We start from the raw sequence: 144,179 nt of genomic DNA on the forward strand, positions 1-144,179 counted from the left end.
CTAACTGGTGGACAGTGTTTCAAACATCAGAACCTTATGTGCATATTATGTTAACTATTATTGCACATGACATTGAATGACTGGAGCTTCAGAAGGAAGCATTGGCAAATCTCCATCTCCCTGCGTTTCTTATCCTGCAATAAACCTCTGCTCACACTTTCCCAAAACAAAACCCCACACCAAAAAAACTTGTGATATATCTAATATGATACTTGTAATAATATCTATATATATAATATGTGATATAAGGTACACCCATACTGTTTAATGTAAGGCTATTAGAAGTCACCTTGGCATACTGTAACCTAAATGAAATTGTTTGGCATCCTTATGCCTTCACTTGCTCACAACCTTCTAATATTCTGTAGCAAATAGATTCCTTGTATAAAGCTCAGTAGGGTCCACGTACTATATGCAGTATATAGATGACCCATCATGTTTTATTTTTCCCCTTTACAGGAAAAAAAGTTGAGCATAATTTTACAAATTGTTTGGACCCTGTTCTAAAGCTGACATCAAATTTGTGTTTAAAAATACTTCAACTGGTAGATGAGAAAATGCATCAAAAGTATTCAGAGTGCTGAAAATGATATTGTAAAGTACAGATGTGCTATTAAAACCATGTTATTGAAGTAATTTTATTTGTTCAGTAGTAAAGCAAGCAACAGTAGCTCAACAAAACATGTCTGTTTTGCATATACAATTGCAGCACTGCATTTTATTGCAATGCAAATTGTCCAAGACTAAACATCTGCTATAGTTTCAATAATTTCTTATCCTTAATTCTGAGAGTAGATTGTCTGTCAGCTAAGGGTTATTCTTTTTTTTTTTGTAGTCCTTATATTTTTTTTAGTTATAGACACATATGCAGCATGTCTTACCATGTACACGTCCATTCAAGGTGTAGGATCTCTTTGTAATATGAACTTGCTTGAGGCAATGGACAAATTATATGTCTAAAAGCGTTAAAACTGCTTTGGAACAAATTTTGCAGCCCCTTGGGGATGTATAGCTATTTCAGTAAAACTGTTTATACCTACAATACAGGCATCGCTAAGCATAACTCCGCTCCTAGCGAGATTTTGCCTTAAGAATTTGCAGTTTTTACAATATTTTAGCAGGCAATTTATTCTACTGTAATCAAATAGCACTGCAGTAAATCACTGGCATTATCTTATTATACCCAATTTCAGAGCCAGATCAGTTGTTTCCAGATGATTATTAGATCTTTAAATGTATACTAGCATTAAAAGATATATATTTTTGTTACCAATCTAAATCCTGTACTGCAATCTGAATAGTTTTACAGAAAGTGGGTCACCGTGTACAGTTGTATTTTACTATATCCTGTTTTTTAAAAAGTATAATTTAAAAAATGGAAATTGCTGCATTTTTCTATAGCATCAATCTCCTTCCATCCAGGCCTTCATAGTTTTAAAATAATAATGGGATACAGATAATAACAAATCATCCTACATCATGTTTGAAATACAGACAGCTAGGAAAGTGATGTTATGGTGTCTCCCCCTCACAGATAAAGTTGCTAATGGATGTTAATTTGTTCATTGCTTTAGTAAGGTTTGGGCTGGGGTGTGCAGGGCCCACCGGGTTTTTTCCTGGTTCCCTCTAAAGAAACTATAAGGTTGATTCACTAAAGGTCGATAAGCGTTATCTCATATTTTTTTGCGTTAAAATTGCAAAAAAAAAAAAAGCAAAAAAATGCGCGACTCGCTAAAGTATTATCGCATGGGTTGTCGCATATTGTGTGCGTTAAATAGCGCACAACCGAATGCGTTAATTTTAATGCATTGCATTAATTAGCGCGCAAAAATAATACTAACGCATGATTCACAAACAATTAGACGCGCTAAATATCGCATTAGTCTATGCGAAAATTAACACCTTCTTGGGGCAGATGGTAATTATAGAAAAGTACAGTTCATGAGCTTTCGGCAATAAAATATACTTTGCAGTGGGATTTATTCAAGTATGTGTTGGCCCTAGAGTGATGTAGCCTCCAGTTTGCAGGGAAATGATCATTTTCAGAACAGTAGTTTTCCAAAAGTAATGGCATGTATGGCTAATATGGTGTGTGTTTTTTTGCACACGGTGACAATTTGTGAGCGCTGCGTTAATTATCGCGCGTTGCGTCAAATACTGCACGAAAATAGTCTTTGCAACTTAAATAACGCAAACAGCATCATGTCTAAATTAACACAAGTATCCTTTTAGTGAATCGTGCGTTAAGATGCGAAAAATAAGACGCAATAACATTTTTAACGCATGCTATCAATAGCGCTCGTTTTATCGCACTTTAGTGAATCAACCCTCTTGGGTCAAATTTCTAAACTATATAGTTTATAAAAACTAGTTTATCAACTAGATTTATAAACTATAGCAGGATGGTTCTTCCCAGAACAAAATACAGATGTGTAAATCTGAACCCATCATTTTTCAAATGGAAGTAGCACAGGAGAGAAGATTATGAAAGTTCAGTGTTGCCTGATGACTTTTTGATTTGTGCTTACTAGACTATAGCTTGTGACATTTAATATCACTTCTGACCCATTATAATGTCACTGTAACATTATCTTGGCCATTTACTAACATTTGTATTTTTTTTCCAGGATTTGTGGTTTTTTTTTTACTAAAGCTCAAAACCATGATAAACACAAATGCTCTTAAAACTGTCAAGGTCATGTAGATGTCAATGTAAGTTGTCCTAGGCAAGTTGTAACAATCTTTATTTAATTTGCGGTTTTAGCAGTCTTATGGGTATTTGTTTTTTGTTTTTATTCCGCATTTTAATTCGTTCATGCTTTTTCAATTTGCATTTTTTAACTAGACAAGACATTCATGGTTTTAATGGAAATATGAGTTTATTTGTTGTAAGAAAAATCTCTAAAACCATGAAAATCCAAATGTTGATAAATCTGCCTCCACGTCTGGCATACTAAGGGGCACATTTACTAATCCACGAATGTCCGAAAAGTGTCCGAATGCATTTTTTTCGTAATGATTGGTATTTTGCGATTTTTTAGTAAATTGCCGCAACTTTTTCGTAGCCGTTAGCAAATCGTAACTGCTACGAAAAAGTTGCGACAATTCGTGCAAGTTGTAATGGCTACGAAAAAGGCGCATCAATTTACGAAAAAGTCGTAGCGGCGGTGAAAAAAAATCGCAAAAAAAATAAGAAAAAGTCGCAAAATGTTCGTTTCCAATCCGAATTTTGTAAAAATTTTGATTGGAAAACAAACATTTTGCGACTTTTTCGTATTTTTTGCGACTTTTCGCGCAAGTTTTAACGCTACGAAAAAATCGCAACATTTTGTGCAACTTTCGGAATGGCTACGAAAAAGGTGCGACTTTTCGCGCAAGTTTTAACGCTACGAAAAAATCGCCAAATTTTGCGCAACATTCGTAATGGCAACGAAAAAGTCGCGATAATTTTCCGAAAAATCGCCAAATACCGATTGTTACGAAAAAAACGCAATCGGACGCATTCGGCCCGTTCGTGAGTAAGTAAATGTGCCCCTTAGTATTTAGTAAGAAAAAAATTTTTATAGCTGAGTCTGCTAAAGAACTGAAACTGGTGAAGATGTTGTTTATAGCAGCCAATCAGATGCTTTGGTTTGATTTTCTAACTGTTGAAATCTAATTGCTGGTAATGCTTCACTCCACTTTTTATACAGCATGATAAATATACCCCCTGGTGTATATTGGCCACTGCTCCTCCTGGTTGAGCCACTGTGGTTGAAGCCAGTCAAGTTTATTTGACTTATCCCCCTGTCAGTGTTCTCTGGTAACCACACGCATGCAGGCCATAGCCCAGTTAAGGGGATATTTAAGCCCATCTTCCTCATACCCTCCAGTTCCTGATCTTATTTCTTCAATCTGTGCTCACATATCCTGTAAGTCTGTTTCAACCCTTTCTTTGTTCCCCCATTATCTGAACTTCTGGTGTTAAACTTTGGCCTGATTTTTTACTCTGACCCTGATTTTTGTGTGTTTTTTGCCTGCCCTGACATTTGGGCTGTTTTAAGGACTCTGTTTGATTGCTGCCAGCCCTGACCCTGTGCCTGTAGTTTGAATTTGCTTCTGTCTGCTCCATATTCATACTTCTGAAGAGGTCTGTGTGTTTCCAGTTTTTTCTTTATTAAATCCTTGTTAAACTTGCAGTTGTGTCTAGCCTTAGTCATGTTGGCAAGTGATTACACAGCGCATCTGCTCCTCACAAACCATTTAACAAACATGTCTGAGTGCGCCCCCCCCCCATAGAGCTGCTCCAGGAAGACATGAGAAAGTAAAAAAATTAAACTTTAAGCTTCAATATTAGAAAAATAGTCAAAAATAAAAAGCAGTTGAAAACCTTTTCATTTCTAATGAATTATTAGAAAACAATGGAAATTAAAACATGTTTGAAAGGTGAACAACCTCTTTAAGGATGCCCAGGAGCCCAAAGTGAAATGGACTGCCCTTGTATGATTTTCTTAAAAAGGAAATCACTGCTGCTATAGTAACAGTGGTTGTAATATATGCAAACATGTTAAAATCTATAGTGGATGTTGAAATAGTGGCAAGGTGTTTGGGAGCTTGACTATAATATCAAAGTTGAGGAGGGAACCTGTTATTCTGCAATTATCAGACAACATCACTTATGTGCAGTCAAAATCAATTTCTGTAAAAGCCTCAGACCTGATATAAGTATATTTCTGACTCTATGTACTCTATGTTGACAAGTTCTATTTTGCTGCACCCTCACTACAGAATTCTGTGAGATAATGGTAATGTTTTTGCCTACTTATGTTAACAAACAGCAGTTTTTGAAAATAAATACAAGTATTGTTAGCAATGGTGCTCAACCTTTATAGTTCCACTTTTAATTCAGACATAATGGCGAGACAGACGTACTAAAGCTTTCTGCTACTACTGCCATACACAATTAGCAGTTTTTGTAATTAATTAGGGCAGAAAATCGCACACAAGGGCTTACACTGCGTTCTTTTTTGCTCCTCTTCAGAAATATAAATGGTCCCTGCTTTTCTTGGACAGTTTTCAAAGAATTCACAGACAATTTCAGATATCACAATTACCATTGTTATGCATTATTCCAAGAAGAAGTGTCAGTCTTCGGTACTTTAATTACTTGCCTTCAAAGACAGCAAATGCTAATGAGGGTAGGTTGTATCCTTTCCAGGCTTGCTATGTTTTCTAAGACACATTTTTTTTTTAAACAGTACTTTTCAATTACCGTATGTTCGATCTGTGCTTGGTAAGTTTATTAGCACAGAAAGGCAAACTCATAGGACATAGCTCAACACATTTCAAACTGTGTTTACCATGTACAATCTATGCTTTGATCCAAAGCTAATTTGCAATTTTAATAAATGGTATTTTTCATCATAAACAATAAATTTATGTTTATTGTTTTTTCCCCTAGTCTTTACAAGATAAAATGTAATTTATGTGGAATTCAAGATTTTTAACTCTATAGTGCCTTCACTTTCCTTGAAGTTCTTTCTATTGTCTTGAAACTGTAGAAATTTCAAAAGCTGGGAAGTTTTTTTGCAACTTTTCTTGGAGCGACTTTTCCTTGAGACTTTTTTAGTAGATATCAGACATTCGGTAAAACAAGTTGAATTTGACAATAAAAAAAAATGAGAAATTATGGAGTTTTAGTAAATCTGCCCCCATGTATGTCATTTACACTCTGGGCCTTCCATTTTATTGCGGAGAAATACAATAAAAGTTGTTAACAGAAAAATATATACAATGCATTTATAATACAATGCCGTTGTGAGAACAAATTTCCTTTGAACAAAATTCAAGAAGTAAGAAAGTTTACAACTACAGGTATGGGACCTGTTAACCAGAATTCTCGGGACCTGGGGTTTTCCGGCTAAGGGGTCTTTCCGTAATTCAGATCTCCTACCTTAAGTCTACCAAAACAATTATTTAAACAGTAATTAAACCCAATAGGGGTGTTTGGCTCCAATAAGGATTAGTTGGGATCAAGTACAAGGTACTGTTTTATTATTACAGAGAAAAAGGAAATCATTTTTAAAAATGTCAATTATTTGATTAAAATGTAGTCAATGTGAGAAGACCTTTCCATAATTTGGAACATTTTGGATAATAGGTTTCCGGATAAGGGATACGATAGCTGTATTAATTTTTGTGGGTTTAGATCCCCTTTAAGACTTCTATCTCAGTTCCATGCTAATTTCTTTCTAATGGGACAAAATAGCCTAATTAGGTGACAAAATGCGTGCTCCTAATATTGCAGTTTAAATAAATATAGAGTCATTTTGAGCCATATCACCCACTTGTAGAGCTACTGATTGTGGGGAGGTCAAATAAGGCCCAGAATTCCTAAATGCCCTTTCTATGCCCTTGAGGGAACATTAAAACAAATACCTAGTGGATACAAATGAACATAAACAAAAGTAACCTCACTTCTATTCAACTTCAGAAGAAGAAAATGTTCAGAATCAAGCAGCAATAAAGTAAAGTATATTTAAGAGTCATTTAAACATTTCTTGTAGGTGAATCTAGTTCTGGAAAAGTAGTTTATAAGTACAAAAAGAGGCTCTTATAAATGCTGGAGTAAAACATGAACTAAGCATTTATCACACAAATGTTTTTTAACTTAATAAAACTATAATTACATTAGCTCTTTAAACTACATTTCCCAGAAGGCCTTTGAGTGAAATAACATGGAGAAATGTATTAATTAATCTTCAAAGAATAGCTGAAATCTACTTATCTATTAACCTTTTCTTTAATATGTGTAAATACTGTCTTTATATGAAAATAATGGTGTTCTGTACTACCAGCTTGGTTGTCCTTTGAGCAGTAGTATAGGTGTACACATTGCTGAACTATTGAAAGCACTTCAAGAATGTACATCTATATTTCATGTATGTCAGTTGTTGAATAAGGCACAGTTGCTTAACCAAGCTTTTTCTGGCAGGTAAATAGAGATAATTATGCGTTGTCAGTTTTTAATGAATGAAACAGAGGAGTTTTCCTGGAGGGGGTGCATTGGATCATATATCAAAAAATTCAAGTGAGAAAGTCATCACATATATGTATGTATAAATATAGTGCTACTTATGTATGCAGCACTGTACAGTAGAACAAACTGGCCATCACTGAACATGAACGCCTGCGCAAGCTCCCTGTTAAGTGGTTAAGTGCCCACAGGGAGCATTTACAAAAAAAAGTTTCTCCTAAACAGAGTGCAGGCTCTATTATTTTCTATAAAAAATATACTTTATTAGTATGGTGAGCCACTGGACAATCTTAAAGAAATAAAAAATGCGATTTTAAGTACGAAAATCAGCTTCTGGTTTGTTTGTGTCCAAACACAAACCTGGGATGGCATACACTAGGTCATAGAAGCCAATGAATGGACCAAGAAACTACCACAATTCATCCTGTGCAATTAGAAGATCCTGTCAGGTGATGAGTAAAGGGACACAGAAAACATCTCAAAAAATGTGACTTGAGGTAATAGGTAATATTTAGTTATATGCATATTGGGTGTGTATGTATATTATGATCTAAATTAAAAGTTGGTTAAGTATTAGCTCTGAAGGTATACTCCAGCAAATAAGTCAAGCAAATAATCAGCTTATGTTGTATTTACATTTTACCTTGGATACCTGTTATATACATAGAGGGTTGTTAATAGAAAACTATTTGCAATTCAAAAAATGATTCCTTTGCATGAAGAATTTTTCCTTATGCTAGAATTTATTATAGCTTTTGTTAAACCAAGAAACTCTTTAGCGACCTCTTTAGCCAGCAGAAGAAATATTGCAAACTTTATATCTTGCATCTGTATCAAAATTTTTTACCAAAAGAGTTTGTTTTGCATAGAGACTACCAGCTTTAAGCACGCCTTAAAAGTACACTATTCGCAGTTAAAAGTTACAATATAATAACCGTCTAATGATGAATCTGACGTTGTAAAATGCTCATTTTTGTTATTGTGTATGCAACCTTTATTTTACATCCCCCCCATTGAGCACTAATTACATTATTAATGATACCCACTGTTTACATTAATGCAGAATTTTGAGACCTAACCAGGATTAAAGAGGAGAGTAATTTACAACTCTGAAATAATTTTAACTTTGTCTCTTTTTCTAAATATATTTTAATTATTAAAGTGATTTGCACATCATAGGATTCTATGGGCATTATGCAATAAAAGGCACTAAATTTGCAGAAAAACAGTAAACCATAACCAAGTCTATATAAACCCTGTGCTGTCTTTGTTCTGTTTTTCGCAGCGAAACTGTTTTGTAATGGAGCCGCACACACAAATATATGCAGTCGGGGAGCTTACCCCATTTATTGTGACCACCTTGATCAATGTTTCGGGGGGATACACCCTCCCTTCATCAGGTTGTGCAGCTTAAATAAGTGTGTTCTGTTTTTCTGACTATCTTTTGCTCAGAACCCACGTACGTGTCTAACAAATCTTACCTAATTACCTTAAATGACTTTTGGTATCTGAAATTTCCATAGCAGTAGCTATCTAAATATATAGATATAATTTTTATATTATATACATAAAATACATTTTGTAGATTTATTTTTTAATTACTAACAATAATAAGGCTAAAATCACATAAAACTAACTACAAAATAGTTTAAACTTATTTGAAATGATTCTGTTTTAGTTATGTGATACTATACATAAAAAAAAATGAAATGTGAATGCATTTGGCTTTCAGGGATAGAGACCATTATAGCTGCATATCTATAGCCAAAATAGCTGCTTCATATATATTTAAAGACATTTTACCCCAGCAGAAGAAGAGATGACAGAGTTATTTTGCGCAATATTGTCTCTATGTGGGGAGATTATTTTTTATTGCCTGGACATTCTGTCCTGACAATTTTTAAATTGCTTTTCCACTGAATCTCCCACTTACTTTAACAATTGCTTTGTATTAGACTAAATGATGGTGGTATTTAGAAGGGGAAATCATATTTTGTTCTCTATAACTGTGTCCTCCTCCTCCCCCAACCTAAGAGAAAAAGAGAAAATCCTGGAACAGAGATTCTCCTAGCAGGACCACAATTAGTTTTCAATCAAAATAACCATAGACGTCAGGGACAAATGTTGCTTTTATAGTCTGGAGTTGTTATATTTATTGTCTTTTTGCCAATATTAATACACATTTATTGATATTCTGTTCCATCCTTACAGGACAAGACTTAAAGTTGTATTATAAAAAGTCAATGAAACACTTCTAAAATCAGTGTCAGTTTACTAAGTGGAATGGAATACTCTAATAGGTGTACTGGGAAAATATGACTTAAGCAGAAAACCAGTAGACGGTGTAATTACAAGCTGCATATCATTACAACAGTCTGTTTTTACTACCATTGTATACATGTTTTATTCTTAAAACCCCTTTGCTACAAACCACTGAAGGATGAGTTTTGCATGGGGGAAAATACTCCTACATTTCTGAGAATGTCCTTTGATGAAGAAAGATTTTAACTGAAATCTACAATAGTAGAAATCCAAAAAATAGGAAAAAAACTTCAGCAGGTTTACTGTAAAACATTTATTGTGGGTAGTGGTAACCAAACTGAAATCCACAATATTATAACCTGAAAAAACTCAATAAAAGTCTCACCTTTATATGTAATAAAAGGCACTAAGTTTGACCATGAGCAATAACCATTAGCAACCAATAAGCTGCTTTTAAACAGGTAACCAGTAATTGCATCCTGTTGATTGGTTGCTTTGGGTTACTGCTCCTGGGCAAAGTTAGTGTAATTTACTACATAACCCCTTATATATTATACATGTGTAAATATTTCATTCACATTGGAAATGAAGACATATAAAATATGTTCTGTAGGGACCCATAGGGTTAAATGGCCCCTATGGCTTTAAATCCCTACAGGTTCAGTTCCCTTAGTTGCTGGACAGAAGGGAATGTATCTAAGTGAGTTCATTAACATATGTGTGCTATTGGTTAGAAGGTATGGTGACATCCTGCCTGACTTTGGTATAGAGCTGGGAGAGGAGTGGCACCTTCCTGTTTGCTTTCACCTGAGGAACAGGGTGGATGTGTACTGAGAGTCCAGGGCATGGGCCCAGGCCCAGTTGAAGTCGGGGAACAGGGCCCCGTGAATGAGGCATTAGATAGTGGCAGGTGTAGCTCCTTTTATAGTACACTTTATGGAAGTCAGTTAGGGTTGAGCTAGAATGAGCAGCACTGAGCTCCTGCATAGGATTTGCAGCTTTGGAGATATCTCTCCCAGGCCACATTGCCTGTAGTGTAGGGATCCAAGTGAATAGGGAATCAGGATAGAGAATTCCCTGAGGGATCCACTACAGGGTGTGTCGCAGAGGTGAAGTGAGGTTCCTGCCAAGTCTGCCCGCAGGGGAGTGTCAGTCTGTATTACACTCGGTATGTGTTGCATGTACCACTGGCCTCTGAAGCTGTATTGTGAGTAAACCCTGTGGATGTTCAATAAACACTTATTATTTTGTTATTTGCAAGAACCTCTGGCGCCCTGTTTTCATTTTTCTGCATAGCAGAAGAGAGGTGTAGTTGCAAAACACCCTCACCTTCCTCTTCCACTTAGCGAAGGGTGGAGAGAGTACAGTGTAACCCATGTTCTACTGGTACTAGTCCGGGGAAGCAGCTATTGAGCTGAAATAGAGATTACCGTTCTATTAGTCCTTAAAAAAGGTATCACTATATTATCCCACCTAATATATAGTTACTAGTATGTTTTCTGCAAAAAGGACAAAGGGAAGACAGAACAGAAAAAAATATATATACCGATGATAAAAGTAACAACTGTCATTTTATTCATCTATAAATTATGCTTACTCCTATGCTTAATTTTTGATAATTTATCTATAGAACTTTCAAGGCCTAACTGCCCTTACCGGGATTGAAGTCTGGATTAAGGAAGAAGCAGAGTTCAGACAGGCAAAATGAGTTTAAACGAGTATCTGAAGGGTTAAACAAGTCTTTTAGTTGAAATCAGGTAAAGATCAGGGCTAGCGGCAATCAGAGTAGCCAAAGTCAAGCACAAAACCGAGAAATTAAAATAGCAAATTAAGTTGCACCCAGGAACATTAAAAACAAAACCCTATATTTGGGCATTGAACATGAGTCTTCAACGTCTATTTATTTGGAATTTTCATGCCAGATGCGATAAAGTTGATACTGACATGATGTTGTGGCAATGGACACTGCCATCTTGGACCTGAAGCTGAGCACTCTTAACTTGCACTCTCCTGACAAGAATAAAATAGACTAAAAGGTTCATACATCTTGTAGATTATTTTGTATAAATGATTGCCAGCAGAAAATGGAAAAATTAACAAAACTAGTGTGATTAGTTCTTTTCACTAAGAACTTGTGTCTGGGTCCTTGCAGTGTTCTGCTCCTCATGCTTATCGATGTGATGGGCTAAGCTCCTTAGAGCGTAGTTGAGTAAACAGGCTGAGGTTAGTAACCAAACTTTAAGCACGATACAGAATCGGAATCCAGGAGCATGGTCAATAACAGGCAATGGGTCTGTATAGGCAGTGAAACAGCAATGGTCAATGGACAGGCAAGGGCCAGGGATGCAAGAACAAAGAAGAAGCACACCCAGGAACTATACAGGATAGACCATATATGATGCCATCACGGAGTGCATCAAAACCTGCGTAAAAAAAAGCACACAAGGTGTGCATGTCAAAATCTATGAGGTGAATGACAGGTGTACCCACTGGCGACCGTAACATTGGCCCATCCCTACACATAAATTTATTGCACATACACTGCCTATAAACATATTACATATAAAAATGCCATACATCTCCAGATTTGACCCATTCATGTCAGTTTCCACAGACAAATTCAAGCTGAAAAATTCACGTGGAGGGGGAATTGGCAGTTACAGACACGATCAGATTAACAAAAAAGCCTGTCCTGCAAGCTCTAGCTTTTAGGGTACTGCTACATGGGGTGTCCCAATGCTCCAAAAAGCTTATTGATGTGCCTGCACTAAGAGGCATTGCGTCAGTTTGGGTGTAAGCACATGGGGAAGATTTTGACGTGGAACTGCATACTAAAATCTGCTCTTTGCCTGCACCCAGGCTTGGAGAAGAGAGGTGGATTCTCAGGCGGCATTTATCTGCTGCCTGAGAATTCACCCATTTTGACATTAGCCTTAATCACTCCAAATCTGATAAAATGCAATAATGAAAAAGGCCTTCAAAAATTCTCTTTGGTAAGTATTAAGATGTAATGTAAAAATTATTAAAATATCTTGGCTAAATCCTATATAATTAGAACTTTAATTTGGCAAAGCTTTTTTTGGAGTTCTATGCTTTAAAACATTAACTCATTTTTTTGTCCATTTTTCAGCATGGATTTTTGCTGAGTTGGTTAACCTTACTTACAATGCATTTTTACAGAAAAACAGGGAATAAAGCAAGAATAATAAGAAGAAGAAGTCATTTAATTGGGCTGGAGAATGGGTTAAGAATTTTAGCTACCAAAACTGAATAAGTATTCATTTGAGTAATTTAAGTATAATGTGGCTAGAATAAATGCTTAGATAGAGATTCCATTTTGCATGCCCAGTTCAAACCAAGGTCTAAGAAATACATGAAATTGATTTAAATGTTCAGATAGGATGACATATTGGTAGCTGGAATAATGTGTGTCTTATGGTCAGTGCTGGCTATCTCAGGGCTCCATTTTTAGAAAATCTGAACATTTGATGAAGCCTCTAGAATCTGAAAACATATTTGGAGACTAATTACATGCTTTAACTTAAAAGATATGGTTGCTTATCCAAGAAAGGTCAGGATTCATTATTATTGTATGAATCTAGCACTTGGCATGTTGGCCCAAAATGCCCTGCCCTATTTAAAATAATAACTGAGATAATATGTGGGTTCATACACTGTGCATAGCAACTGCTAAAATTGTGTTCCAGCTGGTTAATCAGTATTTACCCAGAGACTACCGAATGGCACAGTCTGGGCCCACCAGCAGAGTCCCTAAGCATGACTGTAAGGTTTTGTGTTGACTTTGTGTTTAAAGCCTTAAAGGGTTACTTCACCTAAAAATACATTTTTAAAGAGGACCTGTCACCGTAAGAAATAATTCCAAATTATTTCTATTATTCTATAGTCAGGTAAAATAAACTTTACCAACACTATTTAAATTATATAAAACTTGTTTCCTTCAGTTTGGGAATTCACAATCACAGGAAGCAGGCAGGCACCACTTATATTAAGACAAGCTTTGTATCAACCCAAATTTCTTTATTGGCCAGAAAAGGGGGCCTAATGGCCACTCCCACGCACACGATACACACTTATAGACAGTGAGGAGGAATAGTGATGAGTGAATTTTTTCACCAGGCATGGATTTGCAGCAAATTTCCGCATTTCGCCATTGGCAAATAGTTTTGCAAAATTTCTGTGAAAATTTGCGCAGAAAAATTTGTTGCATATCAAAAAAATTCACCGTTGCATTAAAATAGGTGCAGTTGCATAAAAATGGCCATGGTTGCAGCAAAAAAGATGTGTGTGGCAAAAAAGCTGTGCGACAAAGAGTTTTCACCATTTCTTGAATTTTGCGGTGAAAAGGGACAGATCTGCTCACCACTAAGGAGGAAGAGTAAATGTGGGAAGTGCAGTGACATAAAAAATAGAAATTGAAAGCAACCGCCTTCCCCGCCTCTGTGTCTGAGGCATAGGTGGAATATGATTGACATCTGATATTTCTAAATGAGTTTATAACTGGTATGGCTGTGCTAATTTGAAAAGAAGAATTTGGTTTTCATGTTTAATTTGCAAAGCATTTTTATTACACAGCATTTTATGTTTGGGAGACATTGCTGTATGTTTTATATGAGCAGTATTGTAGGACAATTAGCAAGTAGTCTTTATATGTGTGGGTTGTAAAAATATTACATTTATTGTTCTGTAACATCCAGTCTTTTCTGTGAAGGCTTAAATACCCTAGCAACCAGATTACGAGCTTGGAATCATAATAGACGATCAGTAGGAGAGGGCCTGAAAAGCAAGATAAGCAAAATCTGAGTGCCAGACAGCATTTTCAGTTACATGACAAAAATAAGCAAAATAAGAATGCTAATAATACAAAACCATACAAAATAAATAAGAAAGACCTATCAAAAAGTTTCTTAGAACAGGTCCATCTATAACATACTTATGGGCTTACTTATCAGTTTTCGAGTTTGTGAATTCGAATAAACTTGCATATCAGATTGTCGCTTATTTATTAATAAGGAAAACTTGTCCGAATAGGAAACTTGAATATCTTGAAGTTTTCGAGTTTCTGAGCTCTAAAAACTCAAGAATTTTAAGAATATGGCTTGACTATGACTATGACAACTCTTATCGACTTCTATAGAAACTTGCAAGCTTTTAGATGGCAAATTTTTACATTCGGGTTTTGTGTACCAGACATTCAAGTTTTTGAACCATAACTCGAATTTGAGTTTTTTAAGTGCAAAAAAACTTGAATAGAGAAAAAAAATCAATCTCTACCATTGATAAATCACCCCCTAAACTTAATATAAAGATGTAACTTTTGCTACCTAAAGAGCAATGTTTTATAGCATTTTGAATAGGGATTATTCAATTTACCTGCCTTTATATATTTGATTTATGGGGATTTCTTTAAACAATAGTTTTAGAAATCAGATTTCACCATGGTGCCTGCTTTTTAGGTCTGTTTTTCTTCTTTTTGTATGAATGGTAACCCTGACAGATTATATACATTTTTCTTATATGAAAGCCATTTCATTATTGGCATCAAACATGTCTTTTTGTAGTATAGAATAGCAAGGCATTGGTTTCCCATGCAGTCTGAAATTAGAAGAGGAAGAAAGATTACTTTTTATGTAAAATAAACATTTGTCTCTAGCCGGCTTTCTTTCTCGAGTGCACTAGACAACATTTTGTTACATCTTTTGAAGTTTTGTTTACAGAAGAATTATAACTAAATCTTAGTGCTCCCTTTATACTTCCACAGTATTCATGATGAAACCTGCCCTGCTAAACGACATTATTATCAAATTTACCACTGTAGATAGAACTCCACCCTTATCATTTTCCTGTGTCTGTCTATTTTAACTTTTCAAGTTCATGCTCAAACATACAGTTCTAAAAACATTTCTAAAAACATAAATGGTAAAATAGCTGTTACAATAGTTTATGGGGGCAAAGGTATGCCCATTTTCCCTAAATCACCTATTGGCTGCTCCCTACTCAAATTAACTCTATTTACCTTTTTCTTCTCAGGTACACCTCTTCACCTTTTCCAGATGCTTATTGTAAATACCTGATCAGGTGATGAACTTAGTGCTATGATTGCTGTGGTGTAGAGTTTGTGAGGATGAAAAAATTCAGTAATGGAGAAGAGAACTAAGTTTGGATGTAAAAAAGTGCAAGAGGAAAGGATATTAACAAAGAAGTTGAGTTAGCCAGATGAGCTGGTGGGCAGCAAACCAAAGCCAGAAATGCACCTAGGGACAAAGAGTCAGTGAAGAAAAACTTATAAACATTATTTATTTTAAACACTCCATAGATAAGGAAAAGGCATCTGAAAAACACACTGTCACAGTAGAGCCTAAACTAAGCTCTCTACCTTTTGCAATTGTAAAGTTATATAAACAATCAATATTTAAACAAACCAAATTCCTTTTTCCAGCATGCACATTCATGGACTGTCTACAATTCAATTCAAACCCCGCTCTTGTATCTTATATAAAAGCCTCTATCTAACATGGCAGCTCAGCAGTTATGTTTCAAGTGACTCTCCTCTTTAATAAAGACTTGGAAACAAGCCTGGATGTTACTGGTGAATCTGGACCTCCCTCCCAACATCTACACTGTTTTTCTAATACATCACAGCACCCACTGTTGTTAACTGCAAGCTAATCATGGCATCCCAGACCTCCACTTTTACCACAGAAATTGAGAGTGTTTGTTTTAAAAAGCAAGAGGAGACTTTGCCTCTACAGAGACCTTACAATTAAACCATTTTACTTCTTCCTGTATCCAATACCTACCCACTGTTACCACCACAAGTTGGTTACTATAGATTACTTCATCTAGGCAAACATAGTACCTATTAGATATGGGGGCATCCATTTACTAAAATGAAAATGCATTTTACTAATGAAAATTTACTTCAAATTCCTGATTTTTGTACATAAAGACTAAAGATTAATGTGCACTTGTTTTATTAATATTGTGTATCTGACTAGTATCAAACATTTAGCTATATATATATATATATATAAACTTCCAAGTAAATGCCGGCACTCACGTATAGATAAGTTGCTGTTGCCTGGGTGCAAGTCCAAATAATGTTGAAGGTGCTTGAGAGAGGGTCAGCACTCACAGGACTTATGCAAACAAATTATTTTATTAAAGAGGAGACTAACATTTTGGCTAGCACTCAAGCCTTTTTCAAAGGCTTGAGTGCTAGCCGAAACGTTAGTCTCCTCTTTGTTTGTATAAGTCCTGTGAGTGCTGACCCTCTCTCAAGCACCTTATATATATATATATATATATATATATATATATATATATACAGTGGTGTGAAAAACTATTTGCCCCCTTCCTGATTTCTTATTCTTTTGCATGTTTGTCACACAAAATGTTTCTGCTCATCAAAAACCGTTAACTATTAGTCAAAGATAACATAATTGAACACAAAATGCAGTTTTTAAATGAAGGTTTACGTTATTAAGGGAGAAAAAAAACTCCAAATCTACATGGCCCTGTGTGAAAAAGTGATTGCCCCCCTTGTTAAAAAATAACTTAACTATGGTTTATCAATTTCAATTTTCAATTTCAATATCAATTTCTGTAGTCACCCCCAGGCCTGATTACTGCCACACCTGTTTCAATCAAGAAATCACTTAAATAGGAGCTACCTGACACAGAGAAGTAGACCAAAAGCACCTCAAAAGCTAGACATCATGCCAAGATCCAAAGAAATTCAGGAACAAATGAGAACAAAAGTAATTGAGATCTATCAGTCTGGTAAAGGTTATAAAGCCATTTCTAAAGCTTTGGGACTCCAGCGAACCACAGTGAGAGCCATTATCCACAAATGGCAAAAACATGGAACAGTGGGGAACCTTCCCAGGAGTGGCCGGCCGACCAAAATTACCCCAAGAGCGCAGAGACAACTCATCCGAGAGGCCACAAAAGACCCCAGGACAACATCTAAAGAACTGCAGGCCTCACTTGCCTCAATTAAGGTCAGTGTTCACGACTCCACCATAAGAAAGAGACTGGGCAAAAACGTCCTGCATGGCAGATTTCCAAGGCGCAAACCACTTTTAAGCAAAAAGAACATTATGGCTCGTCTCAATTTTGCTAAAAAAACATCTCAATGATTGCCAAGACTTTTGAGAAAATACCTTGTGGACCGACGAGACAAAAGTTGAACTTTTTGAAAGGTGCGTGTCCCGTTACATCTGGCGTAAAAGTAACACAGCATTTCAGAAAAAGAACATCATACCAACAGTAAAATATGGTGGTGGTAGTGTGATGGTCTGGGGTTGTTTTGCTGCTTCAGGACCTGGAAGGCTTGCTGTGATAGATGGAACCATGAATTCTACTGTCTACCAAAAAATCCTGAAGGAGAATGTCCGGCCATCTGTTCGTCAACTCAAGCTGAAGCGATCTTGGGTGCTGCAGCAGGACAATGACCCAAAACACACCAGCAAATCCACCTCTGAATGGCTGAAGAAAAACAAAATGAAGACTTTGGAGTGGCCTAGTCAAAGTCCTGACCTGAATCCTATTGAGATGTTGTGGCATGACCTTAAAAAGGCGGTTCATGCTAGAAAACCCTCAAATAAAGCTGAATTACAACAATTCTGCAAAGATGAGTGGGCCAAAATTCCTCCAGAGCGCTGTAAAAGACTAGTTGCAAGTTATCTCAAACGCTTGATTGCAGTTATTGCTGCTAAGGTTGGCCCAACCAGTTATTAGGTTCAGGGGGCAATTACTTTTTCACACAGGGCCATGTAGGTTTGGATTTTTTTTCTCCCTAAATAATAAAAACCCTCATTTAAAAACTGCATTTTGTGTTTACTTGTGTTATCTTTGACTAATAGTTAAATGTGTTTGATGATCAGAAACATTTTGTGTGACAAACATGCAAAAGAATAAGAAATCAGGAAGGGGGCAAATAGTTTTTCACACCACTGTATATACTGTATATGAATATATTCCTAAAGTTCCCTACACCAGCAGTGCACTCCAGGTCAGTTTAAATGCCGTAACTGTAATGTTTAAAATCGTACAATCCTTATTGACACATCTATAAGACACAGCTTAAGGTCTGAGTGTTTTGTGATTACCAAGCCTGACCTGGTACATAAGAGGTAATAGTTGTAGGCTGAAGGTGTTACTGCCTCTCTAGTATCTCCTCCAATTTTCTTGCTATGATTACTAAAAGTATTTATATGAGTTAATACTCCTGGACAGATCTTCTTCCACCTGAACCTCACTACAAGAGCTGGCCCAACAGATATGGGCGCCCAAAGGTAATTCCAACTCCGACCAGCCTGTTTGAAGCCACCCATTGCCAGAATCAATTCCCATTCCCCTGCAACCAGCCCCTAGACCCAATCCCCCTTCCCCCCACACACTGTTTGATGGAGCCGCCACTCCCGCCAGTCCCCTCATTCCAATTGTTTCATACAGAAAGGGCAAAGCCAAAGGTGTCGGAGCTTTGCTTTTTCCAAACCCTAATTGCAACCCCACCCCAAGTTGTGCCTCAGGCCACAATCAGCAAGTAAAGAGGTGAGTTATATTTTGTTCAAGCCCTTAGTAATAAGGTTGGTTGAGGAATGGGATAAAGCAACTTTTTGAAATAGGAATAAGGGGCCCCCAGGAGAGACTAGATGCAGCCAGAACACCCTGTAGTTGTTGAAAAAGTTTTGTTCACATATTGAGTCTTCCATATTTTCCACAGAAATTGCAGCAATTGGTGCTGCTCCTTGTTCTTGTGCATATTGCCACAATTCAGCCTGCTAATCTGGTCTGTTTTTGTGCAGGCACCTGTTTTTGCTGTGGAAACCTTATACAGTATATGGTGGTAGCTTGAGGTCTCCACGGTAGCCTCTGTCAACAGACCCAGCACACTTTTACCTAACGAATCACACGTATCCTGACAACAAAGTGTAATTGCATCTGATTTGCAATCAAGCACACAATGCGTTGGCCACAATTGCATTAAGAGCATTGCCATCTCATGCCTGCAATTGCAACTGGCATAAATAAGCCCTTTAAAGGGGATTTCTACCTAAAAGCTGTTTTTGCATAATGATGGAGTAATGCTAAGCTATTTTCTAATATTCATTCCAATATACATATACACATAAAAGTCATGCTCTTGGTAGTCAAAGGGTTATTTTCACTGCCAAGAACGTAACTTTTATGTGGCCACAGACAAAAGCACTGACTGCCAGGAATGTAGTAGCTACACATATACACAGTCATGCAACTTTTAGGCGACCATTTATTAACCATCAGATTTTTTTTTCCGACTCTGATTTCTAGAGCTTAAAGTTGCGGGAAACAAATTGTGACTTTTTGAGATTTACTATGCGACCAAGTGGCTAAAAATCTGAATCTGAGAATTTGCCAGCTAAAAGTTGTCAAAAAAAATTCCCTGTTAATTGAGGTTTTTTCCCAAACCTGCTTTTTTTCATAATAAAAAGTTCAGCATTTGAGAATGCCCACTTAGTGCCCATTATTTTTTCTACACATTTTTCTTTAATTTGACTTTTAGTCTTTAGTTTTGCCCCTAAAAACTTTATTTGATCAGTTATTTTATTTCATTTTACTTAATTTTTGTGATTTTATTGCATTTTTATCCCTGTATTATTATTCATTCGGTGTTTTTTATGGTATTGCAGTTTAAATTACAACACCCTGGAACTGGTACTGGTGTTCTGAATCCTGTTGCTAATCCCACCACAGATTTTAAAATCTAAATGCAGAGCTTTATCTTTGAAGAAAACACTACAGCACTTTTATTTTATTTTGATTTTTGGGACAATAAACAATATTAACAATATTGCATCAGGTTCTGTTATCTTTTTTTTCTATTGATTTGGTGATCAACTGGAAAAATTCTGAGGGTTTACTTTCCTTTTAATTTTGAAAATATTCTTTTGTTTTACAATTTTAACTTTGTTGTACATAGAGTAGAAATATGTTTTTAGCTTCATTAAAATGTGTACTTTGTCATACTGTTGTTAAGTTCTTTGATGCAAAATGCATGCAAAGGGCTTTGTTTGCAGAAACTAATTTGCCAACAGAGGCAATACATATGCCTACTTCTATTTTAGTGTCCCTTTAGGCCACAGACTTTTGTAAATCTATGAATATTGGGCATCAAACTATTCAGTAGACCATATTTATGGTGTTTAATCTTTACATGTAAGAAATGTTTTAAAAAAAAATGTCAAAGAGAACGCTAAACTTTGGATTTGAAACATGATGTTTTTACCCATTTTGTATTTAAAAAAAAAAAAGTTTTTCTGGGGTCTTTGTGCTATTAGGGGGTCCTAAGACTGATAAAAAACATAAAGGGTGCTTATTATGCACCAGCCCGGGCGTCAGCTATGAAAATTCACTAATGCACTATGTAGCAATTTCAGGTAGTTGGACATTGGTCTCACTGGGGGATATACCTTTGTACGCAGCAATGCTGGAAACTTTGGATTAAATGATCCTACCACCTGCCTCCAATCTTCCAGATACTGAGCAAACCAGTCACTCACTGGCGCCATTTTGTCATAGTCTCTTAAAGATAAGGTTTACACTACGTGCCAAAAGTTTTTCTGCTCTCAGATTTTCATCCTCCACTATTTTCAGTGATTTCAGGTAACTGAAAACATCACCCTAAGCCTTCTCATCTCTACCAAATACGTGGGTGGCTTCCTTGTATATCATATGCCCAAGCCCTTACAATAACCCACAAGGCTTTTTCTCTTACAAGGCTATATAATGCACAGTCACTATGGTTTTGCGGTTCTTGCTTTTCCCCAGGTTCTCACTCTCACAGACCCCTATCAGGCTACTTGGCTTTTTCTCATGTTCCTTGGCTTTCTTTTCACCCACACCCAGTAAAACCTGTGGCCATTCTTACATGGCAAATTGCAATATTTTAAGCAGTTTTCAGAAATTTTATAAAAGCCACTAAATTTTGCAATGCTTTGCAGTTTGGTGTAAAAAATGTCTTTACCCATTTTGGATTTGTTAGCATTTGTACTTTTCAAAAATGTATCATTTTCTGAGGTCTTTGTACTGTTAGGGGTCTTACAACACATAATATGCACATCAGGTGCTTATTTTGCAGCAGCCAAAGGTCAGTCATAAAATTCATATGCACTATTTTCATTTGAGGACCCCTAAATGCCACATACTTTGGTAAACCTATACATAATGGGCATCACACTGTTCAGTACACAACTGACATTGATATTTAGGATGTTTAATTTTTGTACAGGTATGGGATCTGTTATCCAGATACCCATTATCCAGAAAGTTTTTGTATACTAACATCATTGCTGGGAAAAACTTTATTATGGTGTTAGTTAATTGTGCTGCTGTATCAATTTCAACTAAAAGGAAATTAAGGTAAGTAAAATTTCAAGAACGGCTTTTCCCAAAGGCTACCTCATGTGAAGCCTGGATGTCCAGAGTATAGTGTTTGGTGAAGATCTGCAAAGTCAACCATGCTGCAGCCTGCAGATGTTTGATCCTCCTGGACTTTCCTGATTACTATGGTAATAACCAAAATATCTCCAAAATGAGAGCAAGGCTGGCACTAAAAGAAACTGGACCAAAAAAATAGTGGTGTAGTTAAAATATATTTGTTTTATTATGGAAAAAACAGTATGAAACCCACTTATTGTACAGCGCTGCGGAATATGTTGGTGCTATAAATAAATGTTAATAATAATAATCTCAAACATAGACAGCATAGCCAGGAATATATTGACCAGACTAATACCTTAACCAAACTGTGATCAAAAGAACCAGAAATAGGGAGAGCAGATGGCAATGTTTTTCTCTGTTATCTGTCACTTCTGGGCAGAAATGCACTCCAGATCTTACCCTTCCTGGACCTCCCCTGCACCCATGCACAACTTCTGGCCAATTTCTCTGCACCCTTATGTCACCCACAAATTTTTTCACCTGCCATTTCTCTCAGTCTGCCTAACCTACTATTGCCTGTCCCTTCTTTACCCATTCAAGGCTCTTTCCCCTACGTTTTACTATTGGTCAGAGCCCCATTATCAGAACTAAATAAAGGAGCAAATGCTTACATGACTGTAAATGTTTTTTCACTTTTAAGTCACAGTACTTTGTGCTTTACAGTATATCCTTACAACATTAGGGAAAGTAGGAAAAAATGATGAAGGAACATAAGTGTCTTGGTAGAAAAGAAATATAACTTTAAAGTAATACATCAGTGATTTATAGTGTATTGGATTATTATAATTCTTGTATTTGTTAGAAATGAATTTTCTGGTCTCGTAGCAAACTTTTGGTTCCAAAAATCTTAATTTAATGTTCAGCTTTGTGTTTGCATCTACATAGATTTTTTCTTCTTTATAAATCTATGCATTATATAACTTACAGACTTGGCTTTTGGTCTGTACATGTGTTTTTGCAATGAAGGTGCATGTTAAAGAATTATTAAATGCTATAAATATTCCTTTTTTTTAAACTTTGTTAAGCCAGAAACTTAACAAACACTGGGCATAAACTGCCAACAGACACAAGAGTTTCTATGTGAGTTCCATGTGAGAACTGAAGTATTTTGACACAGCGTAGATTAAGTGCAGTTTATCAAATCAATTTGTTGGGGGATCAAAATTTTTTCCTCTCAAATACAGATCATTTTATTGCTTTTTCCCAAAGTAGCGTTGATCAAAATTTTTCAAATTTTTGCCACAAAAAATTTCACCACTAAAAAAGTCCATATACTCCATTGTATTGTGCAGTTAAAAAGTCAGCACAAAAAAGTTACAACGGATTGTAAAATATTGAGAGTAAAACGTGATTTGGTCATTACTTCCAAAACTATAGGGGTCTTTCATAGTTGTTCTTGACACCACTGAGTCTGTCATACCTGCTGTTCCAAATTGAGCACAGTGCATGTATTGTGTGCTGGAGCTGCTATCTCTAAAAGTAGAAGGAAAGTTAAAAATCACTGGGGGGTGTCAAATGTTAGGCACCCCCCAGTGATTGTAATTGTTACCTTTTACCCCTGTGAGCCAACTATCCTTTTCCTTCTAGCTTTTTCACTCTACTGTGCATGCACAGTTCCCAGGATCCCAAAGATAGAAGAGAAAAGGAAGAGGATCGCTGGCTTGCAGTTTTCTCCTAACAGGAGCACCAGCCCGGGGTAAAAGGTAAGAGAATACAATTACAGTGATTTTTACTTTTTTTTTCTCCTTTAAGGTAGCTCCAGGGATTGCACAGTGGTCCCTGCTAATATATATAGCATATTTGCTCCCAAGGAATTGGGCACAGGTATCATTTTAATGACGAGCACTGTAATTAACAGCAACAAGACAATTTTTGAGCACAAATGATATCTGACAAAGGAAGGCTTGTCCAACAGAAACTTTCGTTATCTTGCATACTCTTTGGCCTACTTAATCTAGGCAGATTTAGAAATCTTACATTGTCCTGACAAAAATACAACCAAAAATTAAATGATATATAGTTTTTCTAGGTATACTAAAAAGAACTGTGAAATTCTGCTGATGGGTTCAATAAGTAAAACTTGTGCTGAGCATACTTTTTGACTGTTACACTGATTTTGACTTATTCCACTTCCATAGTGGTGATATATAAATATTCTCACTTCAAAGGCACAAATCATACAAAAACTGCATCCCCCACCAGGGGTGCAGGCTAATATAGCATGAGCTCCAATGGTATCAAATCACATTTTGATACTAGCAAGAATGAATAAAAAATTACAAAGGCAGGTGCTTTTAATTACTAACTGCCAATGAAAACTAACTGCAGATTGCTTTTTATAGACAACTGTGCTACACACAGGTTAGTAAATAAACTCATATATATAATAGTCAACATTTTGGTACTGTTTGGTACCATTACTGTACAGTTTCAGAATTAAGAGATCTTGAGGGATGTTTCTAGTCTCTAGTCTACATAAAATTAATGGTTAAACTAAATGTTACAAATATTTTACTTCTTGGACTTACTGCAAAATATTTCCCATGCTTGACCAGGTGTTGCCTTTGAATTTTTTTTTTAAAGATAAATTTTGTTTTATTGCCGAATAATTGTGTGGCACTTGAATAAGAGATGATTATAATATCTATATGTGACCTGAGCCTAAATCATACCATGCTGAAGGTAAAGCTTAAATAGAATAAAGCATAACACATTTCATCACCCTACAAGCTTTCTGCTGATTAACTAAGGGCAGACTGGAAGCGCTGAAAGCACATTTACTTTTACTAAAATAAAAATGTTGGACACTAAGCACTTGTTGAGGACACTTTAAAGCGTTCATAGGCAAAAGCTAAATCAGTTGGGCGCAGTAAGTCACAGAATAATAACATGATCAGAATGCCTGAAACTTTATTCAGCAATGTTTAACAAGGAAGGAGAGCATATTTAATTTTGTCTTAACATAAAACTATTTAAAAGCAATTTCAAATACCTAATATTAACATATCAAATGACAGGCCACTGCCTGAGGCAGTTTAACAATTGTGCTGTATTTTTGCCTCACAATTCATTAATCCCATGTGAAGGGGGTTTAACATATTCACATAAAAACATAAAGCTTTACAATTGTATCAAAGGTTCTTTTTAGTAAATGGTTTCTGTCTGTGAAGATGCACCATGCACTGGCTTACACGGTCTACTAGCAAATGAAATTTGCAAATCTGTCTGAGTGATAAACTTCTCACCAACCAGGGGCCCAAACATACTGTCAGATCTTACCTTCAGGAGCCCCTGATTCTTAAAGTGTTTAATGAGGATCAAGGCGGAATCTTAACTGGGACACAGGCAGACTAGTACTTGAAGTGTGAAATACACTTTACTGAGGCATAAGCAGACAAGGCTATTCAAAAGTATAGGTCCTATACATGTAAGGCAAGCAAGGCACACAGCTAGGCAAGATAGACTTGCAAAAGTCCAAGGCAAGAAACAGAAAAGGGGTATGTAGTCTCCGAGTCTAGGTTCAAGCAATGGGTCAGGTCTTAACAGAGATAAGATTAGAGTACTCACCACAGGAGGAGGGCTACCATGGACATACCACAAGCATAACCCATAAGAACATTTGCATCAGTGGGGCTTTCAAGTTATGAACTTCACAGCACTTAGTGAAACATGCTGCCTAAAGACATAATCTCTGGTGACTTGTGTGCGCCTGAGCTACTCCTCAGCTTTCTAGATCAAATACAAATTATACATTACTAGCCTGTGCTGGGACAATGCTGACCAACCCATTCATAAAGATCATACAACATTTTGTACAATTTCATCAGTATGTGTATGGCCAGAAAATGTGCCTGGATGGCTGACCTTGTATTTGGTTGTTTGGATGCCAGCCATGGTTGTATTAATTACAGCACCAGTGTAGAGCTAATGTTGAGTTATCATCACACCTGTGTCACAGAGAAAAATTCAGATTGCATGACCTATTACATTAGTTGCAGGCATCTTGATTGTACAGGATGCTGCATTCCAAATGTGGTTATTATAACCTGTTGCCAGTGATACTCTGAGCAGCGAAACAAAATGAGAAACTGCTTGGACACTATAAAGCTAATAGCACATGGGGTGTTCCTCTACTAGTATATTTCAGCTGGAAGAGGAGCACCCAAAAACTATGCCTACTCCCAAATGGTAAATGTAATGGAAATCGCCTATGTAAAGGTTTAGTTATTGACACATTCTAATGTGCTTTTGCAAGCTGAGAACTGCCAACACAACTTATTTCTCTTTCTCATAGTAACATAGTAAGTTAGGTTAAAAAAGACACACGTCCATCAAGTTCAAGCTTAATGCCTATATATAACCTGCCTAACTGCTATTTCATCTAGAGGAAGGCAAAAAAACCCTGAAGCCTCTCTAATTTGTGACAGAGGGCAAAAAAATTTGTTTCTGACTCCAAGATTAGTTATGAGCGAATCTGTCCCATTTCGCTCCACCGAAAGATTTGCTAAACTATGGAAAAAGTCACTTATTTGACATGACCACACCTTTTTTTGGCATACCCGCAAATTTTTGTGAAGCAATTTGGCAATGGCGAAATGCGGAAAATTCGCTCATCACTATCCAATATGGCAATCGGACCAGTCCCTGGATCAAATTGTACTAAGAGGGTTTTACAAATGAGCCTGTTTATGCAATATATTAATAACACCCTCCTCCCTTTTAATACAGCTCAAAACCTTGTTTGCCCTTGCAGCTGCTGCCTGGCATTGCTTGCTACAGCCAAGTTTATTATCTACAAGGACTCCAAGGTCCTTCTCCATTATGGATTTGCCTAGTGCAGTCCCATTAAGGGTATATGGGGCTTGCATATTTTTACATCCAAGGTGCATGACCTTACATTTATCCACATTAAATCTCATCTGCCACTTAGCCGCCCAGGTTGCCAGGTAGTCAAGATCCTACTGCAAGGATGCCACATCCTGGATAGAATTTATTGGCCCACAGAGTTTTGTGTCATCTGCAAACATTACTTATAATACCCTCCCCTAAGTCATTTATGAACAATTTAAACAAAATTGGACCCAGTTCTGAACCCTGACGGACCCCACTGAGAATCTTACTCCAAGTAGAGAATGCACCATTAACAACCACCCTCTGTACCCGATCCTGTAGCCATTTTTATATCCATGTGCAAACAGACTAAGACCAACAGACCTTAGTTTAGAAAGGTAATTCTAAATTCTAGGGAGGTTAGTGGTTTATTATCATTTTTGACCCTACATTTTATTTTTAACCCTTATATATACTACTACCAATTAACAGTTAAAACCACAGTGTATAAGGAAATTCTAGATTTTAAAATCAATGAATGCTAAGGGGTGAAATGGTTGACATGGGTGACTATACAGTAGCAAACTTTGCATCTTTTTTGTATCATGATGATGCTTTTAAATATTGTTTTTCAGTTTTGTTTCACATATATTTTCCTTATCATGCATAGTGAAAAACAATGACAACAATGAGCTTCTTCTAAAGAAGAATTTCTTATAGAAGGGAATGATTGTATCAAACATGCCTGTGTGATGGGTGGAAGAACACAGCAGATACAACCATCTATCTCTCTCTCTCTCTCTCTCTCTCTCTCTCTCTCACTCTCTCTCATACAGTACATACACACACCGATTTGTGTGCATATTTAATCACAGGTATATATTTCCCCTTTGATATGCATTTCTTGTATTTACTTTAAATAATTTGCACTCTTGTATCATTGCTCCTATTAGGTAGAATAACACAATAAATGTTTTGGGAACTTTCCGTGTCTGGGTAAACTACTTTAGGGAATAAGCCTCTTCAATAAACTTGTTTTGACCATTTTTATTACATTTAACTTAACGGAAGAAGAACATATTACAGGGATTTATGTGAATAAATCTGACCCTTTATCAGGAGTAACAATTATAAATTAAGCCCTGCTCTGTAACAAATACCAGCAAATTAGAATTAAAAAGATTAACTGGCTCCATAGCCTTTAACATTCTCACATAAATAGCATATTAAAAAATCCATATATACTGTGATAATAAGTGGTATTTTAGCTAGCTTCCTGTTTTTTCATGTTATGTTACAAAGTGCAAACATTTTTCTTGCAGGAACATGGCAAACCATTTTTTAAAAGAAACAACAAAAAAAGAAAAAAGAACTTCTGCTTTTTAAAACCTCTCCTGACATACCTAGCTAATAAAAGCACCACACAGTTTTGTGTGTGAATATTGCAATGGCAGGTTTGGCAGGTCTCCAGGAGAACCAGGTGCCTCTCTTGGATTATGTTCCAGTAGCCTTAGGCCACCTACATAGTCTTCAGGTAGACTCTGTAAGCATTTGCCTTGATATGTTGCACTGAACTTCCATTTCAGGTACTTATGAAGGATTTCCAGATGGCTGGAATAAATCCAGATATTCCTTTGTAACGCATCATCTTGCTGCAATTTTAACAGTGAAGAATTAATATTGTCATTATTACCATTATAAAAAGGAGAAAAAGCAGTGGCTTTCTCTCATGGTGGCATTTCTTGTAACCAATATGCACTGGGTGATCTTCCAGTAATTCCTCTTTGTACTTGTGACTGATTTTTATAGAATTAAAACTTTATTAAAAGTTTAATTTGTTAGCATTTTTTTCAGTTGTAATAATAATTGCTTTTCAGTTATAATTAAGAAGTGAATGTTTTGCGAAGTGCAAAATTTCATTTCTGGTAAAATTCTAAACATTGATTACATTTGGGTTTGATAAAAATGTGGGTGTTTTAGAACTTATTAAGTGGTGTTGGGTTACAATTACAGCCTGTCAGATTATGGTTATGTAGAAATAGTAAGGGTCATTTACAACTGCAAGTGCAGTTGTGTTTGTGCAAACTCAACCACAGGCAATTACATGTAAAACCCCATATATTAAAGGGTCTTGCATCAAAATGCACTCCTTGTACTTCAGTATAGTTGCATTCACAGCTGCTGTTCTTAACAGAGCTCTGTGTCAATAAACTTTTGCATATGAAGAATCATGTGCACACATCAATCTCCCCCAGATCATTGAAAATGACCAGACTTTTAGTGCAATTGGATCTAATTTGTGTGTCTGAAGTGCAAATGCAGCTGCATCAATTCTGATACCACTGTGACTGACACAACTCTCCTGGCAAGCACAATGACACATTTTTTCTCAATATTGTACTTTGATTGTTGCCCCTTAGTATTTCCCCCCAGATATCACATGGGCTGGGTGTTAATTTAATCCAATGTGCACCTGGAATATTGCAGATACTGGGGTAAAACAAAAAATAGCAAACACAAGAAACACAATCTGGTGCAGAATGGAATAAACTAGTAATGTTTCAGATTTTCCTAGCGCTAAGCTACATTCATTAAATTGAAAGGGAAAGTAGCAACCCCAAAATAAATGTGTGTTTGTACATCCTATTAAATCTTACTTAACATGACATCGTATCAGCTTAACAAGACAGGCATAGCAATACCCTATGTCAGGGCTGTCCAACTGGAGGCCCGCAGGCCAGATGTAGCCCTCCAAATAATTTTTATGGTCCCCAGTCTACATAAAGGCTCCATAAACTTTATTGTATGACATCATAATTTTAATCTAATCAGGCCCTCCTGAAGGCTGTAGGCCGACTACATATAAGTTGGACAGCACTGGTGATACTCAGAGTCATGCAGCTATGGAAAGGAGGTGGAACTAGCAACTAGAACAGGGGTGTCGAACTCAATCAGAGAAGGGGCCAAAATCTAAAATCCAGCCTAAATCGCGGGCCGAATGGTTTACTGAACAGTCATAAACTGACAATGTTAACCAGAAATGTGAATTTAATAGCAGATTCTGTTGCGATTTTTATGCCTGCACTTTATGCCAGGAACTGGCAGCTTCTGCTGTGTATTTTTTATGCCCGCACACCAGGGCCGCTGCTGGCCAAATGGGTGCCCTAAGCAGAAATTCACTTTGGTGCCCCCTCCCCCAAATATTACGGACGTAAAAATAAAATAATAAAAAAAAAAACACCTACTATAGGGGCCAAAATAGAACCAATTGCCCCCATAAACTGTACCCCCCATAAACAGTAGTCCCCACACAAAGTGCCCCCAATTGCGTCATACACAGTACCCCCCATAAACAGTAGTCCCCACACAAAGTGCCCCCAATTGCCTCATACACAGTACCCCCCATAAACAGTAGACCCCACACACAGTGCCCCCATAGAAAGTACCCCCAATTGCCCCCATAAACAGTGCCCCCAATTGCCCCCATAAACAGTACCCCCCATAGACAGTAGCCCCCACACACAGTGCCCCCAATTGCCTCATACACAGTACCCCCCATAGACAGTAGCCCCCACACACAGTGCCCCCAATTGCCTCATACACAGTACCCCCCATAGACAGTAGCCCCCACACAAAGTGCCCCCAATTGCCTCACACAGTACCCCCCATAGACAGTAGCCCCCACACAAAGTGCCCCCAATTGCCTCATATACAGTACCCCCCATAGACAGTAGCCCCCACACACAGTGCCCCCATACGAAGTACCCCCAATTGCCCCCATAAACAGTACCCCCAATTGCCTCATACACAGTACCCCCCATAGACAGTAGCCCCCATAAACAGTACCCCCAATTGCCTCATACACAGTACCCCCCATAGACAGTAGCCCCCACACACAATGCCCCCATACGAAGTACCCCCAATTGCCCCCATAAACAGTACCCCCAATTTCCTCATACACAGTACCCCCCATAGACAGTAGCCAGCTCGCACAGTGCCCCCAATTGCCCCCACAGAAAGTACCCCCAACAGACCAGTGATGTCAGCGCCTCCTTCTCTCTTATGCCGCGGCAAAAGGCACTACTATAAAGGTGGCCATACACGAGCAGATCCGCTCGCTTGGCGATGTCGCCAAGCGAGCGGATCTTCCCCCGATATCCCCACCTACGGGTGGGCGATATCGGGGACCATTTAGGTAAAAAAAATAATAATCCGATCGTTTGGCCCTGGGGCCAGACGATCGGATTATGTGGGCGGCAATGGGGCAGTCGGATCGGGGACCGCATCAACGAGCCGATGCGGTCCCCGATCCGACCAGATTTTCTAACCTGGCCGATCGAGATCTGGCCAATTTCAGGCCAGATATCGGTCGGCCAGGCCGATCTGCTCTCCCCATACACAGGCCGATTAGCTGCCGAATCGGTCCAAGGGACCGATATCGGCAGCTATAGTCGGCCCGTGTATGGCCACCTTTAGGCAGCGCCTCGTCGCTGACGTGTGACGTCATACGCACGGGCGCAACCTTATAAAAAGGCCTGTTGCCGCCGGCATAAGAGAGAAGGAGCCGATGGCGAAGAATTGGTATGTTTTTGCGCGGAGTGCGCACTCTGCGTAGGGAGCGGCGGTACTGTTTGGGGGCCCCCCTGGGAGTTGGTGCCCTACGCAGAGTGCGTACTCTGCGTATAGGAAGCGGCGGTACTGCCGCACACTCACTCTCTCCTCTGCTCTGCCACCCGCACAACCACATCGGATGCCGGACTATAGGTCACGCCTCCTGAATCTCGCGTGACTTGTTATCTATGGCATAGCCGGACGTACTTGCTATCTATTACGCATGCGCATAGATTCTATGCGCATGCGTAATAGATAGCAAGTACGGCCGGCGAGATCACAAGCCTCCTATGTCACCGCGCGTCATTGTGATGGAACGCAGTGGCGTGCAGTGATGACAGCGCGGTGCGGGCCACATTGCAAGGCCTGGCGGGCCGGATTTGGCCCGCGGGCCTTGTGTTTGACATGTGTGAACTAGAAAGTGATGAACAATTGCACTAAAGTGAGTAGGGGAAGGAAAGGTGGGGAATAAGCAAATAAGGAGCTAATTATGGAGGAAGGAGTGGAGATGGATAAGTGGCTATAATCTATTTCCTAAATCTTTTAAAGCTTTTTTTCTGCTTGCTGGGAGGTGCATACTGCCTGATATAAACATGATGTGCTGCCATCTTTAAATAATTTTTTTTATCATAAGTAACCTTTAAATGCACTTAATGTAGCCTTAAACTTTCTTATTGACAACCTTATATGTTTATACATGTGTTTTATGTAAATATATTATGAGCATGAGCATGAAAGACCAATGCATTGATCAGAAGACACATTAGCAACCAAAAATGTTGGTGCCAGCCTATAAAATATATGGCCTAAGTTAAATAGAATGACCACTATGGCAGGGCATGGTGTCTTAGTAACATTGTTATGATAAACTTGTAACTTAAAACCCTTTTGTTTTGTAGTTGGAGAGAATGAAGTAATTCCCCTTGTATTTTTGTTATTCTTTGGTAAGGTAGACCAAACTTCCATATGGTTTGTACCAATCCCAAACTTACTGATGGGTTCGACACTGTATGTATGGACAATTGCTGTACAATCTTACAGTATAGAAAAGTATGCACAAAGGACTAACATTGTAATAAAAAAGCATAAATATACAGAAATCAGGTGCCATGTGTTAAGAGACACATAAGGAAAGAGGTCCCTGTACTGAAAAACTTACAATCTAAGGGGCTGATTTACTAACCCACGAATCCGACCCGAATTGGAAAAGTTCCGACTTGAAAACGAACATTTTGCGACTTTTTTGTATGTTTTGCGATTTTTTCGGATTCTTTACGAATTTTTCGTTACCAATACGATTTTTGCGTAAAAATGCGAGTTTTTCGTAGCCATTACGAAAGTTGCGTAAAATCGTAGCGTTAAAACTTGCGCAAAAAGTTGCGCTTTTTTCGTAGCGTTAAAACTTACGCGAAACTTTGCACCTTTTAAGTTTTAACGCTACGAAAAATGCGCAACTTTTCGCGTAAGTTTTAACGCTACGATTTTACGCAACTTTCGTAATGGCTACGAAAAACTCGCGTTTTTACGCAAAAATCGTATTGGTAACGAAAAATTCGTAAAGAATCCGAAAAAATCGCAAAATCATTACGAAAAAAACGCAATCGGACTCATTTCGACCCGTTCGTGGGTAAGTAAATCAGCCCCTAAGAGTGTGTACTATCTTATACATTACATTTACAGAATATAACTTTTTCTCATAAAATGTAGTTAAAGTACAGAGTGATATTTTTTTATTACTACTCTTTTATAGTAATAGATGGTAATTCTCAAACTAGTCATCATATATTTTATTTTGTGGATACCCACACATGTTTATGAGGCAGCAGAAAACTTTTTTTTAAACTTTGTCAATATAGCTTTGTTTTAACATTTAATATTGGCTAACGTCCCATGGAGCAAGTTAGTTGCCTGCAGTAGCTAACTCGCTCTGTGGGACATTAGCCTAAAATGTCAAAGGGCAGTTTAACGTATATTTCTGGATATCCAGAAAACAAGCACTGTTGGAGGGTAAGTGGTTTTGGGAAGCACTGCTCCAAGGACTTCCTGGAACCAGATGCAGATGTTATTCCAACTAATTGCTAATAGAGATAAGGTTATCAGTATCTACAGAGCTATGTACAAATTAAAAGACCTATTACAATAGTGCGAAGGAGAACATATGCAGAAAAAATGGGTAAAATCTGCTTTTGAAAAGAATTTTTTTTTAAATTTAATTTTTTATTTAGAAAATACCCAAAGGTACTAGGGCTCATGTATGGCAACCTGCTTTTTCCCCAGCAGTCATTTGCATGGAAAACCACATTTATTAAATGTACTTGCATCAAAATGCACCCCTTGCTCCTTCCAGTAGTTAGTCCTTCCTGCCTTATGTTCTGAATTGGGTGCTGCTATAGGGGAACCCTGGACATACCACCTCTGGACCACACAATAGTGCCAGGGCTCCCACAGTGCCAGACACTGTTTAATTGTGCAGAAAGAATAGGGCACACGTCACTTGCAGATTTGCATAGAAGCAAACACAGTTGCATCCATTGTGGTGAATCGACTGACATAATTGAGCCCTACACTGTTTTGACTTCGTTTAAGTGCCATGGCATATTTTATACATAAAATGTAACAGATTGCACACAAATCCAGCAAATGTGCTACTGAATCTTTCATTTTATTGAGATCTCCACACACAATGTTTCGGGGCAATAACATGTAAGATTCACTAGCACATTTGCTGGATTTGTGTGCCATCTGTTACACTTTATGTACATGACTTGGAACTCCTGAGTATACAGAATTGAGCACCAATGAGAATTTCATTAGTAAATTAAAGCACAAGATTTGGAATTATATTGAGAGCCATGGCATAACTTATCCAGGGGCTGATTTCTTCATTTTATAATATGATCTTTATAACAATCACAAGGCACCAACTTTGGTTGCCTTTATAGCAAAAGGCACAGATGATTTGCTCACATTCATGCTGAGAGATTCCACATTCTTCCCACTACTTTGTCCCATACTTTGTATGTTATATAAATGTTAAGGGCAAAGACATACAGAGCTACTTAGTAACAACTACTTGTCATGGGTACTAAACACCAGAAAATACCCTGCCATAGACATTACTGAGAATTGCCTCTGCTAAAACACATGTAGAGACAGTAGTGATAAAATAATTTGTCAGGCATGGATTCACAGCGAATTTTCGTGCTTCACTGCTGGTGGATTACTTTGTGAAACAGACGACGGGCAGAGCCAGGTTGCAGGCAGGGAGGGCAAAAGGGAGGACTCAGCCTGAACCTGCCCATGATCTGCAAGAACTGTGTGAAGGTAAGTAATAGCAACGTGCTGGCCAGTTTTAAACTCACAGAACCTGCGGGTTTACATGTGGTAGGACAGTTCCAGGCTGCCCCGCATATCACTACTGTCCGTGTTTCCCCACCTTTAAGCTTATAAATAGTCAATCATTTTTTCTGGCAACCCCTACAGCTTGTGTGGCTCCCTAACAGTTTTTACATTTGTTTAGGCTCACAGCTGAAAGATTGGGGACCCCAGCCTTAAGACTACTAAAAATAAAACAGAATTGTGTAGCCATGGGCATGGAATAATTCTAGTTTAGTGTATATCAAGTATAAAAACAGTCTTATTTTTATAGAGAAAAAGCATTCAGTTAAAATATAGACTTATTCATTAAAATATGTCTTTCTTTGAAATTGCTTGGCTGTATTTTGGAGCTTTCTGGAAAATAGATTTCTAGATAATAGATCCCATACCTGTATTTTAAATGTGGGATTATACTTGAAATTGCTGTAATTATGTTCTGTACCACAAGCTATACCCAAAAGATAAAAGAGCAGCCTACACAGCAACTTTTTCATATACACAAAATTCTATTGTGGCAAGTCTTTTGTTTGTGCCAAATCATTTTTACCACTTAGACTAAACTGTAAAGCATTTAGATCCTGGGAAAGTTCTGTTTACAGATGGTGCACATTTAACAATGTACTTGCAAACTGTGTGAAGCGAATTGTTTCATAATTTGTTTTCCAAATAATGGAAAAGGTGGCATTCATTTTTCATGGTGTTAAATCTATCCAGAAGCAAAGACAGTTTTTTTTTTTCTTAAAGAAATGCAGCAGAGAGAATGTTTAGTTCTAAGAGTTCTTACACATGGGTGTTTTCAGGTGTGCTCCCATGCAGGGGCTTTTTTGAATGTTGCCTCCATTCTTCTATGGGACTGCACCCACAGGAGTGCACTGAAATCAGGAAAACAAATAAAACATATCACTCATTTTATGTTTGTTCTGCATATCTGTGAGAGTGCAATACACAAAAACATCACTGCATGGGAATGCATGTAATACTACAATACTAGTGTTTGCTCAGCTAAAGTGGCTCTTGATTGCAAGGATTAACACTCAGATGACTTGTTTGTGAAGTTTAGCTGTTATTGTCCATTTCGAAATTGACCCTCGGTATGTATTGGTATGTGAAAGTAATTTGGATTAAACCTCTAAGCAAAATATCCAAGGCTTCAAATAGCAGCCCCACTGAGATATTTAAAACAAGCACAAAGGAAAGTTATAGGATAGGAAAGTCAATTTTATTGGACTACACCTGCCATGTACACACTTTTCCAGGTGACTGCCCAGATGTGCACTCCGATACACATGACTGCCTTTGTGTTGTTTGCAAGTAGTTTACAAATCTATCAACATTTTAAATGCCACCCACTGCTAAATTGACAGGTGGGCATACATTGTTACATTTTAGCTTCTCTGTGCTGCTCTGTGTGTGTGCTGGCCACAAGTAGTATGGATACATCACTGTACTTGAGCAGTATAGGCTCGAAACATAAATAAACACGTTTTGAGCAGTTAACCCTGCTTCATGGCCCTATTCTTGTAATACTCTACAGGTATAGGACCTGTTAATCCAGAATTTGCAAGGCTTGGGTTTTCTAGATAAAGGGTTTTTCTTGGCCTAGAGCGCCCGGTTGGATTGGCCTACCCCTGCTCCAAATTATGGGAAGGCCATCTCCATTGTAATCAAATAATTACATTTTTTAAAACATATTCCCTTTTTCTCTGTAATATTAAGGGTGAAGACACACTGAACTATTAGCAGCAACTACTTTTCACAGCAACAAAAATAGCCAGTGGTGATAATTTACTGATAATTGTCTATATGTGTCTTTTAGCAGAGACAATTTTCAGTCTATGGCAAGGTATAATCTGGTGTTTAGTAGCAATGACAAGTAGTTACTACTAAGTACTACTTCCCTTAGGGAAAGAAAAAAATATATGTAGGGGGAGCACGAGACAAAGTGCAAAATTGCTGCAAAAAAGTGCTTTTATTGTTATGCCATACACAACATGTTTCGGGCCCCTAAGATATTAATTATATCTTAGTTCTGATCAAGTAAAAGGTACTGTTTAAGGGCTCTGGCACACGGGGAGATTAGTTGCCCGCGACAAATCTCCCTGTTCGCGGGCGACTAATCTCCCCGAGTTGCCATCAGTTGCCATCCTACCGGCGACAATGTAAGTCGCCGGTGGGATGGCACACGCGGTGGTGGGATTTCGGCAAATCGCCGAAAATGCCTCGCGAGGCAACTTCGGTGATTTGCCGAAATCGCCTGCACAGCGTGTGCCATCCCACTGGCGACTTACATTGTCACCGGTGGGATGGCAATCCGGGGAGATTAGTCGCCCGCGAACAGGGAGATTTGTCGCGGCCGACTAATCTCCCCGTGTGCCAGAGCCCTAAGGGTAAAGACACACAGAGCTACTAGTAGCAGCTACTTTTCATGGCTACTAATGTAGACAATCCTGATCACTTACTGATAATTGTCTCTATGTGTGTTTTAGCAGAGGCAGTGATCAGTATCAGTCTATGGCAGGGTATTTTCTGGTGTTTTTGTAGCCATGAAAATGTAGCTGCTACTAGTAACTCTGTGTGTCTTCACCCTTAAACAGTACCTTTTACTTGATCCGAACTAAGATATAATTAATCCTTTTGGAAGCAAAACAATCTTATTGAGTTTAATTAATGTTTAAATAATTTTCAGTAGAGTATGATGATCCAAATTACAGAATGACCCCTTATCCAGAAAAGTCCCAAGCATACTAAATAACAGGTCCCATACCTATACTAATAACCTTAAGGTGTGGGATACAAAAATATTTTCTCATTTTGCATTTACAAAGCAACTAATTTTGAGTTTTCACTGGGAAAAAAACAGGTACATAAAAGCCATAATTTTGAAACAAAGCTATAACACAACATTTTAAAAACCATGCCTGGAAGTGTGGACAAAATTTGACTTTCTTTCTAATGCCATGCTTAATGTTTATTGAAAGTAAATTCTGAGAAGTTCACTCAGTTCTGCACCATAGCCCTTGTCTAATTCATTACATTATGTATAAATGAATATATGCAGATCTCATTTCCCTGTTGTTTCTTTGTGTTTTTCATCTATAAATGTAAAGGTGGGGGATGAGAAAGGAAGTATATGTGTGGGAGGGGGGTGCTATTACCTTGCCTGGAGTCCTTTACAGTCTTTTCTTGAGTGACAGTTGACATCACTGGAGGCGTGACAAGGTGAGGCGGAGAGAGGAGTAGAAATTCTATGCGGAGCTTGAATGGGATTGTATTCTTTAGGAATGCTGCTTTGTGGAGCTGAAATTGGAATGAGCATAAAATGATCAGTGCTGCAAGACACTCTCTCCCTGCAGTGGGTCATTCAGTCTCCCTCTGCTATCTAAGAATGTCACTGATTACAGGCAACTTTCTTGCACTGAATTCAAGAATGCCATCTGTTTCAGCATGCTGAAATTATGCTCTTTCTCTCTCTCTGGGCTTGTTGGAGTGGATATAAGATTGCAGGTTCTACAGAAGATGGAATATTTAGCTCTGTTCCTATGGACTTTACCTGTCACTATACTGAAATGCACATCCATGCAACTTTTGACAATCCTATGGATTGGAAGTTTAGACAAGGCAGGTTCCATCTGATGCTGTACCTAAGAATTCTCTTGTCTTACCTTTTCTCACTCTACCCTTACTTCTTTTTTGTGTTTTGCAGACATTTCAGCTGTACTGCCTGTGTTGTGTATCATTTGCAGCATCTTTAAACAGTGACAGCGGGGTTGGTGGATTAAACCATGGTTTGTAAAACTGTTACCTTTACACTGCTATAAAGTTTCCTTGTATCACATAGAAACATAATGCTATTTAAATTGCAGGATTTTTGTTCCAGCTTTTGCAAATGATCAGTTATAAGTTTCATTACTGTAGTGCTAAAGTTTCAGTTGCAAACACAGGATATTGGCTATTTGTGCAGCAATAAATGTACAATAATTGTCTTTCACTTGTAAAGTGCAAACAGGTACAATTTCCTATCCTGCTTTCACTGTGTAACTGTGTATTTTATTTTTCCTGTACTGTTATGAAAACAAATTAATTGTTAATGCTTAGTGTATTGTATCCATAATGTAACAGCTTGCCTTAAATACTTCTTCACTGTTATAAAATTCAGAGTAGTGTTTAGCAAGTTTATTTCAGGCAGTAAAGGCAGCATGAATACCCATGTGTAACCCTTTCAAGTCTTTGGAGTGCATGACTGCTCTGCACTGACAGGATTAATTTACTGTCAGGTTTAATGACTAGGCCTCGCAGTGGGGCTGTAAAACCAAGTGCTCTCTGTGATATAATGAATTAATGACAGGTCTAGCGCATGCTATGTGCATAGCCTTTCAGTGTTGCTAAGGAATTGCCTGCTCCTGCAGATGTTCTTTCCTGCAGCCCTAGGCTCATGGCTCTGGGAACCTCTGCTATTCATTTATTTCAGCATTTGCAAAAAAGCCCTTGATGTATTGTGTACTTCTCGCATTTACACGTATGCATATCTAAAGCGGCTGGGCTCTTGTAACCCTTTCCATGGTCAGATGGGTCTGCTGTAACAAACAGGGCAGGGAAGTACTGGACCACCAGCAACTTGTGGGTTAATGGTTACGGAAAAAATGTCTTCTGTCAAAATTAACTTTTTTCCCGGCACATAATTTGGCTACTGGAAGTAATTGAATAAGAGATGAAGAATAACTTTTTTGATGTGCCAAATAGATAATATAGATTAGCATACTGGAATGCATGTGAAATCTTTCCAAAGCGGAACAGCTTTTTACTGTAGTTGCTATGTTAGTGTATGGGTTGCTAAGTTAGTGCATAGAGCTTGATTTTTAAATGATATTAAAAGAAAAGAGCATGATTTATTTCTTACAGCATCACCTAATACCTTAGGTTATCTACCTGCAAACTTCCAAAGTCATGTTCCAGGTGTGGTACATTCCTGCAATGGCAGCTGCACCTTGAATGTAGCAGGACCAGTGTACCTATATATATAGACGGGGGTGTGGGGGGTTGATGTTGGCCAAATTATTGCTACAACCTTCATACTGCAGTTTACCTAGACAATACAAGTCATGACTGAGTATGCCAGGCATAGATAGTGTTAGAATAATGTCACTACATGATAAATAATGTTGCTCAAGTCACATTATATGTTCACGTTTATGCATAGGATTTCTTTTACTCTGAATCTGGGTATAACTGTGCAGGAATGCATCCCACCTTAAATAGGGCTACTAATTCTGTGGATATGACTCCACCTAGATCACGTTTTTGGGGAAAAAAGATGTGCGCAGCTAGAGCTACCTTGCAACCAAAGTGGCCGAACACGTGGTAGTTTCATGAAGCATCTGTATGTAACAAGTTAAAATACATGAACAGATTAGTCTCAAGACTCAAACACATAATTAGGATTCTGCATGCTGGATATGTAGAACATCTAGGCATCCCAACTACACTGCACAAGTCTTTCATTCTCAGCTTTAACTGTTTAAAGGGCACAGACAATTAGGTTTCAAAATTGTTAGCACTAACTGAGAAATGAGTGACAACAAAAGAAAAACAGTCACACATTAAGTGCTTATCTTAAAAATCACTCAAAGCCATTTGAGAGTGCTAATTAGGGAGGGATTAATTACCCAACCTCCTGGTGCTGACAAATGGCTTGACAAAAGTAATTACTGGCATCCTCATCCCTTATTTTGGCCATTTTCTTTGTAGTCATTAGACAACAGAAAACCATTACTGACATCTCTTTACTATTACAACTTGTCATGATAAAAGTGTCACATTGAAAAGCTCACGCCTAATCCGTTTGAGGTGAAGGGATCCAACGTTTAGATAATAAATTTTCCATTCCATGCTAGAATTCCATTTGTGTTTCCTGGGCTCTCTGAGTTGTTTTTACTTTGGTACCTCTAGAAGATCACTTAATAGGTGGGATCATTCTGTAATGGTCCCAATAGTTTACAGTGAAAATGACAGTGTCATTTATTGTATGCTTTCAGATTATTTCTTTGTAACACCCATTGAAGTGGACATTAGTGGCGCTTATGTTTCCCATGATATTTTGCACATCAGTAGAAAAAGGAGATCAGCGCGAAGTTCAAAGTCTTCCCTGCACTACAGATTTTCAGCATTTGGACAGGAACTGCACTTAGAGCTCCAGCAGTCTTCTGTGCTATCAGATGAATTTTATGTACAAGTGCTTGGTAAAAATGGATCCATTACAGATGTGGAACAAGAAGCTGCATCGTGCTTCTATCAAGGCTTTATTAGAGACTATGAAAACTCTACCGTTGCTGTATCTACATGTGATGGCATGGTAAGTTGTTGAAAAAATGAGCATTAACAATTCAAAACATTGTTTATAGATATGGACTATATTGTGTTATACTTTCACATTTTATGATGTGGGGCCTGGATTATCTGGCAATACGGATAAGTGGGATGGGCCAAAGTGTTATGTTTGTATATGTAATTTGCATTCTGGCAAGAGTAACTTCCCAGATCAAAGTGTGGTGACTCAGCAGTTAGTATTGCTACCTTGCAGTTTGTGTTTTCCTATGTGTGTTTGTTTTTTTCTTTCTTCCATACTCTGGTTTCTTCTCATGATCCAGAAAATGTAGTGTGTGTTGTGTGACAGAGAGAGCAACCTTAGAATGTAATCTCTGCTGAGAAGGGACTGATCTGAATGATGAACAATCTTTGTAAAGTGCTGTGTAAATGTGCAGCGCTATAAAAATAAACAATAAAATTAACATTCCATCAGATCCAATTATATAGTTTGAAAAGAATACACATTATAATAGATAGAATAGACCTGTTCAAGGAAGGTACTTTGTTCTAGTTATTTCTAGTTAAAAAATACCAAGCATATAATGACAAGCATGATCATTTAGCCTCTATAGGCACCATTTTAGTCTTGAGTGTTCAAGACATATTTACCAAAAAGATAAAAGACCAATTGCCAGTGGAGAACTCTAAGAATCTCTCACAAATGCACAGAGAACTGTGGAGTTCCTCTAACGAATCAATACATTTGATAAATGTACTACTTTGAGTGATATTCCATTTTGCCTTGGCAAAGGAAGTATTAGATGCTGCAAATCCTGCAGGAAAAATGTTTTTCTAATCATTGATATGAAACAGTGTGGCAATTAGCTTTCCCTGCAAATGGGGAATATTTTCTCTTTATATGATAACAAGCCTAGGTTATTTGATGAGTATAAAGGATTATTTTCATAGTGGCAAATCATTTAGTTTATGCAACCTTGGTAAGCATTTCTTCAAACTGACATAGATTTATAAATGACTTAATGATATATTACCACTAATAATTTCAAATGCCACACTTTAAAAGGTGTTATGTTTATTTTTTAGGTGGTCTAATGCCATCAATACTAATGCCATAACCCTGTGATAACATTTCTTGTATCCTGAAAGGCACAGGACAAGGACACCCAGAGTACAGATAATAGTATTCAGTTACAGGTGATTAACAGAGAACAATGGGTTCCATCTGTTGAGATTGTTTTAGTCTTCTGCCCGCCTACTTCCTTTAAAGTTTTTGACAAAGGTTGATTGGGCCTTTTGTGTTACCAAATCCAGATTATCTTTTCCGCATTGGTTGCTTCTTTGCTAGATGTCACATCATGTGGCAACACAATTTGTCTGTAAGCAAAACAATCACTTGATCATGTTACCTTTCAACACATGCAGCTTTTCTTTGTTTTGTTCTGTCGGGTTTAGCTTTCATTTTGGCCCATGACACACGAGGAGTTTAGTTGCCCTGCGATTAATCACCTCTAGCAGTGGCGACTAATCTCCTCGAATGCTTTCCTTCTGGTGAAAATGTAGATCACTGGTGGGAAACATAAGTGTCGCTTTGGAAGTTGCCTCACAAGGAAACTTTGGCCAACTTTGAAAAGCCAAATCGATATATATATATGTTTTCCTACCAATGATTTACATCTCATGGGTAGGAAAGCATTTGAGGAGTTCACCAGTCGACAAATACACTTCTTACAATCCAATAGGAATTAATAGAACGTGGGTGAGCTTTATGTATTAAACTCTAAACTCACATTTTAATAAATCTACCTGCAAGTCAGGCAAAATTAAAGTAAATTAAAAATATATTTTCAGAGGAATTATTACTATTATCCTTTAGTTAGATAGAGCCAACATATTCTAAAACAATTTATTGCTGAGTTATCTTGAAAGGGTCATAATTTATTGCAGGGCTAGAATAGAAGACATCTCAAGTACAATATTTGAATATTTCCTAGAGGAAGAGGTTGCCAGTTTCCATGGTAGTCTAGGGCTGCACAAACTGTAATCACATCCCTGCTCAGATCGTCAGGGTGTTAGATCAGTGTCCCAACACTGCATATGTCAGACATTGCATCTAGGCCCCATCTAGAATATGTCACTAGTACTCAAACAGGATTTTATTCAGTTAGAGAAGGTACAGAGCAGGGCAACTAAACCTGTATGAGGTATGGAAAGTCTCAGTTATGGGGAAAGGCTCGCCAAGTTGGGTTTGTTTACACTGGAGAAGAGGCACTTAAGGAGTGATATGATAACTATGTATAACTATATAATAATCTCTCTAATGCCTTATTTACCAGTAGGTCCTTCTAGCACATACAAGGGCACCCATTCCAATTAGAAGAAAGGAGATTCCATCTAAATATGCAGAAAGGATTTTTTACAGTGAGAGCTGTGAAGTTGTGAAATTCTCTCTCTGAATCAGTTGTGCTGGCTGATACATTATATAGCTTCAAGAAGGGGCTGGATGGCCTTTTAGCAAGTGAGGGAATACAGGGGTATGGGAGACAGCTCTTAGTACAAGTTGATCCAGGATCTGGTCCAATTGCCATCTTGGAGTCAGGAAGAATTCCCCCCCCCTTGCCAAATTAGAGAGGCTTCCAAAGGTTTGCCTTCCTCTGGATCCACTAGCAGTTAGGCAGGTTATAAAGGCATAAAAAGTTAAACTTGATGGACGTGTGTCTTTTTTTAACCTAACTAACCTAACTAACTATATTACTGTTTGTAACCACAACTTGCTATGGGTCCATTTTCCGGTGGGATGGCATATGTGGCGCATCGATCTGCCGAAATCGTTGAAGTTGCCTCGAGAGGCAACTTCGGCAATCGCGGCACCGCATATGCCATCCCACCGGCGATTTTGGGAAGATTTGTCGCCCATGACAAGGGAGATTTGTCACTCAGCGACTAATCTCCCCCTGTGCCACAGCCCTAATGCCTGCACTGTCCTTATAGTGTACGCATTGCTTATCAAGCTTTCCAGTTCAACCCTCACTTGAAGGCCCAAATTTTGGTCAGAGCCCATTTGAAATCCAATATTAGATTAATATCCCCGTTAGCTCATGAAGGGTGTACACGTAGGAAAATAAGGCATTCAGTCATAGTTTCAAGTATATCTAGGGCAGAAAATATATATTTACCCTAAATTCCATTCTAACTGACCTTTAAACTGGCATTTCAGATGTATCTATCTAGGAGAGCAAATGGCCATTCTCCCCAGTTATCACTCTAACTGACCTTCAGACTATGCCCTCATGTCACTGCACCAAACCCTTTCAGATGTCCCAGCCACACAATTTGGGAACCAATGGTGAATGAAGTAATGTGCTGTGTATTGATGACAGTATGTGCAATTTACTAACACGGGGGCTAAATTGTACCAGTGCACTCCAATAGCAGTTGTTGCATACCTACTTCTAGCTAATAAATAAACGCAAAATCAGTTGCTATTGTCAGCTGCACTGGTACAGAACTCTTTTCTCTAAAATGTTCTCATTATTTTACATTATGATTTATCTGATCTCTCATACCAAACCCAGTGCCATTTCTAGAGTTTTTATTTTTCTGACTGGTAGCAAAACAAGTTTATGTCAGTTGCCTGTGCTTTTCTTTTATCTCTCTGAACTAAATATCCATCATAATAAATACTGTCAAATAAGAAGATATCTAAATCTAATGAAAGAGTATGATAATATGTCAATCTTTTTAATCATGTTATCCCCTAATTACCCTTCCTGGGTGCAACAGTGCAGATCTTTTAATTACCTGATAATCGGCTACATTTGAGCATTCCTGGCAACCTGGCATCCTATGTGCTTACCTTATGGCATGTCATTTTTTTTCTTATAACCTAACAGTTGATAGTTGCCTAAGGATACATGCCAAAGTTAGACTGTGAATCAGTATATAAAAAGGTCTGTTTTTGATTTTTTCACAACAGATTGTTCATACATCAGTCTTTACAGGCTGAGTCCAAGTTTAGCCATCACACTGCCAGTCTGAACAATATTATCAAGACTGAATAGCCGCAATATCCTCTTTACACCAATTACTTTCGTCACTTGGATGCCCTTCTTTCCCATTCCTTTTGTTCAGTGCAATTAAACCGAAAGTGGTGTTTCTTCTGTATGGCTGGCAGCCCTTATCTTTTCATTGTCCCTTTCATTAGCAGTAGCTTCTTAACAATAAAACCGCAGTGACCCATTCTTTCAAGCCCCCAGCTCCACACTGTCATTTGGAAGCAATTGCATTTCAATAGACTGGAGGGTCTCTTTGATCTAATATTTGGATGACCGAAAGGATTCAGTAATTCAGAGCTTTCTTGTCTACTGATGCTTGTATAGAAGAATTCAGAATGAAAAGAGTCATTTAGAAAGGGTTGCTAGGTTGAGTGATCTTAGACTGACAGAAACACACACATACACAGTGATGTTTTGCTTTGTTAAAGATCTGTGGCAAGAGGCTTATTTCACTCTGAACCCTGTCACAGTGATGAACAAGTAACACAAACTTGTAAATTAGAATCATGTAGGAACAGGAAGTAGTTCATGTTATTATGTTTCGATTCATCGAACAGGAAAAGCTCTAGGCGAATATTCTGTTAGCGCTTCTGTTTTATGGTATCACTTTTGAGAGTTCATCAAAACATTTACAGTTTTTCCTATAATTTAAGACTTAGAACTGTGCAGAAACTCATCACCTGTAGGTGGCACACCTTGGATACAATTATTGAAGATGATCTCAGCTTTCCAAAACAATAAGTTTAATGACATCATTGGAAAAAGTTGTTACATGCTACAATTAACATGCTAGTTTCCTAGTCTATGAAGGGGTAATAATGGCTGAAATAATGGTTTTAAAACTACATCCAGGTTGGTCCATGCTGTACTGTCTTGCTGGTTCCTTTCCTCTGCTGTGCCAGAGTTAGATATAAACTAGCCTTGGTAAATACCTCAATACAATGTCCATAAATTCTGTGTGTGGTAGGGGGCCATATTACCATTTTTCAGATGTCAGCTAAGCAAGTCTTTTTATTGGTGGACACATTAAAAAGAGTTAATCAAATGTAAGAATAAAATTTTTTTTTTATTGTTTAGCTTAGGCCCAATTTATTATTTAATCTTACTATGTATCCAAGCTGTTGATGCATACTACTTGCATAACACATAATACGTTTCAGGTTAATCAATATATTATTTATGCTGGAACAAATTGTTCCAACATGGAAAATAATTGCCCAAGCAGTTAATCCCTAATGAACAATTTGCTTTGTATTTTGCGCTCAGAGGTGTTCTGAGCATTAATACCCCACAAGATACAAATAGGAGTCATTACAACCTATGAGGTAGTGTGCAAAGTGCAAAAAAACGGTTACCCCCTGCCATCCCTTTTGCATCATTTAGGTGTGCAGTTTAAGGACAGGATGCAACAAGACCCTTGTCTTGCCACCTGCCCTATAGTGTATCTTCAGTTTATCAGGTATACACATTAAGTCTTATTTATCTAATGTGTTTTAGGGCTCTGGCACACGGATAGATTAGTTGCCCGCGACAAATCTCCCTTGTCATGGGTGACTAATTTCCCCGAACTACTATCCCACCGGCGAAAATATAAGTCGCCAGTGGGATGGCACACGCTGCACAGTCGATTTTGGCAAATCACTGAAGTTGCCTCGCAAGGCATTTTCGGCGATTTGCCGAAATTGTCTGCGCAGCGTGTGCCATCCCACCAGTGACTTACATTTTCGCCGGTGGGATGGCAATTCAGGGAGATTAGTCGCCCGCGAACAGGGATATTTGTCGCGGGCGACTAATCTACCCGTGAGCCAGAGCCCTTACCCTCATTTACCCCAGAGCACAACTACTTATTAGATGAGCACTAAGGAATGTGCTCTTGCACCCTACACTTCCAGGGCAAAGTAAATGATCCCTAATGTGTTTACAGGTATCTGCTTAAACTGAAGATATGCCTCCTTTCTTAACCTGAATAAATGTGTCAATATGTTAAAAACTTGCATGCAGTGCCTTCAGGACCTAATACTGTATATCAGATTGTTTGTCAAATATTATGTACCCTTATGTACAGTACTGCAAAATATATTGTTGATTTATAAATAAATGTAATAATAATACATTTCCCAACTGTCAGGAAAGTTTTGCCAAATCCGAGAAAAATACTGCTGGGAATCCTTCTGCCTTTATTCTTACATCTGCAGAGGAAGTCCCTAGGACATATCTTTAATGATTGAGTTTTAAAGAAGAGTGACATAAAGGTGTTACTAATCTTGTGAATAGAGGGTATTGTTTAAGGAGTGTTTACTGATCTTTTTTACTATCACAATCAAATAGAAGAGCATGGGAACATTTATTGCACATGGCATCAAGGAAGTCCATTGTTCATGTAATTCCTATGCTCCCATGCTCACTTTCCTAGTTCACAACTGTGTGAAATAATCAAGTCACTAAAGATTTACACATTTCTAATCTCCTCCTCACTTCTAGACTTCTCATTCACACCTGGGATACTCTCATCAGTTAACCTTGGCTTGGGGCACAATGCATTTATGATTCTGTGCATTTTTAAAGCTATAAATATTTGAATATGTTTTAAAAATAATTAGTAATTTCTGAAAGGGAAATAAATAAATAAAATGGTTATTAACCATTGCATTCTTCTTAGTGCTGATGGGATTATTTGTATATTATTTTGTATATATGTTATACAAATGACAAGGTAGTCCTGAAGATCTAGAGCACAACTTGCACATATAAATGTGTCCCCACCTGAGAGGCAAAGAGAGAAGTAGGAGGGTGGGTGGAGCGGGGGCTTGCACTGGGTGCATATAACCAGGTATTTTCCTGCAGCGGGTGGACTGCTTTGGACATTCTTTTTTTTTAGACTTGTAGTTTGATTTAGGACTGATCAGTACAGTAAAGGTGGCCATACACTATAAGATCTGCTTGTTTGGCAAGGTCAGCAAGTGAGTGGATCTTCTCCTGATATGGGCCAAATGATCGAATTAAAATGGCCGGCATAGGTGCCGTCGGTTTAGGGACTGCATCAACAAACTCGGCCCGTGTATAGTCACCATTAGGTGGGCACTTGTCTACAAAATCTTCTGTATGGGAGACAGGGCTTTATGTTTAAAACAATATCCATGCTGCTGAGGGGGCAGTGAGAGCTAATTCTAATAATCAACATAAGGACAATTTATTTTCAGGATAATTGATTTTTGGAGTTTGTTTGTCTGACCTTTGCTGGGTTTATACCTATACCTTAATCTACTTCTTCTAACTCATGTGACAAAAGAGAGAAAAAGCAGATCAGTTCCACTCATTGTCTCATTGATATTTACAATACTTCTACTCAAAGATGTCTGTGGCTGATTAAAGTTAGTAAAAGAGAGGATAAAGGTGGCCATACACGCACCGATATTATCGTACGAAACCTCGTTTCGTACGATAATCGGTGCGTGTATGGCATGTCGGCGAGTCGACCGATATCGCAGGAAGCTGCCGATATCGGACGACTCGCCGATCGGACAAGTTTGAAAATTTTGATCGGGCGCCATAGAAGGCGCCTGACCAAAATTCTCCCTTCAGAGCTGAATCGGCAGAAGGAGGTAGAAATCCTATTGTTTCTACCTCCTTACCTGCCGATTCAGCCCTGAATGGTGTGTGGCGGATCTTACGATGTTTCGTGCGACCGATGGTCGTACGAAACATCGTCGGATCGCCACGTGTATGGCCACCTTAACAACATGGAGAATTTCTTATTTGCTGAAGGTGTTTGTATTTGGGTGCCAGAAGTGCAGTGTGCCTATTTGTATGTCCATTTTTGCTTGATACAGATAACTATTAGCAAAGGACTTGTTTATGAGGAAAAATGCAGTTGCAGTTACAAGAATGTAACCATTTGTTATACTCCTTGCAATGCTGAATAGTTTCAGTTTGCATTGCTAAGCAGCCTCCACCCCCTCTTAGGAATCATGTGTAGGGAATCTATCGCCATCTTTGGAGGTCCCTAAGTGGCCTACATCAATAAATACAGCACACTTGCATCTGAAAAATTAGGCAAGTGTTTCCAAATATATTTTATGTTAAAAGTTTTTACCAGTCAGATACCATGTATATTTTCTAAGGGTGGCCATATACGGGCCGATTGTAGCTGCTGATATGCGACTTCGCCAAGCGAGAGGAACTTAACATGTATGGGCACCTTTACTGTGTTATATGTTCTTGTCTTGGAAAGATGTGTGAGGCCATTCTGTTGTTAAACGAATACTGTCCTCTTCACTCTTTATTATACTGTTTATTGTTATTATTAACATGTATTTAGAAAGTGCCAACATATACAGCACACTACAATAAATGGATGTATGCATTAAACAGAGATTCACATACAAAACCACCAAAAACTGATACAAGAAGTAAAGAGGGCCCTGCTCAAATGATCTTACAATCTAAAAGGAGATACATGCTTACATAATCTTAAATATCGGAGTAAAGGTATCTATAGGCTTATTAACAAAGATTAATGCTGAACTACACCCCAAGCAACCAAAAGACTTTTTCCAGTTTATTGCAAGTTAGAAAATTAGCATGATGGCCTGGTTTATTGCACCTATGTTAGTAATGCGCCATTAATATTCAGTCATTTAAGCTTGGGCACCAGGCTTAACTTTGTTAGGATTGGAATAGTGATCTATCCAAAGGATGATGTTGGTTTTCATTGTTTACATTAACACCTTGGCCTCCTGCAGAGAGCTTAGTAGAAGAGTTAAGGTCCCCATACACTATAAGATCCGCTCGCTTGGTGATGTCGCCAAGCGAGCGGATCTTTACCCGATATCCCCACCTACGGGTGGGCGATATCGGGTAGCAAGTTGCTTTAAAAAAAAATAATCCGATCGTTTGGCCCTGGGGCCAAACGATCGGATTACAGTTGCGGCCATGGGGCAGTCGGTTCGGGGACCGCATCAATGAGCCGATGCGGCCCCCGATCCGACTGGATTTTCTAACCTGCCCGATCGATATCTGGGCAATTTCAGGCCAGATATCGGTCGGCCAGGCTGCTCGTTTCTGCCCATACACGGGCCGATTAGCTGTCGAATCGGTCCAAGGGACCGATATTAGCAGCTTCTATCGGCCCGTGTATGGGGGCCTTTAGAGAGCTCAATCAAAAGACTGAAAACTACTTAACTTAATGTATTAAATGACAGAATAAAACACAGCACAATTCAATCATGTCTGTTACAATAAGGAACTGTACAATTATGCAGTTACTTATCTTTTTATGTAAACTGTGTGGCAGACTTTCTATAATGGGAAATGTATTTCATTGATTTGAATTAGTGGTTTTAAATCCATGAATTACACATTTTGATCACAATTCTATTTAGGGCAGGTCACCCTGATTGCTCTTAATTCAGTAAGATTTTTATTTTAATAGCAATAATTCATAAATATATCATACGAAATATATTATACAGTATATTCTAAACAAAGTCTTGGGTTGCAAATGTCTTAGCCAGAGTAGTATAAGAAGAAGGTTAAAGCTTTTGGCATGTGTGGTTTTGTCCATTGTGGTTCTTTCAAGGAGAATTGCAGTGGTTAAAATCTTTAAACTGTTATTATGTCAGTGATATACACATGAATAGGAATTCGTTGTAGGCAATCACAGGGAATTTAACTCACTTAACAGGACTGCAGAAGCAACTGTTCAATCTGTGCAATCTTAATTGTCATACATTATTATTTCCTAGTAATTATTGGACCAGCATCACCAGGAAATGAAAGCACCTTAGTCTACACATTTGAAAATGAGCCCCATTTCTTAGCCATGTTTTATACCCACGATGCAGAATTTTCCTCTGACTTCCTAGTATGTTACCCACTTCTGAGCACAAAAGATATGTTTTTCATAAACCTCCAGACTCATTTAATTGCCTTTTATGAGGAGGTGAGCAGGAACCTCATCTGGGATGGCAATGATGAATGTCATCTACTTGGAGTTGGATAAAGCATTTGATACAGTATCACACAAAAAATTAATGATAAAATTAAGGAATATTGGCCTGAAGCAGCGTATGTGTTTTTTACAGTGAGGGCAGTGAGGCTGTGGAATGCCCTTCCGGTGATGTTGTGATGGCAGGTTCTGTCAATGCCTTTGAGAATGCCTTGAATGAGTCTATTGTGATACTAAAATCTACATTTATTATTTATGTTGGTATATACAGGTATGGTTTATGTATGTGAGTGTATTGATAGGTGGGTATAAGTTTATTTCCCATATTTAATAAAAGGCAATAAGTTTGCCCAGTAGCAGTAAACCATAGCAACTAATACAATCTTTGCTTTTAAACATGTGACCTTAAATTCTTCCTGCTGATTGGTTGTTATGGGTTACTGCTCCTGGGCAAACTTGGTGCCTTTTATTAAGTGTGAGGTTTTCTTGGAAGGAATAAACTTGATGGACTTTGGTCTTTTTTCAACCCAACTTAATTAAATGTAACCCTCAATGAGCAGAACAATTAGCAGGAGCTCAATAAGTAGGGAAAGGGTACAGAAACCAAAGGCAGCCTTGAAATTAATGCCTGATTGTGTCTTGTTCCTCAAGCTAAGCAACACTGTGGTAGTACATAAGTAATTTCAGTAGTACTTATATCAACACATAATTATGATAATTTTTTTATTAGCATTGTGCCTGTAGAGGCTAACTATAGTAGTTTGATTCCAGTAGTACAGACACTCAATAATGTTAATCAACTAAAATACTATAAAAATTGAATTTCCTTATGTAGAACTTTTCTTTACTTGGGAATAAGTGTATAGTATGAATGATCAAGCCCATGAAAAACTTCCTTGAGTACTATTAGAGTTAAGAGGCGCTCACGTGAAATGGCCCATTTAACACCAATGTACAGAGTGGTGTACAAAGGCAACAGTGTTTTTGTTTGCCTCTTCAGTGGGATGAAATGACACCTAAAGATGTATTTTTAGTTCTAATGGATTTTTTTTACCTGTTCTAAGCATTTTTACATACACTGTAGGCTCTGGGGTGACATTCAGCGTAGGAACAACATACCAGTGCCATCTGTGCTCAATGCATCTTCCTGTCTCTGCTCTAAGTTGTGACAGTATAAAACTACTGACACACAAAAACCAAAAGGAGCAAACAAATTATGTTTATTTCATTAGGCAAAGGAGCTGAAATAGCAATTGTAGCAAGATATTAGAGGTTTTACAAAAGCCTTCTATTTATCACATCTGAGCTTATCTGAAACCTCAGTCAATGTGAAAACAGGTTTCAGACCAGGTTGTGGATATACAATGATGGTGCCAGTTTCCTTAGCTTTAGGTCCCACCACAAAGAAAATTCCAGTAAATAAATGTGAAGAAACAGACACTTAAGGTCCCCATACACGTGAAGATCGCCAAGCGAGCGGATCTTCACCCGATATCCCCACCTACGGGGTGGGCGATATCAGGGAACGTGTAGGCTAATTCGATCGTTTGGCCCTGGGTCCAAATGATCAAATTATATTGGGGCAATGGGTCGGTCGGTTCGGGGACTGATTTCAGGCCAGATATCGGTCGGGCAGTTCCGTCAGTAATGCCCATACACCAGACGATAAGCTGCCGAATCGGCCTAAGGGACCGATATCGGCAGCTAGAATTGGCCCATGTATGGGGACCTTTATGCAGAAACTTTATTTAACTCATGTTAAATAAAGAAAGCAACACAGTTTCTGCATAAGTGTCCGTTTCTTCACATTTATTTACTTATCTGAAACCTTACAGTATGCTATGGGATGTGGCACACGCTGAGATCTCCCTTGTCGCGGGCGACTCATCTCCCCGATATGACATCGATATGACCTCGAAAGGCAACTGTGTATGCCATCCCACCGGAGATTTACACTCTTGCCGGTGGAATGTCATAATGGGGGGATTAGTCACCCGCGACAAGGGAGATTTGTCGCGGGCGACTAATCTTAGCGTGTACCACAGCCCTTAAAGAACAGATTGAGTTGCTTTCTCTTAATGGAGACATTATTGCAATGTAATGGAGGGAGCTGAAAATATCTATCAGGCAAAACATATCACTAGGTAACAAAGTTCTTGACAAAAATGGAACATTTTAACAATAAATGTTTTATTGGTGGCACACAGCTCCTTCTGATATCAGAAACTTCCATGGCAAGTGTAGGTATAAAAAGTACTGTTTCTGACTGCATAGCTGATTAACTGTAGAGGCACTTGGACCAATGATATTTGTACAAAATTAGTTAGATAAAATAGTTTCATCATGGGAATGGCATATGCCTGTTTGTGTTGCACAGCATATTTAAGAATGGTGTGCCTTCCTTGAGATGTTATTTTATGTATATTCTGTGGCTGAACCCCATTCGTGACTTGACTGGCTTCTCCATCTACTATACTTTGTTTCATGATTAGTGATGAGCAAATTTGTCCCGTTTAGCTTCTCCATAAAATTTGTGAAACACCAAGAAAATTTACAAACAGCGAAAAATTCTCTAAACGCATTTGTTGTGCGATTTTTTTTGTCACCTGTGCCCAATTTGACATGGGACAAAATGTTTTTATGCATGGCAAATTTTTCCGCAGTAAAAATTTTGTGTAGTCAGGTGTCTATGAGATGCCACACACCACATAACATAGCTGGAAAGAGAGTGTTAAAACACATCATTGCTACTACCATTGCTCCTAAACCCTCTTGGGAAGTAAGGTGAAAGGAGACCATTAGTGAATAGTGTAGCAAAAATACAAGTACCAGTCTATTTTCAAAAGTTCCCTTAATAATTAATTGTAGGATGGGGATTTAAGTTTATCTATCATGCCCCTTATTAACTTCAACCCATTCCTACTGCAGCTAGCTTGCTAGTGGCATGAGTATTTGGAGGTTTTTACTCATAGGGGTTTGATCTGTTATTTTTGTATTTTAATAAACACTTATGAGTATTGTATGATATATGGTGATTCCTGGTTTAGGGAATCATACATGGCATCAGAATGTAAAAACACTTAGAATGAGGCTGATGTCTTATGGACAGTGACGGACTGGCCCACCAGGATACCAGGAAAACTCCCGGTGGGCCCAGGTGTCAGTGGGCCCTCCTGCTCCTAACCATTTGGCCTACTTCATGGTCATTTGCTATTTCTGAATGGGAACAAAGAAGAAAAATAGATGGAAGGATAGATGCTAACATGTAATAAAAATAATAGGAGAATAAAGAATGCTGAGTAAGGAAAGGAGGAAAAATATTTTGGAGAGTGGGCACATGGTCTAAGGTTTTCTGGTGGGCCCCTGGGGTTCCAGTTTGACACTGCTCATGGAGGGATGTAGTCTCCGGCAATAGAGCTCTGCTACCGTGGGCAACTAATCTCCAGCAGCAACAAGATAATTTAGCAGTGGAAAGGTCTACACATCACTTTGTTCTTCCAAAGTCGCACAAAGTTTTCTCCTGCAAGCAACTTCTCATGACTTCAGAAAGCCGAAGCGATGCATAGGCTTTTCCACCGCCAATTCATATTGTTGCCAGTGGAAAGGCATTTTGGAGAGATTAATCACCCGCGGTAGCAGAGATCTGTCACGGGCGACTAAATGTTTCCATGGGACATCAGCATTATTGTAAAAAAGATATAAACAAATGTTATACATTTATAAACTTAGGATCATTTAGCTGATTGTATAAAGCAGAGGAGTGTGCCTAAGTTAGATAGGCACTCTGCAAAAATACTTATTAGCAATGAGTTATGATGGAAAAAAAATAAATCTTCCTGAACTGCTGTCAGTGGAATAGTAAATGCACAGATCCATTTAAAGCAGATATTTCAGTTGTATGTTGGAGCTAAGGTTAGGGATAAGGATGACCTTAGATGTAAAAACACCTTCACATTTACAGCACTGGCACATGAAGCTGTTTGATCATTATAATTTTTCTCATCTAACATGGCTGCAGTTAACTGCAGGTAATTACTACTAACACCTTTAACACCACTGGAATCACAAGGCTTAATAGAGATTATCGCCTTAAAAAAGAGTTGTCTGCATTTTTGGGTAGTAGTCACTCACGTGCCTTAGGTCTAACAGTTCCCATGGTGTATAATGGCAAGCAATTAGCGACAATTACTTGTAGACGATTGCCCTGATTTTACCTAAGACAAAATTTCAACCCTATATTCTATTGCCCCTTATGGAAGATGTAAAAACATTTTCTAATATTTCATTAACAAATGGGAATAACACTGAAAGACAGAGAGAGAGGCTGATAGTGAGTTAACATTGGGCAAGGCTGAAGAATTAGTTTAATTTGTTTAAATTAAAGTTTTAAAGTAATACTGTCATGAGAAAACATGCTTTTTTTCTAAATGCATCAGTTAATAAAACTTCTCCAGCAGAATCCTGCACTGATATCCATTTTTCAAAAACACAAACAGATTTTTTAATATTTAATTTTGAAATTTCACATGGGGCTAGACATATTCTTCATTTCCCAGGGTGCCACAGCCATGTGACCTGTGCTCTGATAAACTTCAATCACACTTTACTGCTGAGCTGCAAGTTGGAGTGATATAAGCAATAGGTTACCTGAAAGCAGTTCTAATGTGTAGGGCTGGCTCATTCTGAAAGCTCAGATGCAGGCACAATGCACTGAGATGGCTGCCTACACACCAATATTAAAACTAAGCAAATACATTTGTTGGTTAAAGAATAACATTTTAAATGGTAGAGTGAGTTATTTGCTATGTAAACAGTGTAATTTAGAAACAAAAAGTATACAATGAAAATCATGACGGAATCCCCCACTTTAGGGATATCACCCTCCATTCATATGTGAAAGAATGATTTTATGTTATATTAAGAAATACCCTTAAATCCATGCCTCCTCCTCCCCTGTGGATAGCACAGCAACCCCAAGCATTCTGTATAATTACACACCCTAGGGACGATATAATGACTATTTCCAAACAAACAGGCACACACAGACAGGGTAGGGCAGGCAAAGTATGGCAGACACAGGCAGCATAGGGCTGGCAGAGTATGGTGCACAGGCAGCATAGGACAGGCAGAGTATGGCACACAGGCAGCATAGGGCTGGCAGAGTATGGCACACACAGGCAGGGTAGGGCAGGCAGAGTATGGCGCACACACACAGGCAGCATAGAGAAACTGAGAAATATTAATTTTATGGTAGAGTGTGTTCAGGAGACACTGATGATAAACCTTGTCAGAAAGGCCTTTCTTCAGTGATTATTTGCTAGTGGCCCATGCTTCTAATGTGTGTCTTTAGTCTGAATTTATGGTAAAGAGCTGATGGATGATAAGCTCGGATACACATTCTTACCTGAGGAAGATGGCAGTAGTTTACAGTAGTAAGAAAAATCAATTTGATTATGTGAAGCGCAGACCCTAGAGTTATGTGACTGTACAGAACAGACAACAACAGATGTGTGTTTAAGTTAAGGCTGCATAAAACCTGAAGTACTGCTGTTGTTGATTTGTACAAAATACATATCTCAACTGTTGATATACATGGAATGGTTTTGAAAGAACAAATGTTGATGGTCTTCGATAGCTTTCAAGCCCTTTCAAAGGCTTCATGAACATCACACAGGCATTGAAAAGGCAGAAACAATACACCAGAGATCTCTTGTTTGGGTCAAGTATTAAATTAGTATTTATTCAGTTCATGGTTATTTTCATCACTGTGGTTTGGTGGTGAGATTGGTAAGTGATAAGCCTTAATGTGATTTCAAAATAAACACTATTATGGCAAGACATGTCATTCCTATGTCCATTATAAATAATTATGAGCCTCATTATCTTCATTATCTGTCATTCTAAAAATAAAAATTTCAAAGCAAGTTGTCAACACTGAAAAACTTATCTGACAGTTCTAAAAACAACAATGAGAATTCACTACAGTTTTTTTTTGCAAATTAGAATGAACTCGCTAAAAATTGAAAAACCAGTAGCTGAACTACTGTTGGGCTGAAAAGTCATTGCAGTAGTTTTAGGGCCCTTAAATATCCATTCATTTAAAGTCAAATTATGATGAAAATAAAAATCTACTATTAAAAAGAATGAATGTGAGGAGGCCCATTTATCAACATTTGGATTTTTGTGGTCTTCGAATTAGTGATGAGCAAAAAAATTGCTGTATATGCTGTGCTTCAAAAAAACTTTTTTGACACGCAGCATTTTTTTTATGCACGCAACACTTTTTTTTTGAAGTGGCTGACATTTTGTCGACAAGGGTGTCAATCTATGCCTGCCAAATTATTTTGCCCATCACTACTTATAATTGTTTGAAACCATGACTAAAGTCATTTCCATGAAAACCATGAAGGTCTAGTAATTGGTAGGACTCAGGAAGGAATTTTTCCCCCTTCGGCGGCAAATTAGAAAGTCTTCAGGGATTTTTGCCTTCCTCTGGATAAACTAGCAGTTAGGTTATATATAGGCATTAAGGTTGAACATGGATATCTTTTTTAATCGAACTTACTATGTTACTATGTTAAAAGATCCAAACTGAGAAAGCACGAACAAGCATCAAAAAAACCATAAAAACTTCTAAAACCATGAAGCCAAGAAAGATCTTCCAGTTGTAAAAGCGTAACCAGCCATTGACTTCTAGATGATTTCGGCAGCTTTCAGATGGCGTGTATTTTTCCACAACAAAGTGGTATTTTGGCATAAAAAATACAAATCGTAAATGTAACATTAATAAATGCCCCCCCCCAATTGTTTCTACTAGTATACCTTATTAAACAGTATATCTTTTACTATAATGTTTACTATAGTCCTTTACTACAGCCTCTCAGTTGTGTTTCTGCTTTAATAATCTGCAGCATTGCTAGTTGGGGATAGATTTTGAATGACAGCCCAAACTCTTACTTTATTGGTTACTAGCTCAGCAATTTCTTGCCCTTCCTCCAAAACGAAAATTCACAGTATATTTTTCATTTTTTCAAGTTCTCGAGGACAGCTACTGCTACATTGTAGACGACAGGTGCTGCTTTCAGTAGTGAATATATTTACCTGATATTTGAAATTAATTTACGAATAATAATAATAATAATAATAATAAATACATAATTATGTATATTTGGTTTATAATCACTTTTATTTAGAAGCCCTCTAAAATCACATAAAAAATACCAGTCTTAAATGGCCTCTGCTTTTTAAAAAGGTGACTTTTTCCTTCTTCTACTACAACCACAATTTGGAAACTAACTGAATGCAGTTCTATTCTGAATCTCTTAAATCTGCAGTGAAACATAAATAAAAATGTTCTGTGTTCATAATAAGTCACTCTTGTACATTTAGTGTAGCAGACTACTTGTAAAGATGCTTTATATTTCCATTGAAAGAGAGATATTTTCCAGTAAAATGTATTTTTAATTCCTGTATTAAAGGGCTTTTGAAGATGATGGATCTTTACTATTTGACAGAAATGTTCGACTTTTTCTTACAGTTTCATGAGTTCATAGATTGACCTTTTACCAGCAGTGTTTTATATTTCATTACACCCTTAAGAAAAACATGGCTATACAATTTCCATAGCATGAAGTGATATACCCATGGTTGTTGCAACTGTATAAAAGATGTTTGCAGGACTTTCAGTAGAACACAGAGAAAAAGGAAATATGTTGTTTCTTGTCCAAAGCATTTTTTTCTGATAATACATGAAGCGTGATTTTTTTTTAAAAGGGTTGCTTTTTCTTTATTTATACCAATCAAGTATGCTCTCATGTGGTATTTATGCACCAGCAGCAATTCAGTGCTTTGTATACTGCCATCTATGTATGTCTCTCCAATCCAGAAGATAGCTGCATAGTCAAAAGGGGTTCTATTTCTTTAGGGATGCCCATTGTATTTTGACATGAAAATAATATTGAAATATTCTTTTATTAATGCAATAAATCTGAATATAAATTGTATAAAGCATTTTAACTCTCAATTCATAAATAGATAAATAACAGGATCAGTGAAGAAAACACATAAGTGAATATCAAACACCTCAATTTATAAACATCTCAGTCTATACATTTTTATAGAAGAGATACATTGTAAATATAGTGGTAAATAAAGTTATAAAGGACATCTTTTACTGACAAAGAATTAGGCTGGCAATTATGTAGATAGCCCCCATGAAAGCCATCTATTGGTAGCCTCCCAAAACATATATTCCACTTAATTTTTGTCTGATACTTGCTTCTTATGTAACAATGAAGCCATGGCTTATAAATGACGCCATGATTACTTGGTGTTAACTAGGCATAAAACTGTATTAAAGTGGATTTCCACCCAAAACTTTTTTTTAAAGAAATTCTTTTATTCTAAGCATCTTTCCAATGCTTTGCCTTTTTTAAATACCATACCTGAGAAAAAGTATAACAAAAGTATGCAATGCGTTATGGCAACTGCAGTCTTGGCTTGAGAAATGTAGATTTCTGATACATTGTTTCCATAGTCTGGCAAATTGAGAATGGAATAGCAAAGGACAATCATTAAATTAAAAGAAAATGTTTACAAAAAGGCTTTGAGATCCACAGTATCAAGTGTGCAAGCCCAGGGTAGATTTTATAATGTAGTGAATCTGACTATAGATGCTCAAACCCTTTAAATAGGATTTAAAATGTACAGTACCCACAGTGGAAGTCAGCAGGTAGATTTTATAAATAAGTTAATCTGACTACAGAGCCTGAAATACATGAATCTACTGTACACACACCTGAAAGGCCTTGGGTATAGTGCCGCAATTTATTTCATTACGAAAATAACGGAAGATTCACATTCTAAGATGCCAAGCACGTAGCTCATTTACATCTTTTAAAGGGGTTGTTCACCTTTACATTCAGTTTTAGTATGACATATACATTGATATTCTGAGACAATTTGCAGTTGGTTTAGATTTTTTACTTTTTATGGTTTTTCAGATTGGAATTTCACCAGCTATCTGGTTGCTATGGTCTTGTTTACATTTGCAATCTGGCAGCGGTTTAAATGAGATACTGGAATATGAAAAGGACAGGACTTAATAGAAATATAAGGAATAAAAAGTAACAATAATAATACAATTGTAAGCTCACAGAGTAAAGTTTTCTTGCCTGCCGGGGTCAGTGACTCCCATCTGAAAGCTGGAAAAGTTTAGAAGAGGAAGGGAAATAACACGACAATTATACAAAATAAATAATAAAGACCAAATGCAAAGTTAATGTAAATATGAACCAACCCATTAAGGCAACACTATTTTAAAATGATCATTTCTCTTTAAAACACAATTCAAAACCCTTTAATAATTTACACTGGTTGGAACTGGATAATTTATTTAATAACTTATGCATGAACCTTTTTAAATACCAGCAAATTCCCAACGCAGTTCAAGCATAAACAAATGACACTTTCATGGTATTCTGTATTTCTGACCTGAATCTCTATATTTGCTGTGCAATTAACACCCAAGTCTGTCTTTATAAATCCAATCATGGTATTTTGAAAATCAAAAATAGATGGTGGAGATAACTGCAGAGGTTTATTATGCATTATGGCCACTTAGACAATGGATGGATTCATCAAGGACTGCTTTTAGTCTTTGGCTCAGTGCATTTGATTTGTAGTGCTGTACCTGTTACTTCTCCCTGTCTCTGGTACATGCCTGCTCACGTCTTTATGTTTGAACAACTTGAAGCTGGTTTGAAGTTTTGAGCTCTCAACAAGCTGGAATGATGTCAGTTTATATCATTGTGTTGAGTATGCATTTATTGTTCACGGTAATTTAAAGATTTCCTTTACCGATAAGAATCTGTGGTTTTGTGATATTAATCATATGTAATTATAAAAATATAAACATCTTGTGGGTTTTATTTTACCAAGGATTAAAAAATGAATAGACTATTGATGTGGATTCCCATGTTTTTGTAAGTATTTGTAAGTTAAATGATGTGGAACGTTCAGTAGAGTTAAAATCTACCTTTTAATCTAAAGTCAAACTATCATTGAAATAAAAAAATTGAAAAAAGTTTCTTTGTGCCTGAAACCAGTGTATGCTGGTAAATTAATCACTGTATAGTAGTGTTGAAAAATGGATTTCATTTGATTTAAAAAAAAGTTAGAGCAACTCTTCTGTTTGCATGGAGAAGGGTTTTTCCAGTTAATGTTGATAATGCAAGGTTATGCACTTGGACAAAAGTAATATAATTGAAGGTTGTTGGTGGCTTCCTTAAGAAAAGGATTTGACAATTTTTAGTATAACAAACTGTAGGTAGCATCAGTCAGTGGCTACTAAAGCAAATAAAGTGTCTATCTTGCATAAAAAAGGGCATAGGCTCAAGGGATGAAAACATACTTTTGCCTCTTTATAGATTCCTTGTAAGGGCTCACCTTCAGTATGCAGTGCAGTTTTGGGCCCCAGGTTTTATGAAGGGTATTAATGAGCTAGAAAGGGTTTAATGAAACTGGTAAAGGGAATTCTATGAGGAAAGACTTTGTACTTGGTTTAAATTATTGTTTGTAATTATTAGGTAGCTGCTTAGTAATAGATCATGACTAATGTTTGAGACATAGTGGCAGATCCTTCAAGATTCCCAGCCAGGGGTGGGCCAAGCTGACCGGGCACCCTAGGCAACTCGGACGGCCACCTCGCCCCCACCCGAGCGTCTGCTTTGGTGTGCAGGCACAGTCACGCGGGGGGGGGGGTCATTTCGTGATGGATCATTGCCTGGCACCCCCCAATCGTTGTGCCCTAGGCAGCTGCCTCTTCTGGCTACCCATAGTTCCAGCCCTGTTCCGAGCAGTTCATTATTTTCACCCCAGAATCCCCCCCAAGCACTAGGCCACCTGCACCAAGAGGGAACTCCTGGTGCAGGCAGCCATGTTGTGTCCCACATCACTTGCTTATTATATAGATGGTTGCCACTAAAACATGGCTGCCCGCACTGGGAGCTTGCTCCTGGTGGGGGTGGTGTAACACTTGTGGGGGCATTTGTTTTGGGGGGAGGGGGAACTATTGATTCCCCCAACTTAAGTACAGACTGTATTAGCCACAGTTTTTGGGTGATAATTTAACTACTCTTCTATATCTTTAGTCCTCAAAGGTGCAAAAAAACCCACTACTTAAGACTGCTTTAAACTGTATCTTTAAACTGTTGAGGAAGTAAAATACTCCTAATTAATACAAGATCTTTAAAAGATGAATGAGACTAAAGAAGTATGCAAACAATATCCTGTGTATTATACCACATGTGCATTCACTGGAACAATTATCAACAATGCATTACTATTGCTTTTTCTGGCAAAGCACAGAATAAAAAGAGATGTAGTTTGCCATTAAAATAATAGCTGCCCTTTTGTTAGCATAAAGAAGATTATTATTCTCCCAAATGACAGTCTTGTTGTAGCTTTGCTCTGCCAATTCCATTTAAAATATGTACCCTGAAGCCAAGCGGAAATAGATATGTGTACATTTATCAAAGGGATTATAATTCTTGTATTGGCTTTTGTACCTGAGAACACAAGTCACAGAGGATTATGTACTGAAAAGTTTTAAATACACTATGCATCCTTAAACAAGCATAATAATGCAGAAAATGATTTAATAAAGCAGGCTGTTGTTTTCACACTTATTACATTAAGGCAAAATATTTGAATAACCAGTGGTCTGGGATCTACCAATAACCAGGAGACCCTTTTACCTATAGTTTGCGATAGTACGGATGATAATTTGCCAGTTCAATGAAAATGTTTATATAGCTTGTATGTTTCTATTAAATCAGTGTTTGATAATTGCCAGCAAATGTAATGAACAATATATTATAACAGTGTTACAGCTATTTAGTGTAATGTTAAAAGTGTTAGGGCTCCTACTGATGAGCGTTTGATTCTGTGCTTTCCTGAAATATGTTCCTCTGCGTTCTGCCACTTCCAACCTGCATTACATGCATTACAGGTGCCTGTGTGAGTACAGGTGCATTAGGAACAATAGACTGATAATTATGACCATATTTTTCTTATATTAAAGAAGGCAATGAAAAAAAGGAGCCCAACCTTACTCCAGGAAATATCAAAATCTCTGCATAACATCGTCTCTCAATAAAATATTTGGATAATTTCATACACATCCATATGATAGACTTCATGCATTAGGTGCAAATTTAAAATATCTGTATTAAAAAAATAAACCTACCAGCAGTACCACATATTTTATGACATTTGTAGTTAACTACATATTCTAAAAATGTTTTCTTTTTAGTCAGGTTTCCTAAGGACGCACACCAGTGAATTCTTTATATCACCATTACCTCAGCACCTAGCAGAAAAGCACAACTATACATCACCTGATGGACACCATCCACATGTACTTTATAAGCGGTCAGCAGAGGTCAAAGTGGCCCCCAACAAAGCATATTCCAACCCTGCCAATGAAAAGCATCCGGCACGTTCCGAACAAACATTGAGTGGTTCTCAAACTTTGCAGAAACATTTTTGTGGAAGGCGAAACAAACGTGAGTGGAAAATATTTAATGTTTAAGTAGCTTGTATTTATTTATTCTAAATACTCAATTTTAGAAATTACAAATATTTGGGTTACTCCCCAACAGCTACTGGGCCCTGCACTTCACTGCTTACCCTCTTTCTACTGCACTGATCATTTAGGCTGTTGCCAGGACAGGCAAAAACCCTTCTGCATTTGAAATCTTTCTTGCTTTTCACTTGTAGCTTGCACACTTTTGCCCATCTCAGCTGGCCATACATACCCAGATTTGGTTTGGCCTCTTTAGACATATATGCCCACATGGTGGGTTTTATGGTCAAGTCAGATGTTAGGTTTTAACATACCTTCCTGCAAACTGGAAGGTGGCCAAGCTTGTGTATGTTCCTGTCCATTCTGTCGATGTTATACCATGAGGTATCAGACAGTGTATTGCCTCCTTTAGTTAAACCTATATTGCTAAAGGTTGTCTGAATTTCTAAGCTTCTATTATATGGAAGCAGCTGTGATTGTACTGGTATAGTCAGATAAATGTTTCTTGGTGATATACTGTTTTGTGGTGATATTATTATCTACTGCTAAATATGTCTACATTTTTAAATATGTTATTTTTCCTCATAGATTCACAGAAGTTACTGACAAAAAATGCTTATGTGAGAGCAGATGAATATGAAAATCTATCAAGGGCAAAGCGATCTGCTACTAAATCCCAACATTCGGGGGGCTTGGTTGTTGAAACTCTAGTTGTTGCAGATAAGAAAATGGTTGACAAACATGGCAAAGACAGCGTGACCACTTACATACTGACAGTTATGAATATGGTAAGGTCTTGAGGTTTGACATGAACCCAAAAACATGTACTATACAGATGAATTGTTTATAAAAGAAAAACATTATATAGATTGTAACCTTGTAAGGGATTAATGAGATAAAATAAATTCAAGATATAAAATAAAAGCAAGTTTGTTACTGGTCTAGTAACTTACTGTAGATCAACCAGTCAGCAGGTAGCATTAACTGGCAGCCTGTTTAAACCATACATCTGATTGGTTTCTATGGGTTATTACAAGCACCAAATACATGTTTGCCTTTATTATTCTTTACACATAAGACCATACAAGCTAGCTTTTGATTTATTAATATGTAGGCAAGGTGGGGTCTATATTATTATGGAATTATTGCAGAATTTATATGAATGCCACTGTTAAAGACTATCTTCCTCAAATCCTCAAAAAAAAGTGTTGATAATGCTATGCTTTGAAAACCAAAACTGTAGCTAATTTTGAATTTTAAATGTTTACCTTTTTACTGCAGTATATGTACCAGCATATTATTAAAGTATATTATGTGTTGCATTATTATAGGAAACACTATTAGAACTTATTGGCCCCTGTATGAGGCCAAATCATCAGCCTTCTCAATTTATATCTAATTGGGTTTTGGTCAGATATCTGTTAGGAAGATAAAGAATATCCTGTCAGGTGAGGATCACGTGACGCAATAAATGTGGTCTTCTCCCTAATGATCTGCATAAATCCCTATGTAATCTGATTGTTGGCCCATAGTTCAAATCATTGGGTCAGCCTAATTTGTCCCACCACCCAGACGGCCAGTTTATTCAGATCTGTTCATTTGAACACTTCATAGTAGGAGTGAAGCATATATGGTTACTTTAAGGGCATATTTATTACAGTTTGTCCATAACAACCAATAAGCAATTAGATTTTAGTCTTAGATGCAAATAATGGTTGCTGCTAATTGCAATGGCTAGAAATATGTTTAATTGTTTTTCAACTTGGTAAGAAGGCTATTATGTCTCCATAGGAAGCAATTGAACCTATTTCAGGTTACATTTAACTGCCTTAATAGTAACTACTACATTTACAGTGTTACACACCCTAGGGATCAGTATTAACTTTCAATATGGTGTCAACAGTGGAATTCTAAAATATTCTGAGAAAATGTGCCTATATTCTTTTTATTTTTAATTAAAACATTTTTTATTGTGCAGGTATAATCTTGGAATTTTAACTGCAGGTATGGGAACCATTATGCCGAAACCCATTAGATTCCATTTTAATCAAATAATTAAAATTTTTTTAAATGATTTCACTTTTCTTTGAAATAATAAAACTGTACCTTGTACTTGATCCCAACTAAGATATAATTAATTCTTATTGGAGGCAAAACAATCTCATTAGGTTTATTTAATGTTTAAATGATTTTCTAGTAGAAAACATCCAAATTACAGATCCAAATTACAGAAAGACCCCTTATCTGGATAACCCCAGTTCCCGAGCATTCTGGATAACAAATCCCATGCCTGTACTACCTGGTTGCTAGGGCTTAATTGAAAGCAGAAATCATTTAGGAAACCAGAACTTAAAACAAATAGTGGAGGGTTTGAAGTAAAAAAAACAAGGATAATAATAAAACTGAGCAAAGTCGGTTGGAGCCAGACAGTTTCTATATGACAAAGAAATGCATTCATGCCCTTCCAATTTCTTTTTAGGTTTCAAGTCTTTTTAAGGATGGGACAATAGGAACAGATATCAGCATAGTGGTTGTTAGCCTTTTGCTACTGGAAGATGAACAGGTACATTGTTTAACTATATTTCAAAATATTTGATGATGTCAGATTGCTAGTAAATGCTTTATACTAATCTGTGTTTGCCCTTTTAAGGGACTAGCAACGCATGCACATACTAATGTTAATTGGAATAATTGTATCAATTGTTTTTGCTCAATAAACGGAGAGATACTTTTCAATGACAATGCAGCCAGTAAGCCTAGGTCACATTTTTTTTAACCTTTTTCTTAGGGAGAGTCACCTTTGTGGCTTTCCTAATACTGGTTTCGAATGAGAACCTTATTTGAGTGCGCCTTATTTGCCTATTGTAGCAGGACATTTCACTTTAGTAAAGAGGTTCATGGAGACCCACCCTAAACAGCATGGGGACCCAATTGTGGTTAAGAATCACTGAACAAGGAGTGCTGTGAGCTGTGCAATGGGAAGGATTTGTAAGGTTGTCAGGAAACACCAATACCTCCCAGAGTATTGTATGTAACTACACTGGGTAGACTCTGTGCTGAGTCTCCTTATTAAAAAATGGATAAAGACATTCCTTTCTGAGAAGAACAGGAAAACCACTAAGAATATTTTGTTTTGTGGGGGGAGTGGGCCACATAGTTTTTTTAAGCCTGTGAAGAAGAGGTCTCTTTCTCAGCTGTTGAATGACAAGGAATGACAATAATTAAAACAGGTGTGCCAAGATATCAGTAAGAATAAAAAATAAAACCATATTGATTGTATTGTCAGGATGCTATAAAAGTTCCATGGATAACTTTATTACATTAAGCTATGAGAAAGCTTGTGTTGTTATATTAAAATAATCAACTGTCATTCAACTAAAATGATCATTTACTGAATAAAGTTTATGGAGCTGCAGCCTGTTGTACGACTTCCACCATCTGTTGGAAGGCTCTGGGAACTGTAGTCCAGCAGCAGTCATATAGAGACTAAATCCCTAGGCTCTGACATATGCCTGCCATTTATCTGCTGCTTTCCAAAAGTAAACAAATAAATAAAGTCCTTTTTGTCACCTTGTCACAGCCACATTGTTTCACTGATCCCACCTCCCAAAGGTACATCAGTTATATCTGTTGCCAACCTGTATAAAGTATGTGACAATGCTGTTTGTTTGACACCTTCAGCTAAAGCCTGTGAATAATTTGTTTTCCTTTTCTGTTTTTTTCTCCCCCGCAGGCAGGATTTACAATCAATCATCACGCTGATCAATCATTAAACAACTTTTGTCAGTGGCAGTCAGCTCTCACGGGAAAGCATGGGAAAAGGCATGACCATGCCATACTGTTAACGGGATTAGATATCTGTTCATGGAAAAATGAGCCTTGCGATACTTTAGGTAAATAGAATAAAGCTACCAAGCTTTCAATCCTCACAGTACATTACAGTAGAACTAAGGGGCTTCTATTACCATTAATTTGCAAATTCAACCTTTTTTTATGTTAGTAAAACAGAAAACATTGTTGACCCATACATTGAATGTAGAAGTTAAAGCGTGCATGCACATAAGCATACAGATGTGTATATAGGTATTTATATATGGGTAAACTAATTTCACTTCCAAGGTTAATTTGTGCCTTTCTACAACTTTCCTATATTTCAGTACAAAGCTGGTCTGAGCTATCAAAGAGACTCATACCAAATATCTGGTTCTATAGAAAGCTCATTATAAATTAAAACAGTAGTACATTCTAATGAATGGTTCACGCTTAACAGTTTGCAGTTTTCCTCTTCACTCTCTTACCCACAAAATATGGATGACATTCATTTTGTATATATGTTATTTCCAACTCAGGTTTTGCACCTATCAATGGCATGTGTAGCAAATACCGCAGTTGTACAATAAATGAAGACACTGGTTTAGGATTGGCTTTTACTATTGCTCACGAGTCTGGTCACAAGTAAGTACTTTTTTCACTTTGTTTATCTTGAGGCTTATATCCAAATGCAAAGTCCTAGCCTATATGCATGTGGTGTGTGTTTCTATAGAAGTTAAAGTCTTTGTGAAAACATTACAATTTTCCTCTAAACAAATGATCCAGTGGCAAGTAGAACTGCATTTTTATAATGCATACAGTAGTTCAAGGCCACACAGCAGAGTATGGTGCTATGCTACTTACCTATACACACACCCCTTATCATTAACTGGCCATCTGTTGCACAAAGGACTATTTAGAGAACAGCTTTTTGATGGAGAGCTACCATATTAACCTGTTGAGAGAAATCTCATTAAAACTGATTAACTTTCTGACTCTCACATTTTCTGTTTTGTCCTGTTCACAGTTTTGGAATGATCCATGATGGAGAAGGGAACCCATGTGGGAAGGCGGAGGGCAACATCATGTCTCCCACGTTAACAGGAAACAATGGACTCTTTTCCTGGTCTGCATGCAGCAGGCAATATCTTAAGAAATTCCTCAGGTGAGAGCCAACTGCCATCTGTTACACTGCAATGGGAAAAAAACTGTCATCTTTCTGCAGATGTGAATTTTCGTAATTTAATTAACTTATTAAATTGTTTCAGTTGAATGGGGGTAATGCTGCCAAGAATCCTAGCAGGACTGACCACAACAGCTTTATGAGTTGCTATTCCTATCACTTCTGTCAGTACGTCAGCATAGCTCCCAAGCCAACATATTCTTACCTTGTGAGGAGGAGCAGACCAGATGTTCCTCTTGTTTTTGAAGCTTTAACATCTCAGAAATTGACTTTTTATTTTGCTTGCCAGGTGTTGCTGTTAACATTCACCTTTCATTCTACTACTGTTTCCTTCTGGAGAATGTGTGAATATTTTGTTCATGTTGAGACACTGTGTACAACTGCATTCTGAGCATCCAGAGCTATTGTCAGAGGGTATTAACTCTTTTCAGAATGGATTTCACATAGTTCTTAACGTCTGTAAACACTTCTAATTCAGATGTTTAGTTTTTAAAGAGGCAGAATAGATACCTTTTCAACAAGAGCTTAATGCATAAGGCTTAGAGGGAACATACTTTTTGCCTAATGTTATAATTAAGAAACATATTTATTTTTTTGTTCTTTCTTGCACTAAACAAGAAAATGTAACCACTTTAACTTTAAAACCTCATGGTACATTGCCGAAAAGAAGCTAGTAAAACAAATTATTAGTCCACAGACAAACCCTCTTTATAACAACCTGCTCCTTATTTAAAAGATTAACAAAGACTACAGTTTAGTGTTTGGATCTACTGTATATATTGTGCTCATTTTCAGCAAAGGTGTATATAGCTGTTTACTGCCCCCTTTAGGGCAATGGCACATGGGACGGCTTGTTGCCTGGGATAAATCTGTGCTACAGTGGACGACAAAATATCCCTAGTTTCCTTCCCACAACCAATAATATAAATCACTGGTGGGGAAACATATGAGTCACTTCCACTTTCCTAAGTGGCCCGAAGTTACCTCATGAGTGACATGAATATTTTCCCACATTATATTAATAGGGGAATTACGACTGCAAGTGCAGTTGCATTCATGCTAGGTTAGCTTGTATGTAACAAAACCCATTTAGGTACTTATATTAAAAGCTGCTCCTTTCACTTCTGTATAGGTGCAATTGGAGCCCCTCAGTCCTTCCCACTACCTTTTCTGATTCAAGCAGAAATGACCTCATTTTGGTGCAAAATTTAAATATTTAAAGCTCTCACCAACCTGCACTCATTGCCCAACGTAGTTTAATTCTAGATTGTTCCAGGGTACGTTCCTGTTCTTGTGTTTTGACTCCTGCCTGTTCCTGACCATTGCTTTATTGCTGCCTGAACCGACAATTGCTTGTTTTTGACTATTCTTTGCCTTACGCTCTGTACTGCGCTGTCTGTGCATTGCTGACCTGGCCTGTCCTTTGACCACGATAACCTGTTCCCCATTCCTCCTGTCACATGATTGGGTTCCCTTGCCTGCTCAAAACTCTCGCCTTGGGTCTTTCACTCTAAGTCCTGGCGGAATCTGAGTAGCAAAGGGCTCCTCCCAACATGAAAGGCGGCAATTATAGGCAGAAGCGTGAGCCGTGACTGGATCCTTGGCGTCTGTTTTGAGTTTGGGATACCAATCGTGACACATTATTTTTGTGTTCTTGCTTTTGTAAATAAGCCCTCTTAAATAATCTGTGTTTAAACTAAATGTCTTTGCAATTGTTTGCAGCACAGCTCAGTCGGCATGTCTTATTGATGAGCCAAAGCAGTCAGGACATTTCAAATATCCTGATAAACTGCCTGGGCAGATATATGATGCAGATACCCAGTGCAAATGGCAGTTTGGGCCCAGGGCCAAGCAATGCAGCTTGAGTTTTGTAAAGGTATGATTTGTGTTTTTTATGTATTACACTTTGTACAAGAAGATAAATTAGCTACAGCCCTGAACACTGCATGTCTCTTTATACATCTGCTGGGTCCACATATTCTTTGTCATTTCATCATGTGTGAAAACATCTTTAATAAAAATAAGAGTATTGACCATAATGAAGGTATTTGCTATGACTTTTCTTATCCTTTTTAATATTAAAATGCCATCTTCTGCAGGACATATGCAAGTCACTTTGGTGTCACAAAGCTGGTCATAGGTGTGAGACAAAGTTCATGCCAGCAGCAGAAGGCACTGTTTGTGGTCTAAATATGGTAAGATAAAATTATCTACTATTGGCGATTTATTTTGAAAGCTTTAATGTATATGTTCCCACTAGTGCTAACAAAAGTGATGAAATCCTGTGTTTACAGTGGTGTCGAAGAGGACAGTGTGTAAGATTTGGGGATCATGGCCCAAAGCCAGTTAATGGTGCATGGTCAGATTGGTCTGATTGGTCTGAATGTTCTAGAAAATGTGGCGGTGGTGTGATGTATCAGGAGAGGCATTGCAACAAACCAAAGTAAGGCTGAGAGATTCTATATTTCAACTCTTCATTATCCATTTATTTTACCTAGTTCTGGAAATATATAGTACAGGTATGGAATCCATTTTAAGTATCTAATTCTAATTTTAAATTAGAATTTTAAATAATTTTCTTTTCTATCTAATTATGAAACAAAATCTTGTGCAAAACAATCCCATTGAGTTTATTTTATGATTACCAGATTTTTAGTAGACTTAAGGAATGTTGATACAAATTGCAGAGATATTCCTTATCCAGAAAACCTTAGATCTACTGTAAAGCATTCCGGATAATAGATCCTATACCTGTACATTCATCTACAGTTATCCATTTATCCCAGGGGTCCTCAAACTAAACAGGGGGCCAGTTCATGGTCCCTCAAACTGTTGGGGGGGCCGGACTATAGTCCTCAAACGACACCTCCTCCCTGCTCCCCGCTGCACCCTCAAACTATGGCCCATTCCAGCTCCCTGCTCACCCCTCTCTGCTGCGTTCCCAAACTATGTCCTGCTCCTGATGCCTGCTCCCCGCTCCCTGCTGTGTCCTCAAGTTACGGCCCAAACCCCGATGTGTTCTCCTGCTCCCCCACTGCGTCCTCGTATCATGTCACCGCAATGAGGCAAGTAGTAGCCAGGTGTGGGGATGCAGCAGAGGCTGGTTAAATTGCCTTGGGGGGCCAGCCCGCGGGCTGTAGTTTGAGGATCCCTGATTTATCCCATATAAAAGCAACGTATTTAATAATAATGGAAAACAGTATTCTGATGTGATTTACATTCCATTTATGTTACAGACCACAGTATGGAGGAAAATTTTGTCAGGGTTCCAGTCGTATTTATCAGCTTTGCAACATTCAGTCATGTCCACCCAATACAGTTGATTTCCGTGCACAGCAATGTGCAGAGTACAATAGCAAGCCTTTCAGAGGGTGGTATTACAAATGGAAACCTTATACTCGAGTAGAAGGTAAGTTTGCAGAGTTTTTGAATCTGTCTTACCCAGAATAAAATTATGTTTATACAATGTAACTTTTTAGCCATGCTCCCCTAAATAACAGAAATATCCTTTAACTGCAGAACTACAGGTTACAAGTATTTCTCACAATATATCCCATAGCTGTAGCTGTAATGTGTCTTTAGTTTATGTACCTTCTACTTTGGTATCTATAATTGCAATTTCAGTCTGCCATTGAACCAAAAAACAATAGAATAATACATATAAAATAACTCATATGCTAACCATGAATTATATGCTAACTTTAGGTTTCCATTGAAGTACAGTAAGGTGTAAAGGATCCTTATTTTTGCCATTCTATCCCTTTTCAAAAATATTTCCATCATTTACTGGTTAACAAAAAGGATTTTGGCTTTACATATTATTTTTTAATTACCTTTCCTATTCCGCATAAAGCTTTTTCAGAATGCAGTTCAACATTAATTAATAGTGATTTACTTTTTGTTGCAGAGGAAAATATCTGTAAACTTTATTGTACGGCTGAAGATTTTGACTTTTTCTTTGCAATGTCCAACAAAGTGAAAGATGGAACTCCATGCTCCACAACTGGTTATGATGTTTGCATTGATGGCAGCTGTGAGGTATGGCCTGTATTGCCTATGCTTCTTTCTATTTGCATAGCACTTTCATACAGTATATAGTATAACATTTTTATTGCTATCAATATTTCATAACAATCATACAGCAGCACTCAGAAAAGTGTTTATTTTTGGAAAAATTAGGCAACAATATGGAGTTACCATCAGACAAATATCATTCATCGAGCATACCACCCAGCTCTACAAAAAGTAGTTTTGGTGTAGTGCAGCATCTATTCCTTTGGCTAAATTAGCTTTATAAAGCAATTATAAACCATAGGAGGAAATGTCTAACATATGCTATAGTTCCAGCCTCTACTGATGGCTGGGAAAAGGACATTTTTATTTCAGTGTCTGTAGGGGTTCAGACTAGGGATACACTGAATTCAGGATTCGGTTTGGGATTTGGTAAAGATTTGGCTTTTTTCAGCAGGATTTGCATTTGGCCGAATCCATGGTCCTGGCCGAACTGAATCCGAATCCTTAAAATCATGTGACTTTTCGCCACACAAATATGGAAGTTAAAACTTTTTTCCACACGCTGCATGCGCAGTTCTTTTTGATCCTTCGGTAGCCTGATTTCCATATGCAAATTATGATTCAGTTCGGTATTCGGCCAAATCTTTCACTAAGGATTCAGGGTTTGGGCGAATCTCAAAATTAATTTGTAAGTTTGTTAAATGGCATTTTAAATGTTCAGATAATGCTTAGGGTATGTTTTGTTAAGCCACCTTATTCACTCATCTAATTAGTTGTCCATATGTTTCCAGTAAGCAAACGCTACCTTTCTGCATGGTAATTAGGAAATGTGCTGTTCCCAGAGACACCCTATAGTGTGTAAGTGGAATGGTTAAAGAAAATGCTGTGATTCATATGCATTTATGTATGCAAACTATTTCAGAATATCATAGAATGAAAAATTTTTTTTTTTTTACTATTTATTGTGGCTGGGGAATCTCTTTATTATTTATTCTTGACTACAGTATACTCTATACCAGAGTTCCCAAACCTTTATTACTGGTGAGCCACATTCAAATATAAAATGAGTTTGGGAGCAATACAAGCATGAAAAAAGTTCCTGGAGTGCCAAAAAGGGCTGTAATTGGCTATTTGGTAGGCCCTTGTAGACTGGCAGCCTGCAGGAGGTTCTGTTTAGCAGTATTGCTTATTTTATGCAAGTCAGACATTAAAAAAATAAGCACCTGGGAGCAACATCCAAAGAAACCCTGCAAAAACTTATGGGGTTGCGCAAATGTTGGGTGTTGGATTTTTACATTAAGGGGCACATTTACTAACCCACGAACGGGTCGAAATGAGTCCGATTGCGTTTTTTTCGTAATGATCGGTATTTTGCGATTTTTTCGTATTTTTTGCGATTTTTTCGGCTTCTTTACGAATTTTTCGTTACCAATACGATTTTTGCGTAAAAACGCGAGTTTTTCGTAGCCATTACGAAAGTTGCGTAAAATCTGGCGATTTTTCGTAGCGTTAAAACTTGCGCAAAAAGTTGCGCTTTTTTCGTAGCGTTAAAACTTACGCGAAACTTTGCACCTTTTAAGTTTTAACGCTACGAAAAAGGCGCAACTTTTCGCGTAAGTTTTAACGCTACGTAAAAAGCGCAACTTTTTACGCAACTTTCGTAATGGCTACGAAAAACTAGCGTTTTTACGCAAAAATCGTATTGGTAACGAAAAATTCGTAAAGAAGCCGAAAAAATCGCAACAAATACGAAAAAGTCGCAAAATGTTCGTTTTCAAGTCGGAACTTTTCCAATTCGGGTCGGATTCGTGGGTTAGTAAATCAGCCCCTAAGGGTTTAGACAATGCTGCGTATGAGGATTGTGGGGAGCAAAACATTAATCTTTGATTGAAAATGGAGTAGGGGGTAGGGAAAGAGTGGATACAAGGAGGGGTGGTTGCCAGGAGTTGTTCAATTACATGTTTTACGTTTGAACACTGAAACATTAGTACTATATTGCTGTCACTTAATAATCATTTTTTTTCTTCAAAAATACTATTTTGTTATGAACTGACCTTAGAGTTACATGACCTGTATAAAAGCACTGGGCCTGCTGCCTTGTGCTTTTATATGGTTACGTAAATCCTCTGTGACTTCTAATATCTACCTTTCTTTCTTTCTATTTCTTGTCTTCTTATAAAATGTGTGCTGTTCCATTTTGTGCTCTGAGGTTATGATTGTTTGTCTGCATTGAGATTTGCATTATCTACAAAGGTTTAATATCCACTTACTGAAGGTACAAACTGGAGAGCAGATTTTCATTTCAGCTTGGCTCTTAACATGACGAAATGAGATACTGCATCCTGTGATATGATCCTCTCTGACATTAACAGGCTTTTAATGCAGTTTTTGTTTTGCAATTATGTTGGCAGCTTGTAGGGTGCGATTATGTTCTTGGATCAAAAGCGACTCTCGATGCCTGTGGGGTTTGTAAAGGTGATAATTCAACATGCACATTCTACAGAGGGCAGTACCTAAATCAGCACAAAACCAATGGTAAGAAAGTGTCATTGGCCAGTACCAATTATATCTGACTTAAATATACCACAAGCACAGCACATGTCCAATTTCTCTATATTTTATGTAATAAAATAATCACTTTCTTTATTTAAAATAATTTCTCTATATTTTATATATTAAATTGATGTCAGATAATAAGTTTTAATAATATTTTCCTAACATTGTCTGCAGAAATGTCCACTAGCCATATCTGATTAGGTTGATGACCCTGTTCACTCAGGGCAATATTAAAATATTTTGATTGTGACACAAAAGACTTGTGCCAGCTCACAAAGCTCATTAGAAATATACGCTACAGTTTCGTTCTATTTATTGTATTAAATGGCTAGCATAGGGGTAAAAGTCTTTGGGCCTGATTCACTATAATAGTGCGATAAAATGTGCGCTATTTTTAGTGTGTGCTAAAAATTTTACCGCGTCTTAATTTTGGCGACTTTTCGCACGATTCACTATAAGCATACTTGCGTTTTTTTACGCGCGATATTGCATGCGTTATTTAACTCGCGAAGACTATTTCAATGCGGTATTTGCCGGTACATGCGCTAAATTACACACACGAATAGTCGCCGCATATGAATGGTAGCATTGAAATAGTGTATAAAAATTGTCGCTGCATATAAATGGTGTATATAAATATTAGCCACATATAAATGGTAGCATATAAATGGTATCATATAAATAGTAGATGCTTATAAATAGTAGCCGCTAGTGATGAGCAAATGTGTTCTGGTTATCTTTAGTGAAAAATTAGCAAATCTTTCGAAAGATCCACGAAACGGCAAAAATGTTGTGCGGGCAAAAAAAATGTTGCCTGTGACTATTATTTTTTGACGCTTTTTGACGATTGTTTTGCGAAATTAATGAAAAAATCCGCCGCGAAAAAATTCAACGCACGTCCAAAAATTCGCTGCGAATCCATGCCTGGCGAAACATTTCATCACTTGTAGCCAAATATAAATAGTCGCGCAAATGAACGCACGCCATGTTAGCCATACACGCCAATACTTGCAGAAAATTACTGTATTAAAAATGAACATTTCGCTGCAAACTGGCGGCTGCGTCACTCTAGGGGAAACACAGACTTCAATAAATAACACTGCAAAGTCCATATTTTATTGCAAAAAACTCATTTACTGTCCTTTTCTATAATTATCGCCTGCCTCTAGTAGGTGTTAATTTTGAGTAAAATTGAGTAAAAAGACACATACTTGAATAAATAACACTGTAAGTCTATATTTTATTGCAAAAAACTCATTTACTGTACTTTTCTATAATTTTTCGCCTGCCTGTAGTAGGTGTTAATTTTCGCATAACTTAATGCAATATTTAGTGCGCAAAAGTTATAGTGAATCATGCGATCGTATACTTTTCAGCGCGGAAATTAACACATGCGGTAAAACTAGCGCGAGAAATACTGCATGCCAAAATGGCGATTTATCGCACACGATAATACTATGGTGAATCGCGCGCAAATTATCGCGTCTTTTTTACCGCAAAAAAGCGTGCGATAATTTTTATCGCACTTTAGTGAATCAGGCCCTTTATGTGGGTGTTTTAAATGTGCATTAGCCAAATTTCAAGAGGAGATATGTTCAAAACTAACCTTAGACCCCCAGCAAGCATTCCACAACCTTGCTCTCCTCACTGTGAAGAACTTGTCAAGTGAAAAGAAAAGATTCCCTGCCATCTGTCTATAATAATCAGGGCCGGAACTAGGGTTAGGCAGAAGAGGCAGCTGCCTAGGGCGCAACGATGGAGGGGCGCCAGGCAGGAGCCTCTCCTGCCTACCCCTAGCGCTACTTTGTCATTGCCTCCGCCGCTTGTCATTAGCGGCGGAGGCAATGACTGAACTAACCGCCCCGCCCCCCCTGCACCGCCTCCTGTGCATTGGCGCGCATGCGCCGTTCGGGGGGGCGGGGAGGTGGGCGGAGTTTGCCGACCGGGCTGCCTAGGGCGCCCGGTCGGCTTGGCCCGCCCCTGATAATAATGTTCCATATATACAGTATATACTGTATGTACTTACTGCTTTTTGTGTAAACAGTTCCATGGCTACCATTATACTTTCTTTAGATATTATTTTGCTGTAATAACAAATAATGTTTTGTTTTTTTATTTTTGTTGTAGGATATTATTCAGTTGTAACTGTACCAGCTGGAGCCAGAAGTATACACGTGCGTGAACATGAAGTATCTACCAGTTATCTTGCAGTGCGCAACCTAAAGAAAAAGTATTACCTAACTGCAGATTGGACTATTGACTGGCCTGGGAAGTTCTCATTTGCAGGAACCATTTTTAACTATCAACGATCTTTCCAGCAACCTGAAAGCATTTATGCAGCTGGACCCACCAATGAGACACTGGTCTTTGAAGTAAGATTTTGCACTTAATTGTCTCTGATAATTCATATATATATATATATACATTTATCCAACAATATGATTTGTTAAATGGCAAATAGATTTACATGGGACTGGATAAATTGAATCAATCTGGACCTCATATCGAGAACATCAATATAAATCACAGATCCAGAAGCAACTGTATCATAACTCTCTTCTCATTTACTGCAGAATCAGTACAGCCTTAATCAAGATTTAAAGCGTTAATATGCCCTTAATCACAACATTTCAGAAGTAAAAAAAAAAAAATATAATGTATAAAGAGAGATATGGCATATGAACACGTTTTTTCTACTGGGTAATAAAAAATATTGTTGGCCTTTATACAAACTTTATTCAAATAAGATATTGTAAGTTCCTTCCCTCAACCATACACAGACAAATACTTGATAGCTGACCCCCACAGTCATTGCTGTTTAGGATGTATTGTGTTGTTATTAAACATACTGTATATATATATATATGTATAATGTCTGTAAAAATGGCACCTAATGGATAATAGGTAATGAGTGCTGCCCTATATCAAGACATGTTTTGTTTCTAGATTAAAAGTATGCCAGGAGGTATTAGTGATACTGCTATACAGAATCTACACTTGAGTCAAAGAAACCCATTGGTGTTTTTTGTTTTTATTTCATTTGGTCAGAAGGGCCTGTTTGCTATTTGTTTACCACCTGAAAATATCTTGGACTCATTTTGTGTACTTATTTGTACACATTTTTAAATCAATCCAATGTTATAGCCTCTGCCATATTATTAAATAAGGCTCATTTTAAAATCACTATTTTAAATTGTTCCTGGTAATTCCCTAGATAATGTGTGTATGTTGTGAGTACTCATCCAAATGATTTTTGGCCTGGCAAGAATAAAAATCTATACATTGCGAAAATACTGAATGCTTATACGACTCTGGATGACAATTTTAATTTCAAGCTTTGCTATCTTATTTCCAATCTCTGAAATTGGTGTGACATTTTGGAATCATATGTCAAACCTCGGTCAATGATACTTAACGGTGTACTTCACGGAAATGCTCCGATGTGCTATGGTTGCTTAAAGTTTCCAAAAATTCCTTTAAAACTAATCACAGTATCTGGTAGTGAGACGGAGCTCATGCATGTTAGTCATGGCCAACTGATCTTTCTATGAATAGCATTATTATGGAAATCAAATAATAAATATTAAGCAGGCAAAACACCAGATAAAGCACTGACTATGAATATTTTGCAGGCACTAGCAAAGCAGAAGTATTGGAATAAAGTCACATAGCAAGGGATGTATATTAAATATAAATCAAATTATTTCAATAATGTATCAAATGGTGAGCTCTAACTTTCACCCAGTGATATATATGCCTCTAAATATACCATACAAATGAATAAAGAGCAGAGGAATTCATCCAGTGGTGATCTTTAATTTCACACTTTGATTAATCTGCTTGTATAATCTCAAAAATGCCCAGTGAGGATCATTATCAGTCTCTGTTTCAGTCTGCTTGCTTCACTCAAGGCAATATTAAAATATTTTGATAGTGATTTAAAAGACTTGTGCCAGTACAAACAATCATAGAGGAAAAGCGATGTTGCAAATCCTGTCAGCAGCAAGAACACTTATAGCCTCCACCTGGAAATCTAATAATAGCCTCACAATTGACATTCTACTCAGCCAAATTAACATACAACCTTTGTACAATCAGATGTTTGACCAATACAATGCAAAATCCATCAGGTTCCAAAAGGATTGGAACTCTTGGCTAGTATTTATCCAAAATATGATATGGATCCCAACAATAATCTACTTATACTCTAGTTTTATATAACCTTTATACATGTTTCAGGGTGTATGTATGTATAAACAAATTATAAACAAAGATTTCTTGTATCTGGATATATGTCTCTGGACATCTGCCTCACAAAGGAATCTTATGAAAACTCCAGATTGAAACTGACCACAGGGACCCAGACATCTGTAATTAGAGGTTAATGATATTTAGATACGTTTTAGCTAAAATGGAAACAAGGAGACTGTATTAGTCATTTCTTTATAATTATCATGTTGGTCAGGACGATGACTGCTTGTCCAAGAACAAAGACCATACTGTACATCACATATATGTTTTTACCAATGCAAATACACAATGGAAAGCTAGACTTACTACTTTGCACAGATATGAACAGTATAAAATGTGTAATGCTATATATCAGTCCCTTACTAATATGCTGGTTTGCAGCTGTTTTTCACATTACGAGCAAAATGGGATGAAAAAATCTGCAGTTTGTCTTTTTTATGTATATGTATTGCCCAGTTTGCCCTTAAGATGTTGGAAAATATATTTTATTGAGTATTTATGTCAACAAAGAAAGCAGTGCACCAACATTTTAAGTACTTAAAGGTCCCTTGGCCCCTTTAGGGGCAGGTATTAATTTTGGTTCAGTAGGTAATAAAATGCATTAAAAACTGAATGTAAAGATATCAGCTGAAAGAAGAAATACATTTTATATTGTACTTTTGTGCATCTGGCAGACTCCAGTCATACCGTCTGTGGTTTTAAACTTAAGAAGCTGTAAATTTTATAACTCTTTTCTTTGTGGTCAAGCTTGCTGAGTGTTGTGTCTGAAGTCAGGTGGTCGGTGGGTTAGGCGTACGTCCTAAGCTCAGCACAGTACTGGTAGGGAACATGCTTACCAACTTTTCATTTGGGAACACTTGGTATTTGGCTGAGTAAGATCTGGATGGTGTCCACCTAAGTAGTCTGTAACCCTGGAGGTCCTTCCAGCTTGCAAGCACCACATTACTGGCTCTAAGTACAGACTTTTATTGTTGATTTGTTAGGAAATGGCTTCTTTTATTATTTAAGAGATTGCTTAAATAAGGCTTGGAAAAGTTCCACTCAATTTCTATTAATAGAATCATTACATAGTTTTGGATGATAGCTTTAGATTTTTTGTTATGACTGCTATATTTTCTTTTTTTCACACTATGCACATTACAAGCTACTGTAACTAATCAATATATTATGTAGATTTAACATGCAGCAACATTTGCAGGCAAAGGACATACTGTAGTTCTTGGCAGTGGATCCCTTTCAAATCATTTCAGATTTTGAATGCTGTTTCACTTTTATATTTAATTTTCATACTGTGTGTGTACCTTTTTTTTATCTAAAGGTAAAGGACACTTGAAAACCTTCCTAATTAGGAAAATGGCTTTAGCAGAATGAGTTTTGTTTTATATATGCATATATATATATTTAGTGTGTCCAGAGAAAGCACTCACGGCATCAGGTCTGCAAAATATAATGGTTTATTCTATACCCATATCTATGCATTTCGATCCCCAAAGGATCGTCGTCAGGATCAAAACACATAGATATGGGTATGGAATAGACCATTGTATTCCACAGACCTGATGCCATGAGTGCTTTCTCTGGACATAGTATGCTTTTATTGGTCAGCACCTGGCAAATCGGTGAGTGTTGATGATTTTATATATATATATATATATATATATATATACAAGGAAGAGTGGAGCACACCCTATAAAAGTGCAAATGCCCTGGTGCTGGCTAAAATGAGGCAATATATGAACAGAGAGCCGCACACACAAGGACTTAACGATAAAGTGAAAAAATTTTATTCAAAAAAATCCAACGTTTCGAGTACTAACTGTACTCTGTTTGTCCCTGAGGAAGAGTACACTTAGTACTCGAAACGTTGGATTTTTTTGAATAAAATTTTTTCACTTTATCGTTAAGTCCTTGTGTGTGCGGCTCTCTGTTCATATATATATATATATATATATATATAAAAGGAAACATGGGAAGCCGCTCCCACAGGGCTTATGATGATAAAGAAACTTTTATTGCCAGAGTACTAATGTTTCGGCTGTAGCACCAGCCTTTTTGAGAAAGGCTGGTTCTACAGTCAAAACGTTAGTTCTCTGTTGGCAATAAAAGTTTCTTTATCATCATAAGCCCTGTGTGAGCGGCTTCCCATGTTTCCTTATTCACTACTTCTTGAAGACTGCACCCAGGCATAATAATCTTCCTTATACATGAGTGCCGGCGGCTCCTGTTTCTATATACAGTATATATATATATATATATATGTAGCCCACTTTATCTTTATATGTGGCACTACCTGCTGACATGTCACTATACTTGGCGCTTTCAGAGATCCTGAGCCCCGCTTACTTTGGGGAACAGCTGTTACTCTATACTTTGGCGTGCCTCCACCCAGGATAGGGATAGAATGAACTATAACTCCCCTCCTGGGACCCTAATACTGTACTGCAGTATGAGGACTCCCAACACTCCTGGCACCTTGCCCCCTCCCTGGGGTAGTTGCTTACCAGGCAGATGGATCCTCCAGATATGCAGAGACAGGACACTGGATTGATGTTTAACCAGTGGAACTTATTTATTGTACAGATGTGTTAGACAGGCAGATTGCATACAGGAGCAATGAGGCAGTCAGGGTATACTCCCTCTTCCTTAAGAGACCCTCTCTCCACGAGATATTAGCAGTACTACACGCCAGATGATTCCCTTTAGGGGTTCCCTCCGGTACTTCTCGCCAGAAGCCCCTCTCTAGGGCACTTCCCGGTACTCCCGCCAAGCGGACACCCCCTCAGCAGACCTCACCCCGGTACTTCCACTTAGATACCCCTGGATTAGGCAAATCTCCTATACTTAGCACTTTATACCCTGACTCCAGCTATGAGTGCTGGTGGATCTTAATCCATTACACCTCCTGTCGGGGCCACGCTGCCCAGCTAGATTGCCTGTCTCCCACTCCTAGAGTGGTCTATAACAAATCTCTAACTGTCTAACTCTAACCTGTTGTTCACCTCTTATCCAAGAGGGGTCCCAGGCTGAAAGACCTGCAGGCACATGGCTGCACAGCCTTATATACTGTGTGCACCCTGTGGCCTAACTATTGAACTGCAGGGAAGCTAAATCCCAGTTAACCCTTATAGTGCCAACCCCCCCGAGGTGTCCCACTACTAAAGTGTTACCCTCCCTGGGGTCTATCCTGGGGGCAACCACCTAGGGGACCCAATTTCTAGGGAACCCTACATTCTCCCCCTTGACAAAAAATGTCACCTCCTGGCTGACATACCTTTAACCAAAACATATACATTTTACCCATACATTTCTTTTACCAAATACTTCTTCCACGGTCCCTCGCGGTGTCTGCGCCGAAACCTGTATCACTAGGGGAGGAAACAATAAATACAATTTTACCTTTCCCACCACCCCCAAAGTCTTGGTATAAGTCCCATAGAGTCTTTTTTCTGAAAGAAAATGCACACATACTCAGGAATGCACAGGACAATTATCTCTCAACAACAAAAGAAATTTTTATTAACTGCTCCTGTACTCCCCCCTCCTCCTTGAGGGAGTCCATACCCCCAGGTGATCCTCACCTCCAGGGGTCTTCCACCAACGGGTGGGCACACTGTAACTTGGGCAGCTCCAGCCGGCAGCTGCAACACCCTCCATGGGTCAGAACTCTGCGGGGGCAAACCCCTCCAACTGAACAGTAGCTCCCCTTGTTGGGAGTAGTGGCAGGCAGTCCAGGCCTCCACTAAACAGAAATTTAAACACAGTCCACCTTAGGAGAGTCCCCCTCACACCATGTAAGTGAACCTACTCTTGACGTCCTCATAGGGGGTGTAGTAACGCGGGTGAGGCTTTTCCACCTTCCCCCCATCTGGCAAGGTGTGTTCAATGCTGAAATACCTCGGTTTGGGATTGTGCTTCCCACAACTTTGAACGGCGTGTTTTAGCACCGTGCGGCCCCACCACCATTCTTTTTCCCGGGCACGCACATGTTTCCAGGCCTGTTGCCGTTTGGCCCTATCCGCAGAATTTAGAATGTTGAGGGGCATCTTTTCCTTTCTTTGAATGTTCTCTATTACCCACTCCTCCATCATGTGCTCAAGCTTATCATATACCCATACCGGTGCATATGGGAGAAAGTAGCCCCACAGCATGTGGACCCGGAAATTTAACACTCTTTGTATCCGGGACACTGAACGGAATACCGCAGGGTCTGCCTGGCCAGGTAAAACCCAAAAGTACTTCTCCTCCTCAGCACTAACTCGGGGAGGGGGCACAAAACTGCGCGGAGAGCCTGCCATAGCCCTTACGCTCTCCCCAGCCTCATCAGCAGATTCCTCTGCCCCAGTGGTATACTCACTGAGGGAGCAGACCCCCCTCTGACTATAAGGTGGCGGTGCCCTGCTGGCCGTTTTATCTCTAAGGCTCTGCAGGTAAGATGGTGGTGCCAGAACCTCATCAAGTCCCGACTCTGATGGTACAGGGGATGGGGGCCCCATTGCCTCAGCCCACGCTTGGTCCCGCTCCCCCTGATATTTATTCTTCTTAGGCCTCCCCCGGTGTCTCCGGGCCCTAGGTAAGGTGGATCTGCGCACCTCCCCCTCAGCAGGTGGTTCCGGGGCTACCCACACATCGCTCTGGGCCCCCCGTTCACTCACCTCTTCGGCCGCTGCTTCCACCGCCCGTGCAGTACCTTGTACAATGGGGGCGGGAGCGCAGGCCTCATCCCGGTCGACCTCACGCCCTGCCGAATCCCCCTCCAGATTGGGGTCCGCGGTTGCGGTATACGGTTCCAGGGGCCCCTCTTCCTCTTCACTGAGGGAAAGTTCCTCACATGCGTCAGCGAGGGCCTCCACCTCGATTACTTGGGCTCCTCTCGGCCCGGCCCCAAACGGCCCACTCCAGAAAGGTCGGTCACAGGTAGCACAGATGGCCTCCGGATGTTTCATGGAGCCAAATGACTCCACCTCGCAGCCCCCGCACAGGGGTACCATCCAGCGGAGGGTATCATCCACCTCCATCTCAGCAAAACAGCCGGACCACATAAACCTTCGGCCAGTGTCGCGTAGCCTCACTGCCATTCGCCTCCGTGCCCCAGCAGGGGTTAGTAATTCCTGCCCAGGTGGTAACGGCTTACTCAAATTAGGCATGCTGGTATTTGCGGTTGGCAAAGTGCGCAGCTCCTCTCTCCAGCTCAGTCAGACACACTCTGGCAAAGTTCCAAAATGGCCGCGGTGACGTCACCGGCCAAGTCGCGCCCTTCTCACTTTGGCGCACTTTTTCAACCACACGGTTGGCTAACGCTCTAAGGGGCGGCCCCCCCAATCAGGAATGTTCTGCCTCCTCCTCCTCACGGGACCCCCCTGGGAATTTCCCGGGTCTGTTTGGCGCCACAGTCCTGCAATCTGATTGGCCCAGAGCAACTCCTCTGCTCTTTTGGCGCCAATTATCCCTCACTGGGTACAGATTCAGGGTGCCCAAACTTTAATCCAGACGGAGGTCAGGCTTTCCACTTCACACTAGGCCCAAATGCTGTTATGGCCTTTCTGCACTTTTTTTTTTTTCTGTTCTTTTACTGCTGTCACAGATCTCAGCAGTGCCTCCAAATGTAGCCCACTTTATCTTTATATGTGGCACTACCTGCTGACATGTCACTATACTTGGCGCTTTCAGAGATCCTGAGCCCCGCTTACTTTGGGGAACAGCTGTTACTCTATACTTTGGCGTGCCTCCACCCAGGATAGGGATAGAATGAACTATAACTCCCCTCCTGGGACCCTAATACTGTACTGCAGTATGAGGACTCCCAACACTCCTGGCACCTTGCCCCCTCCCTGGGGTAGTTGCTTACCAGGCAGATGGATCCTCCAGATATGCAGAGACAGGACACTGGATTGATGTTTAACCAGTGGAACTTATTTATTGTACAGATGTGTTAGACAGGCAGATTGCATACAGGAGCAATGAGGCAGTCAGGGTATACTCCCTCTTCCTTAAGAGACCCTCTCTCCACGAGATATTAGCAGTACTACACGCCAGATGATTCCCTTTAGGGGTTCCCTCCGGTACTTCTCGCCAGAAGCCCCTCTCTAGGGCACTTCCCGGTACTCCCGCCAAGCGGACACCCCCTCAGCAGACCTCACCCCGGTACTTCCACTTAGATACCCCTGGATTAGGCAAATCTCCTATACTTAGCACTTTATACCCTGACTCCAGCTATGAGTGCTGGTGGATCTTAATCCATTACACCTCCTGTCGGGGCCACGCTGCCCAGCTAGATTGCCTGTCTCCCACTCCTAGAGTGGTCTATAACAAATCTCTAACTGTCTAACTCTAACCTGTTGTTCACCTCTTATCCAAGAGGGGTCCCAGGCTGAAAGACCTGCAGGCACATGGCTGCACAGCCTTATATACTGTGTGCACCCTGTGGCCTAACTATTGAACTGCAGGGAAGCTAAATCCCAGTTAACCCTTATAGTGCCAACCCCCCCGAGGTGTCCCACTACTAAAGTGTTACCCTCCCTGGGGTCTATCCTGGGGGCAACCACCTAGGGGACCCAATTTCTAGGGAACCCTACATATATATATATATGTATATATAAATTCTGCTATTGATAGTTGATAAACAGCAAGATAAACTTGCTTAGGGTAAAATCACATGGGGAGATTGTTCGGTCTTTTGTCCACCACCCCCCCCCCCCCCCACTTTCCTGAAAATGCTACATCGAAAACCTCAGATCACTGCCTGCTGCCCCCCCCCCCTTTTCTAGCAAAAGGAATAGTGTAAAAAGCCATGTGCTCATGAGTTACTGTATGGCATTATTCACAGGAAAACATACATGGGTGCTAGAGGGGTTGTCTGCTTTAAAAATTACATTTAAAGAATTAAAATTAAAAAATACAAATGTTTACCCTGCTACATCTTCCCCCTATCTCACATATTAGAAATTAAAGTATAATATGAAATGATCAGAGTTTCATTCTGCATTCAGACATATTTTTCACAACTTTTGCCCGGTATATTTATTGGTTAGATAATATTTAGTCTCATAATGTTAGTTCTGCTTTATTGAAGAAAATAAAATTAAATGTTTGTCAAATATTTTGTCCCCCTATGTTTTGGGGATTAGGTATTTGGTGGGACTTTTCAGTACAGCCCTGCTTCTGATCTCTAACACCCCGTAGAACAGAAGAGCTGCTAGAGGCAGTTTGCTGTCTGGTCAGTTTGCTTATGTACAGTATCTGCATTGCTGAATGTAGCAATTTATATAATGCTTTCGTAAAAACATTTGTTGACTTCAGGAAAGTGTTTAGCAAATTTGATAAAATTCAAATTGCTCAGGCTTCCCTAATCTTAAATGTAGTAAATGTGCCCCTAAATGTACTTAAGATTTAGCCAATGTCTTCCCAACATACATATGACTAGTTGTTCATAAATCTTGTTTATCGTATAGCAGCTGGTAAAAATGTTTTCTTTTATTGCATCAGATCCTTTTCCAAGGAAAGAATCAAGGACTTACTTGGGAGTACACCTTACCCAACTCTGTAAAAGAAAATACCACGACTATAATAACAAAGAACTTCTCTTGGTTCTCTGTGTATTCAGGGTGTTCTGTCACTTGTGGGGGAGGTGAGCATTGCTTCTTCTTGCCTATATTCTTTTAATTGCTTCATGTGTTGCACTTTCTTTTATTTCACCCTATATTTTCAAGCAGTATTAAATGTGTTTCTATTTCATTTCAAGGTCATATGATGGCAAAACTTGTTTGCATACAAGATCATTACATACAAGTTGATTCCTCTTTGTGTGCGCTTCAGGCCAAACCACATTCTGTTCCCAAAGTATGCAATGACCAGCCATGTCCAGCATAGTAAGTTTTTAATGTATATTTATTTGCAAGAAACAACAACAAGAGATCCTCTGCACTCACCCATTATCAATGTATATAGGACATTAAGACATTCTGTGCATTAAGCTACTAAGAAATGCCCTTCACAGGGATTGTTTGTCCATATATTGCAATATACTTCAAGCTGGCCAACTGCGTCAATGCCATCCCTTCTGGCCAGTCCTACACTGACTTATGCGATTCATTAAGAATTCTACTGCTTCAATATACTTTTAGCAAAGGGACTAAGTTTTACCTGCAACTTAAAACCCCCATATGGTTGTCCTTTTATTGGCTCCACTGGGATCACCTGACTGTAGCTGGGAAGGGTGGGAGCTGGCCACTGCTCCTATATAAACTTTTTTTTGCTATTTATTTGCAAGGCCATAGAAGATAAGAACAGACATATGTCTATCTCTATTTTTTTTTACATTTATAATATATAAACAGGTGTGCATTATAAACTGCATTGAATTGATCTCACCTCTTCCACTGAATGTGGGCTCATCCATTTACCCATGATATGTATTTAAAACCTCTCTGTTATTAAAATAACCTTAATCTCAACTTTATCTTGTTTGCAGCTGGTCAGTTAGTGAATGGAGCTCTTGTAGTGTTTCATGTGGTGGAGGACAACAAACTCGCCAAATTCAGTGCGTTCAGAAAACTCTAATGCAAACTGAGATGTTGGTGGGCCATTCACAATGTCCAGTAAGCACTCCTAGTCAAGTGCAGGCTTGCAACGTTCAGGATTGCCCAGCAGAGTGGAGCTCAGGCCCCTGGTCTCAGGTACTTAACAATTGCCTTCAGATTAAAAGGAAATTAAGTTTCTTAGAGTCAAGTATTCTGTTCAGCACAAATTCACATATTCACCATTGAAAGAAGTATTCACAGAGATATGTGGTTTTTGTAGTTCAGACAATATTATTATTATTATTATTATTATCATCATTCTTTGGGTTAATAATCAAAGCTATAACTTGTGATAAGCCTGATATCACTTGGTTATGCATGGTATAATACCCTTGGTTATTATAAAAGTTGTTTTCTGTGAAGTGTGGCAAGACAAGAGCAGTTTTAATAATATGAGATACATGATTTTGAACCCATAAGTTGCAATATTTGTTTTCAGTGCTCCAGAAGCTGTGGCAAGGGAATGAAAAAACGAGAGGTTTTCTGCAGAAGTATGAATTCAGGAAAATATAAAATTCTTCCAGAAAATCTGTGCCCCATGCAAGCAAAGCCAGAATCCACAGAAAGCTGTGTGCTAGCACGTTGCCAGAAACATGACAAACTCCAGTGGGCAATATCTGCTTGGACTGAGGTAACAATTAAAAAAAAGATGCATAAATATAATTTTTAAGGAATCCTATCCTTTCATGATTTAATTGATCCATTTTTTTTTTTAAAGGAATCTTAATCTGTGCTAGACAGTTTTTTACTTTTTAAAATGTATGTATTTATCAATCAATCAGTCTGCTTATTAGTTCTGTATATCCTGCAGTAATGTATACAATGGGGTTCAAACAGGATCCACGGCTAAAGCTGGCCAGACACCTGAAAATCTGATTGTTTTGTGGAGGTTGATATAGATATATGTATTAATGGGCCACATAAGCTGTTAACTTGGTCAGCATACAGTATTTTTTATGCCATAGACTGTTTTACAGTTCTCCCACCTCAGTTTGCTTTCTTTATATGATTTGACTTCTTTTCTTTTATATATAAGCCTCAAGTCATTCAAAATAATCTTCTTAAATTATTGACATTGAGGTATTCCTAGACTACAGTAATGCAAACATTGCTTGTTCTAGGAATAAATACATACTTACATACCGTACTTACAAACATACATACATACATACATAGATACATAAAGTGATTGATCCTGTTTTGTATGGCTACAGATGTTATAAAATTTGAATGATTATGTAGCTAAATAAATGTTAAGTGAATAAAAAAATGGTGTTAAATATGGCAGCTCAGCTGCACCCTGATATTCCCCTAATTTTATGTCTGATTGATGCAGACTGGGGGCTGGTAGGTGATGATAGATGGAGAAGCAACCAGCCCACCCCACAAGAATAGATCACTATGAAATGTTGCCAGTGGGGCAGGATACAAATGTGCAAAAAATATGTCCATTTGTTTGTGTCCATTCCCTTCATAATTGTACCCTAAAAACTCAGCTATGCAGCATGACAAAATTACTGTTGGAAAACACAGGGCAAAGGTTTAGCAAGCAGAAAATGGCCATAATTTAACATTTCAGTCAATCATTTTTTTCAAATATAGTCTTCTTTATATTAGAAAATAAAATTGCTTATATTTTGCTTTTCCTTAATTTGTGGCTACATCAACATAAGTCAGGTTTACTTCTGTTCTCTACAGCTAATCGAGGAAAATGAAATTCATATTCCTTTCTTTTTTCCTTGTTTCATCCTGTATTTAATACAGTGTTCAGCAACATGTGGTCCTGGTGTTAAAAAACGTGAACTGAAGTGTGTTGAAAAAGATTCTCATGGCAAACTCATCCCTTTTCCGTTAAAAAGATGCCGCAGTGTGAAGAAAGTAAATATAGCTCTGGAACAGCCATGCAACAGCGCACCATGTCCTGTGCATACACCATACAGTACTTTTAATGGATGGCATGCATCTCCATGGCAACAGGCAAGTATAGTGTGAAGATACCAAGAAGTAGTAGACAAAAGTTTCTGACATGTTCTTTTGAATCAGTTTTATTACTAGGCCCAAAGAAAGTTTTTTTTTTGTTGAGCTAGGCTTATATGAATTATTGAATAGGGGATTGGGGAAAATGCCAAAATTTTACCAAGAAAAAATCGTGACTTATAATAATTGGGTCCTGCTGTCTATGACGTTATACACACAGAAAATGGTTGACATGCAATATTTAATACAAATATAAACATATGTGTTTGTGGAACTTTAAATGGGTGCTGGTACAAATGCAGTACAGCCTGAAAAATTGGCTTTGCTTTTTGAATTCCATAGCAGAAATTCAGTTTTAAAATCTGATTTTCCACATTTAATATCAGTATACTTACATCTTATATTTATTTGAAGCATTATATTCTTGAATAACAAATACATGTATATGTTAAATTAGTGCTCCGTTACATGTGGTGGAGGCGTGCAAAGCCGGAGTGTACAATGCGTTCACCAGGGAAGACCAGCTGCTGGATGTTTGCCATATCAGAAACCTCCAACTTCTCAAGCTTGTAACATACACTTTTGCCCAACTTCAGAAACACAAGGTAATGTTAATGTGATATTTATAAAAATACTTTTTATGACTGGTTCTATACTGATTTCAAACTAGGTGGCCCGCTTGGTCTTATTGTGTATAAGAACACTGATTATGAAACGATTTATCACAACACCAGAATTTAAATTCTACTACTACTGCCTCTGGGGCCCCCACACCCCCTGCAGGGGCCCACACCACCCGTCCGACCCCCTCCCCCAAGTGTGTGCATATTTAACTTACCCTCAGTGTATCGTGGAAGGGAGACCAGCGGGGATCAGGTCTGGGTCTGGATTTGTTTAACTTGGTAGAGTGGGGGGGGCAGATTTATCAAAGTTTGTATTTTTTCATGTAGAAGTGAATGGGAGATGTCCTAAATATTTTGTCAATTCCAGATTTTCTCTTTATTTTCAAGCTTAGCGGCCCATTCAAAATTACACAAAAATTATGAATTCAAGATACTAGAGGTTTCTTTACAGTTTTATTTTAGCACATTTTTTATTCAGATTTTTTAAGAAATAAGGTAACATTTAAGATATTTTTTAAAGTTTGAGTTTAGTTGAGGAAAAAAATATGAACATTACACAAATACAAACTTTGATAAATAAGTCTCCACATGTGCTCACAAACGATTTCCAGCTATTTGTTCCTTTACTTTACTTCTAACTAAATAGAGAAGGAGCTGATGACCAATCATGTATGTTTGCTGGACTACATTATTTACCATACTGTCATGTCTGTTTTTATGCTTGTAGGCCTGTCACTGCTTTTCATAAATGTCTATTACTCTTCTGTCTCTTTTAATGGATGTACTAGCTATTTATACCATTTTTCATTACAACATTTTGTGAAACAGAACACTAACCGGCAAACTTTATTTGTTTTTCAACAGAAAGTGCTTCTTGCATTGATTACTACAGCTGGTGTTCCCTGGTCCCCCAGCATGGCGTCTGTAACCATAAATTCTATGGCAAACAGTGCTGTAAATCATGTGCACGAAAGAAAAACTACCGGGACACATTTTGAGCTTCTTTTGAATGCATCTTTTTTAATATATCACAGCCTATCATTTCCTCTGGTGTCTGGTATCCAGAGAATAAACCAGACCATCAGTTCTGAAACCTTATTTGGAAAAAAGTCAAGTGATTTTAAGAAAAGGTGGAATTTAACCTACAGTAACAAGATGGTAAATCATTATAACAAAACTATGTCAGTTATTGGAATTAAGCATGATATTCTTCTGGAAGTAAACCATGTTTTGAAGGGTCTTCGTCAAAACAAACAGAAGTCACTTCTGAGAACACATAAAGAGGTCCTACAGTTTCAGGTCTAATGGGGATTGTTTAATAAAGCACTTGTACAATGCAATTTATTTTATTAGTATTCTGATAATATTTCTGATGACTTTCAAGATTGTTTCAGAGATAAACCACGAAGAAACAGAATAATTTTGTTACTGACTAACCACCTGAAGAAGGACAAATGTAGGGGATCATGAATTGTTGTCAGAAGATGGATGGTGCTGTCCATACACATATGGTGCTGAGCATAATTATTTTATGGGCTGGACCCTAAAAATAAATATTTTAATATAATTTACAGTGAGCCAATGAATTCTTAGGTAGGCCATGGGCCAACTACAATCTCCTCATGAGAAACAACTTTTTATTCCATTTGGATAAACAATGATTTGTTCCATATATTTGGAAATCAGAAAAGTCTTCATCTGTCTTTTATATTTATTGCCAAGAACTTATATGAACAATATGAATACTGTGGCAATGCTGGCTTCAGGACAGTACTTTTGGCACAATATATTATAGAATGAAAAACTTTCAGGTGAAAAAAGAGATTTGCTTTTTGTGGTGCTTATTATCTGGCTTGCTGCTGGAAAAGCAAGTTTTTGTGAAAATGATTTGTACTGTTGTAGATTCCATGTAGTAAAAAGCAATTCATAGCAAAGTATAGTTAGAACAGGCTATAGCAAAACAAAAAACATATTGAAAAGTACTTGACGGAAGTTGGCGTACAATTTATTGTGTAATTTATTTGGCAAATAAATGAAAATACTGTAAATTGACATTAAGCATAATAGTAATGTTCTTTCAGGCAGTTCTGTGAATGACAGAGTATTTGGAAGCTGAATGCTGGGCACTGTGTATGTGCTAAAGTAAAGAATGGGTTGGCTATGAGGAACTGTACATTATTAGATGAAAAGCGTTTACATTAATAGTAGAAGCATCCTAACACTGAACAATATTATGTGATATTTTATAAAAGGTCAATTTTGAATAATATTCAAAAGGTCAGTTTTTCATAGCAACTACATCAAATACTGGAAGAAGTAGGCAAATTAAACATTGGTTTAAATAAAGGCAAAAAACCTATTTAATATACTAAGCACATTATCTAGGACAGTATACAGTATATGGGGAGTTGGCTAATTAAGGGACTGTTTTACAATTATTCATATTTTTTTTTTACAAGCAATACCAGTGCATAACGTAAAAAAAAATATGGCACTTTTCTATTGAACTACTTATTTTCCACTCTCTGGAATGATTTGGATCTGGATTCCCCTAGTTTGATCTTTCATAAATGTGCCCCTAGGTGTATTAGATAAATATTTAATGACTACATTTAATTACCATTAGGAATGCTGTGTGCAGCGGTTGCCTGTAGATGTTTGGTTTGATGCCATGTATTAAATGATGCCTCTTTAAATCCAAATTAGGTAAAAAAAAAAAAGATCAAATAAATAAATGATTGAATTGCCAAACCAGCGGGGTTCAGACATGGTTATGTCCTACTATAATTTTCTGAGGAGTGGCAATATGAAATATATTTATGGAATTTGACAAAGCAAGTTTAATTTTACTACAAGGCTAAACGTAACATTTAAATCTATGATTACCTAACTCAGCACTAATGGTAGACAGCGGTCAGTTAAAATTAGCAGCTTAGTTAATTCAAAACATATACTTCTTTTGTACTTCAGTACATTTCTGCTTACAAATTAGTCCTTACGCACAAACTGTAGAGCCAGAGTAAATAACCATTGGCTTGAGCCTTTAATACCTTTCTGGCTGCCCTCAGTTTTTTTATCATGTTTATGCTGTTGGCGGCAATTCTAAAACTTCTGGGAAAACCATGTATTTTTTTTAAATGCCCATATTCAAATATATTATCGTATTTGAAACACTGTATTTAAAAAAAAAATAATAATAATAAAAGTCCAACAGACAGGTCTGTGTGTGAGATTTTATAATTGTGAACATATGAGCATTTTAATTAATTATTATTTGTGAAGTTTGAATTTTATATTATTGTTTGTGTAATAGCTCCACTGGCACTAAAAGGGGTTATACTTTGTCATAAACCCATAATATGATGTACAATAGTTGTATAGAGTTGTATTATTTATGTTTTATATTACATGCAGAATGCTGTACATTTTTCCAATAAAATAATAAAGCTGTATGTATCAAAGCAACGTCATATTTTTAGTTCTTAACATGCATTTCATACAGAGACACATCTGTGCTTGTATTAAGTGGAAGTAATGAGGCAATGTCAATTATTTAAAAGCCTGTTGCAAGAATGATCCAATTTATCAAAGATTAAAATGGGCTTCCGAGTAGTTTGATCTGTTTTGGCATTTGTCAAAACCTCCCTGAATGTCAGGAAAATAGTATTGAACTGACAGATTTATCAAAATGTATAAGGTGTTAAATAAATTGGTAAATACAAAACATCTGAAAACATTTTACCAAGTGGCATGAGGCTTTTAAAGCAAAATGTCAGACGTAATCGGTCTTTACTCTTCCTAAATTACTATGTTAGGTGGCAACTATTATTATTACTGCTCAGTAAAAGTTAACTTGAGCCAGGAAATCAGCCCTCGAGTGTGTTTAATTTGAAGTCTAAGCTTTACAATGTTTTGAAAAGGGCAAGAAACACCACTAAACTGATGTGCACATGAAAGGGGCATACTGTATTTATAAGTTGGCATACTTAATTGTACAAAAAAAAATGTACCCTTAAAGGAGAACTAAAACAAATATGGGTAGAAATGCTGTATTTCACACACTGAACTTACTGCACCAGCCTAATGTTTCAAATTCTCTATAACAGTATGTTATAGAGTATAACATAACAGTATGATCCTGGCGTTCAAAGTTGTGCACATGGGGTCACCATCTTGGATTTTGTTTGGAATATCAGTGACACTGGTCATCAAAAATAATCAAGCAGGAAATAGGGTTCACGTTTCATTGAAGCTTATACTACAGGGCTGATCATTAAATTCCAATGCTAATTTAATCGGAGTCTAAACTGCCATGTAATAAGAATCTAAAAGTATTACTAACTGGCCTTGTATTCAGACATTTATATTCTATATATACAATATGAGTTGGTCCCTAAGCTCAAGTAACTGGAAGCACAACAGAGCATGTGCAGTGAATCAGTAGACTAACAGGGACATCTTTAGAGGCACAGACCTTCACTGCTAAAGGCAGTTGTTACCTTGGGCCGTGTAGCACCCCAAAACATAATGTGCCGCATTTCTGGTTACTTCTTTGTTAACCTTAAGTTTTTCTTTAAATATGTAGTGTTTGTATTAATAGCAAGATTCGTCTTTGGCATACATTCAATATGTAAAGGCTCTGGAAGTGCATCTGCAAGAGTTATATTACATCTTATGCAAGATGTATATGATAATATAGCCTTAAGTCTCCTACAGTATATCAATCCATATAGATACCAAGAACATCATAGATGAAAAATAATAAGGTCTTAAGGTTTACATGGGGCAATAAAAGCTGTGATTTGGTATCTGCAAGCCAGCCGTATTGAAAATCCTGTATTTGAGAAGTGAATAAACACTCCTAAACCCAGCGCTTCTTAATAAAAGGTCCGTATATGTGAATCTTCAATGTAGTGGGAAACCAAAGTGAATCACGTGCTGCTTCCTCCCGATATCAGCTCCCCTTTAGATGAGCCTCAAAGTATGCATGTAACAGTGTTGATGGAAGCGCATAAAAGTAAAGTGAAACAAAAATAAAAATATATGGTGCAGATCAATAAAATAAAGGAATAAAAAAACTGAACACAAATTAGAACGTGAGTGCTTAATCAAACACCAATGCTAGATGAAGTGACCCCAACTCTGTATATATTATGATGATGTTGTAACTGCTCACCAGAACATCTTAAAAAAGGAGCATGTAGATCAATCCCAGCCGGGCATTGATTGCAGAAGGATCCAATTTCACAATGTATATAGGATAGGAGATAAGGCAGATATAGTGTAAAATAGTTTATTATAAAATAAAATCCTGCTCAATACAGGCTACTTACAATGTAGTAGTAGTATAAAAACAACGAACATATGAAGAGTCAGCGGTAGCTCAACGCTTTGATTCTGAGTTCCTAACCTTATGGTGGGTAAAAAGCTTTTTTCTTACCTTATATATCAATATTCTGTATAAGCCTTGAATGATCTAAGATGCTGTATATATGGATACTATGGTGCTTTCCTGTGGATAGACTCCCATGAAAGTATCCTATTGCAATATTACTATGGTAATTGTTGTACCTGGCCACTGGGTGGAGCTGGTACTTTTGGTCACATGATGTGATAGGGGCTGAGGGTCAGATGAACTTATAAGGCCATTCACTCTGTTCTGTAAACTGCACCAGAGAAAGGATCCATGTGATCAGAAACAAATGATATGCATCTTTAAATGGATTTAAACATTTTATTGCATTGACTTAAGCTGGCCATACACGTGGCGATCTTACAATGTTTCGTGCGACCGTCGGTCGCACGAAACATCGTCAGATCCGCCACACACCGTCAGGGCTGAAACAGCAGATAAGGAGGTAGAAACAATAGGATTTGTACCTCCTTCTGCCGATTCAGCCCTGATGACAGATTTTGGTCAGACGCCTTCTATGGCGCCCGATCAAAATTTTCTAACCTGGCCAATCGGCGAGTCGTCCGATATCAGCAGCTTCCTGCGATATCGGTTGACTCACCGACATGCCATACACACACCGAATATCGTACGAAACGAGGTTTTGTACGATAGTATCGGTGCGTGTATGGTCAGCTTTAGCTCTCCAGTATTGTTTTTTCATTTCCCAATGCTTTATTTTCCCTACAGCAAAAAAATAATATTACATTTGATCCTCAAAACTTTACCTAGAATACACAGGTTGCACGACCTATCAATTTGCCCAGTTTTATTTTTACACTGAACAGTTTTTTAAGGCTTGTTTGGACCTGCACCAAACTTTACTGTCAGTATTATTCATTCAGATAGGTAGCCTTCTGCTGAAATTTGCAAAATGGCAATTCAAGGAATGTCATGTGTCAATGAAAGCACCTGCATGTAATTTATCAGAGCAGGCTGGAGGGTCATGTTGGCAACTGACACAATTTGCAAATGTGATAATACAAAAAAGTTTGCAGAAGAATATTCACACATCTAGAGTATGAGCTAAGGAGTGCAAAAAAGGTCCCAGTATCACAGGGGGACCACAACAAACTTTCAAAATGAGCACTTCCAAAATAGGATAAAAAACAGTTTTAATAATCCATCATATAAAACATACAAACCCCACGTTTCTTGGCCTTGGGGCATTTATGGTTGCAAGTACCTTTATCAATAACCTTGTTGCTTTTTCAATTCTGCCTCCATTTTAGATCTCTGTCCTTGTGCTTGTATTGAAAATGATCTTTGGGTATTTTAACAGCTGCAATGCTTTCAAGTAAAATTAGAAAAGAAACAGAATTCACACACCTTACTTAAGTATTGATCAGCATGTTTTTTAAATGACTGAACATGTCCAACTTGTTTGTTTTTAATTATATAATACTCAATGTACTCTATTGTAGCTTACACTATTAATTTTGCCAATGCTTTTGATTTGGTCTTGCATTTTTTTTAGATGTTTGCACTAAGGCCTGTCTGTCTTGAGAACTCTATGTAGACAGACTAGTGAATTAAAGATAGTCTCTAGACTAAGGAGTTTTGCAACTGAATTCTCTATTGTGGCCATTAATAACTCAGTTGGCATTGCAAGTAAATGTAATTAATCCATATAGAATACTTCATACTTGGAGGATAAATGGACATACTGCTGATCTGGGGATCTATGTAGAATAAGAGATTCAATGTGCAGAAATGTAGGATTAAGCATTTGGGGGTAACTTCACATGCATTTTTGGGTCTGTTGATTATTACCATCTGGATGAAGCTGAATGTGTGGAGTAGGGTGCCATTCCACACAGAAATTTCCTAGGCAAGTTAAGTATTGCATTAAGTGCATTTGGAGCTTACATTAGCATTGTCCATAGTGCTACTGTATGTAAGCTCCGAGTATAGTGCTGCTGCAGTAAATGAGCCCCATTGATTCCACAAATAATGAAGCCAATGCTATATAAGACATCTCTAAGGCACAGTTTCTGCAGCTGACTTGCATTTATACTTTTGTTTTCCAACAAGACTTTTTATTTCTGTTTTCTTTAAAGTCCCGGAGATGGAAACTAATTAGGAATTACAGCCAGCCTGTGTGGCCTTGCTGTGATATATCACATTTTTCATCTTCTCCTGCAGATACATGGCAAGCATTTAAGTCTCCACATTAAAGATGTAGTGTTACATATGCCATTTGACTTGGTGTTGTTCCCAGGATGTTTGTTTTGTCATGCTTATGAGTTTTGTAAGCATTGTCTCCAATGAAGATCAGGCAAAGAAAAAGATCTGAAGCCTTTTAAAGAAAACACCTGGATCTGCCATGGACAACATTTCATCTTATGGGTAATTATGTGTGGGCTGAAGAACAACATGGGCAGCCAATCAGTGCTCTTCTCTAAGAACAAGGCAGGGGGTTCTCAATGGAATTAGATTTGTAAGCAAAGGGGACGTTTTTAGAAGTAAACAAAAATTGATTTACACACAGAAAGAATAAATGATGGCTTCTGTTTTACAGTATTATCTCTATGGGCCTCGACTGACTAGCACATATTTTATTCTGTTAAATGAACAGCCATTTAATGCTTGCCCTGGAGGAATGTATACATAAGCAGAATGTATACTTTGGGTAAATGAAGAACACAATATGTGTTTTTTTTAGCTAGAATCTTTAAACTGAAGGCTCTTTATGCTTATGTGCCTTATTAAAATTGCAGTTTGGCAAATATAATAGAGAGGATATCATTAACCCTACTGTTTTTATCCACAACACCTTGAATAATATATTTAATTACCCTAGGTCATACAAATAGGAACATGAAAAATGTATGACTAATGCTGCCCATCAACTGTAGCTGAATGGTCAATGACTAGTCCAGTGGTACAGAACAGTTAACTTTTGTGACTGTTGCATTAAAAATATAAAATCATCTATAGTTTCAAACAAAATTTTAGGTGACTCTAGATTTTAAAGTGCTTTTTACCCGTCACCTAGCATAATTTCCCAGAACTCCAGTGCAATTTAAGGTTCCACAGTAAGGGGTGTATTTATTAACATTGGAGACAAACATCAAGTCACGTCATGTTGCCCATAGCAACCAATCAATCAGTTCTTTGCTTTCTTTTTCTAACTTGTAGGTGACTGTTCAAATCTAATTGCATAAAAAGGGCATTAAGGCACTTAAGGGATGAAAACATAATTTTGCCTCTTTATAGGTCCCTGGTAAGGCCTCACCTTGAGTATGCAGTGCAGTTTTGGGCTCCAGTCCTTAAGAAGGATATTAATGAGCTGGAGAGAGGGCAGAGACGTGAAACTAAACTGGTAAAGGGGATGGAAGATTTAAACTATGAGGTGAGGAGTACATTAGAGGAGATTATAGACAGATAGGGGATGTTCTTTTCCCATAAAAACTACCAGCGCACCAGAGGCCACCCCTTTAAATTAGAGGAACGGAACTAGGAACTTCCTAGTGATGTTGTGATGGCAGATTCTGTTAATGCCATTAAGAGGGGCCTGGATGAGTTCTTGAACAAGCAAAGTATCCAAGGCTATTGTGATACTAATATCTACAGTTAGTATTGATGTTGATATATGGTTTATTTATGTAAGCATATAGATAGGTCAGTATAGATTTATGTGTGTGCTGGGGTTCACTTGGAAGGGTTGAACTTGATGGTGTTTTGTCAACCAAATTTAACTATGTAATTGCTGATTGGTTGCTATAAGCAACATCACCTATGATGTTTGTCTCCGATGTTAATAAACACACCCCCTAGAGTGCAATTCGTTAGGTGCAAGTTAAAGAGAACTGTGATGTACTGTGCATTTGTTTGTAAGTAAATCAGCCCCTCTGACATGTCTTTGGCCTTATAAAGGCAAGGGCAAAGTGTGATTCTTCTGTTTTACAAAGATATACTAAAATATGAGAAATGTTTTTTTGCCATAGTATTCTGCTGAAAATCAACTTTGCTGTTATGTACAAATATTCTTTTCAGTTAGACAGACAGTGCAGCAATTAGCACCAGAAACAACCCAAGGAACAATTCTGACAGAATTTTAAATGTCTGCAGACTGACACCTGCTGGTTAAAATACACATGATCACACAATCTTAAAATTGTACAGTTTTGTGCCCACTGGTCATGAAAAGTACCAATTAAACCAACATTATTCATTTGTAAGAAAAGAAAAAATGATAAATTTCACAGTGGCTCAGTGGTTAGCATGTCAATGTTGCAGTTGTAGGGTCCTGAGTTTATTGCTGCCTAGGCTTTATCTGCAAGAAGTGTGTACTGTATGTACTCTTAGTACTTGTTTGGATTTTACTCTCATATTTCAAAAACAGGTTAATTGGTTTCTAATGATATATATATATATATATATATATATATATATATATATAAAAGCAAAAAGAGTACCGCACACGTAGGGACTTTATGAAAAAACAAAAAAGGTTTATTGAAAGAGATCCGACGTTTCGAGCACCAAACTGTGCTCTTCCTCAGGGACAAACCAAAAGACAAAAGTGCATACACACCCCTTAAGAACCCTAGTGCACAAAAAATGGCGCCAAAATGTATATATATATATATATATATATATAATATATATATATATATATATATATATATAATATATATATATATATATATATATATAATATATATATATATATATATATATATATATATATATATATATATATAAAAGGGCACTTTATTGGTGCTGTATTAATAACATCAGGTCTCTTTGTTTTACACTTACATGCATACTGCAGAATCCCATACCAACACAGGATCTTTAGATAAACTTAAGCAAAGTGATCCACAATAAGGCTGACAATAAGCCTTTATGTAGTCATGTGGCTACTTTGAATGAAAAGGAATACTGAATGTTTTACTACAGCCTCTTCTTGCTTATGAATAAAAATGCTTGGCACTATAAAAACAGATCAAGCTCTACATGCGGAGGGTGTGATGACATCACGTCACATTTTGCGTGAAAATGCAAATTAAAGGACGCCAGGGGCTCTACTGATAAAGCACCACCCAATTTGGAGAAGACCCTCCGTGGCATGGTGACTCCCATGGAGGCTTATGAGGCTCAGCAGGTTCGCATAGAGCAAGTCATGGACACCCCTCTTACATGTCTTCTATCAAGGGCTGTCCAATAAGCTTAAAGATAACTTTGTATCGAGCTATCTCCATGAACAACTGGAGGATCTGATTGCCCACCATAATGGATAAAGAGCATCAAGTGGATAAACAGTATAGCAAGAGATTCCAGCCTATCCTGACACCATGGTTGTAAGGACCTCTTCTTCAAAACTCTACCTCTAAGTCTCCTTCCACTCCCTTTAAAGAACCCATGCAGATTGAGAGGGCACATCTCTCTGAGCAAGTGATACTCTGCTGGTCTATGCTTGTACTGTGGTGGCAAGGCACATTTTGCCAATAACTGCTCTCTGAAGCAGGGAAACTCCAGTGCATATACTGTATAAGATTGGAGAGTCTTTTCTGGGTGGCATTGAACCCACTCTCCAAGATTCCTGCTTCCAGTGTAGTTTCAGGTGGCTTCTAAAACTGTCAATTAGCAAGTCTTCCTTAATTCCAGAACTGCAGGGAATTTCATAGACTCTGCCTTTGCCAAGCATCTTGGTGTTTTCCTTTTTCCTATGTCTACCCCCTTGCTGGTTCTGGAGAGTGATGATAGACCTCTGACATTGGAAATCATCTCTAAAACGACCAGGGAATTACCTCTGACAACTTGATACCTGCATAAAGAAAATTGTAATTTCTTATTATTAATTGCCCTTCTGCTCCTGTGGTCCTGAGGATACCATGACTGCTTACATAACCCCTACATTAATTGGTCCAAAAGCCAAATCTCTTGTTGGAGTACCTATTGCTTTAAGAACTGTCTAGCTGCTAATGCTATTCAGTGGACATCTCTCACCTCAGTTGATCTTCAGTCCTTGGCATCTGTATATAAAGATTTCTCCAATGTTTTCTGTAAAAAAACTCTCTCTCGCCTCACTCGGTATGATTGTCCAGTCAGCCTTCTTCCTGCAATTATGCCTTCCATGATGGCGTACTTTTCCCCCTGTCTCCTTCCGAGACCAAAACCACGAAGGAGTACATTCAAAATCTTTAGCTGGGGTTTATCCATCCTCCTTCCTCTGTTGCTGGAGCTGGCTTCTTTTTTGTGGAAAAGAAGGATGGAAATCTTTGTCCTTGCATTATTTACAGGGGTCTTAACAAAATCACTTTTAAAAACATTATCCCGTACCCCTCTTTTCTGAACTTTTTGATCAGTTGAAAGGGGCTAGTGTCTTTACTAAGCATGATCTCTGAGGAGCCAACAACCTTATTAGGATTCATAAGTGAAATGAAAGAAAGATAGCCTTCAATATCAGAAATGGACATTATGAGTATTAAGTAATGCATTTTGGGCTCTGTAATGTGCCCCCTGTCTTCCAATAATTTGTCAATGATACTCAGATGATATCCTTGCGTTCTCCAAAGACTTAAAAAATCACAGAGCCCAAATGCAAAAAGACCCAAAGAGCCCAAAAGTCATTTCCCATTGAAGGAACAATTCTCTCTATGTTAAATTGGAGAAGTTTTTTCAGTCCCCAGATTCCTTCTCTGGAGGGGGTTGAAATGGATCCTGCCAAAGTCTCTGCAATTCAGGATTGACCTCTTCCTACCAGCACCAAGGCCATTAGACATATATTGGCTTTGCCAATTACAACAGACAGTTCTTCAAGGGATTCACTTCTTGCATAGCTCCAATCCTGGCTCTCATCTGTAAAGATGGGAAACCTAACACTTGACCCTGCAAAGCTTTAGAAGTAGTAATGGGCAAAATGTTTTGGCAGGCATGGATTCGCCGCGGGACAAAAACTTGTTGCCCGCGTACAAAAATTGTAGCTGCTATTTTTTTTTGACGCGCGCAATTTTTTGGGACATGCGTCATTTACGTTGTTTTCTTGAACCTTTTCAAACATAAGCAGAACCGGATCCATCTGACAAGAGTTTCTCTTTCTCCCTAATTCAGTCTCTCTGGCTTCTTTCCACTTCATTGGCTCCTCGTTACCATTCCAGGCATGCTTGGTGTTAGTGTGAGTTGCTTTCTACAATCATCACCACTGCAAGTCTGACAATGTATGTCTATAAAATGTTATAATATGTTTAAATTGCTTTACAACAGTTTGAGCAGGTGTTCTATCTGTCTTAAGCTTGAAAAACTTTGTTGTTAATTCTTTTTTTATGTTCAAATACAAATACTTTTGCCAAAACACTAGTAAATAAAATATATTTTAAACAAAACTGAATATTGTTCTTTATTTCTATTGTCACATTGTTTATCATTGTATTATGATACTCACATAAGACACTTCACTGTCCTGTATGTTTTTGTCAAGTGTCGAGTGTCGAAGCAGACACAAGCAGAACATACACACTCCTTTCCGATAGTGCTGAAATCCACTAATTACTTTGGGGAAAAAAAAATAAAATAAAATAGTAAATCCTCCTCTGTGTACAGTGAACTAAGGCAAAGCTAATTAGCAGTCACAGTTTCCTTTTTAATAAATATCCTTATCAAAGTTGAAAAGAAAACAAGACGCATGAAAATAATTTCCCCTTCTCGCATCCAGGCTCAACTGTAAATATATAATTAAAGGTGCGAATATTTCCGTGCGCTGGTTTTTATGCAGTATGAAAAAGCTTTCTCCATTATGAAAGCGCTTAACAATGCAGACATATCCTTACATGGATTTCACACAGCAGTCAATGAGCCCGTGAATTGAAGGATAGACAGGGATGGATGAGAAAACTGATTCAGATCTGAGTTAAATTATGTCGCATTTTTAATCACCGTGTTCTGTGTAGATCTGCGCCAGAGTAGGGAAATCTCATTTAAATAAAAATCTTTTTTGGCATTAAAAAGAAATGATTTCCATATGAAGAAGGCACAAGAGGGCTGTCTAAAGATTATACGCCAGTTTTAGCAGCTCTTGGTTGTGAAATGGGGCTTAAAATCTGCTGTAACTGCAGCCTGCATTTTTTTTTTGGTTAAATTATAACTGTGAGTGATTTTGTTGGAAATAGAAAGATTAAATTCTAGAAGGATTTCAATTTAGATCTGAGAAGAAGCACCCGTGCAGCCTGTCTCGCTGTAGATATTCCACTGCTTCGAGTCAATGGTGAGTGTATTCTTCTAATTAAGAAAAGTTCACTGTTAAAATAATTGGTTTATCAGAACTCTGTCATAGTGGAGTGCCTGACAATAACCACTGTTCAATAATTCACGTGCAGTTAATGGCCCTTGCCACAATTTTTAAGAAGTCCATTAGCTTCAGGGGGAAAAAAACTGATGGAGACCCTGCGTGGGGTCCGGTTTTATGGCACATTTATTTCTGCGCAGAGATAATGCAGAATGGCAATAGCAAAAACTACTTTATTTTGATCATTTTTCTGCTCTGTTTCCTGCTAACCATAAGATGCGGGGCTCTCTTGAATTGTAAAGTAAAATATTCTAAATAACTGGTGTGAAATTGTTCTTGTTCGGCAGCAGAGGAGAAACTAAAGAATTGCAGATCTGTTACAGAGGATAAGGAAGGCAATGGTAGAATGTTAGTGTATAAGATGAATTGTATATGAATGCCTTCAGCAACAACAGAAATATTGAAAGTTTGCAACTTTATATGCCCAGGGCAGTGCCAAATGTAAATCCATCTCTAATTGGTTACCTTCTGAATGGCAAATACCCCATCCACAGTTCAGTGGTCTCAATCCAATGCTATGTTATGAAGCAACAAAGGGAAGCAATAAGACACTATGAATTGTTAGCAAAACAGAAAATAGTCTACAGCTCTACCCAATTTACTAAAGATTTATTTATTTATTTATTTATCTTGGCTGATGAATTTATCGTAAGGGCTGCAGAATTATCATATTTTATATCTTGTACCTTATTCAGCTTATTTGATTGCAGTTGGTATTAAACTAACTTTGTATTTCCTTTGTACACAATGGTACTAACTTCAAAGGATCAGTAATCCAAGTTCATGGTCCCTCAGACTGTCCTTATACTATGGCCCGCTCCCCCCTGAGTCCTCCTGCTCTCTGCTGCGTCCTTGCATCAGATCATAGTAGGGGCCGGATAAATTACCTTGGGGGGACGTATCCAGCCATGGGCCGCAGTTTGAGGATGCCTGATGTATACTATTGCTGACACCCTGTACATTTTTCAAAGGTATTTTAAGACAGCCATACACAGACTGACCTTGTATAGAATCTGCCCGATGGATCCACAGGCCAAATGTATGTGTATATACAGGTCCTTTTCAAAAAATTAGCATATTGTGATAAAGTTCATTATTTTCTGTAATGTACTGATAAACATTAGACTTTCATATATTTTAGATTCATTACACACAACTGAAGTAGTTCAAGCCTTTTCTTGTTTTAATATTGATGATTGTGGCATACAGCTCATGAAAACCCAAAATTCCTATCTCAAAAAATTAGCATATCATGAAAAGGTTCTCTAAACGAGCTATTAACCTAATCATCTGAATCAACAAATTAACTCTAAAAACCTGCAAAAGATTCCTGAGGCTTTTAAAAACTCCCAGCCTGGTTCATTACTCAAAACCGCAATCATGGGTAAGACTGCCGACCTGACTGCTGTCCAGAAGGCCATCATTGACACCCTCAAGCAAGAGGGTAAGACACAGAAAGAAATTTCTGAACAAATAGGCTGTTCCCAGAGTGCTGTATCAAGGCACCTCAGTGGGAAGTCTGTGGGAAGGAAAAAGTGTGGCAGAAAACGCTGCACAACGAGAAGAGGTGACTGGGCCCTGAGGAAGATTGTGGAGAAGGACCGATTCCTGACCTTGGGGGACCTGCGGAAGCAGTGGACTGAGTCTGGAGTAGAAACATCCAGAGCCACCGTGTACAGGCGTGTGCAGGAAATGGGCTACAGGTGCCGCATTCCCCAGGTCAAGCCACTTTTGAACCCGAAACAGCGGCAGAAGCGCCTGACCTGGGCTACAGAGAAGCAGCACTGGACTGTTGCTCAGTGGTCCAAAGTATGTCATTCGGAAATCAAGGTGCCAGAGTCTGGAGGAAGACTGGGGAGAGGGAAATGCCAAAATGCCTGAAGTCCAGTGTCAAGTACCCACAGTCAGTGATGGTCTGGGGTGCCATGTCAGCTGTTGGTGTTGGTCTACTGTGTTTTATCAAGGGCAGGGTCAATGCAGCTAGCTATCAGGAGATTTTGGAGCACTTCATGCTTCCATCTGCTGAAAAGCTTTATGGAAATGAAGATTTCATTTTTCAGCACGACCTGGCACCTGCTCACAGTGCCAAAACCACTGGTAAATGGTTTACTGCCCATGGTATTACTGTGCTCAATTGGCCTGCCAACTCTCCTGACCTGAACCCCATAGAGAATCTGTGGGATATTGTGAAGAGAAAGTTGAGAGACACAAGACCCAACACTCTGGATGAGCTTAAGGCCGCTATTGAAGCATCCTGGGCCTCCATAACACCTGAGCAGTGCCACAGGCTGATTGCCTCCATGCCACGCCACATTGAAGCAGTCATTTCTGCAAAAGGATTCCCGACCAAGTATTGAGTGCATAACTGAACATAATTATTTGAAGGTTGACTTTTTTTGTATTAAAAACACTTTTCTTTTATTGGTCGGATGAAATATGCTAATTTTTTGAGATAGGAATTTTGGGTTTTCATGAGCTGTATGCCACAATCATCAATATTAAAACAAGAAAAGGCTTGAACTACTTCAGTTGTGTGTAATGAATCTAAAATATATGAAAGTCTAATGTTTATCAGTACATTACAGAAAATAATGAACTTTATCACAATATGCTAATTTTTTGAAAAGGACCTGTATATATATATATATATATCTTTATTTATATAGTGCTACTTATGTACGCAGTGCTGTACAGCAGAACAATAATTTCAATGTAACTTTTCATGAATAGGCTTGACGCAGGTCTGTTTAAACTGGGAGTGGAAAGTTCCAGAAGTCAGAAAAGAATTGAAGATGTGAGTAAGAGCTGGGGGTAAGTTCAGCAGCACAGTTTTTAAGCATAGAAGAAGCCATAGGGTCGCATCATGGAAAATATTAAGACATGCAGAAGGGGGCTCAAGATGGAGGAGCGGGATAGTGTTAGTAGGGGCGGGAATCTGATTGCGGATGGACTCCACTTTGTTTTTGAAGAATCAGCAAGGTCCTGGGGAGAGTGCATAAGACTGATTGATTCTATTGATGAGGGACGCAGAAGGGTAATGATTATAGAAAACAGGCATTGTGGGTGTGGGTTTACATTTCCCGCCTGTTCAGTACAACGATCAATATTCATGGTGTATGATACACACCTATTATGAGTAGGTGTATAGCCAGTTTAGGACTGTACAATCACTTTCATAAACAGAGAATGCTAATGGAAACTCTACAATATAAATACTTGATGTTGATCATGAGTAGAATTTCCCTCCTTGCCTATAAAGAGATTGTAGAGCCTGGATTAATCCAATGAGCTATCTAAAAATAGGGCACTGCACCTCACAGTCCCCTTCTCAGTTTTTGTACACCCTTTTTTCCTTTAAAAAATGCTACCAAGAAATATTCTATTAGCAGTTACTAGTAGGAGAATTGAACTATAACTGCAATGATGTTTCACCTTTTGGTGTTAGAGGCCCCTAATTCAACTCATTCACTTTTGATTAGAAAAGCCATTCGCTTTATCTGTGCGTAACACAGCAAAACCAAGCATGAACTTAAACAACCCTTAGTTATTGTGACTAAAATGCACATTCTAAATTTTCAGTTCTAATGTGTAAACATGAGTTTTAAAGAGATTGTTGTGCCGAGAAAATAATTTTAGGTATCAGAGTATGCATGGCATATTCCCTTTATGGCATAATTGTACATGACAGCAGCTCATACTGATTATAATTAAACTGACTGTCAGGGGGTCTCTTTTCTAATAAGCTTAACTAGCAGATAAATCTGCTGCAAGCATATGGGGTTGATTCTCATTATTTACTGCAATTTTAATGTAATTCCTAGTAAAGCAGCAGGTACATGCTGCAGAGCGCTATATATTAAGGCATAGGTACAAGATGGAGAACTGATGAAGAACACAGCTATTGCTTATCTGACAACATGTGCTCTTCCTACAATAATGTTTGCAGTGCCTGGGCAGCGAGATAAGACAGAACTCTGCTGATGTGTATAGGTGCTTTGTTGCCAGTTTAATCTATTCATAGCAGGAGGGGCAATCGGAGAAATATACCATTGTGCCATGATGTTAAGCAAAGCATAGTGTTATATAAATTCTAGGTTTGAACACTTCTGCTGACTTGTATGATTTGTATATGATGAGCAACTAGTCTTTGGTACTGGTACACATTCTGTTTGTGAATTAGTATTGCCATATTTCCTGCATGCTGTTTGCACATCTGCAATGACACTATTTGTAGTTGTTTCTTACCCTGAAACATTGTTATGGAATGTAAAAACACACCAGGAATCAAACATAAATAAAATATTGATACATTTAAAAAGGGTAAGATTTCCAAAGATTACACCTCATCTGCTTTAATTACCTTAAATACTGGATTAACTCTGTATCTTTCTGTTCTGTATCCTTATAGGAGTCATGTTAATAGCAACCAAATGCTGCATAGATACTTAAGACTCAGTGACTTATATGTCACTGCTTAAACCAAACGACGGAAAGGAAATGACTGATGGCATTTGAAAAGTTCCGCAGTAAAACATACACAGCTGCATTTTTCTTAGGAACAAAGTAGAAATCAAATCATTCTGTTTATCCCTGATTGAGACTTTCACTGCTCATAGGACAAGCAAAATGATCACAACAGATGGAAATGCGGCTGTAATATATAATGTATCTGTCCAGACACCATAAATAAATGAGCTACCAAGTCTGCCACTAGATGGCACCCTTGATCTTTTTCTATTAGGCAGCACTTAACTTTCTAATATTTCAGCATTCTCCTTTGTGCACTTGTGCCAGGCAGGCCACATTAATAGCCTGGCAACAAGTTATTAAAGAGCAACAGCTGCATTCAAAATTGGCGTGAAGAGAACACACAATTCATATCAGTAATCTCTCATTTTCAAGATAGGACTGCACATTTCATTTTGACAACAATGACACTTGCACAAATGGCCCACTAATGTCTTTCACTGTCTGAGGATACTTTTATTGTGTGTGTGTTAATAGTAAAATGGGCTGAATTAGCACACATAGTAACAAAGCTCTGTGCAGCAGAATGCACTGCAGAGCCATCTGGTTATTCTCACTGTACATAAGGCTGCAAACTATTCACATTGCAGATCTATTATTAATTTTTTTTCTCAGCAGAGTATTTATGTTCTACTTCTGTCAATTTGCATGTACCCCATAGCGTTTTTTTGGCCTCCCCCCTCGTATAAAAGCCTAACTAGATCATTAGAGTTAATGGTTATTTAAGTGTTGGCAAACACAGGTTAAGACCTTTCACACAACCAACATGCAGAAATACGAAAATATGCACTTTCACTATGCAAAAATAAAACCTTTTTTTTTAATGTAACACAACATTTTTTTACTGGGACTGGCATATAAACAAAATCTATCCTGCAAATAGTACATTAATGCAATTAGACACAAACTTTGCTCCCAAACAAAACAATCAATGGGGTGGTGACAAGTTATCTGCAGACTGACAGCAGAAAGGGTAGACCTCAAAAAATTTAGTAAAGCACAGTGATGGTGAATATAATATTGTTTCTTCAGCAGAGAAATACCCATGTGCTTGTACAGCCTGGGGCAAAGGGCTAGTGATTGTGCATGCCTAATAAATTTAGCTTAACTTATTTGTCCCTTATGGAAGTATTGATAATGCAGGTTTTGTTAATTGTAATTTCCATGTTAACCTCAAGAGGGCAGTAAAACCTAAAGTTTAAACTTGATAAGCTTGTCCTATAAACATCAATATAAGGGGATCAGGTTTGCCGGCCTGCTGTCTTCGGTAGGCTGTGGAGATGGTAAGGTCCTTTTTTTCGTCTAATGTAAGACCTTGTGGTTTGAGGTTAGAGCTATAATTCATCGCTTCAGAGGTTAAAGGCAGAGGGACTAGTTTGCGCGTTAGCATTGGATAGTACTGCCAGTTACAGAAGCATCTGAAACACCTAAGCCGGTAGAGTACCCTTTTAAATTGCCTATGCAAAAAGGCCAGTTGAGATGATGAGAAAACCAATGATTAGTGCTAAAGCAGTTGATACCATACTCTCCATGTCTATCCTTGAAGATGAAATACATTCTTAAGTAGGCAAAAGCCCATGGATGTCCTATTGTTGTTGAATGCTTTGTGTGACATTTTCATTTATATGTATGTATAGCACTACTTATGCATAGCACTGTGAATTAAATTAAAAGAACAAATGGGGTCAATAAAGTATAATAAATACAGTATGAAAGGTCAAGGATATATACAAATGAAGACAAAGTACACATATTACAAATTAGTGGTATTGTAGGTTTATATTTGATAGCTGTACTCTTTTAGCCTGGGTATGCCTTGCTAAACCTGCTTCCTTGTAACATAGGTGTAGACGTAGCACTTATTACACATACCTCTATAAGACTTTTGTTATATGGAGTTGCTGAAGGATCCTGAAAACGCTCTACTCACCATACAAATCCATCAGGGAATGGACCCTAATGGATTTAGTACAAAGCTTCCAGGAAGCATTTACCCATCAGGGTCAATAATCAATGTGTGGATTGAGTCAAATCAGAAGTGTCCCTATAATATGTAAATGATGAGGCACATAATAGGCTTTGTTGGAGCTGCCTCCAGGGGGAGCTGAGCAATGGTACAGAGCAGAGAAGCTGTCTTGCTCAGAATCCTACAGAGGAGAGAGCACAGCCCTGCTCAGATTAAAACAGGACTTCTAATCCTTACAGTACTTCTTGGGAGAGCTTCAGGCTGCTCATTAGTCTCACTCCAGAAGTGTCATTAGTCTCACTCCAGAACTATCCTGACACTTTGTGGCAGATTTATCAAATCACGAGTTCGAATGAGTTTCCGAATGGGAAAAATTCGGATTGGATACGAAAATTTCTGAAGATCGCAAATATCACAAACATGCTTACGAAAAAATCGGAAAGTCACAAAATTTTCATACGAACGATTGTAAACAGCGGGAAAACCTTTCCGATTTTTTGTGCAAGCATACAAAAAGTCAGCGAAAATACCCTTTAAGCGTTCGAATGAACGCTCTGAGCGTTCGTGCATTAGTAAATCTGCCCCTATGAGTCTACCTCTACCCAGAGTACCATTCACCACTTCCATCAGCTGGGATCCAAAGAGGCTGAGCATATATTGTTGGCTTTCCCTTATATAGATCAGAACAATGATATCTACTGGCCAGTTACTGAATTGCCATGAATTACTATAAACTAGGATAAGAAACAGCTTTCCCTCTCTACTGTAATTTAGGACCTACTTAGCTATCTAAAACTTTAGGGGACTGCCTAAATAAAAGGTAACTAAACCATTGGACCCCTTGCACCTGCAATTACCTCATTATTATCCTGTAACTAGGGGTTTTAATTAGAGGGTATTTGTGTGCCAAGTAGTCTTAGTAACTCAGAATAAGACACATGCCAGATACATGCCATAGCAGGAGATATACTGTATATACTCGAGTATAAGCCTAGTTTTTTAGCACCCAAAATGTGTTGAAAAAGTCACCCTCGGCTTATACTTGAGTCGGGTGCCATGGGTCCCTCTAGACTAGCACCCTCTCTCCTTTGTGTGCAAATTAGGCCAACCACAACCAGACCCTCCAGTGCCCTGGCCCGCTCCCAGTTGCAATACTTATTCCCCCTTACATGTCCTCCGGGACCGGGTCTGCTGCCAGTTTGCCAATGTGCAATGACCGTGGGGTAGTACTCATATTGTTTTTGTTGACCCTCTTCTCTACTTACAGAGCTAGTTTACTGTTTTTCTTTGAAATAAATATTGAAAAACATATACCCCACTGATGCCTCAATTAATGTCATTTTATTGGTATTTATTTTGATTGTTAAAACTTAGCAGTAGCTGCTGCATTTCCCCACCCTAGGCTTATACTTGAGTCAATAAGTTTTTCCAGTTTTCTTAGGTAAAATAAGGTACCTCGGCTTATATTCGGATCGGCTTATACTCGAGTATATACGGGTAATAATAGTATGTTGTAGCACAAATTGGCACTAACTCAGCCTCAGAATTAAAGTCAACTACACAGAATGCCCTTTAAAATAAGGCACCTGTTTTAGGTGCTATAGCACCTAGTATTTTTTTATTTCACATACAATTATGCACAAGTTACAAACAGTCTTGTATATGTACTAACTACGTCCTGAAACCAATGGTCCCTAAACTGGGGCCCCCTAGGAGGGCTCACAGGAGTACAAAAAGGGGGCCAAACCTGAAGGGTGGATGCTTAATTGCTGTCTTGGATATTTCATCCGATATAGTAGAGCTACTGTTACAACCATCTTATATATTTTTGGCTTTGTTAGGACGTAAGGGGGATTGGCTGCCAAATGTTGGATTTCAGAAAGGTCTGATGACTTTTGCATTTATTAACTGACCAGCAAATAAAGCAACAACCATATAGCTCCTACAGCATTTGCTGTCTTCTATGGACTAAAATTATCTTAAGGTCTGCAATGCTCTGTGACTGTTCAGGCTCCTTCTGCAATCAGGTTTTCATGGCAATCTCCTGTGTGCACTGTCTATATGAAGGCACTCATCACAGCAGTGTTCTGGTTACTATGCAGAAATCACAGTAAGAATATTATTTGTCCCCATGAGTATTTTATTCCCGGTGGGCTTGATAAACTGTAGTTTTAAAGAGAAACAACGGGTAACTCCTGCAAATAAGACATGGCCTATTGCTTACATCTACCTTGAATTCAAGACCCATGTTGCTTAATATTTAATATTATTTCATATGCTCCATTCCTCAATTTGAGACTCCTTGTAAGAAAAAGAGAAAGAACCACAGCTGTAAGTACCTTTCTCCCTGCAGGTCCTTGTTTGCATAAATGCAATTAACACTAATAGGTTATGCATAACAAACAACAAAATTATTGTACATTGGAGTAATGTAATAAGATGCGCAAAACATCTGGTCAGAAACTTTTGACGAATTGCAAATTAACCATACAAGTGAGAGTCATGTTAGTGACTCACAAACCTAATCTAACTCTAAATTTTTCTAACTGGACTTTTCTAGGAGCCTTAAGGAATTTTTTCCCAGAATCCTGTTATGATATTTGCATACGTATGAGGTGGTCTCCTCAATCCCTTTAGCTTGTTCGTGTATCCCCACTCCTGGCTCTACCTAAGCTGATCAGAAAACCCTGCGCTACACTGATGAGCCCCAAAAAGGGCGAAACCGGTCTGTAGTTGGGAATCTGATCAGCTATTATCCTGGCTTCTGCTTTAAACCCAGTGGGTGAGCTTTAGCCTATAGGATAAACCCATGTAAATGGGACAAAGCCCATGTAAATGGACTTTTCTAGGAGCCTTAAGGAATTTTTTCCCAGAATCCTGTTATGACTCTAACTGATCTCCAAACCTGTAACAACCTCCCAGTAAGGTAAGGTCCCAGGACAGACCCTAAGTGCCTGTGCTATTCCTTTTATACTAGAACACACTGCCATCTACTGAGCATTTCTGACACTACAAGGAAAAGGAAATAATGTTCCACATAAATTTAGGTCTTTAGGTTTCCAAACTAAAGGGAATTGCAGATCAATGGGCACAACTTTTCGGGACCCCAACACCCGTTATCCAGAAAGTTCAGAATTATGGGAAGGCCATCTTCCATTGACTCTATTATAATCAATGAATTTAATCAAATGAAGTTTAAAATGATTACCTTTTTCTTTGTAATAATAAAAGTGTACATTATGGAAAGATTTCTTATACGGAAAACCCTAGTTCCCGAGCATACCAGATCCCATACCTGTACCTCAAAGCTTCAAAGCATTTTGATGGGATGTATTTATTCTATGGTGCACATGTGAGTCTTAACATATTAAGTGCTGATGCACGTTTGAAACCAGAACATGCTTAAACTGAAATTAAATTGCTAGTGTTTAGTACATGTTTTAGCTGGGATCCACAAAATTTCAGTAATAACTGGAAATCGTTATGCCAAAAGTGATATCTACACACTATAAGATACTGTAGCGTTACAAAATGGCTCATTGCTGTTACATATGCAAGTTATGCATATTTCTGCTCCTCCTTTATCCTGACATGGAATTCCATAGAAGTGGATTCAGTTCTCGAGGGTGAAGCAAAAAGTGCAGAACATAGATTTGCCAACCTGACCATAAAATGATGCATTATACCAATGCTATTAATAGGGAATTAATAGCAGAATTGTTTTCAGGAAAGGTGGCAACCCTAACAGAACATGATATCCTAACACACAAAAGTAAAAAAACCTACTGCATAAAGGTAATAATTACTATTTTATTATAGATTACACCTGCAGATAACACCTGTTTCTTGCCTGCCTCATATTTTCTGTATGTTTGTAATCTGCACCTTGATTCAGGATAACATGGAGAGACAAGCAAAACACAGTTTTACACTTGTGCCATTGCAAGGTGGGGGGGGGGGGGAGTCCCACAGTTTGCTTGTGGCCCCACAGAATGGACTCAAAGCAGTAAGTAGTCAACAGAGGACCAAAGGATCTCAGCAGGGTTGCTGTTTCATACGAAGCTCATACAGAAATATGATTGGTTAGCTTGTATGTGTATGATGTAACAGTTAAAAGGCAGTGAATACAGGTAAAAGGCAGAGGCATTGATTTTGCCTATCATATTGGATATAAAAAAAACATATTTTGCAATAGGTGAGCCTTTAAGCTTGTGCTGTGACTATGCTCTGTGGTCTGGATGGATGGATCTCTAAGTAGCTGATCTTACCAGTACAGTACAGCAGTTCCCTTTCATGTGAATAAAAATGCAGATAGCTAAGGTTTCCTGTGCAACACGAAATCCATGTAGTGTAATCAGCATGTATACAAATTAAATAAAATTTTTTCCCCAAGAGTAAAATATTGAATACTTATGTCACATTTGTTCATGAATCTGCAGAGCTCTGCATGGGCTTGCATAATGTTTCCTTCCCTAGGGTCCCTCTTTAAAGGGCTATGTTGACATGTATGATCCTTAAACCTATAGTTGTGCCCCAGCAACTGTGCACAATTCTGCAACTTCACATAGCAGCGCAGCCAAGGGAAACTGTTCAGTGTTAACCCTCAGTTTTCAGTTCTGCACTACTACATGGCTATCCCTAAATGATATGCTATCATTGAGTCAAGGGGACAATGTTAAAAGCTTCAAAGAGCCAGCATCTGATATCAAGCACGAGAAAGAGAAATAACTGCCGACAGATGATTTTCTGTATGAATCTAAATCAAAGATTCCTCTAGCAGGACAGGAGCAGCTGGTACTGAGCAGTAGCATGGGTTCTCAGAGGCGGTATTCAGCAACTCCACAGGAAATAGCATGAGCTCTACCTTCCTTGTGAAGTAGCTTCTCTTCTATAGATTTTCAGCAGTCTGAACTCATAATCACATTTTCCCAACGTTTACATCTCCTAGCTATCGGCAAGATGGCAGATGTATATTTTCATTGCTTTTCGTGGGCTCTCAGCTTTTGTAATCGAGTCCCTCCAACAGAATTTCCTGACAAGAGGGGGAAGATGCAGTGGCTTGATCATTTTGACAGACCCACTTGTGCTCATATGAAGATATTGCTAAAATCTGCACAGCAGGAGGAGGCCTGGAGGACTAGGTTTGAAATAGTTCACAAATGCAAAGGCTTTAAAAAAAATAATGTCTGTGGTTGTTTGGGCTATTGAAGGTTCTCTAAGAAAGAAGACAGCAATTCCATATGGGATGCGGAGGTGAAATGAGGAGACAGTCATTTTTATTTGACATTTTAAAAATCAGTGATGGTAGTTAAAACCATTAACCAGTAGAGGGCAACAGCGGATACGGTAAAAATCAACGTAATCCTTAGGTTTAGAGAAACTGTAAAATGTAGAATGTAGAGAGAGACATCAGCAGCCTTACAAAAAAGATTTTTAAATTAAAGAGCACTCATGGTACAGATGCTGCTCTATGCAAATATGCAAGATAAGGTTAGAGTTTATTACATTACCACTGCACAGTTATTATTAACAATATTATTACTGCATGACTTTATAAAACTCCAGCTCATTCCAGTTCACATTGTCATGCGGTAACTGTTCTACGTGGCTTTGTGATGGTAATGTGTTCCGTCTGCTTTCTCTGCCTTTGCCATTTCTCCCCTTGGGAAAGGCTAAATAAACTAGATTATTTGGGGTCAGGTCAATCATTACTATTCTGTAGGATTATTTACCTGACTGGCATGTGTCTGGCATGGCATAACCCTCCTTTTATTTCCTCTGCTTTCCTGATAACCCCCTGCCTATGAAAGGGTTAAGTCTGTGGCTTGCATTCAAATTGTGTGTGTCTAAGGGGAACAAATAGGGGAGCCATGTTTCATAGCAAATCCGTGGGGCATCTCTGTGCAAACCGCAAGCGGAAAAAGTAGCATTTCCAGAAAATAAAAAGAAAGAGAAAGTAATATAGTCATACTGTGAGCCGGTGTGACTTAAAGCTTTTACCTCTTTGTGAAGAAGAATAGAACTGCAAAGAAAAAGATTTACTTATCCTTAGGTACCCACACAATAAACCACAATATAAGCCTTTAAGCTGGCAAATCCATAAATTGCTACTGATGCTGTTTTGTCTTCTTTCCCCCCCACTCACACAATGTACTACCTATTCTTTCAGCCATATGTAGTTTAAAAACAAAACTGTTGATATTTCACTTAATCGTGGGGGCAGTCTCAGCCAGGTTGATGTTTAAAAACTGAACAATGGAGGTGGCGTACAAGGATGCAGCTAAAGGAGAGCATGGAGTTCTGAAGAGGATGTAATCTGCTCTCTGTGGTGTGTTTCACCTTTTCAGTGCTGGTAGGATCACTAACACTTTTATGCTGGAAGGGAAAAGCAATCATTACAAGATTAGACTCCTAAGATAACAACAACTGTGTCTCACTGGTGACAGGGGTTGAGCTTTTCACAGCACTGCACTTTGCATCTTTGTTTTCGTGGGAACGCAAAGTCTTCAGCAGGAAAAAAAAAGTGTCTGTGAGTGATGTCTGTCCTAGCATTCTACAGCGTTATCTGTGAGTGCTGATTTTCAGCCAGAGACTGCCTTTGCCCTAAAGGGCTTCCAGTATATTTTGCAATGAAAGAAGCATAGGCTGTACAGGGCATACCTTGCCCAAGGTTAAAAAGCAATTGACATGGGAATTGAATAAAAAAAGTCTTCAGCTGTCACAGAATTGAGCATCTGATCTCTCAATAAATTAGATTTACGCTGGAATGTAAATAGTTCATGTTTAAACTGCAGAATAGCAAACTAAAAATGGTTTCGTATTGAAAGTCACATTGTTCATTAGTGCACAAAAAGTCCATGCATAATTCATATTTATTCTTGAAAACAGAAAAGAACTGGAGGTGCCAAACAAATATTAGTTGCACCTCTTTTGTTTGGGGGTCTCCAGATAATTATATGCTTATTTTTAACACAAACTAGACTTGGCTTATACTAAGCCTTCAAGGCAGTTACTTAGACCTGTACTGAACTGTTTTTGCCAATTTTGTATTTATTTTTTAAGGATCTCCATATAGTGCTTAAAGAAGTCAGAATTATTATGTCAGAGTTTCCACTCATTTGTGCAGACAGGGGTCCTATGCAAGGGTATTTAGACTTAACCACTGTCTTGCTGGTCTTCTAGGAATGAACTAACCACACAGAAATGTTTGGTAACTATATCTCTGTGTTCTCTTGATGATAAAGGGAAGACAGTTTTCTCTAGAGACACTGACTATTAGAAACATACCCCTTGAGTTAATAGAATTGTTATTATGCTTTTTAATAATTGAAAACCCTTCTTTGACATTCACACAGCTACTTGCTTTTAGTTTATTCAGTTAAAAGGGGTTATTCTTTATTAAGTATTATTAGCATTGCAAGTTTTTTAATTCACCACTCTGGGACTGGTAGGATTGGTACAAATCTGAATACCAGTTGAAAAAGAAAGTGCACTTGCATGCTACTGATAAGAATTAACATGCATAAATGTTCTTTTCAGTGCCAGCTCCTGTCAGTATTAAAACCTTGCCCCCTTGCTATCATATCATTCAGTATATGTATGTGATAGTGGGCCTCAAAAAATAAGGACAGCTGTCACTGCGAGGCTTAAGCTTCCTCCCCATCACCCTTCATGTCCTATTATGTAGGCCTACAGCTATAAGGCTTTTACCCAGATCCTATTGTATTTATATGAATTTTCAAAAGGCAGGGTATCTGACTATGATTAAAGTCACATCACTTACTGTATGCAATTTCACTGAAACCCATATTAATATTCCTGACCTTTACTATATCGAGCCCTTTGCCTGAAAGGTTAAATTCTGTAGAGCATTTTGTAATACATACTTAAATCCCAAAGGCCATTTATAGATTTATACATATTTATTAAAGTCTAAATACATTAGATCCATAATAATTTTCTCTTTATTTCAAGTGTAAAAGGCCACAGCTACAGTTGAGAGAAAGCCCAAGACAGACACAGAAGCAGGAAAAAAACTGAGAATGTACTTCATTTTATTCCTCCAAACCCAATACAGGATGAGATGTACATGCCTTGATTCTATCAGTAAAGCTTTGTCTTAAACAGCAACACAATTTCATCTTGGGAATAAACTTTTGGTTGCTAAAATAGTTTGAAGGGACCATGTGACTCCTGCTATTTTCTATACTTACTATTGTGTAATAAACCCTGCAGATAACTTTAATGTGAGGATTTGGAAATTATTATTATTACATTGTGTTTCAAACTACACCCTGATGTGATAAATGGGTTGGATGTCATTCCCAACTGAACAACATAAAGGGGCCTATTTATTATGCTGTGTAAAAAACAGTGACAAAATTCGGTACACTTCTTGGATAAAAAATGGGGTCATTTTTTACACTTTTTTCTTTCACCACAACTTACATAAAATAACAGTGTTATTATCTGTGGGCCATTTCCTCTTAGAGTAGCGTACTCTATAACTTTGGTAGTAAAAGAAGCATGCCATCCCCACAGTTGTTTATTTATACTCTATGGGGTAATTTTTAGAAGTCCTGACAGCTTTAATTACTGCATATAGGGCCAAGTGTTTGTTCCCAGTAAAATACATGAATGGTAATATAAATTATTTGCAGTATTTTCCATTTGTGTCAAATACACAAACCTGTATGTTTGACATTGCGGGCATGGGATTTTTTGCATGGAAGCCTTTTATCTGAAATATGACATTGCCATTTCCCAAAGTGTCCTATTCTTCATTTTTGACGGATTTGGTTATTGTATAATAAAAAGACTGAAGACCTTATACTTCATCTTAATTAAGCTACTATAAATGTACAATGGCAAAACAATCCTATTTGCTTTTTTTTCAATTAAATTAAAAGACATAACGCCTGCTGCTGCACATTGCAGAAAGTCTCCCTTGACTAGAAAAACAATTAAATGGAATGCCTTGAGTAAGCCCTCAGTATAAGAATTTCATCACTTTCTGTCATCAGTGCCCAGTACTGCTCCTGCTGAGTCCTTGTGATCCCATTAGGGAACTTGACTTAGGGGCAGATTTATCAAAACACGAGTTCGAATACCGAATTGGAAATATTCAGATTGGAATCGCAAATGTCCCAAAAATGCTTACGAAAAAATTGTATTGGTCACGATAATATTGTATTGGCGATCCGAAAGTCACAAAATTTTCATACCAAACGATTGTAAACAGCGGCAAAACCAATCCGATTCTTTCGCGCTAAAAATACGGAAAAGTTGTGCAAGCGTCGAAAAAGTCGCGAAGCGTCGAAAAAGTCGCGCAAGGTACGAAAAAGTCATGGAAAGTCATGGAAAATACGATTGGACCGATCGAACGAACACTCAGAGCGTTCGTGGATAAGAAAATGTGCCCCTTAGTCTAAGACTCATGACAACCTAGGGGCATATTTATCAGATGTTGAGGTTGGAGATTCACATTTACAAAGTAAATGCAACCTAACTTAATTTATTAACTGATAAACAATTTCACAGTAGCACTTTGTCTCAGATCTACCAAGATACCAGAAATACCAATGGGAACTGAATATTTTCATTTTGGGTTTTGGATAATTTTGTGTTTCTTGAAAAGTCGAATTTGGATATCATCTAAGTCTTTAAATAAGACAGCAAGGAACTCTAGGATTTGAGAAAGCTCAGTCCACAAATACACGAGTATAATTTCTCTAATCAAGCTCGATTGCAGAAATTCCTTGGTTAATTTATCAATCAGCATGAGGGGGCTCCATATCTTTAAAGTAGCAGGAGCCTTGATGGTGCTAGCAAGAGCAGGGGGAGTGGAAGGAGTTAATTAATACAGGCTAGGACTGGTGGAAGGAGGGTTCGTAAAGTAGGAGGAGGGACCGGGATAGGGAGAGTAACAACAGAGGAAGAGGCGGTACCAATTACCTTGTGGAAGTCAAGAAGCATCATCCCATCCACCCTTGAGTACAAGCAGTGGTGGATCAGGGTGGGGGATGGTAACCTCCTAGGACAAGGAGGTTTAGTAAAGCTGTGGCCTGTTATATCCCTTCCTGGATTTCATTATTGTGTCTGAGGCACTGGGGTGGGGGAAGGAGCTAAGGTAAGGAAGCCTGTGTAATTGACGCTGCACTGTCATGGAAATCACACCATATAATTAAACCTGACCACATTATTTTTTATAATAATGATGATTTTATTTTGTCATTTGTTTTTACCCCTGTGAGTGCCCTAATTTATGTAATATTCTTTATTACTTTTCATATATTTAAGACCATTCCACAGTACATTTCCTAGGACTTTGTGCTTACCTGTATTTCTAAGAAATTTTTCGTTGGATTTCAGTTTGGATGATATATTATAGCACTGTTCTGATATATTAAATGTCCTTTTGGGATCATTTTGATTAATGTATTTTTCTGCAAATCTTTTTTGGGATTTTACATGTATATATTTTGCAGCACAGATGTAACAGCTCCCTAGCAATACTGTTCTTGTATATAGGATGTCTGATGCAATGATTCTGAAAAAAAAAGTGTCAGTATTTTAAAGGGCCATCAAAGACCATCTACTTTATCTACTCCAAAGGATGTTGTATACCTGTTGTCAGGCAAAACATTAAGCTATGTACAGGGAAAATCTTTTCAAACACTATAGGGTAACCAGCAGGTTGCAATTATTGCAAACCGTGATTGGTTGCTATAGGTTACTGCACCTGAGCAGTAACCTATTAGTACCTTCTTGGCTTCTAATGAGAGTGACTGAATGAACCTCAGAAAAAATACTTTTTGTTTTTAGATTTTTAAAAATATATATTTCTATATTGAAAGCACCAAACACTATATTCTCTGTTGCACCCAATAACACCCAATAAAGTTTTTTTTGTGCTGTTATAAAAATAATTCGGGATTACATTTTGAACATCCGCATATGCTGACTAACAAGAATAGGGGTGACATCTTCGCTGTGGGAAATTTTCAGGTGACCCTAACTTTGTAGAGATGGTGTAGAATCATTGCAGCTTATATTATAACCCCAAATGCAGTGTCTAGATAGTAAGAATACTTGTCTCTATTTACCCTCATATAGCTTGTTATTTCATTCTCAAGATTAGGAATAAAGTGAGAGTGGGATTGCATTAGACTTCCTTAAGAAACCATAACCCTCTGTTTTAAATTTAATAGTACCACTATCCAAAATATATGTATTGTGGAAAATATATATATATATTTTTGAATTTCCATCTTTAGAATGATTTGTGGAATCATACCTTCCTGAGATTTTCAAGAAGAAACTTTTCCAGACCGGCTATACTTCTATTAGAGGCAATGGAAGATGCAGATCAGTTAGCAGAAAAATAAATTGCTCTGTGCTTAGGATGAACAAAGACGCATGACTGGATTGATATGAATGAACTAAACAAAAGCTAAATAGAACAGGAAAGGTGCAGGCAAGAGAGCAAAATGATTCTGTACTAAGGTGTTATGGTCCATAGAGTACTACTGATATGTATTTTGAATTAGTTCTATTTCCTTTTGCCCTCATTTAAAATTTGTTTTGCCAAACAATTTCTAAACAAACAACTTCCCTTTGAAGTAATAACATGTAAGAACTTGAGAGGAATCACTAACAGAGAATCACCTCTAATCCCAGGAAATATGAACACCACTTGTATTAATATTTTCAGACACATTTAATGCTTTCATATGTCTTCAAAGGTTCATCAGTGGTTACGGCTTTATGTAACATTTGGGTCTGCTCACTGTGAAGAAAGAAGTTGTGTGTGCTATTAAACCATTGACTTTTTGTCTTCTCCAAAGAATATTAGGAAATCTGTTCTGGCAAAAATCTAATTATGTGTCTTAATTAAGAGAATAACAAACTTAGCATATCTGAATGTTAGCAAAGTTCACTTTTATGTTTGTGTTTCTGATTTTGTTTTGATCAGATAACTGATTAATAAACCTAAATAACATAATAATAAGATATCTGCCTTGGGAATGATACATAAGTACTATTTGTCTTGTGGGTTTTATACACGTTTATACAAGTGAAAAATAAACAGCATTCTTTTAAAATATAGTTTTAGGAGTCATGATTAGGCATTTTAACAGTTTTTTAATTAAATGTTAAATTTTCACATTACAGAAAAGCACAGTTTAATGATTATAAAAGGAGAACGAGAAGTATGGTGACTGAGATACCATATTGTTAGGCACCCTCAGTTATTCGGGTGCTAACTTCCAACCCTGGTCTCAGTGCCAGAAATTTTTGTCAATTTGCCAATTTCTGTACTGTGTTAGCACAAGTTCCAGGGCTGTCTGGGACACAGATAAAATATGGTAGAGCAGTTCTGGGAGTCAGAAGTCAGAAGTACATTTTCTTTTGATTTAAAGATTGGCTAGATGTACTCTAGCAGAAGTTATGTTAAGGAATAAAAATATTTGGGTGCTAATTTAGGTCTGAAAAAATAGTTCAATAGTAAACATGCATCCTATATGTTAGAAATAAATAAATTAAAGTCCTATATGAATCCTATATGTTGTAAATAAATAAATAAAAGTAAAAAAAGGTGTGAATCTTTTTTACTTTTCACATGGTTGTGCAAACACAATGGGACTAAACTACCAACAGATGACTTAGACATGTAGTACATTTCATTTTTTTATTTTTATATTTTGCAAATTTGCTGTATATTAAAAATCACAATAAATGTTCATATTGGAAAGAGAGTGAGACAACGGTAGGCATTAAATGGAATGGATAGCACCTTAGACAAGAAGCACTTCCAACACAATGAACTAAGAGACTGGAGGCATGCACAAGATTTCAAATGTATACAATAGCATTTGCAATATAAGGTGGTACAAATGATGCTGTACTGTATATTTGTGGGTTTGAAATATTGCTGTTATATGAAAATGTACTAAAAGCCACATTGTTGGCAAATCATGAATAAAATAAATAAGGGTTTATGCTTCTGATGCCCCATTCCCTTTCCTTAACTCCTCTTTAACTAGGAGATCATGAAATTGATGTCACTCTTCCCACTCAATGTTGATTATACGGCAAGGGCCAGTAGCAAACTAGGCGGGTGATGGTGGCAATATACTTGTTAAATGGAGCCCAATTTTTATTTTAATGCTTTAGAAGAAGGAATGTTTTTTTTATTTTAGAAAGCTACAGCATTCTTGTGTTTAATGTTGGCATTACGGAAATTAACAACTTTTGCTTCATTCATTAGCTCATTAGTGAAATTTGGTGTGGCTTTATATAAGTCCCTAGAATGCTATTAGTGTTTTTATATCTGAATTCACCCCATCAGATTTTAGTGCCAGTCCTTAAACAGAACACTGTAGGGAATTCAGACCCTGAGAAGCAATAATTCGAATGGAAGTGAGAAGGGGGCAATTACTAACGTATGACAATAGCCGACTGGTTGTCTCTAGCTAATGACCCCATACTTTTGGATTAGGTCAAATATTGTATACCCCACAAAAAAATCTAGCTTTAACACCAAATGAAAATCTGAACCAAATCTGAACCCTAAGATCTAAATACAATAAAAACAATAACAACAAAAGACATGTTGCCTTTGGTCATAAAAAAAAGGTGATCTTGCAAAAAGTGTTAGGATCCCATTGGAAGAAGATCACATTGGCCCTTTTGATTTCTTTTGGTTCTCTTTTGACAGGGTGCACAGGTTGCATTAAGATTCAGTCGTTTGCCTGGGTGTCAAACTATCGCATCTACAGTAGAGATGTAGCGAACTGTTTGCCGGCGAACAAATTCGCGTGAACATCGGGTGTTCACGAACGTGTATGTTCGCGAACTTTCAGCGTATGTTCGCAGTTTGGGTTCGATCCACGTTTTCCGCCGCATTTTTTATCGTCGCAAAAGTATTGTACAATACGCCGCACAAGTCACACATGGCGTTTTTCCGCAAAACCCGTTTTCATGGTGTTTAGCGTGACATAGCAAAAAAGCCGCGTATTTGCGCAAGAATAGCTTGCGTTTTTTGCGCAACGCTGTGCCAACAAAGTATTTTTCAGAGAAGCTTTTTCAGAGAAGTTTTTGCCCTTGATCCCCCTCCTGCATGCCACTGTCCAGGTCGTGGCACCCTTTAAACAACTTTAAAATCAGTTTTCTGGCCAGAAATGGCTTTTCTAGGTTTTAATGTTCGCCTTCCCATTGAAGTCTATGGGGTTCGCAAAGTTCGCGAATATTCGCGGGTTTTGGCGTAAGTTCGCGAACATGTTCGCGAACTTTTTTTTTTAGGTTCGCTACATCCCTAATCTACAGAATATGGAACATCACATTCCCAGGCAGAGAAAATAAACAGAATTCAATGCAAGATTAAGATCTCTCCATTGTTTCCAATGAACTTTTTAAGATAATAAATGTGTCCCAAAATGTATAGTTTGATAGGATTTTAAATATCTGATAACAGATGGATAAATATGTGATTTTTCTTTTAAAATCATTATTGCACCTATTATAGTGCTAACTTGTTTCGAGATAATAGGCCTAATTCTACTGACAGATAGAAACAAAGAGCAGCAGGGGAAGTCAAAGTCTTTGCACAACTTAAAGTGGGTCCTGTAGTTTTCTTGACACTACATTGTTTTTGAGTTCTTTTGGAGCTAAACTTGGCAACATGTACCTAGGTGTACTTTTTAGACAACAAGTAGAATATATGAACAGATATCTGCTTTCATTATTCCACCTGCAGTACACCAGAAAATATTATTTGTTCATTTGTTACTATGTGTTTCTACACATGGACCGAACCTTCCACTGCATTCCTTCCTAACTGTCAACTCCTTTTAGTACTGTGAACATTGTAGTGCCCTAACTGGCTATGGGTGTATAGCTTTGGGAGTTTCAAAGCTAATAATAAAATGCAAGAAAATGTTATTACAATAGGTACCTACACTGCAGTACCAGAGCCTAAAGATTGCTGAAATAGGTAGCAGTAGTTTTAAATTTGTACAATAATTTTAACATTTATCTTTTTTCAGCCCAAGTTAACAGTGCCCTCCTGTTTTCCCTGGAGTTATTTAACCAACTATCAATCATTTCTTTCTAATGTGAAATGTAAAGCTTTTATTCACACAATATCCTGTATTTACCCACATCGCATCATGCTCTGTAGACACTTGTCATCAAAAAGACCTGGCGTTGTGGCAGACTGCTGTCTCTCTAGGCTTCATTATTTTTCTAATGTAAAGAAAAAGAAAGCTAAGTTTGGATGTTAAGAGACTGCAGGCTTTCAGAGATCCAATGCCCAAACGGAATACTCATGGTAAAAGCAATTTCTTTACAAAGCGAGTTTAAACAAAATACAGATGCAGCGGGCACAGACACATGTTTGATTACTGAGAAACATCTCTCAGGTCACTTTTATATAACTGTACCATTTTACTGATCTTGAGTCTCTTAACCCTGTTTCATTCAGTTTCCTCAGTACAATAGAAATCTCTCTGGAAAATACCCATTGCCTTTTTAACCATCTGTGCAGCAAGAATAACTTGCCTCGATTTGCAGTGACTAAGAGACAGAAACTGTAAAATGATTGTTTCAGCAGTGGGAAGTAAACAGCCTGTTACACTAAAGCAAGCAGCAGTGCTTTCTGTATTGTTAATTTCACTGGAGACCAATACCCCTGAAATACAGATCTAGCTGAAGCAGAAAATGAGGCATGAAATAATGGGCACATATCAGTCTTTTTAATAATGATCTCCGAGCAGTATTAACGAGCTGCTAACAGAGAATTCTGCTTCAACGGAATCTTTTTTTCCCCCCTTGAACTCTGAAAAGCAGCAGGACTTGAAGGAGCATTAATGGAGTGTTATTTTACAAGAAGTAAATAATGTAATAGAGTATATAAGGATGCCAGCAGGAAAGTCAGGCTGTCATACTGAAATCTTGGAACTCAAGCACCAATGTGTGAAGAAGTAGCCTGCAGCACACTCATACCAACACTTCAGCAGTTTCTCTCATCTTTGGGTGCTTTGTTTATTGTGTTAAAATGTTGTTTTTCTTCATAGAAAAAACATGCCAAATGTACTGTCAATTTAGAGACCTAGTTATAGCTGTATTCTCATGGGACTTCCTTGGTTCCCTAATTTACTTTTGTGAAAAACAGAATTTTAGGTAAAATGAGAAAGGAATAAATTTCAAACATTGGGGGTTTTTTTTGGAGAGTCTACACATAAAAGGCTTTAAATTAGAAAACTATATATATATAGAAAGTATAAATGAATATATAGGAGCTGATCACTCCATTATGCATTATTTTCCACCCATGGTAATGCTCTTCAATCTTGAAACTTTACATTTGAATACTGTATGATGGATGTTTCTATATAGTCTGTCAACTGTTCATTTATTGCAAAAACCATAAACCTAATTTCAAAGATGGTGTTTTCCTCTATGTTCATGAACTATAGCTACAGTAATAGTGACTATATAAGTAGTAAATGCTTACTTTTCTTTGCCAAAATCACTTATAGTTATGAACCAGTTCATATCATATCTCTGATGTTGATAAATGTACCTTCTGTTCATTTGTAATGCTCAAGTCAAAGGAAAGATAAAAATGGATTACAATGGGATTGGATATTGTATAGTGTGTGGTGGGATTAATAAATAAAAGGCAGGGGGAGTATTATACTTTTAGTTATTTTTGTGGGTGTGCTCTTACAGAATATTTAAAAATGATGTCTAAAGAAAAGTCCGGTGTCTACTCAACATTCAGTACCTCAGCATGTCATGGATTAGGTCTGGGTACATTGATGGGTTAAACTATGGATGCAAACTAGGGATGCTTTGCAGGGATACAAGTACAGACGTTATTGACTTGGGTCTTGAGGGTCATTGATCTGCCAGAGTTCTGTGGTTTCTCTCACAAACATGCAATCAAGTATCCTCTTTGTTTAAGCAATCAATACATTTAACTATAAGGCGCCTTGGCACAGTGGCCTGTAAGTGGCCCTCAAGGAGTTTCCTCAATAATTTATGATGTAGTTATTTTAACAAATGTCTTAAAAGAAATACATTTTAATTAGACTGTAAGCTCATAAGAACAACAGCCTTGTTCCATTTCAAATATTTATACTTTGTCATTGCCATGTACACAGGTGTACCACTTGTAAAAATAAGTAATTAAAAAAGATTCTCTCCAGTATAATTCTCTCCAATTAGCTATTTTGTCAGTAACAGGTTGTAGAATGCAAATTACAAATCCCAGTAGAGGCCCATGGAGTAGGGAAAATTGATTTTACAAAAATAATGGATTGTCAATGGCATTGACTCCTCAGTACAACAATCACTATCATGGTCAGTTAAAGAGTATAACACAGTAATCAGTCTGTGCCTTGTGCTGGTACGGTTTCCTGATTTGATCATCCTAATTGTATTTATATGCAGTATTGCATTGTTTAACTAGCCAGACAGAGATTGGGTGAGACTTGCGCACTTGAAAGCGTTTGATTTACTTTTAAAGCCACATTTCCAAAATATTCTGTTATGTTGGAAAAAGATGATATTCCATTTAATAAAGGAGAACATGGACAAACTTGGGATCCCTCTATACATCTGAAAATCTGCAAAAATACTGGTTACCAGATACTCAATCATTAAAGTTGTAGGTAGTAAAGGAGAAAAAGCCTCATGTAATGGCTCTGTTCTAAGTTTATTGATTTGCCATTGCTCAAATGACTTTAAGTACGCTTGTAGCACTGGGGATATGGACTGGAATGTAGGGTAAATAAAATAGTAGACAACAGTCTGACATGGAATTTTTTGACAGCATGTATTTTGTTGGTGTAGATGTGTGTACATCTGTTCCTAAAGTTGCCCATAGAGAGAAAAAAATCTGTACGTTTGCCAGGTGGTCATACTGAGCTAATCAGATTTTTCGTCTTAAAATGGAAATGTTAAAAAACTGTGGAAGCCTGTGCAAATCCACTGACGGTGGTTCCTTGCAGTTCCCAGTCTTTATGATTTGGCTTCCAGGTCAATGATAAGAAATCACTCCATGTGATATTAGGGCAATTAGTTTGGTCATTACTTAACTATGTGACCTAAATTTGAGTTTTTTTGTATGCAACAAAGAAATCCCAAAGTTCATGGATGACAATAGGCACATTCTAGATAGGCACATATTAAATAGACTGGTAATTAGTCTGGTTTTGGGGAATTTTTATAGAATTTATGGAAATAATCTTCTGTTCAAACTGCTAATTGAAGGCTCTGGTACTTTGCATGCACTTAAACAGATTTTTTAAATTTCTGTAAACTTCATTCATTCATTTTGTAATTTGTCTTTTTTTACCTCAAACACTGACTCCTCCACAACAACCAAGAGGTCAACACATTGGAAACCAGTGTAAAGCAACTGACTGTTGTACTGGCTCGCTATCCTGGGGCTTCATGGTCCTATTACTTGTTTATATGTTTCTATTAAATAAAGTTGGTTGTAAGGGTAATAGAACTTAATCTGTACTTCCCATCAAGTACTTCCCATAATACTTTATTACCTCCTCATTTACTAAAGATACTGAGTACAGTGGGTTCAACATTGATCATTGATCAACACAGAAAATTAAAGTATAACCTCTTTCTTCTACAAGGTCATAAACTAGTGCAGAACCTGAATCTATTCAATACCCCATATAATTTCATTTCATTTAAATCAAATGATGAATTTTAAAGTTTTTTTTTCTGCACAATCATTAATGATTATGGATTTTCACATATTTATCCCACATTTTAATAGCTGCCAGTGTGCCTCTGGCAGAGATGTTAAGAGCAATGTCATCTTAGAGCCCTTTTCTCATAATTCATCACTTGCTCTATCATTTAAAAATGTTAGTATGTAAATCCTTAATGAGCCTGTAAGTGAATATGAAATGCAATTCATTAAGCAACTTAGTGTTAAGTCAAATGTAACAGACATGAAAAATGCTTTTTCATTAGTTCTCTTTGGCTACAGAAGGCTCTCCTTTTTAGAGCCTACAGGTATGAAGCGACAAATTATTTTCCTATGTACATTTCCAGTTTCATAAAGTCTGTGGACATGGAGGAGGGGTACTTGCAATTTGTAATTTAAATTGAAAACAACATTTGAAAGCACAGAATTGCTATCATGCATTAATTTAGAATTAGTAAATAAAAACTGGAAAAAGAAACTATTACAACAAGACAAGAAACTGTGCTAAGTATCATCTGCTTTAAAGTTTTTTGAGTTTCCATAGAAAACAAACAATACATGGTTCTACGTGTTGAGGGCTAATACCTTTAAGATATGCCTATATATCCACCACTTTATCTAATGGGATATTGATTTCACTGTTGTCCTTGAAATATTTGGGTGGAACGTTTATTTACTATGCAGTATTGTGACTGGATATTAGTCAAAATTAGACAAAGTTTTACTATTAATATCAGCAAAATTTTCTCTTGTCGACTAACTCATTGCACAAAGATAATGTCTTGAAGCAATGCCACAGCTCTTTTCTAATACTAATGCATGTCCTTCCATGATACCAATCAATAAGTTTCTGCAAACAGCAATTAGATAAAATAAAATGCCTATTTTAAATCATCTGGGCACACATGACACTTTTTAAGCCTTATAGCAGTGGTGTGACTAGATTCTCTAAAGATTCTCTCAGATTCTCTAAAGAAGCACATTTTATTATTATTTATTATTTTGTATTTTAACTAATGCTGCCATTTGGCAATACAGTAACATTTAATTGATTTAGGTTTAGTTATTTTAAATGCATTCAACTAATCCTAAGTACTGATTGGTTGCTATGGTTTCTGCTCCAGGTCAGATTTTGCAGATATTAGGCATAATCTAATATTGATCTTAAAAGTAAGAATGCATGTTTTGAGTTTTGCAAATGATCTCATTATGCTGAACTGAACATAAATGGCAAGCTTACTGTTAATCCAATAGGTATGGGATCTCTTATGCGGAGAGAGCCTTGTACTTGATCTTAGATAAAACATTTGTTTTAATCACCCACAGGGTACAATTTAATCACACCTAGTAGAATATTTTGGCATGTCTATGTTAAGGTATTTATAACTAATGCTCTCCGTGAGAACTGTCATTACATGCTAATACTAATGTACAAGTAAATATATAATAAGTGATAACATGCAACAAATAAGTAATTGATGAAAATGTTTACAGTATATTAAAGAAGAAGGAAAGGCTAAGTCACTTGGGGGTGCCAAAATGTTAGGCACCCCCAAGTGACTTAGATCGCTTACCTTCTACCCCGGGCTGGTGCCCCTGTATGGAGAAAACAGCACCAGCCCTGGGTAGCAGCGATCGCTTCCTCCTTCCTCTCTCGCTGCGCGCGCATGCGCAGTAGAGTGAAAAGCCAAACTTTAACAGAAAAGTCGGCTTTTTCACTCTACTGCGCATGCGCCGGACTCGGAGTCTAGGGGAAAGGAAGGCGGAAGGAGGAAGCGAATCGCCCCAGGTGCCCCGGGCTGGTGCTGTTTTCTCCTAATAGGGGCACCAGCCCGGGGTACGAGGTAAGCGATTCAAGTCACTTGGGGGTGCTTAACATTTTAGCACCCCCAAGTGACTTAGCCTTTCCTTCCCTTTTAAATAACATTATTCCCCACACTAATATACTTAACAAAGCTAATATCCATATTGGATATATCCATATCCAACAGTTATGTTGGGTTTATTTAACTGGATTCTGTTATGATTTTTATGGTGTGCTTTTTATTTCTAATTAACACTGTTTACATTACAAATAATTCACTCTAACATTTAAACTTTTATTATTGAACTAAAAAATGTTTTGTGCATTGTGCCTGATTCCGAGCTTTGAGAAGGAGCCAGCACTACACAATAGAACTGCTTTCAGATATGCTATTGTATCTCCTACTCAATATACTTTCAATATAACCCAAGTCACCTAAAGGAAAACAGGGTTACTCCTTTGTGGGTGTTAGTTTCATGTTTACCACTAGATGGGGCTTGTTTAAAAATGCAAATGATTTCTGAACTCGTTTTGATGTCTGCAATGTTGAAAACTGCTCCAGTTTTCTGGAAGGGTAAGAGGATCTGGGGTGTATTCAGGACTAAAGTTCCCACAACTTTTTACTGTATTTAATGTATTTTTGGTGCCACCACACTGTATTTCAAGTATTTTGGTTGCTATTACTTCTGCCCCTCACTGTATTTAATGTGTTTTAGATGTCACTACTGTACTTCTGCCCCTCACTGTAATGCACTTAAGATCTCAAGATATTGTTCATAGAAGTCAAAGTGCCATTATGCATACTGTGTATATATATTGATAACTCCTTTACTGTACAAGCTAGTTCAGGATAATGGCACATGAGGCAGTTTTTCCTCAGTGTAGTTTAGTTTGTAGAGAAACGCCTGAAGCCACCCAAAATTATTGTGAGGCAATATAGGCAGTTTGGTCTGTTTACCCTCTAGCTAAAATTCACGACAGTACCAGCAGTGCTATTGGCCCATGGAGACACAGTTCAGGCAATTGAATCCTTCAGCAGAGGTGTCAGGGAGCTGCTATCTGCCTATTGTTCTGCTAATTGGCTGCTGGGGGGAATGGGAGGGGGATATCACTCCAACTTACTATAGAGCAGTACAGAGAGACTGAAGTTCATCAGAGCACAAGTCACATGCTTTGGCCACCTGGCAAAGTGAGAAAATAGTTAGATCCATGTCACATTTTCAAATAAAATATAAAAAAAAATCGGTTTGCTCTTTTAAAGAATGGATTTTAAAGTGATACTGACACGAAAAAACAACTTTTCAAAATATGAATCTACATAAAAAGTTGCCTATAGGTTATGTTGATTATTTTTTGCTGCTAGGTTTGCTTTTGTAAGTAATTGTTACTTGAAATCCCAAAACCTGACTGTTTTGCCAACCTGACTGTCCCTTCTCAGCCTGACAGTTACAGCTTCTAATGCTAACGGCCCCCTGCTGGACAAATATGGCAGCCCCCTCATAGAGGAACATGGGGGATCAGATAGGGAATGTAAAAGCTTGGACAAATACTTTTATGGCAAAATTATAAATAGCATGCAAAGGCAATGTTATGACAATGTTATAAAAAAAGGTTTAATTTCTGGTGTCAGTATCACTTTAATGCTGGAGCAGCACTATTAACTGATGCATTTTGAAAAAAAATGTTTTCCTGTGACAGTGTTCCTTTAATGTTTAAGCGTTCTAATTATTTTTAACTGACTTGAGACATACAGATCCAGGTCCCAAGCATTGAAGGGGTTTCTGCCCCATTCATGAGGTGAGGTGAGCACATTGCTTTAACCAGCACTCCTGCAGGAAAAGCTAATAATTGTCCCAGGGTTGAAAATAACTTTTCACCACTTAGTCTGCTCCAAAAGACCACACATTTGGGTCAAAGTTTTTTTCTTTTTTACTCTTATAATGTAATAGTTGTTTTATCAGTGATGATTGTGTGTTATAATGTAAGAAAATATGAATTTGTAGCACTGTTTCTGGGTATTTGGCATGACAGTTAACATCAGATGCCATTATTCAGTGAGTGAATATAGTGTTCGCCCAGTTTTTATAATATTGATCAAAATTAATGGAGCTGGAAAGGAAGCCCTGGAGCTATAAACTCAGGGGCTGCATGATAACGGATTTGAATAACCAGCAGCCACATTACACTGGTTTATGTTTAAAGACTGGCAGAATCAGATGCAGCTGTGATTGGGTGAGAAGCAATAATTTAAGGAGGGGGAAAGCTGGGCTGGGGGTGGAGAAGGATAGGGATGTGATGTCACGAGAGAAGCAGTTCACTTCCTATCTTCTGAACAGGTAGAAACATCCCACAAATCCTCCCCTCTTTTTTGCATATTTTGTAAAATGCCTGGAGATTCTCTTCTTTATGCTCTCATATCTATTAATAACAGAATGTGGATGTTTTCCTGTGTGCTGTTATATTGTGGTTTCGGTAACGTTATACAGTATAAATGTGCATGGTATCATTTATATTAAATGAAAGTCAAATCCTTTGTCCAGGGAATGTTTCCGATCGCCATGGGGGTCAGGAATTTTTCCCTCTTGAGGCATAATTGGCCCAGGCTTCAGGCTGGGTTTTTTGCCTTCCTCTGGATCAAAAACGTGGATATATGTTAATGTATTTGACCATGCCAGAGTACAGGAAATTTTAGAAGAGGGAGAAAGGAGGTTCTCTCCTTTGACTGCACGGTTAGTTGATTGATACAGACGCTATTACTGCTTGTGCTAGGTGACAGCCTGCTTGGATTTCCTATCATCAAGACACTGCAGATTCAGGACGGGCAGCAGGGCTGCTGAACTTCTCTCATGGTGGGAGATGCAGCTCCTGCAGGTAGCAGAGTTTGGGGCCATCCTCTCCATAGGTGGAGGCAGTCTAATACTCATTGGTGGATATAATGACATAGTGCTGATCTCAAGTCTTCAGTAAGGAACAGCAGAGCATAGTAGCAATTTCTTATGGAATTCTGGCTTTGAATTTTGCTTTGGGGTGAGGCTGGCAAGGTCCTATTTATCTGATAAAATGTGATTAATGCTGTGGCCTCTTTTTAACCATCTCTGGCTCCTGGTGTTTTATAAAGGTATGTAACAATGGGGTTCAGAGGGATGGTTGAAAGCAAAGGGCAATAGAGGAGTCCCCTTGTCATGTATATATTGCCTTTATGTATATTGCCTGTATACATACTGTGTATGTATGTATGTATGTATATCTTTATTTATAAAGCGCTACTTATGTACGCAGTAGAGTAGAATACATTAATTAAAACAGGGGGTTATTAAGATAATAATAGATAAATACACAGTATAACAATAAATACAAATAAATACAAGATACAGTTGCAATAAGTTAAGGGTCAAAGACACAAGAGGATAGAGGTACCTGCCCCGTAGAGCTTACAATATGTTTGTATGTATGCATTTTTTTATTTAGAACCAAAAGGATATGTACTGTACAATTTTAACATTTTAAGACATTTTACACATGGGGGAAAACATAAACATTAATAAATAGGTATAACTATACAGAGATTAAGTGCTACAGTATGTGGTAAAAGATGCAATCTGTGGAATAACTATCATTCATAAAATATATATCTTATGGAACCCCCAAATGTAGACCTGTAATATGTTTTTTAATTGTTGGAAGGAATGAAAAACCTCTCATTTTATTAGTTTGCATTTCTCAGATATCATTTCAATGGTCTATGCTGCTGCATAGAAATGGAAGACTTCTAAAGGCAGCTTCTAGAACATATATTTCCCCTTATTTTTATGCAGTAATAAAGGCCATTGAAACGGCCATCAATGTCTTATGCTAAGAGGCATAGAATAATAAAATACACACTCATTTATAGAGAAAATGTACAACTATATTTATATCCTTCCTGTCAAGCAACAATGGTCTTCTGATTAAAATTGCATAGATTTTCAAAATCTCTTCGGCAGATATAATATCCCTTTTCTTGTGAGGTCCTCTCACTTTAACTTTTAAATGTTTCTTTTTTGTTATTCTGTAAATGTGTTTGACTTCTCTTTGGCCCCAGCGTATTTACATACAGTACATTATGCAAGTATTCCAATAACTTATGAAACTAATCAACCTAATGAACCTAAGGAAGCACAAACATTGCTATCATTCTGGAAGGAAATACTGTATGTCATACCATTTGCAGAAGTGCACTAGACAGACTATATGCAATAATTTAAGTTCTTACATTTTGAAGTGCACTAAGGATGCTTCTGCTCAAATTCATTGCAAATCGTGTAAAGTACAAACATTATCACCTACTTTATTTTCATGAGGCAGAACTGGCAGCCATTTTGTTTTATTACCTTAATGAATCAGTTTCATAGAACTACACACTGCGGCCGCATAAGGAGTATTTGCTTGCAATTATTTTAGTGTAGCTTTGAATGTGCATATGCCATGTATTTTATTTTGCATTCCTCCCAATAATATTTTATTTATCTGTGTTTTGTTTTAAAGAATGCTCTTTTTCTACAGTAACTGGATTGCACACAAAGCAGCACATTTATTAAGATACTTTATTGGTGATTGGTTCATCATAGCACCAAAGCTCAACTTGACCCCTGTAAGCTATCTGGGCAGAAGAATCAGTCACAATCATGGTTTGGTGATTAACTGTTATATTCTCATTATAGGGAGATCTATTTTTGCTGAATGGAATATAAGGATTACTTTGCCAGGTCCAAGGTTTGTCACACATGAGAAGGTTTCCTCATTGTATTCACATATAGTTGGAGGGTTTTGAATTTACAGTTTTAAAAAGTGGAAAACATAAATAGATATCACAAAAGGTCTAAACAGATGTCACAAAAGGAAGCCCATAGCTAACCTCACATTTTGCTAAACATTTAAATCATTTGTTTATGCTAACTTCCTATTGTTCTCACTTCAGAGTGCCAATTGAGATGCTAATATACTTTAGATATTAGTTGGGAAAAAATGTTATTTTAACCCATTTATCCATGGCAAAATTATGTTTTCATTGTTCAAGTTAACCCCCTTTTTAATACAAGACAGGACTTTACTGCTTTAGTAGCCACTAACTAACAATGTTTAGACTTGCAAAGCCAGTTTCCCTTAAAAGTCCCCAGATCCTTATTAATTAAGTAGGCCCTAACACAATACCATGTAGTGTCTAAACTAGCATTTATGTTATTTCTACCAAAGTGCATAACTTTGCATTTACAAACACTGAACCTCATACTGCCCAGTTCTTCAAATTAGTCTAATCACTCTATAAAGCGTCAACATCCTGCATGAAACTTATAGTTTTGCACAACTTGGTATCATCAGCAAAAATACAGACAATGCCAACAATACCAACCTGAAGGTCATTAATAAAAAAATTAAAAAGCAAATGACCAAGGCACTCTACTAACCCAACTAACACTAGTCCAATTAGGAAATGTTCCATTCACCACCACTCTTTGGAATCTATCCTTCAGCCAGTTTTCTATCCAAGTACATATATAATGTTCCAGGCAATAAATCTTAATGCAATCAGTAAACTTCTGTGTGGTACTATATCAAATGCTTTACAAAATATAAGTAGCTCACATATACTGCAACCTCAATGTTCAGGCTTCTTCTCATCTTCTCATAGAGGTTAATTCCCTTTGTCTGGAAAGATCTATTGTGTGTAAAACCATGCTGTCACAAAAACAATGTATTATGATTTGAAATGTATCTTAACTCTTTTTACCCCCTCCAAACAGGGGTGCTGCTTCCATGACGCAAAGACCTTGCCTTAGGCAACAGCACCCCACAGATTACCAGTTTACCAACCAACGTGCCGAATTTCACTTTTCTAGTGGAGAAAATAAAATTGCACTCTCTGCACTAGTGATGCGACCTGCTCCGAAGCTCTGAAAGGTAAGCCCAGGGCACGACATCAGAAAAGCCAAGTCAGCTAAGCCTTGGGTGCAGTATCAACCCTGCCACCTAAAGCTTTCTTACCATGGAATTCAAGATTTAAGTATATTTTCAAAAACAGGTAATATCTTAACTATATTTTTTTTAATGTGAACTACTGTAAATTCATTTACTTTGCTTGTGCATATTGTATGGTACATATTTTAAAAGCATGCAAAGCAAAGCAAAGACACTGCTTATATTGTTTGCTTACGTAATTGTCTTTTATTGCCTAGAATTATGTTCATTAGTTTCTAATAAACAAGATCCACAAATACCCTTTAAAATATATTCTTATATAAATATATATATTTATATATATAGTACTTTGTGATGCACCATTCAGCACTGACTTTATGATGGAACTATGACTTTTTCCATGCTTGTACATATTAAAAAAGTAATGTACTTCTTCTTTGTAAAATATGATGACATTAAAAGGCACTACTTAGTTCTGTATATTGGTTCATATTATGGCACCTCATGGCTAAAAAGATAATAATCTTTTTTCATTATTACCCATATAACAAAAATTGCAAAGGGAGTTTACTAGATCTTTTAAACCTGTTTTCAACATAAACCACTAAAGGATGCTTATTTTGAAAATGCTATTAACTGAATGTCAAGAATAAAGAGTGAGATCTCTTCCAATCCAGCATATGGCCTCCAATATGGGCTGATGCAGGTCAGCAGCTGATTTTTTTGAGCAGCTCAGTTTAATATGGATGTTGATCAATCAAAACAGTCATAAAGGCCCAAACTGAATGACAATATACAGTAGTGTATGTTGCTTGTTTAAGTGGAAAAGAAAAATGTTCGATATGTGAATATTTGATTCAAGCCCTTTAGCTCGACTCATGTAGCTCTTATGTGTACAACCTCATGTTAATGAATATGACCTAAAAAATTCATTCATGGTTGTCCTTTGGCCTACAAACCTGATTTCTCAAAGTAATCAATTGTTTGAAAGGACTATCTATCAGTGGCATAGATCTGTTACATACATAGTTAATGTATGTCAAATTCAACATTTCCTTACGTGTGACACTTTTGTCCCTGTAGTTACACAGTGCAATTCACACATATATTTAGTTGTTTAAAAAAGTAGCTTGTTAAAGAGTTTTTATGCATAGTATGAGGACTTTTTTGATTTTAATACTGGTTTGGTTAATTTTGTTTGTTTATCTTTTCATTTCCTTTTTTTAAGGGTTGTGATAGGCAATTTAATAAAAGCAGATAAATCGACAAAAAGGTAAGTACATGAGAGGGTCACATTCCCAGTTATATAAGATTCCTGGCATATTGTCAATGTCAAGAGGCCTACTGAAACAGGTAGGGAGGGATTTAAATAGAAAAGGAAGAATCAAGGACATAGTAAATGGAAAATAGTCTTCTAATTCTAGAAGTAACTAAATCTAATTCATTCATTATATAGGTATAGGACATATTATCTTGAATGTTAGGGACCTGGATTTCTCCAAATGCTTCCTCTTATTTGGATTACCCTACCTTAAAGCGTTTGTCCACCTTTGAGTTAATTTTTAGTATGATGAAGAGAGTAAGATTCGGAAACAATTTTCAATTTTCCTAATAGTCCAACAAAAGGTAAATACTGGTACAGCAGAGCTTATGCATGCAGGAAGACCCCTGTGTATTTAATATTTAATTTAAGGTGTAATGCAACGTGCCCCCAAAAAGGCAGCGAGTTAAAAAGCCCTATTAGGAGCCCATGACAACAAGTAAGATTATTCTAATAAGAGAATAATATTCTAAACATCGTATTAAAACAACTAGATGACCCCCGAGAAGTTTAATCTCTCTAAGAAGAGGACGTTTCAATTTCTCAATATTATAATAATTATTAGACAATGGATTACAAAATATTGCAAGTTAAAATTACATTTTGTTATGAGTTTCTTTGGAACATTGCTGAAAGTAGACTAATATTAAGATTCTAACATATAAATGAGTGCTTTGCTCTTGCATTAAAAAGGAACAACAAAAAAAACCCATTTTACTATATGATAGATTCCATTTAACAAGTCTGTTATGCGAGAATAGTTTTCAGTATAGAGTGTGTATACCAATTTGAATATGATTACATTGAATTGGTTTTGTCTATGGGTCAGACAATATTTTATACAAAACTAAAAAGTGATTGCCTTCTTTCTGTGAGATGTGACCATCAAATAAATAGGCTTCTTCCTATTTTCTCGAAAGTATGTGGTATTTTAAGCTCCCCAGGAAATACAGAATACACAATTGTTGTCATACTGTGCAGCAAGATTGCCCGATGATTTGCTTAGATCACTTTGCGGTACATTTGTTACATGTCTCAGTTCAGACTGGCTCTTTTTGAGAAAACCAAGCGATATGGATAGTTTTAAAGCAGGGTCCTTGTTCATATTAAAGTAAATCTGATTCACATATTGTAATTCCTTACTGTGAATATAGACTGTCCAGAAGTGGTGTTTTTAAATATACATATTGTGTACAATAGGTAGGAGATGCATATATTCTTATTGTATACTTATAACAGCAATAACCTTCAACCAATTGCAACTGTGGATAATAAATTTTTAATATACATCTCAATTATTTAAATGGTAATCAGAGGCAGATATTTCAAATAACTTCAGACACATTTACCATGGGTAAATGGAACATATAGAAAGTGGTTAGGAATGACGGCACAGGAATGAAAGGAAGGTATGCCTAAAAGGAAAATAAGGCCTGCCAATAAATAGTATTTTTATTTTTATTTTATGTCAGAATTCAAAAAAATGCTGGCATATCTTATGCAGCCCAAAAAGCCTTATATGTGAATATTTTTGTCTATTTGTGGATGGACTTCCATATATTTGTGTCTATTTCATACTTCATTTTCAAAGTATTTTCAATACTTCATTAATTTCATTGCTACAGTTTGCTGTGTGCTGTTCCACTATTTTCTTTTATTCTTCCAGTTTTCCCCTAGTCCAGTTCAAAAGGGGGCATGCGCAGTAGGGATGTAGCGAACCTCAAAAAAAAAGTTCGCGAACCTGTTCGCGAACTTCCGCCGAAAATTGCGAATATTCACGAACTTTGCGAACCCCATAGACTTCAATGGGATGGCGAACTTTAAAACCTAGAAAAGCCATTTCTGGCCAGAAAACTGATTTTAAAGTTGTTTAAAGGGTGCCAGGACCTGGACAGTGGCATGCAGGAGGGGGATCAAGCAAATATTTCTCTGAAAAATTGACACACGCTGTTTTTCGAAATGATCGGTAATTTTGCGACTTTTTCGTAATTTCCGGCGCTTTCGTAAAGTTATCGTAAGTTTTGCGACTTTTTCGGAGCATTCGTAACGTTATCGTAAGTTTTGCGACTTTTTCGGAGCATTCGTAACGTTATCGTAAGTTTTGCGACTTTTTCGGAGCAGTCGTAACGTTATTGTAAGTTTTGCGACTTTTTCGGAGCATTCGTAACGTTATCGTAAGTTTTGCGATTTTTTCGGTGCCGGCGAACCCAAATTGCGAACATCACGAAAAGTTCGCGAATTTGAGGACTTGTGAACACCCGATGTTCGCGCGAATTAGTTCGCCGGCGAACAGTTCGCTACATCTCTAATGCGCAGGACAGAACTCTCAGAAAAATGTATTTATTGTACATGTGCTTGCCCTAAAGGGACAGCTGGAAGACAGAAAGAAGTTGGTGGTAGTGCGGTGCAGAGGCTGTTTTTTTAAAGAAGAGAAGTGCCAATCTGGAGTAGCAATAAGTGTCTAGAATCACCGGGGAGTGCTTAACAACTTGTCACCCCCCCACTGAGTGTTAGTACTCCCCAGTTTAAGTGTAAACTCCTGCATCCCTATGTTGAAGGCATAAACCACACTAAAACTTTTTGTTTTATGTGAAGGGTATTATTACCATCACAAATATCTTGTATCTGTGACTAATCTTTAGTAAATAGAGTCACCTTTCTGCTTTTCTCTTCTGCTTTCTGTGCCATTCAATAGTGAAATCCTTAACTGATGTAAAAGTAGTACATCATATATCTATATATTTCAATGATTAAAGATCTAATCTTGGCAACCTTTCTGTCATGATTTGTAACTGAGATTCAACTCAGACCAAAGTAGCCCAAAATCATATCTGAAATTTTTTCTTACATGAATAAAGAAATTTGAGGCTTAACTAACAGTTGAATGAGATAAGAAAGCTTGGCAAGGCCAAAAACAATGTCGCAAAAATCAGTGATTTCATAAAAACTTGCTGGACCTAATTGGGAGCACATAAATATAAAATATAGGTTAATAAAAGAGGACCATCCATTTTAAACCAGGTACAGGTATGGAACCTATTATCTATAATACTCAGGACCTGAGGTTTTCCAGACAAGGGGCTTTTCCTTAATTTGAATCTTACCTTAAGGGGCAGAGTTATCAAAATTTGAGATTAGAGCCCCCACAGTAAAATTCACCCACTTTCCATTAATTCCTATTTGATTTTTAGAAGCATATTTATCATATGGTGAACTCTAACGTTCACCCATTGATAAATACACTTCCAAATATCCCATAGGAATGAATACAAAATGGGTTGCTACTGCGGTGAGTGCTAATCTGCCCCTTAATCTTCTAAAAAATAATTTAAACATGAGTTAAACCCAATAGGATTGTTTTGCCTCCAATAAGCATGAATTATTTTGGGATCAAGTACAAGGTGCTGTTTTATTTTTAAAGAAAAAAAATGAAATAATTAAAAAAAATAATTACTTGATTAAAACTATGGGAGATGGCCTTTCCGTAATTGGTAGTTATCTGAATAATGAAATTCTAGATATGGACCCCATACCTGTACTTTTTTAGTACAGCTGAGAACTTAAATTCAGAGGGGTTGTTGGCAGTTCTTATTGGCTAATCATTGACAGGATTAAAATAAAAATAAGAAACAGAGTAAAAAAATGACAACTCATAAGGTGATGACAGACTGCATAACAAATAACATATTCCTAATTCTATGTTCTAATATCAGGCCACCTTGGCATTTAATAAGGGATAAGTTGCCTGCAGTCTTTTGTCTTTCACTAATAAATCCGTATAAGAAACAGTAGGGGGTACTTTACCCCATATATAATATGGTCTAAACACAATGATTAAATCTAACCTGGGAATGAAATTCAATAAGTTCCAATGAAAAATAAACGCAATGGGTTACTAGTTCAGTATAGCTCTCCACAATAATATGTTACAATTTTAGCTGTAGTCAAAATGTTCTGCCACTTTCTTGATTAAATTGTTGATTGCAGAATCATAACCCATTTTATCAGCTGATTCTGTTCAAAATATTAATAAAAAATTGCTATTTTAGTGTTTCTCTGCTAGTGGTGTTCTCTGGCCACAGCATGAAGTTGATTGCTGATAACAAGCCAATGGAGGTGGTCCTCTTTAATCTGGAAAAACATGAGAAAAATCTGGTTTATTACAAATGTAAATGATACTCCTCTACCAGTTCAAGTGTTGTAGCTGATATTCAGTCCCCATCCCTCCCTCTGATCTCTTGCTAAATATAATATACTGGCCTTCAGTTTCATTTAAGAAAAAGTCAGAAGAAAAGCTAAAGTAGAACACTCTCGGCACTGGGAAGTTTAAGTTCAACTCTTTCATACCTCTATGACCTTTAAAATCTGCCAGCTGTGTAAGATGTAAGGATTTAGTCTCAGTGAAGCAACTGATGTTCTTCTTACAACTATAAAGCAAAACATATAGTTTGTACTCTACAGTCTGTTCATAATCCTCTTTATAATAAAGTACTGCAGAGATACCACTTACATCTTTGTTAGTCTGTCTCTGCAAATGTCTGATATGAGAGCACAACCCTCACAAAACATAGTGTGGGCTTGTGCAAATGTTTGGCAATGTCTAAACTCATAATGGCAATAGTTTCAAATGTGGATACAATGATATATTAAGAAGAATACTTTCTACATATGAGTTTGAAATTGTAGGTTTGGACATGCCAACAGGAATGCACAAATTCCAGTCTAAGAATTGATGATGCAACTAAAGTCATTACTATTGACACAGCCACAGGTGCATACATGAACATTTTGTGAATGACATCAATGCATGTTCCAATTTGGTTCCCAAACTAGTTATTTGCACTTTTGCATGCATCCTTAAAGAAGCTCTTTTGTGTCTTCCACCCTGCTTATCTCTGCTATTAGGGACCACAACTACATTTGTGGATTTAAATGAGCCCTGATCTTTATTTGTAAAGGTATTTTCCCTTTTTATATATGAAAACATGTTTATATGAAAAAATAATATGTAACTATGAAATGCAATCTTATGTTTCTCTATATCTTTCTTTTAGAATGCAAGCTTCCTCCCCCTATTGTGCCTTAACAATATGCATTTTCACATTCTGCTCATCTACTCTGGTGACAGGTGAACCTATGTATTGGCAAACTGTTATATTTTGTGTTTGTATTCCTTTACTCTGTAAATCATTGTGAGAGATAATGGCACTATATAAATAACAATAAAAAATATAATATATTAAAAAAATAACAAGTATTTACTTGTAGTTACTAAAGTGCTACTACCTGCCTCAATGAATGGGTAGTACCACAATATGCCCTGTACAGGTCCAAGGTTACCCATAGCTATTCTCTATGATCCAAAGAAGCTTTATGTGGATAGAAGGCAATTCTAGAATTCTGTTGCACTAAATGTATATAGATTTAATAAAATAGGTTAACAATCAAAATGCCTCCTTATGATCCTCCCCTTTGCTAAATAGCATGGATCCTTATGGTCACACAGAGGAGTATTAATTGACTATTCTTAGCTTTCTGCTTATTAGTTCAGAGATTTCTTACCTACATGAGTAAAGTTATCTGATTTCCATTTTATTCCTCAAGGTAGCAGTAGTTTTAT

At 37.6% G+C, this 144,179-nt stretch overlaps 1 protein-coding gene across 1 annotated transcript; it reads left to right on the top strand.

Moving 5' to 3' along the window:
• Positions 1-37,851: 37,851 nt before the first annotated feature.
• adamts18 (ADAM metallopeptidase with thrombospondin type 1 motif 18) lies at positions 37,852-93,964 on the top strand. The gene is made up of 23 exons (XM_012962278.3): positions 37,852-38,218; positions 38,304-38,385; positions 40,633-40,949; positions 63,237-63,489; positions 64,098-64,297; positions 65,989-66,072; positions 67,243-67,402; positions 67,859-67,964; positions 68,347-68,484; positions 70,225-70,378; positions 70,602-70,697; positions 70,797-70,945; positions 71,739-71,911; positions 72,410-72,540; positions 74,928-75,051; positions 77,200-77,444; positions 86,806-86,947; positions 87,062-87,188; positions 87,791-87,995; positions 88,339-88,530; positions 89,664-89,876; positions 90,334-90,481; positions 91,364-93,964. The coding sequence occupies exons 1-23, from the start codon at positions 38,045-38,047 to the stop codon at positions 91,495-91,497; spliced, it is 3,747 nt and encodes a 1,248-aa protein (XP_012817732.1). The 5' UTR covers positions 37,852-38,044; the 3' UTR covers positions 91,498-93,964.
• The last annotated feature ends 50,215 nt before the right edge of the window (positions 93,965-144,179 follow it).

The sequence above is a fragment of the Xenopus tropicalis genome, chromosome 4 (assembly GCF_000004195.4).
Source record: "Xenopus tropicalis strain Nigerian chromosome 4, UCB_Xtro_10.0, whole genome shotgun sequence".
NCBI classification, from domain to species: domain Eukaryota; kingdom Metazoa; phylum Chordata; class Amphibia; order Anura; family Pipidae; genus Xenopus; species Xenopus tropicalis.

Excerpts from the sequence above, each read along its gene's own strand:
- adamts18 (XM_012962278.3), top strand. The coding sequence starts at position 38,045 with ATGCTGAAATTATGCTCTTTCTCTCTCTCTGGGCTTGTTGGAGTGGAT. Across the intron at positions 67,965-68,346 it reads GCTCACGAGTCTGGTCACAA|TTTTGGAATGATCCATGATG; the intron begins GTAAGTACTTTT and ends TCCTGTTCACAG. Across the intron at positions 90,482-91,363 it reads CCCAACTTCAGAAACACAAG|AAAGTGCTTCTTGCATTGAT; the intron begins GTAATGTTAATG and ends GTTTTTCAACAG.